The sequence below is a fragment of the Trachypithecus francoisi genome, unplaced genomic scaffold, assembly GCF_009764315.1.
Source record: "Trachypithecus francoisi isolate TF-2019V2 unplaced genomic scaffold, Tfra_2.0 Lachesis_group11, whole genome shotgun sequence".
NCBI classification, from domain to species: Eukaryota; Metazoa; Chordata; class Mammalia; order Primates; family Cercopithecidae; genus Trachypithecus; species Trachypithecus francoisi.
In genome coordinates this window covers 87677655-87821833 of record NW_022681456.1, presented here as the reverse complement: position 1 = coordinate 87821833, position 144179 = coordinate 87677655, and the positions used below count along the sequence as shown (strand labels likewise).

General features: G+C 37.7%; 1 protein-coding gene across 2 annotated transcripts; it reads right to left on the bottom strand.

The window, feature by feature from the left end:
- Positions 1-45186: 45186 nt before the first annotated feature.
- SLC38A4 (solute carrier family 38 member 4) lies at positions 45187-114965 on the bottom strand. Of its 2 annotated transcripts, none has more exons than XM_033222319.1 (16): positions 85680-85827; positions 74772-75002; positions 70034-70124; positions 69412-69527; positions 66557-66630; positions 65995-66087; positions 60602-60683; positions 60434-60516; positions 60265-60323; positions 59158-59433; positions 58947-59026; positions 57536-57636; positions 55676-55800; positions 49918-50062; positions 48946-49043; positions 45187-47364 (listed from the first exon to the last, which is right to left on the bottom strand). In XM_033222319.1, exons 2-16 carry the CDS (start codon positions 74888-74890, stop codon positions 47263-47265), a joined length of 1644 nt encoding a protein of 547 aa, XP_033078210.1. In that variant the 5' UTR covers positions 74891-75002; positions 85680-85827; the 3' UTR covers positions 45187-47262. The 2 variants fall into 2 exon arrangements, with proteins under 2 accessions (XP_033078210.1, XP_033078211.1); XM_033222320.1 differs by lacking the exon at positions 85680-85827 and adding an exon at positions 114514-114965 and having other exon boundaries at positions 46579-47364.
- Between the last annotated feature and the right edge of the window lie 29214 nt (positions 114966-144179).

Genomic DNA, 144179 nt, shown 5'->3' with positions numbered 1-144179 from the left:
ATTTTATTTTTATTTTTTATAATTTCAACTTTATTAATATTTTAGATCCAGGGGCATATGTGCAGATTTGTTACACAGGTATACTGTATGATGCTGAGATTTGGGATACGATTGATCACATCACCCAGGTAGTCAGCATAGTACCCAATAGTTTTCAACCCTTTCATGCCTCCTCCCCATCCCACTAGTAGTTCCCAGTATCTATTGTTGCTATCTTTATGTCCATGAATACCCAATTTTTAGCTCCCACTTGCCACCCATGTGGTGTTTGGTTTTCTGTTCCTCTGTTAATTAACCTAGGATAATGGCCTCCAGTGCATCTATGTGCTGTCAAGGACATGCTTTTGTTCTTTTTTATTGCTGTATAGTATTCCATGGTGTATATGTACCACATTTTCTTTATGCAACCCACTGTTGATGAGTACCTAGGTTGAGTCCATGTCTTTTAGATACCTTATTCTTGAGATGAGATAAGAAATTCTTTTAGGGTAACCTAAGACACTCCCTAGTTCTCTGACCATGTCTTGATCCAAAAATTGACAATGCTAAGCCTTGAATTCTCTTTCTTTAAGCTCTGAAGTGCAGTTAGGAGCATCCAACCCTTGGTAAAGGTTTCATATTTCTTGTGCTTCTCATACTGTGCTACAGAAGTAACCTCTAGCTGCCAAAATCATTTCCCCAACATGCACTATTTCTGTATGGCTATAGGTGATAGTTTTAGGAGTTATTTTGCTGCTGCATATTGTGAACGATAAGTATTTCATTCTTCAATGGCAACTGAATCTTCACTATCCTCCAACCCAACCAGATCAGATAACAAGGCCTAGTTAGTCAAGGTACTACGGTCTGAGTAGCACATAACAGAATCTATTCAAGCCAGTTTAAGCAGAAAGAGATTTAGCACAGAGGACAGATGCTTATAAAATTGTGAAGGCTGAGGAAGCAGACTATAAACTCAGCTTCCAGGAATGACTCCCACAATGATACTGAAGAAATTGCCCACCAAGTGAGCTTTTGTCTCTATAACAATCAGGAAGTTGGGGAAACAAGAAGCTGCCATCATGTTTACTTGTCCCCCCAAACTTCTGCCATGATGTGGACTAAGAATATGAACACCCTGCTCCTTGCCTCTCCACAGCCATAAAGCTAGGTATGGTCCTAAGTGACGGGCTTCTCCTATAGCTGATACATCAACACCTCCAAGGCACTGTTTTCCAGCAGAAGTAACAGAAGCATAGCTTTGACCTCACTCCATATCCTTGAATCTCCCAAATCTCATGCAGGTATGTCTGTGTGGTCCAAGCTATGGAACTAGCTGTACTATAAAAGAATTAGCAAAACATAGTCTTTCACTCTTCACCCTCTATTTCCTGACTACACAAAGTATATCTGTGGCGCAGTGGCATTGACATCATCTATAAGGGAAGTAGAGATCAGCAAGCTATTCTGCAGAATGTAACACAAAGGTTAAAATGCATGTAATATGCCTGGTGCAGTGCCAGTAAGATAGCTTACTCTCAATTCATGTTCAGTGTTATTGTTTTTGTTGTTATTGCCTGGCATTGCTCATTGGTGGGGAGAAAAAAAGAAAAAAAACAGACACCAAGTTAAGGGGAGCCTGGAGCTTCTTCAGGACAGAATAGCAACACACCTTTCCTTTTTTTTTTTTTTCTCATTTTACTACCAGTGCCTTGCTTATAAAAGACTCCCAAAATATTAGTGCTGGAAGGGGGTTAATTTTTGAGTAGCTTTTCATACTGTCCCCTTCTGGTTATTAACTCTCTTCATCAATTATATACTTCATCGGAAAAAAAAAAAATCTCTGGTCTCTCTCCCCTCTTTATTCTGCTTCTCCTCTTTGTCCCTTTTTCATATCTTAAGAATAGGATTTTTCAAAGATTTGAGCCCAGGCACAGTGGCTCACACCTGTAATCCCAACACCTTGGGAGGCCAAGACAGGTGAATCACATGAGGTCAGGAGCTCAAGACCAGCCTGGCCAACATGGTGAAACTATGTTGTATTCTTTACTAAAAATACAAATTAGCTGGGCATGGTGGCGGATACGTGTAATCCCAGCTACTTGGGAGGCTGAGGCAGGAGAATTGTTTGAACCCAGGAGGCGGAGGTTTCAGTGAGCTGAGATCGCACCACTGCACTCCAGCCTGAGCAACAGAGCAAGAGTCCATCTCAAAACAAAACAAAACAAAACAAAATAAAAACACCCACATTAGATAGTATTAGTTTTCTAGAGTAAAGCCCTTTGAATTCACTATAATGATCTAATATTTGTAAAGCACTTAAAATTCAGCCAAGCACATAGTAATCAAGGTTCAGATATTCACTTTTATTTATTTACTTTTTAAAAAATGAATGTACTTTAGGCATACTCTGGGGCCCATCTTGCTTTATAGTGATTTTCTTTTAGAACTTCAGGAATTAAACCACTTTGGATGGTATCCAAGATAGATCTATTTTATACTAAATCTTTCTTTTCAGTGAAAAACATGAAAGACTGACTGAGATATTTGATAACATGACAGTTACCAACACTGAGATACTAAACTTCATTAATGTTGCAGCTAATATCTTACAAGGGGAATAATTTGATGCTGAACATCAGGTCTAATATTATATAACTAAACCTCTGCACTATAAATAAATGTAACTCCATTGTTTTAGAAGCTAAATTTTTTATTTTTTGTAACACCTGATTTCACACTTACCTGTCCTTCTGCTTAACAAGATTGGATAGTGGTTTTCCCGAAAAAAAAAAACAAGGAATAATTGGAAGAAAAGTGCACACCTATTCATCACATATGTATTTTATTTGGGACAATTTTAATCATCTCCTAAGTGCGGGTTTTTAAAAAGACCTTGAAGACAGCAAGAGCGTAGAGGCACACTAATAGAGAACAGGCACTTGCAAGTCTGAGAGGATATGCCAGAGGCGGTGTTCAAGGAACATTCTGCAAAGCCCGTAGACTGGAACTCCTTGTTGGTTGTGCTTTCATTTAAGACTGGCAGGGGACAGGGGCAGGGGTTATGGGTGGAAAACCCTGAGTGTGACTCACCTGTGGTCTTCACAACTATTAGCTGCTTTCTTTTACTGAACTTCAAGCACAGTTGGGTTTAATAAGACTGTTTTATGGTCTTTTTGTCTGCTCATGCTTTCTAATGTTTTCTTCAGTTGTGACTAGCCCATGTGGACAATGTGTGCAGAGCTCTCAGGCTCTGAGAAGGTCGTTTTATTTCTTTAGTCCCTTCAAAGGAGAGTTTTACAACCTCTGCCTCTCAGCTTTTGAATGTTAGGAAGTGATCATTTTAAACAAAGGTTGAAATAGACCTCAAACTTGGCACCTTCTTTGTTATATTTAACTACTTCAGGAGTAAACAGGATGGAAAATAGATAAGAATGACAATTAGCAGAAACTTTATTTAAAAACCAACAAATCCTGATGTTTGCAAGCCACGCGTTACACAGAAGTACATACATTGTAAAATGAGCCTTGCAGGGATGGTGATGAAAAACTATATATGATTTGTGGCCACACAAGGATTCAGCTGTTTTCTTAGACCTAGCAGGGCTCCATCCAGTGCAGTCAGCATGACTGACAGATGGCTATCTAACAGGATGACCATTTAGCCCCATTTTCTGGGCCAGTCCTGATTTGTGCATATTTCCTCTGCATCCATGCAGTTAATAGCCCCATTCACTCTCAAACATGTCCAGATTTGGATGAGACATCTTATGGCCAACTTACTTATAAACAAGAGTCAGGAAAATGTCACACTAGGATATGGAACACCTGCTGTTACCCAATAGAGTTCGAGTAATTCTGAGTTCTGAGAAATAGTTGTGATTTCTGCTAATTGAATTGGGGACTTAATTGAATCTTAGTAACAATGGCGGAGGGAGTGGGGGAAGGAGAGTCTCTTTCACTAATCTGTACCATCCTGAGCTCTGTACCCTCCCTGCGGCTTTCCCCTAAACTATACAGGATCAGACCACTGGCACCATTTTACTCCTTTCCTATCTCCTAGCTCCCTCTGCTTTGTCTTCTAGATCCTGTTGCTGCTGCTGCTCCTCTTCCTCCTTGAAAATATTGTTCCAAATTGTTTTAAAATTATATTTTCTATTTTAGGAATCTTGGCTCAACCATTAGAATACATGTTACAGCTGCACCGTGAGGAGTTATTTGTCTTAATCCTATACTTTACTAATGACTTGTTCTCTACTTTTTGTATACCATGTCCCGCTTTTTCTTGGATTACGCTTTTATTTGAGTAATATTTTCAGAAGGATACGTGGGTGGCAAAACTTCTAAATTGCTTGCATGTTGGAAATGCTCTTCGTTTTGCCTTCAGACTTGAATGATAATTCAGCTTGTAGAGTTTCCAAATCCCTTTCCTTCAGAATATCTTAGCTGTTTCTTCAGGGTTTTCTAGCGTCTCCTCTTGCTGAGCAGCAGTTTGGTGCCAGATTTAGTCTAAGTCCTTTGTGACTTTCCTTCTACCCCTCCCCCTCTTTGAAGGGCTGTATCATCTTATTTTTATCCTTGGTATTCATAAAAATCACTAAAATGTGTTTCTTCATATTTGCGTGATGCACATGGTGGGCCCTTTTGATCTGAACACATACTTTTTCTTTAGCAAATGAAAAGTTCTTCCATCATTTCTTTGATTTTATTTTTCCTTCCACACTTATTTCACTAGGTAAATACTGGATCTCTGGATATTGCTTCATTTTTCTTAACTTTTCTCTCATAGCTTTCATTTTTCCTTTTTCCTTTTTTTTTTTTTTTTTTAGACCATGTTCTTGGAATAGTCCTTAAAGTAAGCTTCCCGGTGGCTAAGTATGGCTTTAGCTCTCTCCATTCTTCAATTCAGTCCTTGTACTGAGATTTCATCTTAGCAACCAGATTTTAAACTTCCAAGAATTGTTTCGTGTTCTCAGGCTTAAATTTCACACTATTTCTTTCTCATTTAATGGATGCACTTTTATTGAATTCTCAGAAAATATTTCTGTGATTGTTAGGAATTATTTAGTTTTTTCACTAACTGTGCTTTCCTTGAGGTTAATTCCTCTATTTATGCCACTTATTGACTTGCTTTCTTTTTTTTCTCAAATATCACAGCCAGGTTCTCTTGTTAGTGAGTGGGCCTGTGTCACTGGTGGGTTTCCTCTGAAGGCCAGAGAAACTCATTTTCTGAGTTAGGGGCTCCCGGTTTACAGTGAAGCCAGAAGCGACTTGGAGCTTTACCTTATCTCTCTCTTCAGCCCCAGGGCTCATGCTGGGCATTCCTAGAACTAAACTCTATTATTTGCAGAGGTATTCTCAGGCCTTAGACCCCTTAGACCGGGAGTAAATGCTCTACATAACTGCTTAGAAAGTGGATTTTCCACAAAAATTAGCCAGTTATGGTGGCACATACCTGTAGTCCCAGCTACTAGGGAGGTGGAGGGAGGAGAATCACTTGAACCTGGGAGGCAGAGGTAGCAGTGAGCCAAGATCACACCACTGCACTCCAGGTGGGTGACAGAGTGAGACTCCATCTCTCAAAAAAAAAAAAAAAAAAAAAGAAAAGAAAAGAAAAGAAAAGAAAAGAAAGAAGGAAGGAAGGAAGGAAGGAAGGAAGGAAGGAAGGAAGGAAGAAAGGAAGGAAGGAAGGAAGGAAGGAAGGAAGGAAGAAGGAAGGAAGGAAGGAAGGAAAGAGGATTTCCCCACTCTGTCAGGTTTTGCCAATACCCAAGACCATCTGTTTTATATCTTGGAGGAATTCCTTAATATTCTGGTCTCCTAATAGCACAACTTTCTGGTTTTCCAGTACTTCTAAGATTTGTTCTTTATCTTCTTCTATGACGTTTAGAGAAAGCAATAGGTTTTCTTTAAGACATACCAACTCAACAACTATGCTAATCCCAAATAAAATTTGCCCAAGGTTCAGATTACACCTCTTGTAATGTGCTTCCATTTGTCATATTCTAATTGTATCTCTAATTTTTCTAAGTTCAATTCATTTGTGTTAGGACTTGTAATTCCTCCTCTCTCTCATGCTCCTTCTCCCCACCATACCTCCTGCCAAATTAGTCTGAGCTTCTGCCTAGACTTCAGCATGTTAAGTAGGAAAGTCATAGTGTTCAGGGTAAATTAACTCTATGTCAGGATCCCAATTGCACTGCTGATTAGTTGCATAATTTTGACTGTTTTTGAAATTTAGTTTTCTTTCACATGAAAATGAAAGTAGTAGGAAGTACCTCTCAGTGTTATGAGGAGTATATGAAAGTGAAATTGCTTGCTGCATAGGAGTCACTCAAAAACTGTTAGTTTTCTTTCCCCTTCCCATGAGGACATGATCTGTGTCTTCTGCTTTCCTTCTGTCTTCCAGATACTTAGCACGGTTCTGAAAATAACTGATTATTCAAACAGTTCCTCTTTTCCAAAAAAATTTAATTTTTAATTCTATATAGAATTTTATTTTTTTAATTTTTATTATAATTTGACAAATTATAATTGCATATATTTGTGAGACACAAAATGTATTCCTCCTGTCTAAAATATTTTTATTTTTAATTGACAGATTGCACATATTTACGAGGTAAAATATGATGTTATGATACATGCATACAATATAGAATAATTAAATCAAACTAACATATCTATCACTACATGTACTTATTTGTGTGATAAGGACATTTGTAATTTACTCTCTTAAGAACATTGAAGTGTACAGTACAATATTATTAACTACAGTTACCAAGCTATGTGATAGATCTCAAAATATTGTGTTACAGATCTCAAAAACGTATTCCTTCTGTCTGACTGAAACTTTGTACTCTTTGATCAACATCTTCCCTCTCTCCATTTAACCACCATTCTACTTCCTGCTTCTATGAATACTACTAATTTAGATTCCACAAAAAAGTGAGATGATGTAGTAGTTGTCTTACTGTGTCAGGTTTATTTTATTTAGCATAATGTCCTCCAGATTCATCCATCTTGTTACAGATGACAGAATTTCCTTCTTTTCTAAGGCTGAATAGTATTTCATTTAGTATATATGCCACATTTTCTTTATCCATTCATCCACTGATAGACATTTAAGTTAATTTCACATCTTGGTTATTCAGTATAATGCTGTAATAAACATGGGAGTGCAGATATCTCTTTGCCATATTGATCTCCTTTCTTTCCCCAGTAATGGGATTCCTCAATCTTATGGTTGTTTTCTTTTTAGTTTTGTGAGGAGCCTCCATAGAGTTTTACATAATGGCCATACTAATTTACCTTCCCAACAATAGCATACAAGGCTCTCTTTTCTCCACATTCTCACCAATACTTGTCTTTCATTTTTTATGATAAAAGCCATCCTGAAAGATGTAAAGTGATAGTTCATTGTGATTCTTATCTCACACAAAATATAAAAATCAACTCAAAATGGCTTAAAGACTTAACCATAGATCTGAAATCATAACACACTAGAAGAAAACATATGTGAAAAGCTTTTGACATTGGCCTAGGCAATAATTTTTTGAATATAACTCCAAAAGAACAAGCAACTAAAGGAAGAGTAGACAAAAACACACAAATGGGATTGCACCAATCTAGACAGCTACTGCATAACAGAGGAAACGATTCGCAGAATGAATTGGCAACCTATCAATTGAAAAAAGTTGCAAACCATGCATCTAATAAGAGGTCAGTATCCAAAATACATAAGGAACTCAAACAATACAGTAGCAAGAAAACAAATAAACTGATTTAAAAATGGAGAAAGGGCCTAAATAGATATTTTTCCATTTCTTAAAGGAAGACATAAAAAAAACAAAAAGTATGTGCAAAAACTATTAACATTACTAATCATTAGTGAAGTACAATTTGAAACCACAAAAAGTACTTTTGACTGGTTGCCTCCAGTTGCCAAATAAAGGTAAGTGTATTATTCAGGGTTCTCTAGAGGGACACAACTAAAAGGATATATACACACATATATATGAAAGTTTATTAAATAGTATTATCTCACACAATGGCAAGGTCTCACAATAGGCTATGTGCAAGCTGAGGAGCAGTGAAGTCAGTGCAAGTCCCAAAGCTGAAGAACTTGGAGTGCAATGCTCGAGGGCAGGAAGCACCCAGCATGGGAGAAAGATGTAGGCTGGGAAGCTAAGCCAGTCTAGCCTTTTCACGTTTTTCTACCTGCTTTATATTCTGGCCATGCTAGCAGCTGATTACACGGTGCCCACCTAGATAAAGGGTGAGTCTGTCTTTCCCAGCCCACTGACTCAAATATTAATCTCCTTTGGCCACATACTTACAGACATATCCAGGATCAGTATTTTGCATCCTTCAATCCCGTCAAGTTGACACTCAGTATTAACCATCACAAAACCACCCCTTGTCAACTTGAACCCATACACATCTCCTGAGATCATAATCTTCAAATAGAGACAATAATAAGGTCATAATTACACCTAACATAATACAACTATCCATACAGCCAGAAATGTACCAGTCCCCAACCCAAATACTATTTACATAACATTAACAATACTTAAATGCTGATATGAAGTCAATAAATCTTATGTCACATGATAAAGAAAAAGGAAATAAAATGAAGACATTTTCTTAGTACAAGTGTATACATGCAAAAAATGTTTTTAACAAAAGAAGGTGGAAATACTTATGACAATTACAGTCCTTGTTTCTGCAGCTGGTCACATGGTCATAGCTGGTATTGATGACTGCCTTCTTCTACTACCTATTTTGTGTTCTCTTTGCCTTCAGCAAGCACCTCAGCAGGTCATTTTTGTTTTTGTTTTTTGTTTTTTTTTTCTTTCTGGTGGAGTGATCCAAACCTTCATTCCTGAAACGTCTGGGTTATTTGTAGCCTTGCCTGGAATAGGCTGTTGTAGTTTCTCATTGACCTTAATCACAAGGCATGGTAATACTAAGAGATGTCCTAATGGATCTCTGATATTCCATGTATACTCTTCCTTACCTTCGTTGTGGAGTAGTAGACTGATTTCATCTTGATAGTTCAGGTCAATCACCCCAACCAACACTGTATCTTCCTTCTTAGCCTGTTGACGTAAAGGTAGGGGGAGCCCAAAGTGTTCAGGTGGCAATCTTAACTGCCAGTTTAATGGAATTGTTGTTGTATCTCCTAGTGGCAGCATTCCTCTCTCTGGAACTAAGACCTCTAGGCCAGCAGAATAGAATGTCGTGAGAACAGGAAGCAAAAATTTTGCTAGTGGATCACTAGGGGTGATGGTGAGTGGTGCCACTTCCACTTTCACCCCTTAATTCCTGGACCTATGGATCTTGGCTATGGGAGAAACAGTACCATATACTGGACACTGATTCAGAGCATACACGACCTTCTGGATAACTTTGCCAAGCCTGTAAAGTATTGTCACCTAGTTAGCATTGTAATCATGACTTCAGAAGGCCATTCCACCATTCTCTCAATCCAGCTGCTTCAGTATGATAGGGAACATGGTAAGACCAGTGAATTCCATGAGTATGAGCCCACTGCCACACTTCTTTAGCCATAAAGTCAGTGCCTTGGTCAGAGTCAATGCTTGTGGAATATCGTGATGGTGGATAAGGCATTCCGTGAGTCCACAAATGGTAGACTTGGCAGAAGAATTGCATGCAGGATCGGCAAGCCCATATCCATATTAACTGTCTATTCCAGTGAGGAGAAACCTCTGCCCTTTCCATGATGGAAGAGGTCCAGTGTAATTAACCTACCACCACGTAGCTGGCTGATCACCCCGAGGAATGATGCCTTATTGAGAGCTCAGTCTTGGTCTCCGTTCCTGGCAAACTGGGCACTCAACAGTGGCCATAGCAAGGTCAGCCTTGATGAGTGCAAGTCCATGTTGCTGGGCCCCTGCATAACCTCCACTCCTGCCACCATGGCCACTTTGTTCATGGGCCCATTGAGCGATGACAGAGGTGTTGGGGAAAGAGGTTAAGTGGTGTCCACAGAACACATCATCCTATCCACTTGATTATTAAAATCCTCCTCTGCTGAGGTCACCCATTGGTGAGCACTCACATGGGATACAAATATCACAGTTTTTGACCACTCAGAGAGGTCCATCCACATACTTCTTCCCCAGATTTCTCTATCACCAATTTTCCAATCATGCTTCTTCCAAGTCCCTGAGCTTCCAGTGAAACCATTGGCTACAGCCCATGAATCAGTGTATAATCACACATCTTGCCATTTCTCCTTCAATGCAAAGTGCACAACCAGGTACACTGCTTGAAGTTCTGCTTACTGGGAAGATTTCCCTTCACTGTTGTCCTTCAGGGATGTCCTAGAAAGGGGCTGCAGTGCTGCAGCTGTCCACTTTTGGGTGGTGTCTGTATCTCATGCAGAACCATATGTGACCAGACCATAGTCTTCTTTTCCTCTATCAAATGACCATAGGGAACTCCCCATGAGGACATTGGTGCAGGCTAGGGGAGAGAAAGGTGGGTGGCAGGAGTGGAGACCATGGACATTTGAGCCACTTTCTCTTGTGCCTTCAGGACCTGCTCGAGCCTGATCATGTATTTACTGCTTGCTTTTAATGATGCAATGCTGCTGTGCATGACCCACTTTATGGTTACATAGGTCAGAAGGCACCCAGCTCATGATAGGCAGTTTAGGTCGTATGGTGACTTGATGACCCATGGCCAAACTTTCAGTTTCCACCTAAGCCCATTAAGAGGCCAAAAGCTGTCTCTCAAAAGAGGAGTAGTTATCTGCAGAAGATGGCAGGGCCTTGCTCCAAAATAGAGGCCTCCACTGTGATTCACTTATGGGGGCTTGCCAAAGGCTCCAAACAGCATCCCTATTTGCCAATAACACCTCAAGCACCATTGGATCTGCTGGGTCATATGGTCCAAGTGACAGAGTAGCTTGCACAGCAACCTGGATCTGTTGCAGAGCATTCTCTTTTTGTGGACCCCACTCAAAACTGGCAGCCTTTCAGGTCACACAAATGAGGAATATATTGCCATCAGAACCCAAATAGGGCCACTAGGAATTGTGCCAAGAGGCACAATGGTTGTAGAAGGGGCCAAATGCAGCAACTTATCCTTCACTTTAGAAGGAATACCTTGACAAACCCCACATCACTGGACCCCTTGAAATTTTACTGATGTAGGTCCCTGAATTTTAGTCGGATTTATTTTTTTTCCTCTGTCATGGAAATGTCTCACCAATCAGTCCAGTGTGTTTGCTACTTCTTGGTCATTGGATCCAATCAGCATAATGTCACCAGTGTAATGGAACAGTGTGATATCTTGTGGAAGCAAAATTGATCAAGGTCTCTTGGAATAAGATTATGACATAAAGCCAGAGATTTGATATAACCCTGAGACAGGACAGTAAAGGTATATTGCTGGCCTTGCCAGCTGAAGGCAAATTGCTTCTGATGAGCCTTATGGACAGGAATGGAGAAAAAGGCATTTGCCAAGTCAATGTCTGCATACCAGGTACCAGGAGATGGGTTAATTTGCTCAAGCAATGAAACCACATCTGGTATACAGCAGCTGTAATTGTAGTCACCACATAGTTAAGCTTATGATCATCTACAGGCGTTCTCCAAGATCCATCTGTCTTCTGCACAGGCCAGATGGGAGAACTGAATGGGGATGTGGTGGGAATCACCACCCCTGCGTCTTTCAAGTCCTTGATGGTGGGAATAATCTCCACAATCCCTTTAGGAATGCAATATTGTTTTTGATTTACTACTTTACTAGGTAGAGGCAGCTCTAATGGCTTCCATTTGGCCTTTTCCACAATCATCACCCTCAACCTACCAGTAGGGAGTCAATGTGGGGGTTCTGCCAGCTGCTAAGTATGTCTATGCCAATTATACATTCTGGTACTGGGGAAATGACCACAGATGATTCTGGGGACCCACTGTAAGTCAAACCTGAGCTAAAAGTTTATTAATTACTTGACCCCCTACAAGGCCCTGCTTAACTGGAGGACCACAGTGACATTTTGGGTCCCCTGGAATCAAAGTCAGCTCAGAGCCAGTGTCCAGTAGTCCCTGAAATGTCTGATCATTTTCTTTTCCCCATTGCACATGTACCCTGGTAAAACGCCAGAGGTCTCCTGGGGAAGGATAGGAGAAAGATTAACCGCATAAATTGTTGGTTGTGCAGTGGGGTCCTTCCTCGAGGGGACCCGACTTCCCCTTCGTTCAAGGGGTTCTGGGTCTGTAAACTGGCTCAAATCTGGAAATTCATTGAGGAGTTATGATTCTCTGTTTTTATAATTCAAATTAGTCTTTTGTCCATTTGACCTGGAGGTTTTCTGCTTATATAAATTAAGTAGGAATGCAAGGCCAGGAACTGCGGCTCACATCTGTAATCTCAGCACTTTGGGAGGCTGAGTCTGGCAGATCACCTGATGTCAGAAGTTTGAAGCCAGCCTAGCCAACATGGTGAAACCCCATCTCTGCTAAAAATACAGAAAAAAAGCGGTTGTGGTTTGGGCACCTGCAGTCCCAGCTACTCAGGAGGCTGGGGCGGGTGAATTGCTTGAACCTTGGAAGCAGAGGTTGCAGTGAGCACAGATCATACCAATGCAGTTCAGGCTGGATGACACACCGAGACTCAATTTCAAAAAACAAAAAAAGGTGAAATGCAGTAGGATTCCTATCAATTTCACTTCTATGAACACCATGATTAATTAACCAATGCCATAGTCTGATATGAGTCAGACTATTCTGATTGCTGCTTTGCCTGTGCTGTCCATTATAGTAGTTACACCCACCTTGCCTGTGATGGTTGACTGCCACCACTTGGCCCCTGCCACCTTGGGATTCAATTATTCCCATTGTATTTACATTTTGTAGTTGAGTGACTAGTTCCCACTGTTAGATCTGACAAACAGAAAAGAGCAATTACAGGGCTTCTCAAAACTGCAGGTGCTGCTCTCACAAATCTATTTCGCAAAGCATTGGTTAAGAGTATATCTTCTAGACCCTCCCAGCAGGGATGAGTAGATCTAAAGTGACTAATCCACTCCACCATCCCAATCTCCCTAAGCCTTTGGATTCCTTCCTCTACATTAAATCAAGGGAGATAAGGCATTTCCAGCTCACTAACAGTGGGCCATCTTTTAATCCATATTTCAGCTAACCAAGAAAATCAACTATTAGAATCTTTTTAAACTCCCCATACTGCAATGCTAAATGGAGAGTCCCTAGTTAGTGACCCAAAATCAATACATTCAGCATGATCCAACTCTATGTTTCTTCCACCATTATCCCACACCCTTAATATCAATTCCCGTGCCTGTTCTCCAGTTTTCTGCTTATATAAGTTAGAAAACTCAAACAATTTTTTATATATATATATTTTTTATTATACTTTAAGTTCTAGGGTACATGTGCATAATGTGCAGGTTTGTTACATATCTATACTTGTGCCATGTTGGTGTGCTGCACCCATCAACTCGTCAACACCCATCAATTCATCATTTATATCAGGTATAACTCCCAATGCAATCCCTCCCCCCTCTCCCCTCCCCATGATAGGCCCCGGTGTGTGATGTTCCCCTTCCCAAGTCCAAGTGATCTCATTGTTCAGTTCCCACCTATGAGTGAGAACATGCAGTGTTTGTTTTTCTATTCTTGTGATAGTTTGCTAAGAATGATGGTTTCCAGCTGCATCCATGTCCCTACAAAGGACGCAAACTCATCCTTTTTGATGGCTGCATAGTATTCCATGGTGTATATGTGCCACCTTTTTCTTAATCCAGTCTGTCACAGATGGACATCATGGACACATAAGTCTTTGCTATTGTGAATAGTGCCGCAATAAACATATGTGTGCATGTGTCTTTATAGCAGCATGATTTATCATCCTTTGGGTATATACCCAGTAGTGGGATGGCTGGGTCATATGGTACATCTAGTTCTAGATCCTTGAGGAATCGCCATACTGTTTTCCATAATGATTGAACTAGTTTACAATCCCACTAACAGTGTAAAAGTGTTCCTATTTCTCCACATCCTCTCCAGCACCTGTTGTTTCCTGACTTTTTAATGATTGCCATTCTAACTGGTGTGAGATGGTATCTCATTGTAGTTTTGATTTGCATTTCTCTGATGGCGAGTGATGATGAGCATTTTTTCATGTGTCTGTTGGCTGTATGAGTGTCTTCTTTTGAGAAATGTCTGTTCATATCCTTTGCCCACTTTTTGGTGGGGTTGTTTGTTTTTTTCTTGTATATTTGTTTGAGTTCTTTGTAGATTCTGGATATTAGCCCTTTGTCAGATGAGTAGATTGCAAAAATTTTCTCCCATTCTGTAGGTTGCCTGTTCACTCTGATGGTAGTTTCTTTTGCTGTGCAGAAGCTCTTTAGTTTAATTAGATCTCATTTGTCAATTTTGGCTTTTGCTGCCGTTGCTTTTGGTGTTTTAGACATGAAGTGCTTGCCCATGCCTATGTCCTGAATGGTACTACCTAGGTTTTCTTCTAGGGAGTACCTAGAAGAAAAGGTAAGTCACTTTGGATCTACTCATCCCTGCTGGGAGGGTCTAGAAGATATACTCTTAACCAATGCTTTTCTTTATGGTATTAGGTCTAACATTTAAGTCTCTAATCCATCTTGAATTAATCTTCGTATAAGAGGTAAGGAAAGGATCCAGTTTCAGCTTTCTACTTATGGCTAGCCAATTTTCCCAGCACCATTTATTAAATAGGGAATCCTTTCCCCATTTCTTGTTTCTCTCAGGTTTGTCAAAGATCAGATGGCTGTAGATGTTTGGTATTATTTCTGAGGACTCTGTTCTGTTCCACTGGTCTATATCTCTGTTTTGGTACCAGTACCATGCTGTTTTGGTTACTGTAGCCTTGTAGTATAGTTTGAAGTCAGGTAGCATGACGCCTCCAGCTTTGTCCTTTTGACTTAGGATTGTCTTGGCAATGCGGGCTCTTTTTTGGTTCCATATGAACTTTAAAGCAGTTTTTTCCAATTCTGTGAAGAAAGTCATTGGTAGCTTGATGGGGATGGCATTGAATCTATAAATTACCTTGGGCAGTATGGCCATTTTCACAATATTGATTCTTCCTATCCATGAGCATGGTATGTTCTTCCACTTGTTAGTGTCCTCTTTTATTTCACTGAGCAGTGGTTTGTAGTTCTCCTTGAAGAGGTCCTTGACATCCCTTGTAAGTTGGATTCCTAGGTATTTGATTCTCTTTGAAGCAATTGTGAATGAAAGTTCATTCATGATTTGGCTCTCTGTTTGTCTGTTACTGGTGTATAAGAATGCTTGTGATTTTTGCACATTAATTTTGTATCCTGAGACTTTGCTGAAGTTGCTTATCAGCTTAAGGAGATTTTGGGCTGAGATGATGGGGTTTTCTTTTTTTTTTTTTTTTTTTTTTTCTTTTCTTTTCTTTTATTTTTTATTTTTTATTTTTTATTATACTTTAAGTTCTAGGGTACATGTGCATAACGTTTATATCATGTATAACTCCCCAATGCAATCCCTCCCTCCTCCCCCCTCCCCCTGATAGGCCCCAGTGTGTGATGTTCCCCTTCCCGAGTCCAAGTGATCTCATTGTTCAGTTCCCACCTATGAGTGAGAACATGCGGTGTTTGGTTTTCTCTTCTTGTGATAGTTTGCTAAGAATTATGGTTTCCAGCTGCATCCATGTCCCTACAAAGGATGCAAACTCATCCTTTTTGATGGCTGCATAGTATTCCATGGTGTATATGTGCCATATTTTCTTAATCCAGTCTGTCACAGATGGACATTTGGGTTGATTCCAAGTCTTTGCTATTGTGAATAGTGCCGCAATAAACATACGTGTGCATGTGTCTTTGTAGTAGAGTAATTTATACTCCTTTGGGTATATACCCAGTAGTGGGATGGCTGGGTCATATGGTACATCTAGTTCTAGATCCTTGAGGAATCGCCATACTGTTTTCCATAATGGTTGAACTAGTTTACAATCCCACTAACAGTGTAAAAGTGTTCCTATTTCTCCACATCCTCTCCAACATCTATTGTTTCCTGACTTCTTAATGATTGCCATTCTAACTGGTGTGAGATGGTATCTCATTGTGGTTTGATTTGCATTTCTCTGATGGCGAGTGATGATGAGCATTTTTTCATGTGTCTGTTGGCTGTATGGATGTCTTCTTTTGAGAAATGTCTGTTCATATCCTTTGCCCACTTTTTGATGGGGTTGTTTGTTTTTTTCTTGTATATTTGTTTGAGTTCTTTGTAGATTCTGGATATTAGCCCTTTGTCAGATGAGTAGGTTGCAAAAATTTTCTCCCATTCTGTAGGTTGCCTGTTCACTCTGATGGTAGTTTCTTTTGCTGTGCAAAAGCTCTTTAGTTTAATTAGATCCCATTTGTCAATTTTGGCTTTTGCTGCCGTTGCTTTTGGTGTTTGAGACATGAAGTCCTTGCCCATGCCTATGTCCTGAATGGTACTACCTAGATTTTCTTCTAGGGTTTTTATGGTATTAGGTCTAACATTTAAGTCTCTAATCCATCTTGAATTAATTTTCGTATAAGGGGTAAGGAAAGGATCCAGTTTCAGCTTTCTACTTATGGCTAGCCAATTTTCCCAGCACCATTTATTAAATAGGGAATCCTTTCCCCATTTCTTGTTTTTGTCAGGTTTGTCAAAGATCAGATGGCTGTAGATGTGTGGTATTATTTCTGAGGACTCTGTTCTGTTCCATTGGTCTATTTCTCTGTTGTGGTACCAGTACCATGCTGTTTTGGTTACTGTAGCCTTGTAGTATAGTTTGAAGTCAGGTAGCGTGACGCCTCCAGCTTTGTCCTTTTGACCTAGGATTGTCTTGGCAATGCGGGCTCTTTTTTGGTTCCATATGAACTTTAAAGCAGTTTTTTCCAATTCTGTGAAGAAAGTCATTGGTAGCTTGATGGGGATGGCATTGAATCTATAAATAACCTTGGGCAGTATGGCCATTTTCACAATATTGATTCTTCCTAGATGATGGGGTTTTCTAAATATACAATCATGTCATCTGCAAACAGGGACAATTTGACTTCTTCTTTTCCTAACTGAATACCCTTGATTTCTTTCTCTTGCCTGATTGCCCTAGCCAGAACTTCCAACACTATGTTGAATAGGAGCAGTGAGAGAGGGCATCCCTGTCTTGTGCCAGTTTTCAAAGGGAATTTTTCCAGTGTTTGCCCATTCAGTATGATATTGGCTGTGGGTTTGTCATAAATAGCTCTTATTATTTTGAGGTACGTTCCATCAATACCGAATTTATTGAGCGTTTTTAGCATAAAGGGCTGTTGAATTTTGTCAAAAGCCTTTTCTGCATCTATTGAGATAATCATGTGGTTCTTGTCTTTGGTTCTGTTTAGATGCTGGATTATGTCTATTGATTTGCGAATGTTGAACCAGCCTTGCATCCCAGGGATGAAGCCCACTTGATCATGGTGGGTAAGCTTTTTGATGTGCTGCTGAATCCCGTTTGCCAGTATTTTATTGAGGATTTTTGCATCGATGTTCATCAGGGATATTGGTCTAAAATTCTCTTTTTTTGTTGTGTCTCTGCCAGACTTTGCCAGCAGGATGATGTTGGCCTCATAAAATGAGTTAGGGAGGATTCCCTCTTTTTCTATTGATTGGAATAGTTTCAGAAGGAATGGTACCAGCTCCTCCTTGTACCTCTGGTAGAATTCAGCTGTGAATCTATCTGGTCCTGGACTTTTTTTCGTGGGTAGGCTATTAATTATTGTCTCAATTTCAGAGCCTGCTATTGGTCTATTCAGGGATTCAACTTCTTCCTGGTTTAGTCTTGGGAGAGTGTAAGTGTCCAGGAAAATATCCATTTCTTCTAGATTTTCTAGTTGATTTGCGTAGAGGTGTTTATAGTATTCTCTGATGGTAGTTTGTATTTCTGTGGGGTTGGTGGTGATATCCCCTTTATCATTTTTTATTACATCTATTTGATTCCTGTCTCTTTTCTTCTTTATTAGTCTTGCTAGCAGTCTGTCAATTTTGTTGATCTTTTCAAAAAACCAACTCCTGGATTCATTGATTTTTTGGAAGGTTTTTGTGTCTCTATCTCCTTCAGTTCTGCTCTGATCTTAGTTATTTCTTGCCTTCTGCTAGCTCTTGAATGTGTTTGCTCTTGCCTCTCTAGTTCTTTTAGTTGTGATGTTAGAGTGTCCATTTTGGATCTTTCCTGCTTTCTCTTGTGGGCATTTAGTGCTATAAATTTCCCTCTACACACTGCTTTAAATGTGTCCCAGAGATTCTGGTATATTGTATCTTTGTTCTCATTGGTTTCAAAGAACATCTTTATTTCTGCCTTCATTTTGTTATGTACCCAGTAGTCATTCAGGAGCAGGTTGTTCAGTTTCCATGTAGTTGAGCAGTTTTGATTGAGTTTCTTAGTCCTGAGTTCTAGTTTGATTGCACTGTGGTCTGAGAGACAGTTTGTTATAATTTCTGTTCTTTTACATTTGCTGAGGAGTGCTTTACTTCCAATTATGTGGTCAATTTTGGAATAAAGTGCGATGTGGTGCTGAGAAGAATGTATATTCTGTTGATTTGGGGTGGAGAGTTCTATAGATGTTTATTAGGTCCGCTTGGTGCAGAGATGAGTTCAGTTCCTGGATATCCTTGTTAACTTTCTGTCTCGTTGATCTGTCTAATGTTGGCAGTGGGGTGTTGAAGTCTCCCATTATTATTGTATGTGAGTCTAAGTCTCTTTGTAAGTCTCTAAGGACTTGTTCTATAATTCTGGGTGCTCCTGTATTGGGTGCATATATATTTAGGATAGTTAGCTCTTCCTGTTGATCCCTTTACCATTATGTAATGGCCTTCTTTGTCTCTTTTGATCTTTGATGGTTTAAAGTCTGTTTTATCAGAGACTAGGATTGCAACCCCTGCTTTTTTTTATTCTCCATTTGCTTGGTAGATTGAGCCTATGTATGTCTCTGCATGTGAGATGGGTCTCCTGAATACAGCAGACTGATGGGTCTTGACTCTTTATCCAGTTTGCCAGTCTGTGTCTTTTAATTGGAGCATTTAGTCCATTAACATTTAAGGTTAATATTGTTATGTGTGAACTTGATCCTGCCCTTATGATATTAACTGGTTATTTTGCTTGTTAGTTGATGCAGTTTCTTCCTAGCCTCGATGGTCTTTACATTTTGCCATGTTTTTGCAATGGCTGGTACCGGATGTTCCTTTCCATGTTTAGGGCTTCCTTCAGGGTCTCTTGTAAGGCAGGCCTGGTGGTGACAAAATCTCTAAGCATTTGCTTATCTGTAAAGGATTTTATTTCTCCTTCACTGATGAAACTTAGTTTGGCTGGATATGAAATTCTGGGTTGAAAATTCTTTTCTTTAAGAACGTTGAATATTGGCCCCCACTCTCTTCTGGCTTATAGAGTTTCTGCCGAGAGATCTGCTGTTAGTCTGATGGGCTTCCCTTTGTGGGTAACCCGACCTTTCTCTCTGGCTGCCCTTAAGATTTTTTCCTTCGTTTCAACTTTGGTGAATCTGGCAATTATGTGTCTTGGAGTTGCTCTTCTGGAGGAGTATCTTTGTGGCATTCTCTGTATTTCCTGAATTTGAACGTTGGCCTGCCCTACTAGGTTGGGGAAGTTCTCCTGGATGATATCCTGAAGAGTGTTTTCCAACTTGGTTCCATTTTCCCCCTCACTTTCAGGCACCCCAATCAGACGTAGATTTGGTCTTTTTACATAATCCCATACTTCTTGCAGGCTTTGTTCATTTCATTTTCTTCTTTTTTCTTTTGGTTTCTCTTCTCGCTTCATTTCATTCATTTGATCCTCAATCGCTGATACTCTTTCTTCCAGTTGATCGAGTCGGTTACTGAAGCTTGTGCATTTGTCACGTATTTCTCGTGTCATGGTTTTCATCTCTGTCATTTCGTTTATGATCTTCTCTGCATTAATTAGTCTAGCTGTCAATTCTTCCAGTCTTTTTTCAAGATTTTTAGTTTCTTTGTGCTGGGTATGTAATTCCTCCTTTAGCTCTGAGAAGTTTGATGGACTGAAGCCTTCTTCTCTCATCTCGTCAAAGTCATTCTCTGACCAGCTTTGATCCGTTGCTGGTGATGGGCTGCGCTCCTTTGCAGGGGGAGATGCGCTCTTATTTCTTGAATTTCCAGCTTTTCTGCCCTGCTTTTCCCCATCTTTGTGGTTTTATCTGCCTCTAGTCTTTGATGATGGTGACGTACTGATGGGGTTTTGGTATAGATGTCCTTCCTGTTTGATAGTTTTCCTTCTAACAGTCAGGACCCTCAACTGTAGGTCTGTTGGAGATTGCTTGAGGTCCACTCCAGACCCTGTTTGCCTGGGTATCAGCAGCAGAGGTTGCAGAAGATAGAATATTGCTGAACAGCGAGTGTACCTGTCTGATTCTTACTTTGGAAGCTTCCTCTCAGGGGTGTACTCCACCCTGCAAGGTGTGGGCTGTCAGACTGCCCCTAGTCGGGGATGTCTCCCAGTTAGGCTACTCAGGGGTCAGGGACCCACTTGAGTAGGCAGTCTGTCCGTTCTCAGATCTCAACCTCCGTGTTGGGAGATCCACTGCTCTCTTCAAAGCTGTCAGACAGAGTCATTTGCGTCTGCAGAGTTTCCTGCTGCTTTTTTTGTTGTTGTTGTTTAGCTGTGCCCTGTCCCCAGAGGTGGAATCTACAGAGACAGGCAGGTTTCCTTGAGCTGCTGTGAGCTCCACCCAGTTCGAGCTTCCCAGTGGCTTTGTTTACCTACTTAAGCCTCAGCAATGGCGGGCGCCCCTCCCCCAGCCTCCCTGCTGCCTTGCGGTTAGATCGCAGACTGCTGTGTTAGCAATGAGGGAGGCTCCGTGGGCGTGGGACCCTCCCGGCCAGGTGTGGGATATATTCTCCTGGTGTGCCCGTTTGCTTAAAACTCAGTATTGGGGTGGGAGTTACCTGATTTTCCAGGTGTTGTGTGTCTCAGTTCCCCTGGCTAGGAAAAGGAATTCCCTTCCCCTTGCGCTTCCCAGGTGAGACGATGCCTCGCCCTGCTTCAGCTCTGGCTGGTCAGGCTGCAGCAGCTGACCAGCACCAATTGTCCAGCACTCCCTAGTGAGATGACCCCAGTACCTCAGTTGAAAATGCAGAAATCACCGGTCTTCTGTGTCACTTGCGCTGGGTGTTGGAGACTGGAGCTGTTCCTATTCGGCCATCTTCAAAACAATTATTTTTGAGTGTAGCACACTTCCTCATGGGTCAGACACTGAACCTCGCCTCTAGGGGCCCTCCAGGACTTCAGTCTAGTTACAGGCCTAGAAGCAAACAGAGGTGTTGGGAGTGGCTTCTGAGGAGAATCAACATTATCTTGCCTTTTAACTGCCACAGGGACGGTCATCACTGTTGCCTCAGGCAGCCCAGGGTTTATCTCCTCATACAAAGGTGTAAAGGCTGATGGCAACATGGGCTGGGGAGGGGATGTTGCTGCTACTGGGGATGAGGAAGCTGTTTCTTCTGGCAGAAAAAGGTTCATCAGAGTTTACAAGTTCAGTGTCCCCAACTTCATTAGGGTCCTCTCACCTTCCCATTCTAAGTTTCAGGGTCCCTTTCTTTTCCAATCAATGCCCTCACTTTAACAGTAGTCACCTGGCGAGGCTGTGCATGCGCCTTTCATTGCAGGTCAGCCATTCACATGATAAGAGCTTATGTCTGTTTTCCCACAATTTCAGCTCTTTCTCTACAGCAGATAAGACTCTCACTCAGGGCAATCTTAACAGATTTGAGACTCATATCTCAAGTATTTGCTTCTGAAGCCAGGAGTTAGAATCTCTGTCATCATTTTCTTTCATCACTTTGTCCAGTGAACTTAGGAGCAACCAATCAACTTTTCTTCTTCATTATGTTCCTTGGTTCTCCACATATAGTCAAAAGCATTATGTATAGAGTAACTAAACTCCTTGCCTTTCACAAGTGGTGATTCAGGTATGTCAAATGCATTTACTTTGCATAACTCTCGAAACAGTTCATGCCAAGGACTATCAGTGTTCTCCATACTATTAGAAGTAGAGTCCTTAGCATTTTTGGGTCTAATCATATTAAGCAGCCAACTCCAGAAACCCCAAAACCAATGAAAAAAACTCCATCCTTAATATTTTGTTTCTCTAGAACCACTCTTGGTACCAAAATCTGTATTATTCAGGGTTCTCTATAAGGACAGAATTAATAGTACATATAAACTCCTATATTTATAGGAGTTTTACTAAGTAGTATTAACTCACATGATCACAAGGTCCCACAATAGGTCATCTGCAAACTGAGGAGCAAAGAAGCCAGTCTGAGTCACAAAGCTGAAGAACCTGGAGTCCAGTATTCAAGGACAGGAAGCATCCAGCATGGGAGAAAGATGTATACTGGGAGGCTAAGCCAGTCTAGCCATTTCACGTTTTTCTGCCTGCTTTATATTCTGACCATGGTGGTAGCTGATTTGATGGCAGCCACCCAAGTTAAGGGTGGGTGTGCCTTTCCCAGCCCACTGACTCAAATGTTAATCACCTTTGGCAATAGCCTCAAAGACACACCCAGGATCAATACTTTGCATCCTTCAATCCAGCCAAGTTGACACTCAGTATTAACCGTCACAGTAAGCATATTTTTTCCAATATGTTTAGTATGTGCTAGGCACCATGCTAAGTACTTCACATGCATTGACTCAGTAATCTACAAAAAGTATTGTTACCTAGAACTTACAGTTGAGGAATTTGAGGCATAGATAATTTAGGAAAGTTTTCCAAAGTTGCAAAGGCAGTAAGTGGCAGAATCAGTATTCCAACTCCTGCAACTTCAGTTTACAGTCCTTATGTTTAACCTCTGCACAACACTGTCTCTTTTCTAGTTAATCAAATATGTTCATTTTTGACACTTTTTTTTACTGGTTATTACCTCTATGTAGATACATGTACAAATTCCCTCTATTCCTGTCTTTCCTCACCCACCTCCCAGACTTACACTTCTCAGCCAAGCTGCATCTTTCCCCACATAACTCAAGATTCACTTTTCATTTTGTTCAAAGATGGTGGATTAGAGGCTTTTAGCATTTTTCCGCCACCTGGAAACAGCAAAATAGTGCATAAAGATCAACTCTGTGAGCTTTCATTGAAGAAAAAAATAGTAATCCACTGGAATCATGAAAGATATCCTAGATCTCAGGGAGAAGAATATGGACAAACAACCTCCATGACAGTGTCTAGCTGATAAAAAGAGTGTGGTGAAGCACGACCATCCTCACCCCACACCGAGGCAGACCTCCAGGCATTCAGGGCATCTGTCTATCCAGTTAATGGCCTGAGGCACCCCTCTCATCCTCTGCAGAGAATTTGGTGTAGTGAGAGCCCCCTACACTTTGTGCCCAGGAAGATCTCCACACATCTGAAGTACCTATTCTTCTGTATTTTGAGTTTAGGCCACCTCGACTTCCCAGGCAGAAAAACCGGGGCCAAGGAGTCTTCCTAGCTTTATGTCTAGGCACATCTCTGGGTGCTTGGTGACCACCCACTGAATTCTCCTTCAGCACTAGTGCTTGTGACTACCATCAGGGGACTTATAGATGGTTCTGTCTGGTTCAGCCCCACCCATCTTGCCCCCACTCCTGGGCTGAGCAGGGTGCTTAGACCACTGTGCACTCCAGGATCAGCCCATTGCCTGAGGTAACAGAGAACTTCTTCCAATAAACAAGGATAAAGTATATACCCAACCCTACTGGCTGCAGCCAACTCTTACCTATAAGAATCATCTATGACTTCTAGGTCAAACTGTACAGCCCAATATAAAACCTGCCAACAGAAGTTGTTAGGGCTATAGAAACAAAGCCAAAAGACTGTATCCAGAATTCTCTCCAGTTACATCCCCTAGGGAAGTGAGGAAAGAGAAAGAAAAAAAAAATATTATATGAGACAAAAGAAAGAAACCAATTTCAAGCAGATCTGTCAAAACCACTTGATTATATGGAAATTAAACAACTTGCTCCTGAATGACTTTCGGATAAACAATGAAATTAAGGCAGAAATTTTAAAAAATTTTGAAATAAATGAAATGAAAACAGAGACACAACATACCAAAGTCTCCGAGATGTGGCAAAAATAGTATTAAGAGGAAAGCTGATATTGTTAAATGCCACATCAGAAAGTTAGAAAGATCTCAAATTAACAATCTGTCATCACACATAGAGGAGGGAAAGAAACAAGAACAAACTAACCCCAAAGCTAGAAGAAGAAAAGAAATAACTAAAATCAGAACAGAATTGAATGAAATTGAGACCCTCCAAATCTAGAGAATCAATAAACCAAAAGTTGGTGTTTTGAAAGAATAAATAAGATTAATAGACCACTAACCAGATTAACAAAGAAAAAAAGAGGCAAGATCCAAGTAACCACAATCAGAAATGACAAAGGTGAAACAGAATACATAAGATCCTCAGAGTTTTTTATGAACACCTCTACACACACAAACTAAAAAATGTAGAGGTAATGGATAAATTCCTGGAAACATACAACCTCCCAAGATTGAATCAGGAAGAAGTTGAAACTCTGAACAGACCAATAGCAAGTTCTTAAATCAAATCAGTCATAAAAACATACCAACCCCAAAAAGCCCCAGACCAGATGGATTCACAGCCAAATTCTACCAAATGTACAAAGAAGAACTGAATTAATTCTGCTGAAATTATTCCAAAATGTCAACAAGGAGGGACTCCTTCCTGACTCATTCTATGAAGCCAGAATCGCCCTGCTACCAAAACCTGACAAAGACACAACAAAAAAAGAGAGCCACAGGCCAATATCCCTTACTAACATAAATGCAAAAATCCTCAACAAAATGCTAGCAAACTGAATTTGGCAGCACATCAAAAAGGTAATTGACCATAATCAAGAACACTTCATTCCTAGGATGCAAGGTTGGTTCAGCATACATATATCAATAAATGTGATTCACCACACAAACAGAATTAAGAACAGAAACCATTTAATTATCTCAATTTATGTGCAAAAAGCTTTTGATAAAATCCAACATCCCTTTATGATAAAAACCTCAACAAACTAGGCATCAAAGATACAAACTTCAAAATGATAAGAGCTACCTATGACAAACCCAACTCAACATCATACTGAACAGGCAAAAACTGGAAGCATGCCTCTGAGAATAAGGATGGCCACTCTCTCCACTCCTACTCAACATAATATTGAAAGTCCGAGCCAGAGCAATTAGGCAAGAGAAAGAAATAAAAGACATCCAAATAGGAAAAGTCAAATTATCTCTCTTCACTGATATGATTCTATACCTGGAAATCCCTGAAGAGTTGGCCAAAAGGCTCTTAGAACTGATAAATAACTTCAGCTAAGTTTTAGGATACAAAAATAAATGTACAAAAATCAATAGCATTTCCATATACCAATACAATTCAAGCTGAGAGCCAATTAAAGAAATACAATCCCACTGACAATAAAATATAATACCTAGAAATACACACACACAAATAAAACACCTAGAAATACATCTAACCAAGGAGGTGAAAGATCTCTATGAGAACTAGATATGAAACCCTGCTGAATGAAATAATGAACAACACATACAAATAGAAAAACGTTTCATGCTCATGGATCAGAAGAATCAATATTGTTAAAATGATCATATAGCCCAGAGCAATCTACAGATTCAAAATGATTCCTATCAAACTACCAACATCATTTTTCACAGATTAGAAAAAATTGAAGTCATATGAAACTAAAGAATTGCCTGATTAATCAAAGCAATCTTAAGCAAAAAGAACAAAGCTTAAGTCATCACATTACCTGGCTGCAAACAATACTATAAGGCTACAATAACCATAATAGCATGGTACTGGTGCAAAAACAGAAACATAGACCAATAGACAGAATAGAGAACCCAGAAGTAAGCTACATGCCTATAACTATCTGATCTTTGACAAGTTGACAAAAACACGCAGTGAATAAGGGACTCCTTGTTTAATAAATGGTGCTGAGACAGGTGGCTAGGCATTTGCAGAAGAATAAAAGTGGACACCTACCTCTCACCATATATACAAATTAACTCAAGAAGGATTAAATATTTAAACATAAGACCTCACCTATTAGAACCCTAAAAGAAAACCTAGGAAATACCATTGTGGACATTAGCCTTATAAAAGAATTTGTGACTAAGTACCCATCGCAATTGCAACAAAACCAAAAATTGACAAGTAAGACCTAATTAAACTAAACAGCTTCTGCACACCAAAATAAACTGTCAACAGAGTAAACAGCCAACTTACAGAATGGGAAAAAATATTTACAAACCATGTATCTGACAAAAGTCTAATATCCAGAATCTGTAAGGAACTTTAACAATTCAACAAGCAAAACCCAAATAACCCCATTAAAAAAAAATAAGCAAAAGAAATGATTAGACACTTCTCAAAAGAAGACATGTATGTGCCCAAGAAACATATTAAAAAATATGTAACAATTGGCCGGGCCCGGTGGATCACGCCTGTAATCCCAGTGCTTTGGGAGGCCGAGGCGGACAGATAGTTTGAGACCAGCCTGGCCAACTCGGCAAAACCCAGTCTCTAATAAAAATAAAAAAATTAGCTGGCATGGTGGCAGGTGCCTGTAATCCCAGCTACTCAGGAGACTGAGGCAGGAGAATCACTTGAATCCGGGAGGCAAAGGTTGCAGTGAGCCAGGATCCTGCCATTGTACTCCAGCCTGGGCAACAGAGCGAGACTCTGTCTCAAAAAAAAAAAAAAAAAAAAAATCACTAATCATCAGAGAAATGTAAATAAAACCCACAATGATATGCCATCTTAATGGCCATTAGTCAGAATGGCCATTGTTAAAAATTCAAAAAATAACAGAGAAAAGGGAATGCTTATACACTGCTGGTGTGAATGTAAATTAGTTCAGCCACTGTGAAAAGTAGTTTGGAGATTTCTCAAAGAACTTAAAGCAGAACTACCCTTTGACCCAGTAATCCCATAACTGGGTATATACCCAAAGAAAAATAAATAATTCTACCAAAAAGACACACACATTCATATGTTTCTTGCAGTACTATTCACAATAGTAAAGACATGGAGTCAGCCTAGGTGCTCATCAACAGTGGATTGGATAAAGAAAATGAGCCTATGCACACAAACTAGAAAACCTAGAAGAGATGGATAAATTCCTGGACACATATACCCTCCCAAGACTGAACCAGGAAGAAATTCATTTCCTGAACAGACCAATAATGAACTCTGAAATTGAATCAGTAACAAATAGCTTACCAACCAAAATAAGTGCCCAGGACCAGATGGACTCACAGCCAAATTCCACCAAATGGACAAAAAAGAGCTTGTCTCATTCCTAATGAAACTATTCCCAAAAAATTGAGGAGGAGGCACTCCCCCGCAACTCATTCTATGAGGCCAGGATTATCCTGATACAAAAACCTGGCAGAGATAATTAAAAAAAAGAAAACTTTAGGCCAATATCCCAGATTAACTTTGATGCAAAAATCCTCAACAAAATACCTGAATCAAAATACCACAATCAACTAGGCTTCATCCCCAGGATGCAATGTTGGTTCAACGTATGCAAATCAATAAAAGTGATTCATCACATAAACAGAACTAAAGACAAAAAACACACGATTTTCTCAATAGATGCAGAAAACGCTTCTGATAAAATTCAACATTTCTTCATGTTAAAAACTAATAAACTAGGTATTGAAGGAACACACCTTAAAACAAATCCACAGCCAACATCATACTGAATGAACAAAGGATGAAAACATTCCCCTTGAAAACCAGCACAAGACAAGGTTGCCCTCTCTCACTACTCCTATTCAACATAGCGTTGGAAGTCCTTGCCAGAGCAATCAGGCAAGAGAAAAATAAAGGGCATCCAAATAGGAAGAGAGGAAGTCAAGCTATTCCTGTTTGCAGATGACATGATTCTATACTAGAAAACCCCATAGTCTCAGTCCAAAAGCTCCTTCAGCTGACAAACAACTTCAGCAAAGTTTCAGAATACAAAATCAATGTACAAAAATAACTGGCATTTCTATACACCAGTGATAGCCAAGGTGAGAGCCAAATCAGGAAGGCAATCCCATTCACAATTGCCACAACAAGAATATACCTAGGAATAGAGCTAACCAAGGAGGATCTGTACAATGAAAATTACAAAACACTGCTCGAAAAGTCAGAGATGACGTAAACAAATGGAAAAACATTCCATGCTTATGGATAGGAAGAATCAATATCATGAAAATGGCTAGAGTACCCAAAGCAATTTTCAGATTCAATGTTATTCCTATCAAACTACCAATGATATTCTTCACATAACTAGAAAAAAACTATTTTAAAATTCATATAGAACCAAAAAAGAGTCTGAATAGCCAAGGCAATCCTAAGCAAAAAGAACAAAGCTGAAGGCATCATGTTATCCAACTTCAAACTATACTATAGGGCTATAGTAACCAAAATGCATGGTACTGGTACAAAAACAGGTATTGGTACAAAAGCAGGTACAAAGACAGGCACAAAAACAGAATAGAGAACCCAGAAATAAGGCTGCACACCTATAACCATCTGATCTTCAACAACGCTGACAAAAACAAGCAATGAGAAAAAGATTCCCTATTCAATAAATAGTACTGGGATCACTGGCTAGCCACGTGCAGAAGATTGAAACCAGACCTTTCCCTTACATCACATAAGAAAAATAACTGAGAATGGATTAAAGACTTAAACGTAAAGCCCAAAACTATAAAAACCCTTGAAGATAACCTAGGCAACAGCATCCTGGACATAGAAATGGGCAATGATTTCATGACAAAGATGCCAAAAGATATAGCAACAAGAGCAAAAATAGACAAGCGGGCTCTAATTAAACTTAAGAACATCAGCACAGCAAAAGAAACTGTCAACAGAGTAAATTTGTAAGAACTATGCATCTGACAAAAGTCTATACAGCATCTATAAGGAGCTTAAACAAATGTACAAAAGAAAAACAACCACATTCAAAAGTGGGCAAAGAACATGAACAGACACTTCTCAGAAGAAGAAATACATGTGGCCAAGTATTTGAAAAAAAGCTCAATGTCATTGATCATTAGAGAAATGCACATCAAAAACGTCTCGCACCAGTCAGGATGGCTATTAAAAAGTCAAAAAATAGCAGATACTGGTGAGGTTGTGGAGAAAAGGGAACACTTATACACTGTTTTGGAGAGTGTAAATTAGTTCAATCGTTGTGGAAAGCAGTGTGTAATTCTTCAAAGAGCTAAAAGCAGAAACACCATTTGACCCAGCAATTCCATTACTGGATATATACCCAAAGGAATATAAATACCATAAAAACACATAGATGCAAATATTCACTACAGTGCTGTTCACAATAGGAAAGATGTGGAATCAACCTAAATGCTAATCAATGACAGATTGGATAATGAAAATATGGTACATATACAACATGGAACACTATGCAGTCATAAAAAAGAATGAGATCATGCCTTTTATGGGAACATGGATGGATCTAGAGCTTATTATCCTTAACAAACTAATGAAGGAATAGAAAACTAAATACCACATGTTCTTACTTAAAAGTGGGAGCTAAATGATAAGAATTCATGAATACAAAGAAGGAAACAACAGACACTAGGGTCTACTTGAGGGTGAAGGGTGGGAGGAGGGAGAGGAGCAGAAAAGATAACTATTAGGTACTAAACTTAGTAATTCAGTGATGAAATAATCTGTATAGCAGCCCCTCCTGCCTGTCACATGAGTTTCCCTATATAACAAACATGCGCGTGTACCCCTGAACCTAAAATACAAGTTTAAAAAAAGAGCAGTTTGGCACAAATTATACTGCAACTAAAATTGTATTTGGTAGAGTTTGTCCAACATTTAATGTGTGAATATAATTAACCCTATCTGGTAGGTCAATTCTTTCATCTGCCTATGAGAATACTCTTAAGATAACCCACAATAATAGGCCATTTTGTTTCCATTCTTCTAAAAATTCAAAATAAAAGTGAAATGACCTTTAAAAATGTGGTATATGTGCACTGTGAAATACTACAGAGCCATAAAAAGGAACAAAATCATGTCCTTTCCAGCAATATGGATGCAGCTGAAGGCTATTATCCTAAGCAAATTAACCCCAGAGCAGAAAACCAAATACGTCGTGTTCTCACAAGTGGTAGTTAAATGTTGGTTATTCATGGACATAAAGATGGGAACAATAGACACTGGGGACAACTAGAAGAGGGAGAAAGAACAAGGGGTATATGCTGACTACCTGGGTGATGGGATCATTTGTACTACAAACCATCTCACACAAAATTCCCATGTAACAAACCTGTACATGTATGCTCTGAATCTAAAATAAAAATTGAAACAAATTTTTAAAAGAATATATACAGGTAAGAATGAATGCCAAGTGTCAAAATGGCCTGAAACTGTCAAAAACAATCTGGCAAAATCCATGTTGTAGAGAGGGATTTGGGTGGAGAACAACATAGTGCTGATAGAGTAAAATTAAATAATAATCTCACTGGAATAAATTGGGAATTGGGGAGATAATGATATCAGTTTTGGAACTGCGCAAAACTTTATCTGGTGAAGGATTGAAAGCAGAGTCTCAATAAACAAAAAAGCAGCAGTCATAATATAATTTACAGAAAGAAAACACAAACAGCAAACAAATATAGCTTTAAAATGTTCAGCCTCTCTAGTGGTTCAAGAAATAAGAATCCAAATGATCTTAAGTTACTATTTGCTACTTATTAAAATAAGAACAATAAATATATAAAAACAAATATTGTGTATATGTAAGTAAACATATGTGTATATAGTATTTATATATGTATAATGTATATATAGTGTACATGTCTGTATGTTTGTGTGCGCGTATATATATATTATGTGCATATATATATGATGTACTGCTAACAAGCCAGAGGGAAAATGGTATATTCAAATCCTGTTACTCACAATAAAAACAGTTACAGTTCAAAAACCAAATGAAAAGAAGAAGGATGGATGGAAGGAAGGAAGGAAGGAAGGAAGGAAGGAAGGAAGGAAGGATTGGCTCACTTTCCCAGGAAGTAACCTCTGGTTTAGAGTGGGCCCCACAGCACTTCTATGCTTATCTACACCTTACATTGCTGACCTTATTACTCTTTAGTGCTAGTAAGTAATGATCTGTGTGTGCTTTGTATTCCCTGAGTCTCTTCAAAGTAAATCTCTGTGCTCCCCATTTATTCCACAATTCCTTCTCCAACTCAGTTGTGACCATGATTACCTTTGTTCACTCAAAACATTCAATTACATGCTTGCTGAATAATAGGGGAAAATCTTGTGGTTATTTCCACTCAGATTTGGGAGGTAAAAGCCAGGGTAACATGATAGAAGAAGAATTTGCTCCATGTAAGAGTTTTGTATGACAGAAATGGCATTTTCAAGTCAGAGAAAACAACTGATTACCTATGAGGAAAAAAAAGTATGTTCAATCTTGATACCATATTCAAAAATAAATTACAGATTAAGTCCTAAATATTTTTTAAAGTTTAAAACAACATGTTTATTTCCTTGGGTTTGGAAGAAAAATTAAAGTAGAAAAATGATAAATTAGACCACACCAAAATAAAAAGCTACTGTATGAAAAAAGACATTTTAAAAGATGCTAAAAATCCAGAGATAGGCTTTAAGAAAATATTTGTCATATATGACAGGCAGTTATTATCCAGGATATATAAAAGTATGAATAGGTAAGAAACATTCTAGTTGGTCAGAATGTAAAATTGTGCAGCCACTATGAAAAACAGTGTGAAGTTTTCTCAAAAAATTAAAAATGGAATTACCATATGACTCAGCAATCCCACTTCTGCATTACATCCAAAAGTATTGAAAATGGGATCTCAAAGACATATTTGCACACCCATGTCCATTGTAATATTATTCACAATAGCCAAGAGGTAGAAGTAACCTAAATGTGCACAGATGAGTTAATGGATAAAGAAAATGTGGTATAAACATACATATAAGAGAATATTATTCAGCCTTATAAAAGGACATCCTGTCATGTAGTACAACATGGGTAAACCTTGAGGACATTATGCAAAGTGAAAAAGGCCAATCACAAAAATGATAAACCTTGAGGACATTATGCAAAGTGAAAGAGGCCAGTCACAAAAAGACAAACACTGCATGATTCTATTTATATAAAGTATGAAAAGTAATCAAATTCATAGAAGCAAAAGGTAGAATGGTGGTTGCCAGGGACTGGGGATAGAAGGAAGAAAGGGGGAATTGTTCAATGGGTGTAGAGTTTCAGTTTTGCAAGATGAAAAAGTTCTGGAGATCTGTTGCACAATAAGGTGCTTACAGTTAACACTACTGTACACATAAAAATGGCAAGATGGTAATCTTTATACTATGTGGGGTTTTTCCCACAATTAATCATCAGAGCTTTAAATCTCAGTTTGAGAGAAGTTTTCTATGTAAATACTCCAGGAAGAAAGTAACATTTGGCTTATATTCAGCCATAGATATAAATGCGTGATATAAGACCTTATTCTAATAGCAGGTTTTCATACAGGAAGAAAGGCTGAGAGCTTGAAACTTTGGGGCTTCTGAAAGGGTAAGTAGGTGCAACAGCGATCCAAATGGGTAAGCAAATGCCGTTGCTGATGGAGTAAGTCAGCGCCATCTGTAATGGTGAGGAGGGCACATTTAGGCATTCACCAATATGTTTGACTGGTAGATCATGTTCCTACGAAATTTTCCAAGGAGTCAATGAATGTTTGGAAAATAATTTTTTTTTGAGTCAGGGTCTTTCTCTGTCACCCAAGCTGGAGTGCAGTGCACTATCATAGCTCACTGCAGCCCCCAATTCCTGGGGTCAAGCAATACTCCAGCCTCATTCAGCCTCCTGAGTAGCCAGGACTATTGACATGCACCACAATGCCTGGCTAATTTTTCTTTATTTTTAGTAGAGACGAGGTCTTGCTATGTTACCCAAGCTGATCTCAAACCCCTGAGCTCAAGTGATCTGCCCACCTAGGCCTTCCAAAGTGCTGGGATTACAGGTGTAAGCCACCATGCCTGGCCTTGACCTGCTTTGTTTCTTTTTTCAATATCCCTAGTCACCTAATTTGCTGAAAGCTAAATTTAAAAAACCTCCGCGTCGCAGGATAATACTTAATGCTGTGCTAAGTGTATGTTTCCCATTGCAAAGCAGTATCACCATACTCAGTATTAAGGAGGTTATAAAATATCAGAACTTCAATGAACTAAGAAAGTATGAAAATTATGGAATACTTATGTTATCTTTTGATGGAAGAACATGAAAATGAAAACAGGACACGCAATTCAATTTTTCTTAAACTATAACTTTATTTGGGCAAGAGAATTTTCCTTAAATAAAGCTATCATTTTAAAACACCTTAGGACAAACTATTTTTTCAAATAACATTTTATGTCAGCATAGTCTTGCTTCAGTAGTTGTCTATTCACCCATCTTCTCATTATTATGAATATTTGCTTTATTGATATACATATCTCAGTTACTCCTGTGACTAAACTGCTCTCTCTACTTGAAATCGGAAGACTTATTTTAGGTAATTTAAAGTTTATATTAACACCGTGTCTATGACAAATTGGTAATGCAGATTTACGTAAAAAAAAGAGGAAAAGAAGCATTCTAAGAAAAAATGGTCAAAGAATATAAACAAGCACTTTCAATGATTAAACAATGACTGTAAATATATTGCTAAATATGTAATTAGCTTTATGCAAATTAAAACCATGATATACTGTATCTAGCCATCATAAAGGCAAATATTAAATAATAATAATATTGAGGAATTATAAAATTGTGTGAAAAAAACAACTCATATACTGCTGGTAAAAGAATAAATTGATGCATTTTTTTTAAGAATAATTTGGCGGTTTCTATTAAGTTAAAGATGTGCATGCTATATGATCCAGCTGGAGAAACACTTGCATATGTATATGTGGAGATGTGTCATGATCTGCATAATTCCATGTAGTATTTTTGTAATAATGAAAAAATTATGAACAATGAATGATCATTACTTGAGGAATAGTTAAATAAAATGTGATATATTTATACTCTAGAATTACAGTAGTTAAAGCAATAAATTACACCTGTATACTATGACAGAATTAAATCTCCAAAAATTATTACCAAATAAGAAAAAGAAAGTTATAAAATAGATACAGTGTATAAATTTATGTTATAAAATGTCATAAAACAGAAACCAGTCTTTGGCAGCAATATAGCTGGCACTGGAGGTCATTATCCTCAGTGAAATAACCCAGAAACAAAGTCAAATACCATATGTTATCACTTATAAGTGGGAGATAAACAATAGGTACACATGGACATACAGAATGGGATGACAGACATTGAAGACTACAAACCTAAGAGGAGATGAGGACTGAACAAATTACCTGTTGTGTACACTGTTCCCTCTTCAGATGATGGGTACACTGAAAGTCCAGAGTTCATCATGATGCAATATATGCATGTCAGAAATCTGCACTTGGACCTCCTAAATATATATACAGGAAAAATTTTAAAGTAAAAATGACTTTAAAAAAAAATTTTTTTAAATAAAATAATTGTATTTTTAATCTATGATATGAACATATAATAAGAGGTCTGGAAGGATGCACAGCAAACTCTTAGTAGTGGCTTCCCCAGAAAGTGTGAAAGGGAAGCATCCTCTTAAATGCCCAGAGGTGATACAGGGTCACTTTGAATACATTCTATTAGTCAAAGCAAGTTAAGGTCAATCCAGCTCCAAGGTGACTTCCGCCTCTTTATGGGAAGAGCAGGAGGAGTGACATGCGCCTGCCGTGGGGTGGTGGAGTTGATGGCAACTATTTTTGTAAATTGTCTACTGTATTTTCCTTCCCCCATTTTAGGCAATTGGCATCCTCCAGCTCTTAGCTCCATTGCTTCCCTTTGTATCTCCCATCAAAGTTTACTTTAAAGAAAGATTTTGTAGGAATGTTTTACTTGAATTGTGGATTTGAAACAAGACATGTCACTCCTAACAGGACATTTACATTTGATAGCTCTCTCTGATCTTGGAAAGAAATGATCTATCTCTCTTTAAGGCAAGTTCAGGCATCAGCAAGTAGGGGAAGAGCTTCTTGGAGTCTTGCTGTGAAGTCTCATCTCATCGTTTTCTAAGTGCTTCACCTCCTCCACCTTCTTAAAAGTTGGCTGGAGATAAAAGGGTAATGTCACCCTGGAAGGACTGAGCTCTTAATTCACAGATGTTGCTCCAGAGCTTGAGTCCCAGCTTCTGCTGAATTGTTCATTGTTACCTGGACAGAACTGTCCTGTAACCACAATCCCATGGCTTTACGATCCACAATTAGGAGACTGACTATGTCAGATACCAAATAGAAGGAGAGACACAATAAGAATTCATTTAGTAATCTGACCAAATATATTTGTTGAGATCAATGTAGCTGAGAGCTATGCAAGGTACTGGGTGTACCAGTAGAAAACAAGATAGGCAGCATCTGCCCTCACAGAGCTTGTGGTCTGGTGGGCTATATAGACAAGGAGAAAATATGGGTAACACATGTTAGGAATAAATAAAAAGAAATTATGAGGTGTTATGGGAAGACCATGTGGAGTCTAATTAGTGGTATGCTTAGTCTAATTACTGGCTCTACCAAAAAAATTCAAAAAGGAAAAAAAGAAAAAAGTTCCTGATTTATAGTGCTTGTCCATTTCCATGGTGTAAAGATTCCCACCAATTTCAAGCAGCAACATGACATCACTGAAAGGAGTTACAAAAAAATGAACAGTGCTTTTTTCTATCCACAGAGGCTATTCCAAGACCTCCAATGGATGCCTGAAACCATGGCTAGTACTAAACCCCATGAATACTATGTTTTTTTCTCTACATACATACCTATGGTAAAGTTTAATTTATAAATTAGGCATAGTAAGTGGTTAATATCTTATAATGAAATAGAACAATTATAACATTATACTGTAATAAAGTTATATAAATATGGACTTTCTCTCTCTCAAAATATATTATTGGATATAATATTTTCAGACTGTGGTTGACTGTCGGTAACTGAAACTATGGAAAGTGGAACCATAGATCAGCAGGAGCTATTGTACGACCCAACAACAGGGCCCTATCGGATCTAAGCCAGTTAGGGTAGAAGAATGGGGATGTCAGGAAGGCTTTCTGGAGGAAGCACCATCTAAGATGAGAACTGAAGGATGAGGAAGAATGAGTCAGATGAAGACGGTCACAGAGGAATATTCTATATGTCAAGGCCAGAAAGGTGAGAAAGGACCTTGTAAACCTGGAGAATGACCAATCAATGTGGATCAAGGGCATGGTGCTGAGTTATATGTGTGTGTGAAGGTAGATGGTGAGGGGCGTGTGTACATGGGCTTTGTATGTAGTGTGGTGTGTATATATGCATGAAATTGTGCATATGTGTGTATAGTATGTTATGTGTGTATTGTACGTGTGCTTATGCACATGTGCATGTAGTACAATGAGAGTGTGTGTGCATGCGTGCTGGTTTCTTATTTAACTCCAGCTGCCAAAACAAAATACCATACACTGGGTGATTGAACAGCAGATATTTATTTCTCACAGTTCTAGAGGGTGGGAAGTCTGAGATCAAGGAGGGTGTGGATTTGGTGCTTGGTGAGAGCCTCTTCCTGGTGTGCAATTGACTACCTTCTCCCCATCTTCACATGGCAGAGAGAGAGCTACGGTCTCTTTCTCTTCTTATAAGTACACTATTCTCATTACAGGAGCCCTACTCTCATGACCTCCTCTAAACCTAATTATCTCCCAAAAGCCCTGCTTCCAAATACCATCACTGTTATGGTTTGGCTGTATCCCCACCCAAATCTCATCATGAACTGTAGCTTCCATAATTCCCTCACATTGCAGGAGGGACCCAGTGGGAGATAATTGAATCATGGGGGAGTGGTTTCCTCCATACTTTTCTCATGGTAGTGAATAAGTCTCATGAGATCTTATGGTTTTATGAGGAAAAACCCTTTTCATTTGGTTTTCATTCTTCTTTTGTGGGCCACCATGTGAGACATGCCTTTCACCTTCTGCCATGAATGTGAGACCTCCCCAGCCATGTGGAACTATGAATCGATTAAACCTCTTTCTTTTGTAAATTGCTCAATCTTAGGTATGTCTTTATCAGCAGTGTGAAAATAAACTAATACAATAAATTGGTACCAGTAGAGTGGAGCACTGCTGAAAAGATACTCAAAAATCTGGAAGCAACTTTGGAACTGGGTAACAGAGGTTGAAACTGTTTGGAGGGCTTAGAAGACAAGAAAATGTGGGAAAGTTTGAAATTTCCTAGAGATTTGTTGAATGGCTTTGACCAAAATACTGATAACGATATGAACAGTGAAATCCAGGCTGATGTAGTCTCAGATTGAGGTAAGGAATTTGGGAACTGGAGCATAGGTGACTCTTGTTATGTTTTAGCAAAGAGACTGGCAGCATTTTGCTCCTGCCCTAGAGATTTGTGGAACTTTGAACTTGAGAGAGATGATTTGGGATTTCTGGCAGAAACAGTTTCTAAGCAGCAAAGCATTAAAGAGGTGACTTTGGTGGTGTTAAAGGCATGCAGTTTTAAAAGGGAAACAAAGCATAAAAATTTGGGAAATTTGCAGCCTGGCAATGCAATCGAAAAGAAAATCCCATTTTCTGAGGCCAAATTCAAGCCAGCTGCAGAAATTTGCATAAGTAAAAAGGAACCAAATGTTAATCCCCAGGACAATGGGGAAAATGTCTCCAGGGCATGTCAGAGACCTTTGCAGCAGCCCCTCCCATCACAGGCCCAGAGGCCTAGGAGGTAAAAATGGTTTTGTGGGCCAGGTCCAGTGTCCCTCTGCTGTGTGCAGTCTAGGGTCTTGGTGCCTTGTGTCCCAGCTGCTCCAGGCAAGACTAAAAGAGGCCAAAGTACAACTCAGGCCGTGGTTTCAGAGGGTGCAAGCTCCAAGCTTTGGCAGCTTCCACTGGTGTTAAGTCTGCAGGTGTACAGAAGTCAAGAACTGAGGTTTGGGAAGCTCCACCTAGATTTCAGAGGATGTATGGAAATGCCTGGATGTCCAGATAGAAGTTTGCTGCAGGGGCAGGGCACTCATGGAGAACCTCTGCTAGGGCAGTCCGGAAGGGGAATGTGGGGTGGGTGCCCCAACACAGAGTCCCCACTGGGGCACTGCCTAGTGGAACTGTGACTAGAAGGCCACCATCCTCCAGAACCCAGAATGGTAAATGCACCAACAGCTTGCACTATTCACCTGGAAAAGTCACAGACACTTAACATCAGCCCATGAAAGCAGCTGGGAGGGAGCATGTACCCTACAAAGCCACAGGGGTGGAGCTGTCCAAGACCATGGGTACTCACATCTTGCATCAGCATGACCCAGATATGAGACATGGAGTCAAAGGAGATCATTATGGAACCTTAAGATTTGACTGCCTCCCTGGATTTTGGACTTGCATGGGTGTAGCCCTTTTGTTTTGGCCAATTTCTCTCATTTGGAATGGCTGTGTTTACCCAATACCTGTACCCCCATTGTATCTAGGAAATAACTAACTTGCTTTTGATTTTACATGCTCATAGGTGGAAGAGACCTGCACTGTCTTGGGACTGCACACTTTTGAGTTAATGCTGAAATTAGTTAGGACTTTGTGGGACTTCTGGGGAAGGCATGATTGGTTTTTAAATGTGAGGATATGAGATTTGGGAGGGATTGGGGCAGAATTGTATGGTTGGCTGTGTCCCTACCCAAATCTTATTTTAAATTTTAGCTCCCATAATTCCCTCATGTTGTGGAAGGGACCCAGTGGAGATAATTGAATCATGGTGGTGGTTTTCTCCATACTGTTCTCATGATAGTGAATAAGTCTCATGACATCTGATGGTTTTATAAGGGGAAATCAATTTCACTTGGTTTTCATTCTTCTCTTGTCTGCCACCATGTGAGAGGTGACTTTCACCTTCTGCCATGATTGTGAGATCTCCCTGGCCACGTGAAACTGTGAGTTCATTAAACCTCTTCCTTTTGTAAATTGCCCAGTCCCTAGTATGTCTTTATTAGTAGTGTGAAAAAAGACTAATACAATCACATAGGCGGGTCGTGCTTCCACATATGAATTTGGGGGAAACACAAACATTCAGTCCATAGCAGTGTATGTGTCACTGGTCAGAAAAACACAGGGCTGGGATGTGAAGAGTTGTATAAACCAGTAGGTAATATCTGGACCCTCTGCTTTAACACAAGATTCTGCCCAATCTGCGGGGCAATCTGTCTTTCAGGGAGTTATTGTTGTTGTTGTTGTTGTTGTTGTTGTTTTCTTGAGACAGAGTCTTGCTCTATCACCCAGGGTGGAGTGCAGTGGCACAATCTTGGCTCACTGCAACCTTGCCTCCCGGGTTCAAGCGATTCTCATGTCTCAGCCTCCTCAGTAGCTGGAATTAAAGGTGCACTACCACCCCTGGCTAATTTTTGCATTTTTAGTGGTTTCGCCATGTTGTCCAGTCTGGTCCCAAACTCCAGACCTCAGATGATCTGCCCACCTCAGCCTCCCAAATTGCTGGGATTACAGGAAGAGCCACTGCACCTGGCCTAGGTGATATTTTAAAATATCATAGGAACCCAGCTGTTTCACAACTCTCACTTGATAAATTTCCCACTAGCTGCAGCCTCCTTTTTTGACCCAGAGAGTCTCTTGGGATGATCCAGTTCAGTTCCTTGGTGTTTTCTGATAGTAGAGATTGGATGGAGGGAAGGGCTTTCCCAGGATCACCTGGTAGGAGGTGCTGACTAGCATTCAGACTTCCAGAGCCTCAATCCCTGTTTTTTCTTTTTCTTTTTCTTTTCTTTTTCTCTTTCTTTTTTCTTTTTGAGACAGTCTTTCTCTGTCACCTAGGCTGGAGTGCAATGGTGCGAACTTGGCTCGCTGCAACTTCTGCCTCCCAATTCAAGCAATTCTCCTGCCTCAGCCTCCTGAGTAGCTGGGACTACACGTGCATGGCACCAGATCTCACTAATTTTTTGTATTTTTAGTAGAGATGAGTTTCACTGTGTTAGCCATTCTCCTGACCTCATGATTTGTGCACCTTGACCTCCCAAAGTGCTGGGATTACAGGCATGAGCCACTGCGCCCGGCTGGTCCCTGATTTTTCTACTCTCCCATCAGAAGAGCTGGAGTCAGTAGTAAAATAATATAATTGAGTCAACCCTTGATTCTAAACAACTTTCCAAAATACTAACAAAGCATGGCTAAACAGTACTTCATTTTATCACATTTTAAAATAGAAAATGGTCCATGTGATGAGTACTTTTCATAGGCAAATAATTATTTGCTAAAATAATCCAATTTCATTTTTTCCATTTTCTGCACAGCAAAATGAGGAATTCTATTATCTTAGCAGCAGCTTTACCCTTTCATCAACCCATCAGCATAGTTTCTTGCTATGGGAACTTAGATTATTGGCTTGAGAATTTTCCTCATTTCTTTTTTTTTTTTTAATTTTTATTTTTATTTACTTATTTTCTTGAGACAGAGTCTCTCTCTGTCGCCCAGGCTGGAGTGCAGTGGTGCCATCTTGGCTCACTGCAAGCTCTGCCTCCTGGGTTCACGCCATTCTCCTGCCTCAGCCTCCTGAGTAGCTGGGACTACAGACACCCGCCACCACACCTAGCTAATTTTTTTGTATTTTTAGTAGAGATGGAGTTTCACCATGTTAGCCGAGATGGTCTCGATCTCCTGACCTCGTGATCCGCCTGCCTCGGCCTCCCAAACTGCTGGGATTACAGGCGTGAGCCACCGCACCCGGTTGACTTTTCCTCATTTCTAATACAAGCATTTAGTGCTATAAATTTTCCTCCTAGCACTGCATTGAATGCATCCTCTGTATTTTAGTATGTGACTTTAAAATTTTCATTCAGCTTTAGGTATTTTTAAATGTCATTTCATACTTCTTTTTTGACCCATGGGTAATATAGAAGTGTGTTGTTTAATTTTCATTTATTTAGAGATTTTGCTATTGCCTCTTATTGATTTTTAATTGATTCCCTTATGGTCAGAAAAAAAACTCTATATTATTTCAATTTTTTTAAATTTGTAAAGTTTGTTTTATGTCCCAGAATATGGCCTATTATGGGAATATGAAAAAACTGTGTTTTCCACTGTTGCTGGTAGACTGTTCTATGTTCTCGCTATACATATATATCAATTAGAACCTGTTGGTTGATTGTGTTGTTTATATCTTCTATATCTTTGCTAATTTTCTATCTAGTAGTTCTATTAGTTTCTGAAAGGTGGGTGCTGAAGTCCTCAACTACAATGCAGATATATCTACTTCTCCTTTCTGCTCTATCAGTTTTTGCTTCATGTGTTTTGAAGCCTATCACTTGGTGTGTGCACACTTAAGCTTATCTCTTCCTGATTAAATGATCCTTTATTCTTATGTTCATGATAAGATGGACACCTCTTGCCTGTAGTAATTTTATTTTCTCTAAAGTCTATTTTACCATATATTAATATAGATACTCCTTCTTTATATTATTATTAATTTTTGTATGTATATTTTTTCCATCCTTTTATTTTCAACCAGCTATGTCATTGAATTAGAAGTAAATTTCTTATAAATGGCATATAGTTGGGTCATGGTTTTTATTCACTCTCCAATCTCTGTTGATTGGTATATTTACACCACTAGCTTATAAGGTAATTATTGATATATTAGTATTTAGGCCTACCATTTTATTATTTGTTTTCTTTGGTTCTTGTTCCTGCTTTGCTTTTCTTGCGTTCTAGTGTGTTATTTAACATTTTTTATAAATTCATCTTAATTTATAGTGTTGTTGAATGTATGCCTGTGTATAGTTTTTATAGTGGTTGTTTCGTATATTACATTAGACATATGTGATTTATTGCAGTCTATTGGTATCAGCATTTAACCACCTTGAATGAAGTGTAGACACATTACTTCTATTTAGGTCCCTTACCTTCCCCATTAAAAAAAACTTTGTCTTGAATATCAGTATTTTTTTTCCAATCAAAAATGTATTTATAAAACTCATTAAGAACAGAATAGTCGGGGAAAGGATTCCCTATTTAATAAATGGTGCTGGGAAAATTGGCTAGCCACAAGTAGAAAGCTGAAACTGGATCCTTTCCTTACCCCTTATACGAAAATTAATTCAAGATGGATTAGAGACTTAATGTTAGACCTAATACCATAAAAACCCTAGAAGAAAATCTAGGTAGTACCATTCAGGACATAGGCATGGGCAAGGACTTCATGTCTAAAACACCAAAAGCAACGGCAGCAAAAGCCAAAATTGACAAATGGGATCTCATTAAACTAAAGAGCTTTTGCACAGCAAAGAACTACCATCAGAGTGAACAGGCAACCTACAGAATGGGAGAAAATTTTTGCAACCTACTCATCTGACAAAGGGCTAATATCCAGAATCTACAAAGAACTCAAACAATATACAAGAAAAAAACAAACACCCCATCAAAAAGTGGGCAAAGGATATGAACAGACATTTCTCAAAAGAAGACATCCATACAGCCAACAGACACATGAAAAAATGCTCGTCATCACTCGCCATCAGAGAAATGCAAATCAAAACCACAATGAGATACCATCTCACACCAGTTAGAATGGCAATCATTAAGAAGTCAGGAACAATAGATGTTGGAGAGGATGTGGAGAAATAGGAACACTTTTACACTGTTGGTGGGATTGTAAACTAGTTCAACCATTATGGAAAACAGTATGGCGATTCCTCAAGGATCTAGAACTAGATGTACCATATGACCCAGCCATCCCACTACTGGGTATATACCCAAAGGATTATAAATTACTCTACTACAAAGACACATGCACACGTATGTTTATTGCGGCACTATTCACAATAGCAAAGACTTGGAATCAACCCAAATGTCCATCTGTGACAGACTGGATTAAGAAAATGTGGCACATATACACCATGGAATACTATGCAGCCATCAAAAAGGATGAGTTTGCGTCCTTTGTAGGGACATGGATGCAGCTGGAAACCATCATTCTTAGCAAACTATCACAAGAAGAGAAAACCAAACACCGCATGTTCTCACTTATAGGTGGGAACTGACAATGAGATCACTTGGACTCGGGAAGGGGAACATCACACACTGGGGCCTATCATGGGGAGGGGGGAGGAGGGAGGGATTGCATTGGGGAGTTATACATGATATAAACGTTTGCACATGTACCCTAGAACTTAAAGTATAATAAAAAATAAAAAAAAGAAAAAAAAAAAAAAAAAAAAAAAAAAAAAAAAGAACAGAATAGTCTTATGTATGTGCCCATATTTCTTATCTTTCCTTCATTTCTTCTTCTTTCCTGATACTCCAACATTTGTCCTTTTATCATTTACTTTGTGTTTGAAGAAATTCCTTTAGTCAATCTTTAAGAGTAGGTGTGCAACAAATTAAAGTTTAGGATATAAGTTGGAGGATAGGTGGTGTATTAGTTTATTCTCATACTGCTATAAAGAAATACCAGAGACTGGATAATTTATAAAGAAAAGAGGTTTAATTGGTTCATGGTTCTGCAGGCTATACAGGAATTATGATGCTGGCATCTGCTTAGCTTCTGGGGAGGCCTCAGGAAACTTACAATCATGATGGAAGGTGAAGAGGGAGCTGGCACTTCACAAGGCCAGAGCAGGAGGAAGAGAGAGAAGGGGGAAGTGCCACATACTTTTAAACAATGAGATTTTGAGATCACTCATTCACTTTCACTATGACAGTACCAAAAGGGATGGTGTTAAACAAAAACCACCCCCATTATCCAATCACCTCCCACCAGGCCCTACCTCCAACATTAGAGATTACAATTCTACATGAGATTTGGTGGGGACACAGATCCCTACCATATCAAGAGGCTTCTGAGGCTTCTTTTTAAAATTTCTTTTATTTTTTTCTTGGTATAGTGTTTGCCTTGTGGCTAGCTTTAATGTATGCTGATGTAGTTTGCTTTTATAAAGATGTTTAATTTAAAATAAGTTTTTATAAGTACTATTTTTTTTTTTTTTGCATCTGGTTAGATGATCCAGTCCTACCTATATAGGCCCAGGACATGAAAACATTTAATTATGACTATACCACTCTGATTAATCTTATCTCATTAAGACATAAATTGCAAACCTTTGAGCTATACTGACCTGTCCCCAGGAATGTAATTAAGACACCTTTAGGAAAATAAGCAACCATACTATAGACTGGGAAAATACATTAGCAATCTGACAAAGGACATAGATCCATATTTAAAGAGCTTCTACAAATACACAATAAAAAGACAAAACCTAAATTTTAAAAATGGGCAAAAGATTTGAATACACACTTCGCAAAAGAAGATATATGAGTGACCATTAAACATATGAAAAGCTTTCAACGTTAGTTGTCAGAGAAGCAGAAATGAAAATCACAATGAGTCACCATTTCAGACCCACTAGAAAGGCTAAAGTACAAAAGACAACACCAAATGTCATCAGGGCTGTGGAGTCAGTGGAAGTTGTATGTATTGCGGGTGGAAATGAAAATGGTAGAAACACTGTGGAAAACTATATGGAGGTTTCTTATAAAGTTAAGCATATACTTACCCTATGACTCATGAATCCCCCTAATTGTTCATTCATAATCAATTCTTAGGACTCGCATGTTTTCCCTGCCTCCATATTTTCTCTGCTCTTTATTTTACTATTCACATGTTTCTTCTACTCTCTCATTTTCCATCTTCAATGGATTCTTTTGAACTAACCATAAAAGACTCATTTCTTCCAAATTCATTCTAAGTGGTATACCTGTTATACCAAAATTATAATCATAATAATTTAGGATTAAATATCTATTTTGCCAAAATAAGATGGCAATTATTTTCATGATGATGGCTATAGATGTTAGTTTTGTGTCAAAGTTAACAATGAAAGTGGAACATACACCAATAAAAGAAAGACAGTATTTGGATTTTAAATTTTGTTTCATGTACAAATAACATAGCATTCTTTAACAATAGATAAAAAATCACACCATAGTCATTTGAAAAGTTAATTTATTATATACCAATATACACTTTCTGTAATAAAAAAGAAGCCTCCCAATACATTGAGCCATCTTATAAATGAAATAAGAAAATAAAATTTTCATCTGTTTACAAATGGGGTTAATCAGCACAAGTTATCATATGTATGTCTGCCCTGCAGTATATATGAATTTGAATCTTGGTTATGAAGAAAAAATGGTGCATTATTATTTGGCACTATAGGATGCTCTTGAACATTCAGAAGATACCTTTTTCCATTTTCTATTTTTGTATACTCTTTAGATGAGTGAAAATGTAAATATTTCTTAATGATGCTATTTGGCAGATTTTTTTCAAATAATAGTAGCTCAAAAGTTATGATACTTTCTAGTAATGCTCAATTTCCATAGCAGAGTGCACCATTTTATGGTATTATACCTCTAGAAAATAATGCATAAAACCAATATATTTTCTTAGGCACAGTCCAGAAAATTTATTGAAATATGATTTAGTATTATCATACATGTATGATACTTGTATTTCATAATTGGCTTTACTAAAATATAAAATACACAAGTGTTTTTACTATGACTTGAAAATAAAAGTAGTGAGCTCCAGAAATTTTAGGCTGTGAGTAGGAATTTTTAAATCCATTTTATGTAAGTTTGTTATAGAAGTGAGCAAGAATAATTGTGTGCATTTCTTTGTAGTGTTAGCACTTACACTTTATGGAGAACCACTCAACATTGTATTAAACGGCCAATGAATGTCAACAAACACCTGTGTGAGTTAAACTGAACTAAATCCTATTTTAGACATGCTAAATTAAAAGAACAACTTTAGTATTGATAATATTTGCAAAAAGGAACTTATTTTCTTGTAGATCATCCTATTATTGTAAATATTGAAGAAGAGCATTGCCGAGCTATATATAACTTAGGTTTCAAATTTAAATTATCCCCAGACATTTGTAGACAGATACATATGAATGGATTTTTGAGCCCACCAACTTAATTCCCTGCCCCCACCCCCAAAAATATAAATGCTTTGTGAAGAAAGAAAACTACACATGTAAAAAATAAAAATCAAATGTACCATACATTAACATTCTGATGACTACAGAATAAGATTATATACATAAACATATAGCAAATCACAGTTTCCTGCACTGAATGTTTATCAAATAAAAATGTATCAAACAATACTGGGTAGTGTATCTCCACATGATTGTGGTCTTCTAAAAATTCTGAATGATGATGGAAGACGAGAGGGAGAGCATTGTTCAGTGACAAAATTATGACAAGAGGATTTAGGAATAACACGAAAAAGCAGATGCTTTCTAGAACAGGCAGTTTAGCTATAACCATTATTTTTGTTGTTGCTCTATGATTGAAATAAAACCCCTCTCTATATTTAGTGTTTTAACATTTAAATATAGATGTTTTAACGTTTACAAAAAAAAATCTATTGGATATAGAAGTCACTAACTCAATGTCACAAACAGGGTGGGCAAAATAACATTTTGCTGTTGACAGTAAGATGCTCTAGACTGGTGTCTGACCACTCATATACCTTACAGAAACAGTTCCTAAGACATGCCTTTTGCCTCTGTTAGTAAACAGACCAGAGAGTTTGGTACAAGACTGAGAGAAGGCGTTAAATGTTGATAGCTTTGCCACCAGGACATTTTTGTTTGATATTCTGAGAATACAAATGTTTGGTACTCTTTTAGGGGGTGCAGGGTGAGGAGACAGCAGGGGAAAGAGTACTATCTGATGACTGTTACATGCAGTTACCCTTATTCTGCCCATAAAGCAGCAAAAATACACCTTCATCATCTCACACTGCTCTAGTAAGACCTGGGTAGAAATGTGCACCACAGGTTTTATTTTAAACACTCACACAACCTTCCTTGACAAAAACAGTGATTTTCCTCTTCTGCAGGTGCCTAGTGATATTACTGGTAAACGTCTTTGGAATCTTCCTGTTATTTCTTATGAATAACATTCCCATCAAGATAATTCAAATGTCTTTTGGAGTATAACTTGCAACCATTTCCAATAGAAAAAGAAAGTATTTTTCCTTGTGTTAGTGATGCTTGGAATTTGGAGGATCATAAATCCAGTCCATTATAATGAGTGCCATGCTTCCAATCATGAAGATGATTCCAACCACAAGGAAAATCAAAGCCTGTAATTCAGAGAGACTTTGTTAGGAACACAGAAACCGTACTTAGTACAATTTGTTTTTTAGTTATTTACATACTATGGCAATCTGATCTATATATTGAGCCATATTATTCTTAATAGCTCAGATGCCCAGGCCTAACCGATCAGTCAATTTCGAATCCTAGTTGGAGAAGGAAGACGAATACAGTGGAGAGATACAACCTATAGGTTCAACAATGGAGTAATAGTTAATTGATTTAGTACATCAAGAAGATGGAATACCCTGTGATTATTAAAAATCAAGGGACAGAAAAATATTCAATAATCTGGAGAATGCTTACAATCTTTTAGGTGAAAAAGAGCAGGTTATAAAAGAATAGCCTATATGATATGATTCTAATTTTATAAAGCAAACAAAACCAAAAGCTTAATAGATGTGGCAACAAAAAGTGTATATATGTGTGTGTGTGTGCATACATATAATATACACACATATATATAAGGACATATGTACATACCTACATATAAAATACTTCAGCATTTTAACACTAGAAGAGGCCTTACATTTTATCACATACTTAAACCTCCTAATTCTACATATAAGAAAGCAGCAACTAAAAATTTTTCACTAGAAAGGGTCTAGGAGATAATTGTACTCGTTTCACAATTGGTCAAAATGAAAGTAGGTCACAAACAGGACAAGTAATTTGCCAAGTTCACACTGCTGTAAAAATCCAAGCAAGATGGGCTACATAGAGTTAAAATTTGGGGGCAAGCTGCTGGTAATTTGCCAAATTCACACTGCTGTAAAAATCCAAGCAAGATGGGCTACATAGAGTTAAAACTTGGGGGCAAGCTGCTGGATGGACCTTTTGATACCAAACTATCCTGAAGTCCCTGAAACATCCCAAAGGTAAATGACTTCAAGGTAAAAATTCAGAGTAATTCAGTAAGAAATATTCTTTTTAAGTCTTAACATGACTTTATTCAGGAGTGAAAGATAGTGTTTCCTTATTGGAAAAACAATTATTTCTAGCATTTGTTTCTATAGTAGTCTTATGGAAAAGAAATGTATACTCTCAGATTTAATAAGACTGTATTTTGTATCTAAAGAGGTTAGCAGAACGATGAATGGTTCTGTGCTGGATCTTAGTCCACACGAGGGACAACAGGCACTACGGAGGGGAAAACAAAAGCAACATCTTTCTTTTGGCTTTGCAAAACTAACAACCATGACCAAAATATTTCAATTATTCCATAACACTGCTAGAAAGTCTAATTCCTTCTTGCATGATTTTCTGTGGATAGTGCAACAGCAGCTTGGTATTGGACACTGCTATGTGCCTGAAGCTCATGTGCCTGTGGGAAAGGCTACTACTATTTGACATGTATGACAGACTCAACACAGGATATTTGATATTTGAAGTAGAATCATTTGAGTTTCAGAAATATATCTCCTTTCTCTGCTACCAGAGAGTTCTAGCACATTTTGATTTTTGGTTCTTGTATATTGATTCATTTTTCTGAACTATGTTATTTTCCGGTTTATTCTAATTACTTGGAAGAACAACTAATAATGGGGGAAATTGCAAGGTTTACTTACCCCGACCTTTTGGGGTGACCTAAAAGGTTCTTTCTTGACAAGTTTAAGATAAAAAACTGCTGGAAGAATAAAAATCAGCATAGTGGCAGAAGAAGCCCCTGAGAAGAAAAACACAGGGCAAGGTCAATGTCTTACCCAGCAGGTCTTAGCAAAGGAGATGCCAGTATACACTTTCAACAAACCAAATATAAAGCTATCCTATACTTAGCACTAAAAACACACATTTAAGTCACATAAGCTCATCTTGGTTATTTATTCACAGAAGATATGTTTATAGAGATAATTAAAATGTACCTAACATCAAAACTGCATAAGTACATGCAACATATAATAAGCAACAAGAGGTTGAATTTAACACAAATTTACAGGGGATTAGTAATATAAATACATACTAAGGCAGCTGAACTCATGACACACCCTATCCACCTCTTACTATTCAAGTTGCCTACACAGGGTGCTTTTAAAGTTTTAGATTGTGTTTAAAATTTAAGTAACCCCTCAATGAGTAGAATGAAAATTAATGGACCATGCAGTTATGGGAAATACTAATAATACACTTTACATAATCAATCTTCTATTCCTCTGAAGATACCTTTTAATGTTCAGCTGATACTCATAGGATCAGAGAGCTTCTGGTAGGTAAAATCTATCTTCCCCTTTTCCTGATGACAGAGCTAATACCTAAGTCCAAATCCTGGGTCCACACCAAGGCATATGACTTGACTTCTATAAGGGTCAGTTTCCTCATCTGTCAGAAAAAACAGCTTGACTAAATGACCTATAAGGTGGCTCCCAGTGTCACTTAGGAGGAAGAGAATGTGACCAGCTCAATCATCAGAGCCTCGCAGGGATAAAGGGAATCTGTGAGCCTGAGAAAGACGGGGATCTGGATGACCCAGCACTGGTTCCCTGTCCACCATTTAATGGGGCGTGAGTTTGGGTTGATCAAATTGAAGCCTTTCTGAAACTCACCAATGAATCCGAAGATGTATTTTATAGTTGGCACAAGGATGACCAGAACATTATTAAGTGCGATAAGCACGGCTGCAATTAGGAAATGTCGTATCCAGCTGAAGGGTCTTCCGGGAAATAACAGTGTGGTCACTGATGTACGAATCTTAAACAAGAAAGTTCAAAGGCAAGATCATTTATTTGTTTTTGACTTTATTATTTCAAATATTCTCATCACTCTAATGCATTTTCTTTCTTTTGCTTTTTCCCAGAAAAGATCTTGATGCTTTTTTTCAATTTTTTATTATTATAACGCACACATAACATAGAACTTACCATCTTAACCATTTTTAAGTGTACAGTTCAGTGGTATTAAGTATGGTCATTTCAGTCAACAACAGACCACATATAAGACAGTGATACCCTAAGGTTGTAATACGGTATTTTTACTGTACCTTTTCTATGTTTGAGTACACAAATACTTGCCATTGTGTTACAGGTACTTACACTAGTCAGTACAGTAATATGCTGTACAGGTTTGTAGCCTAGGAGTACTAGGCTACGCCATATAGCCTTACTGTATAGTAACCTCCACCATTTAGGCTGCAACTACAATCTATGATGCTTGCACAATGACAAAATTGCCTAAAGATGCGTTTGTCAGAATATGTCCACATTTTTAAGCAACACATGACTGTACTTTCATCTTGTTGTGCAGTCTTGATGCTAACTTTTGATATTTGAGATGGAGTGTCATTTTTTCCTTAGCGTATTTTGTAAGACAATATTTTATGTGTTCACTTTCTTAGTTTTCAGAATTTATTGTCAAAAATAATCTCAGTCATAAAGAGATAACAGGTAAGACACATAATTAAGAAACACAGTAAAACCCTTGTTGATCATGAAACATGTCTCATCAGACTGGAGGAAACATTAAGGGCAAGCACTGAATTGATTTACACAAGATTGTGAAAGGAATTTTTACGAATCCAGGTTTTCCTTAATTTTGCATTTTATTTAACATTTTTAAATAAAATTTTAGGGTGGCATCTTAAAATTGTGACGTTTTTGTGTTTGCTCCTTCCTCTTTCTCTCCTTTGTACCTCTCCCTATCAATAGATTGTAAATCTATGAAAGGCAAGGAATAGGACCTAATAATCTAACCATTCCTCAGACTTTTTTGCTGAGTGTTGTGCACACAGCAGGCACTCAATAAAAGCTTAAATTAAATTGAATAGTAGGAATCTTTTCCTTCCCTTCAGGATCCTTGACAGATTTCAGCCCTACTTCAGCAGTTGAAATAAGTAGGCGAAGGGTCAAGAGAGGCTCACTTTGCAGCAGCTGCTCAAGTTACTCTGTTGTAACTGGATAAAGATCCTGTGGGCAGAGGGAGGGAGTGACATTTGTGTTTGTACAGCTTAACAAAGTTGAAAACACTCTTATCTTTGGAATCTTTTAGAGGACACTTTTTTGACTTAGTGGAATTACTCTATCAGCTTTCCAGTAAGTGAACGCTTCGGTTAAGCCAGGAGTTCACATTTTTGGAAATGCTGTGATTGATTTTCACTTTAAAATTTTAGTTCTGAAGTCACTTAAGGTGCAGCGATGGGAACTCATTTAAAAGAGAGAAAACGTCAAATATATTTTGAAAGATGTATGAATGACAAAAAATTCGAACTAAATAGCTTGCAATTTCTCATGTGACATTCCTTTCATACCACTCCACCAAAAATTAAAGCCATCTGTTTAGGCTGAAAAGGCAATTTCATTTCTAAAATGACAAACCAGATAGTCTCTGGAAATAGTTTAAGAATAACTTCGTAAAGAATTTTAAAAATTGGATTAGTGAGCATTATGAAACTCATTCTGAAAAGTAAACTGAGGAAAGCAAATGGTGTGATATTGTTTTCCTCAGCAGCCTATAATTCTACATCATGATCTGCAATTAGTGCTTATTCAATATTGTCAAAACTGGTCTAATTGGTAGGCTTAAAATCAGCTTTTTATGGTATACACATAGTGCTTGAGGACTCAATTTGTTTCACAGTGTTAAACAGATAGAATCAACAAGTATGGAATATAGGTTCATTTTCAGAAAGTAGTCACAGTTTGTTTTGTAGTCATTTGTTAAAATGGTGCATTCAAGACAATAAGCTGAGTTAGAGTGAGTTAGAGGCAGTCTTATATGTCCAGGGCCTCTGAATGGGAAGGCAGTCTCCTGGCTCCCAGAAAGACTAACATTTGGCCTGATGATATGAGAGTACAGAAAGTTTATGGGAATAATAGGTAGAATGGTTGGAGTAAACGCAAACGCTTCCTCCTCTTTGTGAATAAGGAATAAGAAAATTTCAAACAGAACTGAAGGTGGCTTCCAATGCATTCCTGAAGAGGGCAACAGAGTAAAGAGGGAGGGAGGTACTAGGCTTGTGGTGGTGGTGGTGGAAAAGATCAGGAAGGAAACCTGCTGGTCATTCCATGTTAAAGTGCTTCCCTGAGGAGTGAGCCTAGGACCAAAAGTCCCCAGCAGTTGTTTACCTTTGCCAGGGCATGCCACTGCTGATTCCCACCGAGCCTCATCTGCTCTTACACTTAGCTATGTGCCCTTTTCTTTACTAACACAAGTTGCTAGGAACCTGGAAATGTGGGTCAGATGTTGTGGGTGAGGGGAGGTCCCCAGCACCATCTAGGGCCTCTGACCCAGAATGATTTCATTAAGGTCTACGCAGCTCTAGAGACAACATCTCTTATTTCCAGAGAAAGAGTCCTGAACAGGATCCTGTTAGGCGGTGCCGTATTCTGATGCAGGGGCCCAATGTGAAGGTCAAAAATGTGGAACCACAGGAGGAAGTGAGAGTCTTAGCTCTAACTCTTAAAAAAAAAAAAGCCTCTCCCATTGTTTAGACGGAGCTCACACTTTGATTTTGCAGGTTTGCTTAAGGCAAGAATGTTGGAAATACCTACAAATTACTACTCCACTGCAGTTCATAGCAATATATGCTGCACTTCTATGTCGATATCTACATACACTTCAAAACAGGAGATCTGAAGGCAACATAAGTGAAAAGAATGATTTTAACTATAAGATGACAAGTAGCTAGGGATCTTTTTTCAAAGGCATAGCAGGTGAAATTTGAGTCTGTGTGTTCATGAAATATCCATTAACATTATTTGGTTTCCTGTTCTTTATGGAAATATGGGAATTTTACTGCATAAAGGGAAGCATAAGCTGAAAATGACATCATCAGTCCTCTGGAAGGAGGTGCCATTCCATAATAGATACCCCGCCCACGACTAAGAGAGAAAGAAATGTTGTGCTGCTACTGAAAACACTATCTTAATTCATTTCATATATTCACTTGTTCAACAAATCCTACAAGCAGTTACTATGCACCTTTTACTAAGAAGGAAAAAACTAACCTGATTGGAGAAAAGAAAGATAATAAATGAAGTAGAGAAAAACAAACCCCAGTCATATCTTCTCAGATTCTTAAGAAAGAGAGCCCAGCTATCATGTTGAAAGAAGGAGAACACAAAATAATGCCTAAAGCTGATAGATTTTAATCCAGATTAGGTTTTGTTTTATTATTAATATGTGGTGATATCAAGGCAAGTAAATAAACTTCTTATTGCTCAAGAGTTCCTTAAATGAAATAAACTGTCAGGAGAAACATGCTGTGAGTCAGCATTTGACACATTGAAAATCTGAGCCCTAAGTTATATGAAATAAACAAGCAAAAGCACCAATAACAACTTTTATCATTTTAGTAAAGAAAAAAATTGAATTTAGCCTCAGAGGACTTGATTGAGATCCACTCAAGGAAGCTGGGCTACTCTCTGTCACCATCTCTATGTATCCATCATCTATAGGGAGGTTTGGTTCATTTAGCCCAGATCCTCAATCCAGCTGAATTCGTTTCACATGTCACCAAGGGAAAGCGTGTCTATGCTTTTGCTAGAAAAGGCAGTTTATACATTTCAAGACAAGGCAAGATTCATTTGAAGACTGTTTTTCTTCCCAAGCACGACTGAGCTCACCCTCTGTGCCAGTCACTGTGCACATCTGCAAGTCCCAGGGACTTACGACTCTGTGGGGCAGTGGAGCACTTACATAGATTATTTAAATGTAACGTTACAAGGATGAGGACAGGATAATGTGCAAAATGTTTTATAAATGCTAATGTTGAGTGGAAATACATAATGAAGGATGGTAGTTAGTCATTTTTCTGAACTCTGGTTCTTATGGTCAATTTTAGTTCTAATGGCATCTAATGTTTACACACTATTGCTGTTCCTGATGGTCAGATTTATACCAGTGCTTTATTTCTCACACAGGGCAAGAATTTCTAAGGGGAGATTTGGATTTTCCATGCTGAGGTGAAATGTTCATCAGTAAATGACTTCTACTTCCCATGACAATAATTGCAGCCATCAGTGTTGGGCTATGAGCTGCACTGGTTGAACTGTTACCAGCTGTCTGTGTGACAATGGACAATTCTGGCAATCCCTTAAGACCATGGTTTGAAAATGCTATATGAATATGAATAAAGCAATACAGAAGCACGTTACAGATTTCTTATGCTTTGATTCTACAATGATGTGAGTGCTTATACTGTGCCAATATTTAGTGAGTGATTTTTTTACACATAAAAAGAAGGCCTCCAGATATTTTCTCAGTGAAGTTGTTTGCCTGGCAATTTTATCTTATCATATACCTTCTGTTTATAGTTATCTTCTGTCTTGTACCCAAGACAGAGCTGATTTTAGGCTAAAGCTATGTGTATGCCATCTGAAATATTTTCAGATATATTAGGGGCAAGACATGATTTAAGAGTAAAATATTAGCCACCATAGTAATACGGATCTGATTTCATGCACTCATGAAAAAGGAATGTGCCAAAATATATTTCAGCACACAAGCTGCATTTAAAGTGACCACAGTGTCATTATAGAAATAGTCTTCATATGCCAGCCCTGTATGGAACATTATGTCCAGGACAGTGCTGGTTACTGTGTCACTTATTTTTTTCCCCCTCAAATGAATGAGTAAATTCAGTGTTTATGAAAGAGGAGTTGGCAGGAGGGTGAAGACCTGTGTTTATCCTTAGGTGGTGGTTTTAGCTCACACAACCCAAATTTTCACTACCAGCTCTGCTCTGGGATCTCAGAACAAACTGACGCCAATGACAAATGCCAGGGAGGGGTGACCTGGTGTGAGTCTGACAGAGGCCATGTGTGAAAGAGATATGTGATAGATAGCATAACTGTTTTTTGAAAAAATTTTTTCTGGTATATAATTTACTTAACACGAATCCCCTTTTCATTAGCCTTCAAGGCGTCAGGTTAAATAAGGCAACTTTTGGATATTATTGCAGCATGACAAACTGAAAAAAAATGAAATGCCTTCAAAACCGTGATGAAATTCAATACGATTTGAAAGTTAACATGGTTTTGGCTTTCAAGGTTCCGAAGTTATATGAACTCCTACTCAGTTTTACTAATCCACAAGATGGAAGCTCAAGCTCCACTTTTCAAATTTGAGTTTAAAAATAAGTTTTATGATTTTTTTCCTACACTATAAAAATATCACCTGAAACTACTTGCTCTATCTGCACATTAAATGGCCAATTTTAAGTGGCTCAAAATGCTATAGGAAAATAACAATATCCTCAGGCATTGCAACTGCAAACTCACCCTATAGTTAAATCAAAATGAAGGTAGAACACACGTGCTAATTTGTGGGGTCAAGTAGGTTTCTTTCATCAAAGTCTTATGTACTTACTGGGAACAGGACAATGGGCACAGTTAGTGTTACTGCCACAAGGACTGCCAGGCGAACCATGAGGAGAGGGATGTCGAATGTGTACACTTTGCTGTAGGCATGAAGTAATTCATCTTCAGCTTCTCCTACAACAGGCAGAAGAGAATGAGCCCGCTTGGTGTTGTCAAATCAGCACGGGTCACTTATGGCAACATTTTATAGAGAGAACACAAAACAGAGGAAAAGACCTAGGTCTGGGAATCCAGGCACCTCTGGTCTTGCCTCTGAGCTCATTAGCTATGCAACCTTCATTCAAATAAACAAAGAGGTCCTGAAGCTTATAAAGTTGCAGAAGCTATAATACAAAATAAAGAGCCTCTCAAGCTCATTTACATTGTGATAAATCTATCTCTGCTGTACAGAGGCAATTACAAATCAGACAGTGACCAAGGTGTTCTTGTTGAAGGGGATGAGAGGCCCAAGCCCCATATCTTGTCTTTCCCAGCCTACCACCTCCCTTGCCCCTACCTGTGCAGCCACTCCTGATGCAGTTTACAAACCCCGTGTGTAAACTCTAGGATGAATGATTGCTACCATTTTTTTCAAGCTCAACAACTATGACACCATCACCACACTAAAACAGATATTTTTGGGCTTTTTCAAGTTTTTGCTTGTCTTATGAAACTCATAAAAATAAGTATAAGTAACATGCAGGGATAAATTAGTATAATCTTTACAGGGTCTCCCAATGGATACTACTCTAAGATGAAGATGCTGCCCTACTGGAAAACACATTCATTCAGGATTCCAAACACAAATAACAAGGAAATATTTATGGAATCAAATGTAGTTGGATTTCCACCTCAAGATCAGACAAAAAGGAGTGAAAATACCTTCAGTAGTATTGACCTTGACATTCATTATTTCACAACCAGCAAAAAGTTAATGCCCAATCTAAAGCACATGTTTGGTTAATAGTCAAATATTAGTCAAACAGAAAGAAAACCTAAGCAAATGGTGGCCTACTCCTGAATCTTTCCTCCACAATTTGTCATACCTTCAATTCAATTTACCAAGTCAGTAAGAAAAAAAAAATTAAGTTAAAAACCTTAAAACGAGGCTTATACAAAAATATATTTATATTGATACACTGATTCATGTAAACATATGCTACCAGGTCAATATGTGATTCCAAGAAATCTGTTTATGTGGCTACACTTCATGGAAGGAGTACAATCCTATTCCCTTTGTGAACTGTTAAGATGCCAGAGAGGAAATGTTGCAGGCATAATCTAATGTGGCCACAGTCACTTATTTTTTGGTAGTGCATTCTCAGATTGAAGGAAATTCTGTCATGTCCTCTTTCTTAGGAAATCATTTGGTATAACAAAATAGAACGGGATGTGTCAAAAATTTTACCTAAAGTCCCAGGCTCCCAGATTTGATTTGAATGGTAAATAGGAGGCAAGTTGAAATTTGAGGACCTGGCAGTTTCCCTGCCATTTGCTTGGCAGTTAATAATTCCATCAAAGGAGCTTTATCACATGCAAGCGGATTCATTCTCATCACTTCTAGCCTGAGTTGGACTATGGAGTCTAGCCAAAGAAATATCATATATCCCTAAAGGAAAATAATTTCATTTGAGGGATATTTTTTATAAAATATGTGTTAATTCACAAATTGTTGTAACTTGTTAGCCAGGCTGAATCAGGCCCCATTTCCTCAGGTCAAGTGACAAAGCTAAAATAGTATATTAATTGAATATGTGTCATCTGTAGATCATGCTTATAGAAGGCAATTTTAAAAATCATACCTACCCCGGTCAAGGATCAGCCTAACAAGGATTTGCACATAGAGAATGACTTTCACAGAGTGACCTACCATAGAAGGTTAGGTAACCAAAGAGGGCAGCAAGCAGGTACATGACAAGCATCCCCGTGATGGAAATATTTGACACTGTTTGCATTTTTCTCTGGGACCGACTGGAAAAATAAAGAACACCAAGCTTTGTTTTTTAGACTTACAAAAAAAAATCACTTTTCAAAATTAAAATAGTAAATTAAAAAGTGTATCTGTATTGTTCATCGTGAAGACATATTTCTAGTACATAAACTTATAGCTGATTTAAATTTGTCTTAGAGAGTTAATGAGGATTCATTTCCATTTTTCTTAAACACTACTCCTTCAGTCTTAAAATCAATCATTTCCCTAGAAGAGGAACAGTCTATTTCATGTCGGTCAGTAAGCCTGCCCACTGAATAAGAATATAATTAACATAAAGGTCAAACAGGCTTCTAACATAGAAAGTTTTTGCATTTCATAATGAGATGACTATAGATGAGGAAAAGAACCTACGAGAGTCAGCAAAGTACTACTGCCAAGAGTCCAGACTACTGGGAATCCTGACATTGTTAACCTGAAAAGCTTCTGGAAATCATTCTAGAGGGAACCTGACTGCCAAAGATCAATTGTCAGGCTTCTGGAGTAACTGCTACACGTGACTTTCAAAGTAAATCAAAGACATCAAAATACTTGAAAGTGTTCTGAAATTTTTTATGAGGTAAATCGGAATTTATGGGGAAAGTTTTGCTATTTAGTGAGAATGAAGACTGAGGTTACTGATGTCTAGATTAAAGAAGTTGAGAATTATTATATAATACCCTTCCTTAAGGGAAAGAGGAAAACAGCTATAATGAGTTCATATCCTTTGTTCCAAAGCAAATACCAACAACTTCAAAGGGAAAAGAATGCACACGAATCACAGACCATCAGCTGGAAGAAACAAGATTTTCTAGCCAGTGACTCTATTGTACAAATAAGACAACAAAGGACAGATATTGGCACATCTCTTGTAATGAATGTGTTCTAGACAAGGCTTAGGTGCTGACTGTAAATGACATCAGTGGCTTATCGAGGCTGCCCCTAACCATAAGTTTTGGTTGTCATGAGTGTTTTCATTTCTAGTCCAGCTGACATCACTTCTTCCCAACAAAATTTAAATTTAAATTCCCAACACCTGCCAAAATTATTACAACCACCGGCTCCTTGTCCACCTGCCATAAACTCCTCCCCTGAACCATTATGGTGGAGAGAAAGGAGAGAAAGAAGCAGAAAAGGTAGTGCTGTAGTGGGCTGATTACCACCTTTCTGATTAAAGCGTGTTACTGAGGGTGGATGGAGTACATATTTTCTCTGAAGAGGAAGCTATAAACTGTGTTTCCTCTTAAAGACCCTTGAACACATGAGCAGATTTTCAAAGCCAATTAGAATGCGAAAATGATGGCTGCCTTACTCTTTAAGTTCACTGTAGATGGGAAGGACCTCAGGGTGGCATACAAAAGCAAATACTAGGATAGGAATTGCATAGGCCGTCTGAAAAACAAAGACAACACCACGTGTTTAGCATTCCAACATAGATGGTGATCTCAGGCCATCTCAGTTTATTGAATAAAAACTTAGAAACACATAACCGTACTCATCAGAAGTCTGGACCTCTCACTTACCCGGGAGTTGAATACAAAGTATTTAGGTTGACACTTGTCATCACTATGAGCTTCATACTCTACTCCACTGTCATGAAGAGAGCCCTTGGCCTGATTCTCATCCAGCCCTGCAGGATTGCGGTGGGTGTAATCCATCATGAAGTTCACATCAGAACTCTCAGACTTGTTGGGTAACATTACTACATGCATTGGAAGTGTGTTGTTGAATGACAGATTTCCAACACTGTGATCCAAAACAGGTAGAGGGCAGGGTATTTGGAATTTCTTGTAAATCACCTAGACTCAGTCATTAAAAAAGAAAAATATCAGCTTTTTGAGAAAAAGCAATGAAATAAGAATCCATATGTGTGGCTTATGGGGTGGGGTGTGAGGGAGCTCAGTTAGGCATTCCTTTTAGACTAATGGACAAAGTAAACTCCCTCTAACCTCTGTTCTAAGGGAAGAGTTGGAGCTGTGATTGGCAGCTCTGCCTCTTAGAGTTAACAGGACAATATTTTGCATGAATCCTTCCCACCCTCCTTCGTGCCCTTCCATGAGAAAGATGATCACTTCCTTATTTCTTCAAACTAAAGTGACATGGGCCTTCAAAACCGTTTTTCCTTCTCCTTTACTTCTTTGGGGAAATGCTTTATAAATTTTGGCATTCATAATAGTGCAAGAAATTCCCTCTTTTGTCAGGGGCCTGGAGAGGATTTCTTCTTTAATTCCACTGTCCTTGTTCTGTCTTAATGGGTAGAATGTGTAAGAGAGAATGGCTGATTCATGTGAATATGGCTATAGCATTCTTCTTTCTCTTCTGGGACTCTTCTCTACTGTTCTAAATACCAGATTATTGTCATGTTCCTGCTTGAAGTGTTCCTTTTTACCCAATATGTAACCAGTGTGCCTAGACCAAACCATTAGTAGTAGCTTTGATGTTCTACCTCAACTATCTTTAAATTTTAGCTGCTCTTTTTTTGTTCTAAATTAGTCTACAAGAAAATCACTTGTGATACAAGAACTATTTCATATTAGTGAAGTGCTGGAACAAAATGAGGACGCTAATTTAGGCACAGAAAGAATCTCATGCTAACCAACTTACAAAGGTCATGTCATCACATCACTTACCACACTAACAAAAAACACCATGCAGGTAAGAGAAAATCCACTGGTATAGCCAAGATAACCTAGAAGTTAGAAGAAGCATTTTGGAAGCTGAATATGGCATCTACAATTAGCTTACCTATTTAAATGTGAAATAAAAATAAAAATATTCCCAGTTAGAAAATATCTTTACCTAAATTTTTAAGGAGTGAAAGTGGAAGAATAATTCCAACAGATACAAATATGATGAGGTAGTTGCCATTGAGGTACCATTCTCTAGAAGAGAGAGACAAGGATTTAGAATCAGAAAAGACCAAGTAGAATGAGTCACTTGATGTCACAGAGGGAACATAAGACATACCCAGTATTTTCTTCAAGTCCCATGAATGCTCTGATTACTTCAGGTAGTTCATATTTAATGATAAAGAGGTAGCTTGACATTGCTAAAATGGAAAATGTGACAGCTTAGATGGTGTGGATAGCACTGAAGTCACATGCAAGCAAGTTATGACATTTGGGATAAGTAAGATGAACATCTAATACCCCAAATGGAAAAAATACTCACTGTGTATTTGGCACTGCTTCCAAGTTCTCTTCCAAGATAGACATTTGACCCTCTAGCTTTTGCAGGTGGACCTTTGTTAACAGTATCAGGGCTAATTCTGTGTTAAAGCCAGCTCCAAAGTTTACAGTGAAGCTGCAGTTTTAAGGTTCTGCCCTCATTAGTTATAAATCATCATAGCCCACACTCAGTGTGCCTGTGTTAGTGTCTATAACTTGGGCAGTAGTCTGGCAACAAAAGGCATGGCCAGCTGAGAGATGGCAGAATCAAAGGGCGGATCTGCAGAGTCAATACATCCCCTCTGTTTTTCTGCAGATGGGCACGTATCTAGTCCTCTGGGATCTGTCTGAGGAGCACACAGTCTCAGACCACTTATTGTCGGAACCAAAGTCTTCCCGGATTGATAAAAGAATACAAGAGATGACAGCTTCTCTCCATCTTTGTCAAAGAAGTTCCCCACCCCCACTTCATCTTACTCTCCTTTTGGCCAACTAAGGAATTATATAAAGTGGCAAAATTTCATGAGCATCTAGGTAAGTGATATATGAGTCATTATCTACTCTTGTGAAAGATTTTTTGATGAAATCTACAAGCCCTCTCCATGAAAAAATGAATATGTATTCATATGCATAACATTACAATTTTGCTGCATCATGCCTTTTTCAAGCCCATCCATTTGGTGAAGGATAACGCTAATTTGTTGACACATGGCCAAAAGATTCAGTTAAAAACAGAACTCACAAATTTGAGGTGAAAACTTTAAGTGTGTCCTACATCCATTCAGTGAATTTTCCTTTCAGTGAATTTTTGCTAACAGGCACTTTAAAACACATACTTAAATTTTAAATTAAACTACTGAGTTTAAAAATATTTTCTTCATTTCAAATGAAAGTAACAGTGGTGATAATAATTCCCCACATTGTTTAGTCCTGCACATTACTTCATTTGATCATCTGAAAACCCCTGTGAGATGACAAGATATATGTTGTTATTCTCATTCCACCGATGGAGATATAAAAAGTCCAAGATGTTAAGTTGACATGTCCACAAAAACACAGCTTGAAAAGGACGGACTACATCTAAAACAGAAGGGCTAGTGCTTCTTCTATACTGTCAAAGTGAAACGATTTTTACAATAGCAGATGTATCTTCTGTACACATTATCTGGTTAATCTTTGCAAAGACCTTGGCTAAAGCTAAATCTTACAGAGTGTGAACACAGGAGATATTTCTGATTAGCTGACTTGGCATGGTACCATTCAATGTTAGAGCTATTAATTGCTGATTTTCAGTGATGTCAGTGATGCTAATGTGTTTGATCTTCAAAAATTCAGAATAATCCAGACATTAATCTGTTAATGTGAAAACATCTGCAGTAAATGTTAATTTTTTAGGGGATTGAGAAAATTAAATGTTCTAAATGTAGAGTTGTTAAATACAGAAATACGAGAGATTTCTCTTATGCCAAATATCAACTAATCAAATAAAGTAACCAAAGTGAGGGCATTTTTTTCTGGGGTGATGTTATGATATTTCATCTTACTCCCTTAAAGTCACACCTCTTACTTGTGTGCGGCTTGACCCAGAGACTGCTTTAGAGTTTATTCCATTATTTAGAAGCATAGTAGTGGCTATACTTTGAACCACAGTTGATGCTGCTGCCACTTAGCTTGTTGAGTTCAGGGTTAATTATGCTTATACCTGGTTATTGTTAAATTAGACCAACTAAAAGGCAATCCTATGCAAAGGTTGATACTTTAAACCTTAATAAGTCTGACAGCTTGAAACAAATGTAAAGTGGTCTATTTGTTGGGATTTGGGGGGCTAATATGCATATGGCTCCAAACCAGTAAAATGAGACCATTCTGATATTACTGTCAAATTCTACCCAAGATTGTAGTCTTAACATATAAAAAAATTTCTTTAAGCACAAATCATTAAGATATGGCTCAATTTTATTTATCTGCTTACCAAATATCCATTATCAGGGCTAGTATAGCTAGATTACTAAAGAAATTTCTGCATTCCAGAAATCCTCGATAACTCCAGTGAATTTATTTATTAAAATGGGTTGCCTGTTTGCAAGATCTCTGTGCAAGTTTATTTATTGTAGTATTTTTATAACAGTGAAAAATTAGAAACAATCGAACTGTACCTCAATAAGGATACTGTAAACCAATTATGGCATATTTGTATAATGAAAACCTCAAAAATCATTAAAAAGAATAACATGCAAATACATTCAAGGCATATTATTAAATTTAAAAAGAAAGCTGAAAATCGGTATCATAAGATGATCCAACACTAACAATACTCAATGTATTTGTTGAATTAGGCATAAGGGAAAACCTATGAGTAGTTATTTCTGAGGGTGACTGACACAAATTTTTCTTGGTAATTTATATATTTGCATAGTGTTTTAGTTTTTCACAATCATCATATATTTGTTTTATAATTTTTTAAAATGCTTATTTAAAAACTTATTCAGGCAACTCCAGAGACATGGATATGGAAGCAGAGAACCAGGGAGGAGAGAAGCATATACAGAACACTTATTATGTGCCATATGTTACCTTATTTCATCCTCACAATGGCCTTTGTAAGGTAATTTTATACATGAAAAAATTAGGCAAAGGAGTAAAGTGATCTTCCCAAGGTCACAGATAGTGACAGAAATAGACTCAAATTCAGGTCCATCAGACTCCAAAAGCTTATTCTCTACTCAAGTGTTTTAAATATCCTTTAGAAAACAGTTACATATCAGATACATACAAACAGGACCACGAGAGCCCAGAGGAACTAGTATTTAACAGTCTAGAGAAGCAATAGGCCAGGTGAGCAAAGTGAGAGAGAAAATGCGTGTGTGTGTGTGTGTGTGTGTGTGTGTGTGTGTTAGGGTTGAAGGACTTCGAGAGACATTCAAGGGGAGAAAATAGCCTGTGAAAAGAAGGCATGGATGATTTTTTAAAATATTAAAATTGTACTGTTAGGGGACTAAATATAATTTGTTATGGTTTGACACAGGACATGTAGGGTATAGATGATGGATAAATTGATAGAGATAGATAGATAGATAGATAGATAGATAGATAGATAGATAATAGATGATTGATAGATGATAGATAGATAGATAGATAATAGATGATTGATAGATGATAGATAGATAGATAGATAGATAGATAGATAGATAGACAGATAGATAGATAGATATGGGCATTGCTAGGAAAGGTTTAGAAAGATAAGCAGAAGAACTAGACGAAAATCCTGTGTCAGTCCAATGAATTTAAGTTTTACCTTGAAAATAATGAGGGCATGCTGAAGAATTTTATGCACGACAAAAGTAGAAACAGACTTAAATTGGAGAAAGTTTATCTGGAGAACAAATTAGAGTTTATCTGGGAGCAGGGAAAACTCAAGCCAGGAAGACCAGTTAGAAGACTACTGCAATAGTCTGAGCTAAAAATGGTGATCATCTGTGGTCATGTGGATGGACAGAGAGGAGAGATTCAAGAGATAAGTAAGAGATCAAATGAACAGAATTTGGCATTTGATTGGACATGCAGAGTTGGGGAAAAGGAAAGGTTTACGCTAACATCCAGATGTCTGTCCTCAGAAACTGGATGACTGCTGGTGGTATTCACTGAGAAAAGAAAGATCAGAGAAATAGAACAGCAGGTTTAGGGACTGGGTAGGAGGAGAGGGAGTAAGTGTCACTATGTGGGGAGAAGGTTGGGACCATGTGCCAGGAAGCAGCCAGCGGGACATCTGAAATATGGGTCTGGATACCTTCTGAGGGCCAAAGACATGACAGTATGAAGCTGGTGGGCAAACACACCAATGAGAGAACACTGTAGATACCATCTCACACCAGTTAGAATGGCAATCATTAAGAAGTCAGGAAACAACAGGTGTTGGAGAGGATGCGGAGAAATAGGAACACTTTTACACTGTTAGTGGGATTGTAAACTAGTTCAACCATTATGGAAAACAGTATGGCGATTCCTCAAGGATCTAGAACTAGATGTACCATATGACCCAGCCATCCCACTACTGGGTATATACCCAAAGGATTATAAATTACTCTACTACAAAGACACATGCACACGTATGTTTATCGCGGCACTATTCACAATAGCAAAGACTTGGAATCAACCCAAATGTCCATCTGTGACAGACTGGATTAAGAAAATGTGGCATATATACACCATGGAATACTATGCAGCCATCAAAAAGGATGAGTTTGCGTCCTTTGTAGGGACATGGATGCAGCTGGAAACCATCATTCTTAGCAAACTATCACAAGAAGAGAAAACCAAACACCGCATGTTCTCACTCATAGGTGGGAACTGAACAATGAGATCACTTGGACTCGGGAAGGGGAACATCACACACTGGGGTCTATCATGGGGAGGGGGAGGAGGGAGGGATTGCATTGGGGAGTTATACATGATATAAATGATGAATTGATGGGTGTTGACGAGTTGATGGGTGCAGCACACCAACATGGCACAAGTATATATATGTAACAAACCTGCACGTTATGCACATGTACCCTAGAACTTAAAGTATAATAAAAAATAAAATAAAATAAAAAAATATATATATATATATTTCTAGGTCCTACACTGGCAATGATAATTCAGTGGGAATTATAATAATCCATAGACTCAACAAACCCGGGTTTCTAGTGCATCTGATGCCTCGCCAGACTTTTGCCTTGGTAAACTTCTAGAGACCATCTAGTGGGTTGGCTCAGTGCAGGCTGCGTTTCAAGGACCACAGCGTTTGGCTGTGTTCCCCCAGACACCTACTTTTCAGTTTTGTAAAATGAACTCAATCACGTATAGAAAACATCAACCGTTTTGGTAATGACAGAAATAAGCACAAATTCTTCAATTTTTAAGAGCAATAATTCATGTTGTAACAACATTAAAAATCAAGAAAGCTTTTATTTTGTATTTTAATTCTAGAATTCAATTGGCAGGGTTTTATATGTTATTTCATTCTTAGATACTGCTGTTTTTAATTAAAGAGGGACACAAATCTATTTAAGAAACTATAGTTTTAAAATTTAAGAACTATAAGTAGCAATTTTTCTGTATCTGAAGTGCCTGTTCATTGCTGTAAGTTTTCTTATTTATTGAACATGCTATAGAAAGTTTGCATGATCCATTGAAAAGTATATCCCCTACCTCCAATGTTCTGCATTGTAATGGAAACAAAAGCTCCAATTTTTCCCGGCCATCCAAATGCCTTTTCTCCTAATTTTTCATAAATCAAAGACCCTACGATCAAAGATAAAATAGTTTTGTTAAAAAGAATGTTTTAACGAGTAAAATATTTTGTCATATAATTCCACACTGGAGTCTCAAACATGTAAATAAACATCATATAGAAATTATAAGCCCAAAAGTTGCAACCTCAAAAACCAATAAGCAATATATCAAAATGTTCTCCAAACAAGAATCAATGGCTTTATTTATTTTAACTGCATGTAGCAAATCAAAACAGTTATTTCTATCGTATGTCAGAAATTTCTTTTTTTCTATTTGTCTTGAACCTGATTCAGTTGACTTTCCCTCCTGCCTCTCACTTGCCCAAACAACTAAAAGCACTGAGAGATCATGTCACTGGGCTCAGAAGAAAATGAAATGTGAAACTGACTACAATCATCCTAAGGTTATGAAGCAACAGACTGAAATACTCTTTTATGAGAATTAAAATAGAATGTGTTGAACTCAAGTAGTAGCATACCTCCTTCCTTTGCTGTTTTTAATAAAAGGTGAACTGAATACAATGATAATATTGCCACAGCAAGCAGCATGATTCTGTAAAGGGAAGAGAGAGTGGGTAATAAAGTTTCTATAATAAATAAAATGTAATTTTGTTAGATGTTACAATAAAGGATCACATTCATCTTTTCAATCATAGACTTTCCAAAAGTATGTGGATTTGGGGGAGGCTGAGAAATTCTTTTCAGAACTCTACACATACCCTTTAAAGTCATAGAAATAGAATGTGCTATATTTTACATGCCCAAATCTACTACCTGAAGTCCCTAACTTTTAAAAAAAATGTTACCCCGTTGTAGAATCTGGTTCATAACTTAGACGCTAAGTGTGTAGCAAAATTAGCAAATGCTACATCTACTTACTCAGCACATGGGAATATGTACATCATATTTGCATGATATTCACATCAGCACTTAGAATTGAAGGGCTATTCAATAGTCTGACTAAACCTTAATCTGAAATCTAGGAATCCAAAAGCCAAAGCATGTAGTCTGAGCTGCATTACTGCTGATCCTGTGCATTAGATTACAAAGTACTTTGTAAGCTAGAGGGGCAGGCAGTTGCATATATAATAGAGAAAGCAGAGAAAGCTAAGGATGGGGCAGGAAAATTCCTTTTTTTTTTCTTCTTTTTTTCTTTCAGAGTCACTTCTGGTGTCAGGACCCCCACATGCATGTATGGTTTCTTTATGTTTATACTGACTGGTATTTTTCCAAATCTAAGATTTGAAGCGCAAAAATAAGAATGTTGATAGAAGCATCTACATAATAAATGGAGAAGCAATGCTAACTTTTACCTCGAATTCAGAAAAAAACTTTATCTTTGTTTATTTTTTAAAAATACACTTTCCCCACAATTGATCTAATCCTTTGGTAGTTCCCAATGAAATCAATAGTACGAATATACATTTGGACCATGAATTATAAATTTTATAACCCCTGTAGCTATATTATGCTCTTATTTTCCATAAAGTATGTCTGCCAGAACTAACCAATGACTTATTCCTATAATTTTCCATATGCCTTATGAACTTAACTCTTTTTAAGGAATAATGTAATTCAGAGTATATAATTTTGTTCCCTGGAAAAATAATGCTCATTCCCTGCATTCTAAACATGTACTTTCTCTGGCAGAAAATACTAAGAGTAAAACCAATAAAATACTGTGTCACTTGCTATAAATTAAGAGAGAAAGCTTAACCCAGTCTGTGCTACTTAGACACACAAAACACACCCCATCAAGTTTAGTGATTTAATTGTTCTGACCAAATTAATCTGCTAAAAAATAAGGTCCTCATTTTAAAAAGTGGAATATTCTTCTCTCATGAAGATGATCTATGACTGTAGGATTGGGTGAAGTTTTTCCTATTTCTATTCATCAGTGATCTATAACTTCCTAATTCATTGTAATGGTATTATATAATTAATAAGGAAAGGCAGCGTTTTTGTCTTAGAAGTAATGTACACTACAAAAGCATACAAATATATGACTATATATATAGCTATTAAAATTCAGATCATTAAAATCCTAGTTTATTTCAAAACATGGCTTACATAAAAGTAAAGTTGATATAAAAACCCATTCAGCTAAAGAATATAATACATAAAACAGTTCAATCAAAGCACTAACACAATATAAATATTTATAGTCCTCAATCCTTAGCCCTCAAATAGCTGTATGATTACTAATCATACATGATATTCAGAACATAAACAGCACATATTTATGATATAAATATTGCATTCTTAGACAGTTATTTAACTCCCTAGCATTGCATTTGGGATTAGGATCTGTGTCCACAGTGGTGCCTAACATCAGACTTTATTCTTGTGAATAATTCCACTGCTGCCAACTATATCTTGGAAAATACCAGGCTGTACATGATGCACATAAACGACTGTTGTTGTCTGTCATAGTGCAGTATCCACCCAACAGGTCAACTACCAGATGCCGCTATCCTTAGGCAGCATTTGGACAAGTTGGGTGAAAGTGCGTAGGTTTAGGAATAAGGTTTGGTCACTCAACAAATATTTCCTGTACCAGGCACTGCTCTAGATTTGGAGGTAGAGACATTGGTGAGTAAAAACAGACATGGGCTCGACTTTCTAGAGCTTAGAAAGAGAGACAGATATTAACCAAATGATTCAGACAAATGGCACTAAAACATTAAAACTGTGGTGAGTTTATGATAAAGTGATTTGCCCCAGTCATGGAGATCAGGGCAGGCAGTATTCAGGTGAGGCTGAGCTGACATATGAGGAGTTAACTAGATGAAGAAGATAGAGAAGAGGGTTCCAAGACCATGTGCAAAGGTGCAGGGGTGAGAGGGAATGTGGCATCTTCACGGGATGGAGAGAAGGCTATTGTGCCCAGTGTATCTGTCGCACAGGGACACAGGGAATGGGACAGAAGGTAGGCCAGGGCAAGCAGGGCCTTAGACTTAGTTGTTTCTTTCCTGAGAATGAGATAAAATTAGATTTGCTTCTGGGAAAGATCTTTTTGGCTGCTAGACACCAAATTATTTCAAGTATCCACTGATCAACAAAATTCTTCTGGGGAGGCTGCTCCAGCACTTTGGTTGGTTGAGCACATACACTTTCTGCCATTGGGTTAGGGATGGTTGGGTGACCAAGTACCATGAGTAGCCTCCTCTGACTTTTTCCTCAGGTTGCGGTTCTATCTAAAAGCCAGAGGAATTCACTAATACTTTCTCAGATCCTTCATGTTCACAAAGATCAAACTTGAGATTGTTCATTGAAAGAGCCACCAGGTATGCATGGACTTCATCACCAAATGTAGACATACACATTCACTTACATAAAAAGTATGATCCCTGTGTTGGCCATGGCATAGGACAAGCCCAGGATCCCACTGCCCATGATGGCATTACTTAGGTTGAATGAAGACATTCCAAAGGAAGTGGTTCCAGGATGCTTGAAGAAGAAGGGATGTATTATAAGCAAACATTTGCCAAAGGGCAAACCTTTAGGGGTTATCCTTATTCTCACATTATATTTTCTGCAGATTACAGTCCAAAATTGAAGACTAAGATAAAATTACAGTGAGTAAAGCCATTATTCAACATCAATAAAAGCATGTATTTTTCAATGGAATGCAGTGCTTGGTTTTACAAAAGCAGAGGCCTTGGTAAAAATACAAATTACAAGGGGAGTCACATAAAGAAGGGAAAACATGTATGATTGCAGATTACCTTTGGGTTAGAATGATTTCCCCCAAAACACATAAATTTCATAAATGATTTATGCAGCCATATGGCGAACAGGAAAAAACAAGCCCTTATTCCAGTAAGGGCCTGAATAAACAGAGAATGTGCTGATCAAGGCTTGGAAAATTTCAGTCACATTGTTTTCCCACAGAGACCTAGGTAGATCAGACACACTCAGTCCCGTTTATTGCCTGAAAACATAGATTCACTTACATGTTCATCACCGTAATCTGCCAGCTTCTTTTTCCCCAAAAATCCATTTGTCAGGAATTTCTGACTTTCAGCATCTTCGTTAGCAAATTGACTGAACACACACACACACACACAAATAAGAAAGTGAAAACATCTAAATATATGCTCTGAATCATATGTATGTTTCAGGTGGTCTAAGTAATCAGAGGAGGGGAAATTAGATGCCCGAATTTATTTTTCTTTTCCTCCTTCACACTAGTGGTCATTCCAGACCAACAAATGAGCTCCATTTACAACTATACTTTGGGATGGAAGAAGGATGTTATGAAGGAAGGAAATATTACTAAAAAAATGTTTATACCACATTTCTTCTTTCTCACATTAGCTATGCAAGACACTACAACTAATTGTGCTCCCATTTACAGCCCTTCCAAAGCAAGAGTATAGGGTTATGTCAGAGTTTTCTGAACTACTACCACACTATAATCAGATGATTTTATTAATTCAACAAATATTTATTAAATGCCTAGGCACCGTGACCCTTGTCTCGTCTGATGCTCAAAATATCCCTACAGGCAACTGTGGCTCCGAAAGGTGAAGCAGCAAGCCTATACCCACCCATACCCAGGGGGAGACCCCGTTCTCCCCCGGCATCACACGGTCCCAGGCAGGGCCCTATAGCTGGTATTTTCCTTTTATTCTTTTTTGGTACAATCATTTATACATGTATCTCTTACTGGAAAGTAATTCAGTGGTAGCTCTGTGTTGTGTTGGTTGTTTCTGTGTGTGCGTATGTATTTTAATTACTCTCAAAATGTGCAAGGATTATTAACAGATAATGAATGAAACCAAGGAAATTATTAAAGCAATTCAATGAATTGGCAGAAGAGTTGGGAGGGAAAGAAAACTTTAATATGTCACTATCCACAGAGCATTGTGATTGTGGTTTCCTTGGACATAGGCTAGAAGCTGTACAACTTGGTCACAGAGCTGTGCTGGTCAGCTCCTGCAGTTACACGCCAGGGCTTTTGAAGCTACGGACCTAGGACCAGCCACATTTCCAAGAGGCTCAATTAATAAGGCCTGCTGCTGCCATTGCATTTTTATATTGAAAAATGTCACAGACTTTTTAGTTGTTTTTATATAAAATGCTACACTATGTATGATTTTAAAAGTGCTTTCAAATTGATGGGTTGAAGATTTTGGGACATTTCCTACATGAAAAGAAAGATAAAATAATTAAAGATTGTTTGATTTATATAATCCTAGAGGCCAGGCACAGTGGCTTGTGCCTGTAATCCCAGCACTTTGGGAAGCCGAGGCGGGTGGATCACCTGAGGTCAGGAGTTTGAGACCAGCCTGGCCAACATGGTGAAACTTTCTACTAGAAATACAAAAAGTTAGCCAGGTGTGGTTGTAGGTGCCTGCAATCCCAGCTGCTCAGGAGGCTGAAGCAGGAGAATCGCTTGAACCTGGGAAGTGGAGGTTGCAGTGAGCCAAGATCGCACCATTGCACTCCAGCATGGGCCACAAGAGTGAGACTCTGTCTCAATAAATAAATAAATAAATAATAAATAAATAAATAAATAAACCTTAGAAATAAGATAGAAAAGAATTATTCTACGAGATCTGTACAAGCTATTTTTTATAACAGAAGCTAATCCTGAAAATAACCTGGAGACAAAAGAGGATGGCGGGGTTACTTTTTGAGAACAGAAAACAGTATGAGATGTAGATAGAAACAGCAGACAAAATCACAAAGTTTTATGTGCTTTTCTAGAACTCAAGGCATAAATAGCTTTGAGTACACGATTAAGAATATTTCCTGGCCTTCTCCCCATATTTCTCATAGAAAGCACAATGCCCTCAATTGTTGCCTCCTTCCATTTCCATACACCCCCCAACCACTCTTTTGTGGTTTACATTAATGGTCTGTAATTAATGTACCTGCTATGTGAAGACTGGTACCTAATGTTCACAGTTGGAGACTGAGATGACAGGATAAAATGAAGCCTAAAATGGGCCTGAGGACTATAAAAACAAAAGTACCACCTAGAATTTAAACTCTGGAATGTCCAACACTCTATTCTTTATTTTAATCAATAAACTAAAATCTGTATTCCATGAGTAGTTTTTAAAATTGAGAATTTGAAGGTAAACAGATTTTCTTTCTTTGACGCATTTACATGTTCTTATTTCAGCATGAGATGAGTTGTAGTCACTAAACATGCCAAGATTGTATAAAATAGATGAGAAATGTCCCCAGTATGTTAGATGTTTTGATACCAAATCCAGCATGTATTGAAAACGCAAGTATAATGATCACAAATAAATACATTATGTTGAATTTCTCAAAAATTTCCATTTAAGGGTTCAATCCAAACCACACATAGATAAAGCCCATCTCTTTAAACTGATTTTTATTTTATTTTATTTTATTTATTTATTTATTATTTTTTTTTGAGGCGGAGTCTTGCTCTGTTGCCCAGGCTGGAGTGCAGTGGCCGGATCTCAGCTCACTGCAAGCTCCGCCTCCCGGGTTCCCGCCATTCTCCTGCCTCAGCCTCCCAGGTAGCTGGGACTACAGGCGCCCACCACCTCGCCCTGCTAGTTTTTTTGTATTTTTAGTAGAGACGGGGTTTCACTGTGTTCGCCAGGATGGTCTCCATCTCCTGACCTTGTGATCCGCCCGTCTCGGCCTCCCAAAGTGCTGGGATTACAGGCTTGAGCCACCGCGCCCGGCCTAAACTGATTTTTAAAACTGCAAAATGATGACCTATGTTTAAGCTAGGAGATAAAAGGTAAGTCACTGTGAGTGGTTCGGAACACATTGCATGAAGCTTAACGAAAGCATTCATGCTCTTTCCGTTCTGGCTTTTGAGGATCAAGTGGAATGACACTACGACAGTTCTTAGAAGGGTGTCCCCTTCAGCTCTGTCAGCCTCGGCAAAGCTCATATTTGTGTACATCCCTCTCAGAAACAAGCATCCTCAGGTTTGAATCAATTTATTGAGGGTAATGCAGTGAAGGAGAAGTAATAAAAAAGTATTGAATGTCATCTATATTCTGGGCACCCATCTCATCCTTGAAAAGTAGCTGTTGGTTTGCCATTTTACATTTTCCACTGAAGCTCAAGAGGACAAACAGCTTCTCTACAGTCAGGCAACTACTTGCAGACTCCAAAGCCCTATCGTCTACCACCCTCGTGTTTCCTCAAGGGTCACCTGATTTAGAAAATGCCATAATTTACATCTCAGTGGCCTCTCTAGTCCAACATCCCTAAAATTCATTGCACTGAGCTACTTGAAGGAAGAACAGTGCTTTCTCCTGATGGATTTTCCTGGGTGTTGTGAATAAAATGAGAAGTCTTTGTTTGAGCATAATATTCTCTATTTCAGACCTAGATTTGGTCAAAAATTCCCTTCTGAGCATCTTAAATCATGTACAACTTAATATAACATTTTGTGGGAAATCAATTGACTTATCAAATAACTATTGTGCACTTACTATGCACCAGACAATGTGGCAGGTGGTGGGACCACAGAGGCCATTAACCTGTAGTAGTGATGTAATTAACATCTGCACAAGGAGAGGGTACACGAAGGAGGGGCAGTCACTTCTACGTCGGGGAGTAGAGTAATTTGGAAAAGGCTGCATAGGAGACCTAACATTGAGCTGATTCTTGAAGGATGAGAGACGTCAATAGGGAGAAAGGGGGAGTAGTTGACTGATTCCAGGCAGTTGGAGCAGAATGAGTGAAGGCAACAAGTAAAAACAGGACAGGAGCAGCAGGTCAAGAACACATCACAAAGGACCTTACGTGCCCAGCAGTGTGTAATCTATTTTCTCTTATTGCTATTGGAGAGGTGCAGAAGGGCTTTATCTAAGGATGAAAATTGATTCAATTTGCAATTGTAAGAGATTACTCTTGCAGGAGTGTAGAGGGCTGGACAGAGGAAACCAAAATGTAAGACAAATCAGGACTCTCCCTATCTCGCATTTAATGCAGGCCTAAGGTAAGACCACAGCAGAATGGGTACAGAAAAGTGAGTGTATTTGAAGCATTAATAAGGTCAAACCAACTGGATATGACTGGCCATTGGCTATGTGGGTCAAAGTTTACACCTAGGAGCTTTTGAGTGAGTTGCTAGATGATAGCAGTGATTTTCACTAGGATGGGGATTACTAGAGGAGGAGCTGGTTTTGAAGGGAAAGATAGGAGTTCAATATTAGACATTACAGATTTAACTTTATAAATGAGGCAATTCAGACACAGTAGTGGTCCAGTAGAGATGTGTAGTAGACAGCCTGATATAGTGATCTGAAATATTCAGTAGAGAAATTTAACAGGCTGGGGATATGGCATATATTCAGTTGGTGAGGCCATAATAGTTGTGAGTGAGCTTGCCCAGAGGATACTTGTAGAGAGAAAAGAATCCCTACAGAAACCAGGAGGTGTAACAACATTCAAAGAGGAATCTGAGAAAGGTAAGAGGAGCAAGAGGCTAATATAATTAAAATTATTACACATTATTAATAGAGACAAGGACATTGTAACCTCAATTCTAAATCAGTCACAAAATAGATTGACATTATCAGTGTATTTCAGGACCAGGGAATTGATGTGTGCTAGCATCAATATCATTGTTATCTCAAATTTACCTGTAATAAATCCAGTTCTTCCCATCAAGACCCTTGTTTTCCATGTCCACATTCTGTCTTATTTTTCCATGGAACCTAGTAATTTTTAACACCATACCTGCTCATTGCTGCCTTTTCTGAATTTCCTATCCCGATGTAGCTATCTGGAACACTCTCTCCACTGCTGCTCTCATCATCTGGTTCGATGTTGACATTTCTCAGTTCCATGGGATCCATTTGAGCTGTCAGCGCTTTCTTGTCCACACACAAGCCCCTTCAGTGTAAATAATATACTGTACGTTCAGCTTAAGGTTCTTCCACTTTGTGTTGATGTTCAGAACACTCTGTTCTGCAAACAGAACACAACATACATCATTATAATTTTATTTAAATGAAATAAGTGAATATGAATCATCTACATATTGTATGCTCTCTGTAAAAGGGAAGAAGGAAGGTAACTCCTGAAAATTTTACATAAGCACATCCTGAAAGTTTCCTTTACCCAATACAAGAAAGAAAAAAATGGAAGAGAAGAAAGGAAATCACTAATAATTGCTAAATTAGCAGATATTTGTAGGTCTTACTAGTCACTATAGAAAAAGAAATCTTAAGACACGGCAGCAGTCTTCAAGGAAATTTAGGTATTTGTGAGTGGGATGCATGTTTTAAAAGAAAGGAAGACAAAAGTAAATTCTTGACAAAGGAAGGTCTGCCAAGGCAGAATCTACCAGTGTCTCTACTAGCAATAACTAGAAAGAAAATTACTGCTTTAATTTAATTAGACAGGAAAGAATTAACACCAGCAAATGCTTGATAATATGCAACATAGGTGGGGATCAAGTTTAGGAAGTCACTTTCTAGGCACTTGGATCCTGAAACCAAAGTTAAGAACAGTAAGAAAAGAAAGTTCAGATTTACCTCTGGGTCAGCATCAGTCATCATCTATGTCAAATTAAAATGTATTTTAACAACAAAGAGATCTAGATTTTAGGCTCTGCTCTGCCTTTAACTCATTGGATCTCAGCATAAGTCATTTAACATTTGGGGACCTCATTTTCCTCAACTGTAAAGTGAAAAGGGGTGGACTGGCATTGTGTTTTTGAAAAATGCTCTGAATCTGTTACATGTTGTTGATATAATTTCTTCCGAAATTCTTACCATTAGATTCATTCAATTATCATTGAACCATTATATTAGGAGAAACACTATCACTCTTGAAAGGTGTGGTCCTGAAATGTGCAATACCCATTTGATAAGGAAATCTTGAGCAGAGAAACTAACATAAAAATTGCTCCAGAAGTCACAAAATCTGCAATTCCTCTGACAAACAGAAACTACCACCTGGGAATACCTCCACAACCCAGTGCCATGGCAGTACTTTTTTGGAAGGTAACTCATACCTTGGAAAAGCTCACATCCTCAAATTACAAAACATATAAAACACACATGGAAACTCACTAGTAAGAGTGCCGGTAGGCACAAGAAATGATAACATTCACATATAAGGAACTACAAATAACAAAGCAATTTAAAAGGGACTTTTACATTATTATAATGAAAAGTAAAAGAAAACATTCAAAATAAGAGAATAACTTTCACAGAATAAAAACATTATAAAGGAATATAAAAGGAGAACAGGCTAGTTGGAAAAAGAGTCAAAAAAGGAATTCTAAAAAAAAAAAAAAGAATCATTGAAATAAAAAAAAACTCAGCTGAAGGAAGAGTCATAAAATTGAAAGATGTGTGGAAATCACTCAAATTATAGCACGAAGAGATTAAAAAATGGAAAATAAAAACAAGAAGTTAAGAGGAATGGGGGAAATAAGAATTACAAGTTCAAACACATACTAATAGTCATTCCAATATAGAGAATTGTGAGACTAGGGTGAGACAAAACAGAAAGAGATAATGGCAGAGAATTGTCCAGAAATAAAGAAAGCAGTTCTCAGAATTTAAAAAAATAGCACACAGCGTTTGAAGCAGGAGGAACAAAAATGAGTCTATTATTAATATAAGGCAGCCTAAGTGTATGTACATAAAAGATCTAAAGAAACAGGTTAAAAGATAAGAGAGAAGTAAGACTTGCATATGGTTAAAAAAAAAAAAAAGAAACTCACTAAATGAGTACAAAGGTTTTTCTCACTCTTCACACAGCACCAGTCTCGCTTCCCAGCAGCAAACACTATTGATGGTTTCTGCTTTTAGCTTGTCATTTAAAATTAGCCATTCTAGATCTAAATAATTCACTAAAGCTTTTTAGACTTGGTTTACTGATTTTAGACTGGTTACCCATAAAAAATAAGGATATTAGCATACTTTTTCTTTTCTTCTTTCCCCTATACTCATAATTATTTTAGTTAATAACACGCTTTTACAATTTGAGAATCATAATATTTTCATCTTGTTCTGTGAAACAAATGTGTCATAACTTGCCTGTAGGTTGTTTCTAAACATGTAAAACCAATAAGCAGCAATTACAGTATTATCATTGTATAAATAGTATGCCTTAAAGACAAAGTGGGATATTTGACTACATAACAAATGAAATATCATTCTATATTACCAAAACTTTGAAAGCAAATTTTCTATGCCCTTTCTCATTCTGAATGGCTTCCTCCTCCAACCTCTGAGTCTTTCTCAGCCGCTAGTTTCTTGAACGCCATTCTATCTTCTTTCTTCAGTTTATTTTGCATTATGCTAAAATAATGCCTTGAATAACTTTTTTCACACAATGAGCCTATGTCTGTAAATAGAAATTCTGAGTTGCTTCATGTTGGAAAATGTCTTTATTTTGCCTTCAAACTTTATCAATTGTTTGAATTCTAGATTCAGAAGCATTTTCCTTTAGAATATTGAAGAAATTTCTCTATTCTAGCTTCTATAGCTGAGTCTTGTTCTTATTTCTTTATAGATAACTTGTCAATGTTTTTCTGAGGATTTTAGAATTTTTATCCTTATCCTTTTATCACGAAGTGACTAGATGTGAGTTGCTTTTAAAATTCATCATACTCAGCATGCAGAGGGCCCATTCAATCAAAAGGCTTGTGTCTGTCTTCTGTAGAAGACACATTTTCTTCTAAAAATAAAAAAAGTTCTACTATTTAAAAAGAAAACTATTTCTTCCCCTTTGTTTGCTCCTAAAACTTTTATTAATCAGGTATTGGACCTCTTGATCCATATTGCTAAGCTTTTCTGTTTATGTTCGATCTATTCATCTTACTGCTCGATGTTTGGGAATACTTCCTCAATGCCACATCCAAAATAACAAATTTCACCTTCCGCTATATCCGTTTCATTTTTCAACTTGTCAGCTGACTATTTTTCTCAATCACGCTCTTAATTTCTAATAATTTGCTCTTATCCTCTTTCTCTTTTTTCATATCACTTTCTTTGTTTTATGGATACAATATTTTCTCAGATTTTTCTAAGGATATTGATGTGAAGTTTTCAGAAGTTCCTTTTGTTCCCTAAATTATATGTTTCTTCTGAAGTTATTCTGTTTGTTCCCTTTGGTCCTTCTCTTCCATGCTGCTCGTTTTCCTTAGTTTCGAGTGTCCTAGGTTATCTGTTCATATTTGTGAATGACAGAGCGCATTGATTAGCTTGGACAGCTGGTACTCAGAGCTTCTCTGAAATTGTGTGGGCCCATGTCACTGATGGGCTGCTTCCTTGTAGGTTCTGTGCAAGTGGCTCTTCTGCTGCTTGTCTGTGGGAGGAGCATCCCACTCCCAGACACAGCTGCCACTCCAGGAGTGGTTACTCTGGGAGTGAAGCATTTTATTTTATGTATTTATTTTTTTATTGAGATGGAGTCTTGCTCTGTCGCCCAGGCTGGAGTGCAGTGGCCGGATCTCAGCTCACTGCAAGCTCCGCCTCCCGGGTTTACGCCATTCTCCTGCCTCAGCCTCCCGAGTAGCTGGGACTACAGGCGCCCGCCACCTCGCCGGGCTAGTTTTTTGTATTTTTAGTAGAGACGGGGTTTCACCATATTAGCCAGGATGGTCTCGATCTCCTGACCTCGTGATCCGCCCGTCTCGGCCTCCCAAAGTGCTGGGATTACAGGCTTGAGCCACCGCGCCCGGCCATGAGTGAAGCATTTTAATGTATCTTCTTTTGGGTAGAGGTTCCATTCCTGCTTGTTATACCTCTTTGTCTGCAGTAGAGGCCCTAATACTTATACTAGCATCCTTCCTTGAGCTTTCTTTACAGAGTAGATCACAGCTTTATCCTATAGTCAAAAACGGTATCCCAAACAGACCATCATGTCTAAACTGAGGTTCCTTGGTGGATACCTGATCACTGGTTGCCCATGATCTATGCCTCCTCTTTGCCTATATCAACTTAACTTGAAGCTACTGCAGGGCACCCTATGGGAAAAGCACACTTATCTTGGTTCCTTTTCTCTTAGATTTTCCAACCCTCTCTTCTTTCTGCCTTCCAGGAATTCTCAAAAATTTCTCTTTGCTAATGACACCACTATTACTTTTCACAGTTTTTGTGGTTTGTCCTTTTAAAAATACGATTTTGTGTGAAGTTTCATTGCTTGACTTCCTTAAAGCTAGATCCTAAGTCCCATTCTTCCAATCCACTCCCAAGACTTCATATAATGTGATGGTTAATTTTACATGTCATTGTGGCTGTGTTAAAGGATGGAAGATAGCAAGTAAAACTTTATTTTGGGGTGTGTCTGTGAGGGTGTTTCTGGCAACGATTACCATTTGAATCAATAGACTGAGTAAAAAAGATCCACTCTCCCCACTGAAGGTGAGCATCCTCCAACCACTCCAGGTTCCAGATAGAACAAAAAGGCAGAGGAAGGGCAAATTCACTTTCTCTGCTTGAGCTAGGACATCCATCTTCTCCTGCCTTCTCTTGCCCTTGAACACTGGAGCTCCTGCTTCCCAGACCTTGCAATTCTGATACTTATACCACCCACATCCTGTTTCTCAACCTTCCGCCTCAGATTAAATTATACCACCAGCTTTTCTGGTTCTCCAGCTTGCAGATGCTATATTTTGAGACCTCTTAGCTCCATAATCATGAAAGCCAATTCCCACGATAAATGTCATCTTATATCTATATACCTCTATACCTGTCTGTCTATCTATTTATCTCCACTTGGTTCTGTTTCTCTGGAGAACTCCGACAAATACATATAACAAAGACTCCTCAAGTTACATCAGCCTAGGCTTCTCCTGGGCACTCGAGTTCCATGTGTTCGGGGGCCTAAATGTCATCTATATATCTCAAAAGCAGTTTAAATTCAATGTGTCCAAAGTCTACTTGTGATAGGCCCTCTTCTTCCAATGTTTCTGCTCCAAAGAATGTTGTCACCATTTATCCAGTTATTCAAGTCAAAAGCATAAGAGCCTTCTATTATAAATTTTTCTTTATTACCTTCCACATCCAGTTCTTTACAAAAGCCTGGTTGACTTTTGCAATGAACTGAAGTATTTCTCAAGTTAGTCTTTTTCTTTTCATTTCTTTCACCTTCACTCTTGTCCACGCTACCATCATGTATACTGTAAAAATCTCCTAATTGATCTTGAATTCTCTTTTGCCTTCCTTAACTGGCCCTACCATTCATTCTTTATCCAATAGCCAGAGGGATATTTGAAACATAACAGCAACAACACAGATGATATCCTTTATTTGCTTAAAACCCTGTAATGTCTTCACTTTACTCTAAGGATAAAGTCCAAAATTCTCAACACTCCCAGTAACATTCTGCCTGGTCCACTCACATCTCTGGTCTCATCTCCTTCCACACTCTCCTCACCTTAGTGTTCTAGCTACACTAGTCTTTCCGTTCCAGAAATTTAGCGTGTTCTCTACATCTCAGGTCATTTGCACATGTGGGTCACAGTGACTGCCATGCTTCCCTCCCTCCCCCATCCTTAATTTATCCAGCCCCTGTAAGGGGCCATAGCAGTGTCTTTCATAGTATCCAACTTAGTCTAGGGGATCAGGGAAGGGTTCTCTGAGGAAGGGGCAGTGGGGCTGAGATCTTTGCTGCTGTATGTATACATGACTGCAGTCCAGAAGCTTCAGTTACAGTCTGTTCTACTTTGTGTATTAATAAGAACCTCATTCATTTCATTTGCATTAAGCCATGCTAATCCAAGAATTTTTTTTAAAAAGATACATCAAACACTCATATGGCCCTTACCACATGCCAGTCACTGTTTTAAGGCCTTACGTCTATCAATTCTTCAGAGCGGTCCTCTGAGGCAAGTACAATTTTTTTTCTTATTCCCATTGTACAGATGAGGTAATGGAGGCATCAAGTTGAGTGGCCTCCATGCTATGCCACCTTTGTATTGCTGTCTCTACTACAGAGAACTAAAGCCTAATCCGGGAACAGGAACTATGGCTTTGGCAGTAAGCAAAACTGGGTATAAATCCTGGCTACATTAACTAACTTCTGTCTTTTCCATCTTCTAAGAAATGAAGGTAATATTATTTACCACAAAGCAGAGTTGTGAGAATGTAAATGAGATAATGAGTGTCAAAGTTTGGCATATAGTAGGCCTTCAATAAATTTAAATCTGTTTTCTCTCTTCCAGTAATCAGAATTGAACTGATGTCTTTATCTACCTGCAAACATACATAGTATTTCATATGCATAGACACTTACAAGAGGACTTTACAGTCTCAAAACTCTCACAAACATTATGAGTGAGGTAGGTGCCCCTTCACAAATGCACAAATTAAGACCTAATTTTATGCTGTTTTAGCATATATAAAATATTTATTGGGGTGGGCATGGTAGCTTACGCCTGTAATCTCAGCGCTTTGGGAGGCTGAGGAGGGTCTATCTCCTGAGGTCAGGAGTTTCAGACCAGCCTGGCCAACATGGCGAAACTCCATCTCTACTAAAAATACACAAATTAGCTGGGCGTGGTGGTGCATGCCTGTAGTCCCAGCTAATCAGGAGGCTGAGGTAGGAGAATGGCTTGAACTGGGGTTGGAGGTTGCAGTGAGCCGAGATTGCACCACTGCATTCCAGCCTGGGCGACAAAGGAAGACTCCGTCTCAAAAAAAAAAAAGTATTCTATTTTTGCCTTGGCGAAGGGAGCTCTCACAAAAGTTGGGACACGTTTTCATAGCTTATATCTTGACTTTGAAGATGATATTACTGATCTATTTTAAGGGAAAATGGTTAAATGCACAATTCAAAAAGAATTAGCACATTATGAGAAACTAAATATTCTGAATCATCTGTCTACAGCACAAAGTATACACCTTGAAGCCTTTAGACTATATCATAATTGCTAAAATTTAATCAGAAACTGTGGAAGACACAGAGGATGAATAAAACAGACTCCTTGCACCTGAGGAACTCAGCCTACTAAAACAGATTTTGAGCAAACTCTTAGAGCATAATATACTTAATATTTTTACCTTTTTCTTGGAATAAATATGTACAGAATTAATCAAAGAATTGTTGCATGAGTAGGATAGAAAAGAATATTGCTGGCAAATACTGTAATTGAAACGTAAAATTTTCATAGGCATAAATTCTTCTGCTGTTTGCCATCTCAGAACATGGTACCTTCATTCACCCAACCACTCACTGGGCAGACCTGGCTGTCCCATTCTCTATCCTTCACCCGCTACTCATGTCCAACGTATCACCAAGTCCTATCAGTCCTTCTTTCAACATTTATTTAGAATTCATCCACTTCTATCTCCATGACCACTGTGTTATTCCGAATGACTGCCCTACTGAAGGCCCTATTGTGATTTTGTCATCACTTTTAGACAAAAGTCAGATTTCCTAATACTCTGGAAGCTCTATATATTTTGACCCAGACATAGCTCTTTCATCTCATACTGAATCCCACCACCCCTCACTCACTGAATATGCTGGGCTTCTTTCGTCTTCCCGCTGCCACTGCAGGACCTCTTAAGGCACTCTTCCCTCTGCTTGGACTGCCATTCCCCACATTCTTAGCCAGGTCCCTCCTAATGTTAACTGAAACAACCTGAAAATCTTTAAAGGCCAATTGGTCAGAGTGTCCTTCTCTGACCCCACATTACACTAGATCTGCCACTATATGTTCTCCTCCCCCGCATAGTATTTGTCACACTTTCTACTTACTCTTTTAGTTGCCTATTTGATAATTAACTGTCTTAGGCAGGAAACTTCATGAGAATAGGAATGGTGCTGGGGTTGTGGGTTCTACATATTCCTGGCATCTAGCACAGTGCCTAGTGTTACATTCCACTAAGATAAGTGCAATTTTATATGATCTGTGTTATATTAATAGATAGAGGGATGCTTTTTGATTACAGTTTTATAGGATAATGCTTCAAAATGAAATGAAAATGCTCTCCTTTGATTGCCAGGAGAAAGAATAGCTTTGTTGCACAGAGAATGTTCAAAACGCTTCTAAAAGAAAAGTCAAATTGAGTTCAACAGAATTTTCTATAGTCTAGCCCTTCTCCTCATTAAAGTTAAGTTTCTCTGTGATACAAAGAGATCTTACAGAAACAGACTGGATTTTCTAGCACAGCAGTGCTCAACTGCATTGTTAATTCAATTCACTCTTCATGAAAATACAAAGTCAAAACTTGAAACCAAGTATTTAGAACATTATCATATTAGAATAATTTCATTTTTATCATATTTATTAAAAGATATCTAAGTGTTCTGAGTAGTTAATTCTTTATATCCAAATTCTAATTATTAAACATTGTAATATCTTGTTCTTTGGATGGGTGCCTAAGAAGTTCAGGGTGTAAGAGTGTCAAAACAGTAAATTTCTTAAATTTTACCTATACGGTTCAACTTCAAAGAAAGATATCAAATCTGGAAAGCGAAACAGTCCTTGAGTCGAGAAGCAAAAGTTCTGACCTTCCCTAGTTACTGTAAACATTTATTTTACCTGATAAGTGAAAGTGGAAAAGGGAGCTAATATTGCCAGAGCAGATTTCCCAGCATCGCTATCTGTCTCATCTTTCATGCCTACCCAGTACTGACAAATTCACTTTGAAATTTAGGTTTAGGTAGCGGATAGCCTCACCTATCATTTACCCTTTGGTTGAGCAAGGGTCATGCAACTTCTAAAAGCCAAATCATCTTGTATCCAAGGAACCTATTTAAATCTACATCCACACTGTACCACAGATAAATGAATGTAGCTTTCACACTACAATCTAATACTACCTTTATATTAAATTCTCTTAATTTCCCCAACAATGCCATTCTTGTCATATTTTTTCAGTGAGAGCGCTTGTTGGTCTATAGCATGAGTTCTCACAGAAATTAGCTTCCATAAAAGTATTCAGTCTGAGGTAGCTCTTAAAGAAGAAACCGACAATAACAGCAGAACTGTACTTACTTATTTCCTATTGCTAGTGCTAATATTTTAGCATTTCCTTTTTTTTTTTCCTCTACTCAGATATAGCTTACAGGTAATATCTAGGAAAAACTAGAAAAGTTAAGATAAATAACCAAATACTGAGGTATTTTCCCATTGCTGAAAAGATTACATGCTTGCTAATATAAGAATTAAAGCATCCATTTGATGAGGTATAAAGGACTGGTCATAAGATTTGAATATGCGATTTTGTTTACAGACTTTCTAGCTCTGATCTTAGAAGAAAACATAGTCATCTTAAACATAAATTACCACATAAATTTTAGTTCATATTTTCCCAAACAGTAGTTTCCAGAACGCACAGGGATATGTAGCATACATGATATTAACATAGTGAACTCTTTATGCTCCACATTTTAATGCATGATACCTAATCTGTCATGAACTCTGGATGCAGTAAGTTCCATTCGTTATAATAGATAACCGGACCACTCCCAGAGGTACTTTTTCTCTGGAATAATTATTTTCACTTTCTTTAAACTATATTCACGTAACTAAAAAATAGCTTCAATAACCTTAAAGCACACTGTATAACATGTTTAAAGAAAACTCAAAAGTTGAGTCATTAAAGCTACATTTTTCAGATCTTAAATGTTGCTTACATACTTCTTAGGAGTATAAATGTAAATACTTTCAAGAAAATCCCAGAACACTATCTAAATATAAATCGGAACTGGAGGATCTTGAATTATAAACCAAATGGCAATCTTTTATTAAAAACACACCTAAATTTCTTTACTTTGTCAAAACTAAAACTTTTAGCCCAGGGTTCATGAATGTGATATATATCATCAATTCAAATATTCTGCCACTGAGTTGCAAAACACTCTTAGTTTTACTATACCCTGGGTATTTAACTAAAACCATCCGCATATGCTCTCTAAGATACTCAAGGTACAGGGATACTTAAATCCACTGGGAATTCTCCTCTGTCTGATTAATAAATTTGAGGAGAACACCTCTACTTTTAGATAGTTGACTCTACTCCTTCAAAATCTAAAGTTAGGCTTATATTCCATTCAATTCCCTAGTTTCTTTTAGTAACTTTGTTCTAAAAATACTCCTTAACTAAAATGGTCAAATTTAGAAGAAAAGGTAAGACACAACAGTTTTTCTTTTTCATTTGATAATGGTACAGCCCAAACTCTTAGCCATTCACATGTGCTGCACTAAAGTGATGTTCCTTCTTTGATTAGTCAAAAGTTTTGTGAGTTTTTTGTTTGTTTTCAAGATAAACAAAAATATTTAATAGAGTAATATTGTCAATGTACTTCTAAACTTTCATATTTTTTCCTAAGACAAATTGTGTCAATTCTTCATTACAGTCCATGATCAACATGGAGATATAAATAACTAAACACATTTTACTGGTTGTATTTGCAATGTTTCCCTTTCTTATTATTCACTGTCCTAATTTTATGCTTAAACCTAAAATTATCTGCAAAAGAAAACTGCAATCAGGACCTGGGTAAATAATTTCAGTGTTTGACATTGTACTGAATTGATCATTTCTAAAATGAGAAAAATAAGTTAGTATTTTCAAACATTTTAATTTGTAATGAATAAACAATCAACACAATAAAAATAAGAAAGTAAGCATTATTTTAACACTGCAAATATTCACGTAAAAACAGCTGTACCTTAATTATTTATCCAGTCCTGTGCAAGCTTTCCTGACTTGTTTGGAATGGCAGACTCGTGTAACAGCTTTGACTTATATGAACCTTTAGAGATCTAGACATTGATTTAAAGACCAGTGGGAGTGAACGAGACAAGCCAATCAACTCCACCACCTCACCCCAACACCTCCTCCTGTCCAACTTGCGTCACCTCTTGAAAAAAAAAAAGAGAAGCTAAGTCAGTTTACCGTTGTACATTTGGATTAAACATCAGTTACACCAATTTCTATTTGCTTTTAGAATTTTGGCTTTTGTACAATAAAATAATCACTGCAAGTTTTAGCGTGGTTGGTGTCATTCTCTATTAAGATTCTACTAGGTTGGTTGACTGATGAATACGGAAATATTCCTTTTTCAAAAGACTTATGAGTTGAAGTCAAAGTAAAACAATACAATAACAATAGTTATGAGGTCAGATTGTTTAATGAAACATTATGATAAAATCTCCAGAAAATATTGATTACATAGTGAAAGAGTTATTTTCTTTTGAGTTGTTGACCTTTTCAGAAAAATTTTACAGAATAACAACCACTTCCAAACAGTACCCAAGATGCCATGAAGTTGGAAATCACAGGCCAATATCAGCCACCACTCTTACACCAAAGGCAGTGCGCTGAGTAGGCAAAAGGCTGTTAGGCATTTTAAAAGAATTTTTAAGTAGGTATTTTCTCCATTAAAAAGAAATCTACTTGGCTCTCCACATGTCAGAGGTAGAGTTAAAAACTCTACCATATTGTGTATGTTGGCAAATCATTTATTTATTCTGCTATTAAGATGTATCAACTAGACACTACTCTGAAAGTGAGGCAAGAGAAACAAATCACAAACCAATCAAGAATTGAGAGTTCTTTGCCTTTTAAATATTTATGACATGAATGAACAATCTAATAACCAATCAGAAGCAATGCTAGATTACAACAGATGTGTCAATTCCTATTTCTATAAAAGAAAACTAAGTATTGCTCCTCGAGTAAAACATTCTTAAGTCGATACAAGACATTAAACATTAAACAAAATGTGTAGTTAACTATTTTTTTTCCTTTCCAAATGTGCCTGTTTGGTCTATTAACTGCTTAGTATGGTAAACTTACTTTTACTTGTCTCTTACCTCATTGTCTATTTTTTAGAGTTACCCTATAGTTTTGTCTTTTATCAGATGAGAAGTATTATGGTCTAGGGGAACAGTGATAATAACAAATGTACCAATTTTAATGGTAGGGAAATCTCAAAAAAATTCTTTTAAAATTTCTATTTCCATCATTTAACAGTGATGTTTCCAATTTAAGACTTCTTTCTGTTTGCAAAGTTATCAGATAAATATAAGATTAACCATGCAAAAAATTGCAATAATTGTTAGAAAATCAAATCTATTCTGTTAAAATTTCATTTGATAGTGGGTCAATCAAACAAGAATGAATGCACTCCAATATGTTAATTTGATATTAAATTATAATATCATATAAAATAGGGTGGAGATAAATGTATAGATCCTTAACGTTTTTTTCTTGCTAAAATTGTAAGCTTTGGCTTTGTCGTAATTCTGATCTTCAAGTATAGTAAATAATTATAGTAAATTAGCATTGGATAAAAATTAAAAGCACACATTAGAGACTTCTATTGAAGAGTTTAATCATGTTTCTTTTAAACCTACTCTACATAGCAAAATTCTTATTACAAAACTTTTCTAACACTGACTTAAAAATCAAATATACACACATGAAAACTAATTTGGCAAAAGTTAATAAAGTAAAATAATGAAGTATCTGGTTAATTGTTTGACTATTTTTTTCCCTAGATCATTTGACATTTTCAGATGTGGCCAAATTAATGAAGAAATATATGATCTGCTCTCAACAAAACTCACAATAACTTTTCTTTCATAAGCACAACACAGACTTAAGCATTATAATTTAATGTTTTGAATATTTATTAAAATCATACCACAATGTAATCTCATGCACATTTGGTAATAGACTTGTGCTGTTTGAATTTGAATGCATGGCACATGCAACAGATTCAGTTAGGCTCAGGCTTGGTTCATGTATCATGGTAGAAAGAGCTAATCATCAGAATATGGGCATACCTTAAAAATGAATAAAATGAAAAATACATAAGTAGTAAATAATGAAACAAGTCTGGGAATGAGTGACAAACACTTTAACCTGATCTTCACATAAGAAATTCAAATATGTGCCACCATGAATAGCTATATGAGATTTGGTCTGTGTGTCTATAGGGGTAGGGGCTAGGGGTAAGATACATTCACAGAAAGGAAGACTTGGTTTCCCAGACTAAAACCTAATTAGTGTTAGCAGAACTGCACAGTGTGCTCCAGAACTCCAGGAAATAAAGAGTCCCTAGGGGTTGAGGACATTGAAGATTTCAGAGAGCCCTCAGACCTTGAGCCGGCTCTTAAAAGTCCATGTGAGATCCTAGTAGGTGGCGAGGAAAAGGAAAGACATCCTAGATGAAAAATATCCTTGTAATTCTGATCTTCAAGTATACTAAACAGTTACAGTAAATTAGCATGTTGGATTAAAATTAAAAGCTAAAAATTAAAATGCCAGAAGTATATTCTGGCAACAGTGAGAATCATTCTGGCTGCAGTAGAGACCTTCTGGAGCAAAATAGGAGAACAGAATGGAATAGTACAGACTGCAAAAGGTGTTAAGTCTAGGGAACTCAGACTTTTAGTGATGAAGATCTTTTGAAAGCTTCTGAAGAAAGTAAGAAAATCAGCACAGTAAAAATGTAGGAGAGATGATGGGGTGAAGGTGGGGGTGGAGGTGGAAGTAGGTACAGAGAGGCCAGTAGGAAGGTTGGCTGAAAGTTTGGGTTTGGTGATGTTTGCCTATCTGAGAATAATGGCAGAAGGAAAGGTGGACAAATGGACAAAATTTAAATTGGAGCCAATGGTAATTTGAATCTTTTTCTTGTATTCCTGTTTCTTTTTATCACGTTCACTAGCTCACAATGCTATGAATTTTAAGTGATCATTTTATGAAAAACAAGAATGAGCAATAAAAATCTTCATTTTCCTTACATAGAGAAAGAGAGTATGGTGATAATTCATTCATTTCAACACCGCTTTCATCAATCTATGACTATCATCTTCAAATAGTACAAAGAAGGTCTTAGAATGTACATCCCAATGTAACGTTATCTGTTGAAAATACAAGACTGTTGGCTCAAAATACAGTGATTCAGATTATACCTGCACATTGAATAAGAAATTTTCTTATACTTATTTAAAAATCATTGATTATATGGTTTAAAATTTCTAACTCTAACGGTGTCCTTAAAGAGAAAGTTACAGCGGGATCAAGTTAAAATTAGTCAACAAATAAATTTTAAAAAATCTCTTAGACCATCAGGGTATTTTGCAATGACATTGGGAGAGATAACCTGTTGTTCTCATCATGACTATACACAAATTTCTAATTTAGTCATAGGACAAAATAATATTTGAAAATAGAATTTGGTTGTAGCCAAATTAGAAGAAGACGTTTAGAAACAGTAATGACTAAGAACCAAATTACCTATTTTTTAATACTTTTGTAATGCCTTTGTTTCTGTATTCATTGCTTTTCTTTGCTCTCACTTCAGTTTCCCTTTAGGTCATCTCTCTTTTTTTCTTGCTTCCATTTCTTGTTAACTTTTCTACACGACATTGTATTTATGATACCTTATTCTCCAAGAAGTTACCTTTCATCATAGATTCATAAACTCAAAATCTAATTGATTTTTTTATCCCATCGTAGGTAAATGTCTATCTGACCTCCCAGGTCTTTCCCAAAAAGTGGAAAATATTAGCAGGACTGCAGAAAGAAGCAATATTTTGATTACTTCTTTTTAATATAGATTTGCCATCTGCCTTTTGGTTTTCAGACTTACAGCGTTAAAGAGAATTTGTGATCTTTTTTGATGCCATTGTTTTGGCACTTCAAATTCTTCATTTTATTTCTCTTTTAATATAGATATTTGCAAAAAAAAAAAAAAAGAAAAATAGAGATAATCCATAGAAAAATGTTGCAGAAATCTTCCTAAATTATTCAAATAGCAGAATTCTCTGCCATGATGAAGGGGAGTCAAGCACTTCTATACCTGGGCTGCCATATTATTTTTATCACTTGTAGAGTAATGAAAACATAGGTGTACTATAGGTATCTCTTTACATGGTTCTGTAATTATTAACCTCAACTTACAAAACAAAAAATTAGAAATAAAAGAAGAGATAATTTAGTGTTATCCCCCAAAAGCTACATATCAAATTAATTGCAAACACAGAAGTAAAGATTAATAATTTTCTAATTCACCTTGGCAAATCCTCTCAGATTTCCATGGAAGCTTGAGCCACTTCTATTTTTTAAGACACCAAATATACATATATATCTTTAAATTGTTTTAATCCAAAATGGGATCACTAAAATGTAGTGCATTTTAAATATTTCTATTCGACAAAAATAACATCTCAACACACATACAATACAAATGACTATAGGATTAGGCTCATTTGATGATACCTTCAAAAAATCTAGAGTTAACGCCCTTCCAAATATGAAGCCCCAAAGGGCTTTCAGCCCAGGCCCCTGGGAGAGGCTCTGATTTTCCATTCTAAGAAACCCCACCAAGTGAAATGCAATGACCCATGAGTTTTGAGGAAATTGCTTAGTTGATCACATGCCACTCTCTTCCACCCAACCTAAACCACCTTTACAGTTATATAATGGAGTATTTAGGAAATGTTTGAATAGTCAACTACTAGGTTGCAAAATTAGCAAACAAGGTCGGTTCAGGTTGACAAATTTATTGACTTTGTCACAGACCTAAATAGAAAATTGCTTTTAGTCTCGGTTGACAAAGCAAGAAAATTAAATTTAAAAAAATCTGGTTAGACAACAGCCCATGATGTCTATATTTTGCCTCTGCCTTTCACCTTTGAAAAAGATCCTTCTAGTCCATTTCATTTATTGATCCCACACTGAAATGATACAGAGAAAAGTATCACAAGCTCATTTCAGACTTCCACCTAAGCAGAAATATAATGTAACAAGGTCTATAAGACTTATGGGTGATTACAACTTAAATAATGTACTGAAATTCTAAATGTTAAATTAGAACTTTTAGAGCCTTGCTTTAAAGAATAATTTCTAGCCTTTAAAATGCCTGCTTGAGAAAACAGAACTGCTAAGAGATGTTTAATTATAATAACAATACTTCCTGAAAACTGACTCACCTTGTTAACGTAAGTTCTTCATACAGAATACATATTATGGCAGTGCTGGGCTGGGTTGACTCTCTTTCTAGTTCATAGTAATTGATAGTTTAAAAAAATTACATTCTTCTTAGATCATAGCATATTAATTTCCATGGCTCTCTTTCACATTCCTGCCTGTCCCTACCAGAACAATTTTGATGCATTTTGATTTTGTAATTTCATTAGTGATTGGACTTTGTAAACCTGTTATCGTCTTGCTTAAATTTGGACTTTCGGTAGTTTAAGCTGTGACCCAGTATGCTGTGTGGCTAGACTTTAAAAGCAAGGGGGCCCTTCTAAATGGTGATAATGCGAACGTATGCTTCAAAGAATCAGTATCCCTACTAACCAAAGATATGTTCAGGCTGGCCTTTTTACTATTCTATCCATAATGTTGAAATAAGAAATGCATATTCACTAGAAAATGTCTTTCAAAGGAATATGAGCAGAGAGATACAAATAATAGTGTCATTGACATTTCCTAATTCACTTTTTAATGAACTCGGGAGGATTTCCAAGTCAGAACTCCTCGGCAGAGAAGAGGGCATGCTTCTGCCTGCAAAGCTTATTTCTACTGCTGGACTCCAAGCAACTCCAGGGTAGGGCCATGGTGTAGTCAGAGCCCTTCACAGGGACACTTGTTGCCTAATGCACTCATTCTTTGCCGCAGGAGTTTGCAGTGCCCAGCATGGGAACATTAACTGAGCTTTTTGTACTTTATGGCTGCTTGAGTTAGGAATTATAATTCCTGGAAGGCTGGGTATAAAATTGGTAGCACTAGGCCTTCTTTAAATATAGGAAAAAGTAAATTCAGAATAGAATGCAATTTCTACTCAGAAAAGTAAATGTTTTGACTTCCTTCGGTGGGACAGCAGCAGAGGGCAGACTTTGGGCAGATGGTATATTTAGGTTTGGGATGGAATCAAGTATGTTTAGATGGCCGATTTGCAGTAACTATAAGTAATCTCCTTTCTTGTTTACCTTGATTAATATTAGACTATCCTTCATGCATAATAGGTACTATATAAACACTGAATGAATGAAAATATTTATTAAAGGTACTGATTCAATTTGTGCATTCAAAATCTTTCTTTAAAACTTATTTATGTATGAGGTTGCAGCAAGAGACATTCTAATATTCAGTTGAAGGGTCCTGCTATGTATTAAAATGCAGTATTTTCTTCTTACCCTCAGAACCAATTGTGAAACAGTAAATATTCATGCTATATGCAAGGACCCATTAGTTGCTTTAGAGAGAGCTGCCTTACTTCAATATTAAGCAGAATTACAAATGTTGTGTTCAAATAAATTAGGACATAGGGAAATTATAGTTAAAATAAGTTTTAAAAGGTGAGATAGAAATATCTAATAATAATAAGGTCCCTATGTTGTTTTGAAGATTATGTTGTTCTCACTTATAAGTGGGAGTTGAACAATGAGAACACATGGACATGGGGGGGAACATCACACACCGGGGCCCGTCGGGGGGTAGGAGACTAGGGGAGGGATAATTACATTAGGAGAAATACCTAATGTAGGTGACAGGTTGATGGGTGTGGCAAACCACCATGGCATGTGTATACCTATGTAACAAAACTGCACATTCTCCACATGTACTCCAGAACTTAAAGTATAATATAAATAAATAAATACAATAAAAATTATGTACACAACATATAAAATATATGCAAAGAGAAATCATGTATATCAAAATGTTAATCGTGGTTATTTCCAGAATGTGGAAATGTAGATAGTGTTTATTTTATTTCATCTATATTAGCTGGCTAACCTTTAAAAAATACGGATTACTTTTATTATCAAAAAAGAATAAACAGAATTAGAAACAAAAGTAACAAAACAAAGAGTTCCTATTTTAGGTTTTTCAACAATTGTTAATCAAATCCTGGGCATTAGCCACTAGCTAAATCTCTATTTTGGGATACTTAACTAGCAAACAATCAACTCCCTTAAAAAGTCTTTGATTCTGAATGGGCATTTATGAGCTATTTAGAATCTAGATAAAATTATACATCTCCACTTTGTTCTGAAAGAATGGAAAAAATCGATTGTTTTTTCCCCATCTGCAAGAGATATTGTAAATAGATCTCAAAATATTGTTGAGAAAAATGGGCATATAATATTTTTTACAATGTTGTGAGATAATCAATTTCTATTATGGCAGAATAAAGAATCATCTCATTCATTCAATGAATATTACTGAACACCTACATGTGCCAGATTTTATGCTGGGGGTAAGGCAAAGAGACAATTAAAAAATAAAAGACCCAATCTCTCCTCTCAAGACCTGGTCTTTCAAGTGAATTCATTTCTTATGTAGGTCATAATGATGTAACAGGATGCACAAAATGTCCATGGCATCTGAGGGGTAGGAGAAGTGTGGTACCCAACTCAGCTTGCAAGGGGCAGAGAAGCTTCTGGAGGAAGTGACAGCTGGGCTAAAGCCGAAAGAACAAATAGAAGGTTGGCTGGAGAGATGCGATGGGGAGCAGACTGCAGGCAGAGCAGGTAGCACAAGCAAAGGCAAGGAAGGAAGAAGTGGTTCCTGGCAGCTGGGTGTTTCTGAAAGAATGGAAAACACCACTGGAAAGGTCAGTGCAGGGATCACAGAGGGCTGTGGATACCATGTCTTTTCTTTGTTATGTTTAATTCATATGAGTTCTTAAAAGAAGTCCAGCTCAGCAGTTCCACATAGAGCTCGAGATTTCAGATATTTGAAGAAAATGTATTTTGTTAGAAATTGTGATAATAAAGGTTACTGCAGATAGTAAAAACCACCTGGGTAGCATGAGGCAATCCTTCCTACACTGCATCCCTAGAGAGAGGGTTTATGTGGACCTCGGCTTCGGCTTTGTGTTTGGACCATCAGGATTGTTGTATTAGGCTAAGAACAGAAAAGCTTAGGTTCATGAAGTATTTTGTTTCAAATGAGGTAAACTATGTCAAAAATAGTTCATTGCAAGTTTTACAGGAGTTGAATCTTTAACTATAGAAATCCTGACTCTTCCTTCCTAGATATTTGAAGTTGATTTTTTAAGTTAGACTCTAAAATTCAACATATTTCAATTTGTCTTAATTATTTTAAAATCTACCTAGGTGAAGATCAATACTTGTTAATTATATATAGCAATTTTCCAGTAATATTAATATCTTAATTTGTAAGCATTTATATTCCTTAATTATTTCTTAATAGGGTCTTATCTAGTGTTATAAGTAACAATTGAAAGATTGATACGTGCTTATTTGGATGGGTGGTCTGATTTTTACATGTGAATAAGACAATCTTACTGACTTAGTTTTGCTTGCATCTTTTCTTTCTCTTTAAATTAAAGGCTGATGGCATTTCATCTGATGTTTACTTAAGACTTTCAGCATTAGCTTTTTCTGAGGAATCCTGAGAGAAGCTTCACTGTTTTTGTCTTGAAACTGTCTGTTTATCCCTTTTTATCTACATGAGAAGTCTTCTGACACCCTATTGAAAGTCTTCTCTTGTTCTGAACAATGTTCTGTTATGCTAACACTCAGTGCTGGACTTTGATTCAGAAGATCTGGGTTCTGATTCTGACTCCATTAATTACTAGCTGTACTATCAACAACTTGGTAAACCCTATGAGCTTTTTCTCATTTATAAAATAGTACATAGTTCCTAGGGTGACAACAGAACTATTGGTGGCAGCAGATAAAACGTACACATTTTTTTATGTTAGTAAATCAAAACAAGGAATTTTACAAACCTAAAGTAAACTATAAACATGACTGGAGTTCAAATTAGCCAAATTTCTTTCTCCCTGTGGAACTCTTTTTTGCCATTGTTTGGATTAAAAACCTTAGCAATGTTAGTAAGTAGTAACTACACTTAAAAAGAGGTCAGAGAAATATCAAAGTGGTCATCCAAAAGAAATGTTGGACATAAAATTCTGACATGTTGATATGAAATCTCAATTCTGAATGTTTCAATTTCACTAATTCTCCTTGCAAAATTCACCAAATGTGAATTGGAATGAGCTATCTTTAGTATTTTTTTAATTCCCTTTCCCATTTTTAATCAATTAGTCAATTAACCAATTATTCCATCAGTGAGTAATCTTTGAATATCTAGTATGCACCCAGAATGGTTGACATCAGTGTCTCCATGTCTTTTGGCTTTCCTTCTGCCTCCTCACGTCGGTCCCGTTTTATTCTGACTGACCATAAGCCTTAAGATAACCCTGGCACTTTACAGCTGAGCTGATATTCACAAGAGTTCTGTTGACATGTACATATGCATATTAATTTATTAATTATATCTTATATAAACAAAGAAAGACATCTGCATACCTATATCTGTGTCTGTATTTATATTTATTACAAAGCACAATCCTTTATTTTCTGTTCAGATGAGCTCAGCTTTCATCCTGTGTTCAGATGCTATGTTCCTCTTAGTTCGTTATTGTTTTCTCACTGTAATTCCAAACTCTTCTTCTCAAATCTGATCTGCCCAGTGAAATGGAGAACACATTGACTCTGGAGTTCAAACTCAAGGACTCGGATCCAATCACCACTCTGCCGCCTAGGAGCTGAGAGACTTTAGATAAGTCAAGTTAACCCCTTCCTCCTTTCTGTTGCTTGTGCCTCTTGCAAGCCTCACTGTTGAGCTTAAGGGCTGCACTGTAAAACGTTTGTTTACATGTCTGCCCTTCTTGACTCTGAAGTCTTCAAACACAGACATTGTGTCTTATTCAGCACAGCACAGAGTTAAATAGTACAGATTCTGGAGCCCCACTGCCTAGACTTAAGTCTGACTTCTGTCTTTTATCCTGTCTGACTTTGGGCAAGTTATTTGCCATTTCTGTGCCTCAGTTTCCTCATCTACAAGAAGGAAATAATAATAGTGCCTACCTCACACTGTTGTTGTAAGGATTAAGTAAGTTAATATTTGTAGAGCATTGAGAAGAGCATCTGGCACACAGTGAACATTTGTGAGTATTTGTTTTATATGCATATTTAAAGAATTGTCTCCAACTTCAATACCTAATATGATATCTACTTAATAAATCTTTTTTGAATAAGTAAAGTCATGCAAATATTCTGGAACTCAGTTTTCTCTTTCATACTGGGTCTAATGGAAACTTAGACAAGGTTACTGTGAGGGTTAAATGAGTTATTGGATATATAGCATTATAAACATACAAGGTATTTCTATTATTCTTTGTTTATAAAAGTGAAACGGCATTAGGAAAATTGATTATAGAATTAAATTAGCTTCAACACTTTTTCCTTTGAAAATGTATTGTTACTGTGTATTAGACTATTATTTCACTTGTTATACTATTGATTAGCACTGTGGAAAAGGTGAAAAATGTGAGGTTTTGACTCTGACCCCTGGAATCTCAGAAAACAACCTCGTAACAAGGCACAGTTTGCAATATGTGTTTGTTTAATATTAACCAACCTGTGAAGCTGAACAGCCCCATGGTACATATTTACCCCTGAACCTGTCATCAGAGCCAGTGTTTAAACATGCAAGTGTACTAGCAGATTTTGGGGGCTGGCTGGCTTTGCTTTGGGTTAATCTTTTTTGTGAGACTGATAAAATATGAAGACCAAAGATGTACCATGACACACTTTCCAAATGCCAAAGTAAGTGACCTACATTTCACTTACACTGTACCATTTGATGTTGCTGAGCATTTTAGTACCAATTGCCAAAACAGCTAGCCACACAGTTTTGGTCTAATCACATTCAGTAGAACCACATATAAGACAGTTTTAATCATTATGAATCAGTGTATGGATTAGCTGGCAGCACGAATGGATGACTGGCTCTCTTTGAGGCAGTTTCTTGATCAAACAAGACCACATACTTGTCTTGGGACAAGATACATGGGAATCTCCCATCTTTACATCTCTTAAATTCAAAGCAGTCTTGCAAGCATGCATACATGCTACTTCTCATCACATACCATGGCTTTGTGGCACATGAGTTTTCACCTAAAATGCTTAAGAAACAATTTTCTTCCAAAGGTTTGCATTATCTAATGTAATCACAGTTATTCTATGTTATGGCTGCTAAAATTATTTGAGAATAATTGAATAGAAGATCTATATGAGATAGTATACTGTATTAACCAGATTTTATACTGTATTAACCAGATTTTTGGTCAAAAAGACTTTTCAAGGATTAAAAATAGCTAAAAGATATATACAAACGCGCACACACACACACACACACACACACATATATATAGAGAGAGAGAGAGAGAGAGAGAATATGAATCATATTGACATGGCCTTCCTTTTATTTCTTGAGTAGATTGGCAAATTAAGACCACTTTCTGCTTGTTATTCAACTCCTCCCTCCCTTCCTCTCTTCCATCCCTCCCTTTCTTCCTTTTTTATTTTTGCACAGAGCAGTAGCTTAGTAAAGAAAGCATGTGTCTTCTTTATTTACTTTTCTTCAGTGAGATAATTTACAACCTTAGAACATGGCCTGGGATAGAGTAAGAGCTAAATACATACTAGTTGCTGTTGTTGTTGGCTGTATGTCTTTAAATCAGTGGGCTCCATAAAATAGCCTAGGCACACAATATGTTTATGGGAATCTATTCATAAAATAATCTATAAGCAGTAGATTATTCTGAATTCAACATAATGATCAATATTAAATAACTAAACTCCAGTTCAAAAATTTAATTCTGTATTTCTTGGCTGAAAATCAGATGACAAATTTAATTCATAGGCCTCCTGGCAAACATTTCAGGAATGGTTCCCAACTTTTGTTATTAATAATATTAATAGGTCCCCAGGAGAGATGGCTTCCTTTAGTGGGTTCCTTAAAATATCCAGCCACTTGGGTATTAGCATCCCTTGTCTTGTGTTAACTTGTTAAGAAGTTAACATTTCACACATAGGAGGCCCTGAAAAAATTTATATTTAAAGAGAAAGGCTGACATGGTCTTAATTCCTGCAGCACTGCTGCAACATCTGTTAACTGTGGTCTGACATTTAATAAAATACATGGATTTGCCATAGCAACGTCTGCAACACAAAGCGTATATGTGTTTCTAAGATAAGGAGAACTTTTTCTTTTAAAGAAACATACAAAAATCTGTTAGTGATAGGTACCAATGAGATATTCTGCAAAATGGAAATATGTATAGCAGCAATACTTTAATATGAGACCATAGAATACTTCTAAACCCTTTACTTAGAAAATTTCTGAGTTACTTATTATTATTTTACAAAAGGAATCTTAAAGGGTAATATTTGGATGCATAATATTGACTCTGGTGAAAAAAACACAAAACCATACATGTAAGAATTTGGGATCATGACTGTCACTTTAGACAAAGCATAATACATGAATATAATGTGTTTATTTTATTTTGCCTGACACTTTCTATATGTCTGAAGTATAATTTGTGAAAAGTGAACCTCAAAAAACTTTAAAAAACAGACAAACAAAAAACATTCTATACCTATTTCTAAACTATGTGTGTAAAATGTTACTTCAATTTTTATAGATATAAAAATATGGGCAGCTTATTAGGCCTTTTTTCAGCCTCAGTCAGCATATTTGGTGGCCTAAACCCTGTAGTGAATTTGAAGCCTACCACGCTTAACTATTTCCCTACTTTCCCTATTTAGAAGGTGTGCACTCATTTATTTTTTTCTCAGTTAATTCTAGTGGAGAATAAAGGAGTAATAAAAATGTATTCACATGGACTGTGGAACAGTTTTCTAATTTTTTTTGCGAAACACAATAGTTATAATGGTAGAAACTTAGAAACATATGCATATATATTAGTCTTACTGAGAGAATTACAAAGGGGCACCAAATAGGCTTTTCATTTCAATTCTGATCCAAAAATTTAGAAAGTAACTACATAGAAAGTAACAGTCCAGAGGTACTGGGAGATCTTGGCATAGAATAACCTCTTACCCAGTTGAGGGAATCAATTTCCTGAAGAGTCCATGACCAGAAAATTTCAGGTTGAGTAGCTTAATAGCTTAAAGGGAAAATACGGTTTACACAGTTGGGGCCAGGCTTGTGTATATCTGTAAAACATTTCACACAAATAAAAGTAAAAAAAAAAAATCACCCATGATATTTTTACACAGTTTTAAGTGGCAATAATAAATACAATTGAATTTTGAGTTCTCACCTTTTGCTCACTAAAAAAGTTTCTAGAGTGGTTCTGTACAAGAGTTCCAACAACTGCAAACTCATACTACTTTGTTGTAGATAAGCACATACCAGGGGACATCCAATGCCTTTTTGATTTGATGGATTAGAGGAATTATCTCCTGCTTGCTAACCCCAGTGTTGATCCAGGAAGAGGACTCACTTAGGTGCTTGACAGGGAGAAACTTCTGATAACTTTAATTGACCTAATTGACCTACTAGGTCTAGATGAGTAGATATTTCTCAAACTTGTTCCTCTGCCTCTCAAAGCAGAGGTTTTTAACCCTGGTGCATGAAAACGATATCACAAGGCACAAATTGCCAACCCTTCTTGCACTTATTGTTGCTGCCTCCCCTCAAACCAAAACCCAGTTCTAAGGCCTTACATGAAGCCCCAGGAGCCTCTTATGTCTTCTAAGTCTTTAGACAAAAGGATCTCCTCTCACTGCACTTCCATTTATATTCCCTTCCTATCAGTGACCCCCTGGTCCTTACTCTTTTTCTCTTATTCTCAATCAGACTGACTGGGATTTGCATACATGATGTTAAATTCATGCAACTTCATAAAAGATATATTGAAGCAAATTCATACTATGATTTTTGCATAGCTGATTGCAGTTAAAATTAATTCCTATTGGTAAAATTACTTAGATATACTAATGAAGTAATAGAAAATTATTATTAGCAAAGTTATAAGTTCTTTAAAAATATTTTCTAGTATAGGTGAATAGTGTAAGCATAAAGTGTTAAATTCTCTTATTTTTTCAAGAGTTGAATATAATAAAGAGAAATAATACTAAAGTGAGAAGATGGTAGGTGTTTGTAAAAGTTTTCTTTTGACTTTCGCCTTGGGAAAATAAGACCTGTATGTTCATCTGTCATTGTAGTAGGGAGATCATGTAAGTGTGACCTTCATAATCCATGCTAGCATTTGTTTCTTATGAAATAATCTAGTGGCTTGTGGCTTGCTGTCTCTCGTCTTCTGGGAGTATTCTGTAAACTATTGGTAAGTTACTGGAGCATGTCAATGAGTTCTGCCACACTAGAGTCTTAAGAGAAGCAGCTTAGACAAAACCTATGAACCACCTCTATATGAGTCATATTTTCATTCATTCCAAACCAGTTCCCTATTTTATTTAAATGTTATTTATATGCTGATTATTTTAGCTAAATCAGATTTGCAGAATGAGAAAAGCAAGTAAATTGTTCCTTAAACATGATTTTTTCATGATCCTTGGCAAAAGTATTATAATCTAGACCCCAAAATGAAATGTCTGATTACTTAGTTTTGGTAATATAGTACAACTCATTTTTACTTCTTTATTATGAGAAAAAATTTAAATTTAAACATAAGTAGATGGAATAATATAAGGAACCCTCAGCTGGCATTATCCAATATCAACTATGGACAATCATTGCATCTAAACCACTGTGCCCCCTCTCCCATTATTTGAAGGTAAATCCCAGATACATAATTGCATAACAAATATTTCTATGTATATCAGTAATCGAAAAATACTTTTAAAATGTAGCCATGTGAGACAATTTTAAAAATCAAAACAACACCTAGTGTTTACTGGTTATATCTTGCAGTCTTAGAGAGAGCTGAGCAAGTGCCTCTGGGTGAGTAGATGAGCACACATTTTGAAATCTGACTGAAAGGACATTCCAGAAAGGCTAAGTTCTTTCAGGAAGAAATGTTAGGTAAATCATGGGTATTAAAGTGAAATTGATCAAAATTAGGCAACATATAGACTGGAGGATCCTCAGGGCAACAGAAGAAGAAATGACAAGTTGCAATTTAAAAAAAGGGGAATCAATTTTATGAGGGTTAGACTGAAGAAGGCAGAATTTTGGAGTTTGAGAATGACATTTTAAAAGTCATGTAAATCAACACAATTCAGAATATGGGTAATTCTGTAGGACAAATAACTAGATTTCATCATCAAATAAATTGCAAGATGTGGAAAAAAAGACATGAGAGGTTATTGACTCTAAGGACTGAAAGAGACTTAAAAGACTTAACAACCAATGAGAGTAAGAACCCTGTTTGGATTCTGATTCAAACTAACTAAGTGGAGGGAGAGAGAGAGAGAGAGAGAGAGAAAGAGAGAGAGAGAGAGAGAGAGAGAGAGAGAAAGAGAGAGAGAGAGAGAGAATATGAGAAATAAATGAACTCTGCATGAATAATTGATAATATTAAGAAAATGTTGGTTTGATGAATATGCTAATTACCCAGATTTGATCATTACACATTATATATATGTATCAATATGTCACTCTGTACCAATTATTAAATACAAATTAAAAATTAAAATAAGAAAATAAATGTTGGTTATATTTAAGATGTGATGATATTTTAGTTATTCTTAAAGACTTCTTATCTTCTTGAGATGCATAGTGATCATTCCTGGATCAGATTATATGATGACTTAGATCGGCTTGGAAATAATTTAGTAGTGATTGTGGTGGGGTAGCAGAGCAGAAAAGATACGAATATAGATAAACTACAACAGACAAGTATTGATTATTGTTGAAACCAAGTGAAGCTGGAGATTCATTACACTATTCTCTGTACTTGGGAATGTTGAAAACTTTCCCAATTGAAAAGATTCGTGTAAATTTCCTAGTTTGGAAATACCACACATAGTTTTCTTGGTAGTTCCCCCAGAAGTTGAAGAAAGAAGACACTATAAATTCCTTCAGTCAACCAGAAGTATTAATTAACTAGCGCTTTTGAGTTATGCCATTATAGATGAAGTTTATAGTGATGACTCTGAGGCACTCTGAAACATTGAAAAGTTAAATTATGTGCAATAAAATTTTGATTTTAAAGCGGGCCTCACTGTGTTATTTTAACAGCTTTATTGAGGTATGACTGATACAACAAATCATACACACTTAATGTATACAATGATAAGTTTGGACATGTCTATACACCTGTGAAACTGTCACCATGATCAATGTAATAGATATATCCATCACCTCCAAAAGTTTCTTTGTGTCCTTTTGTTTACTTTCATTTGTGGTAAGAACACTTAACATGAAATCTACCCTACTAACAACACTTTAATGCCTAACAATAGGCATTATGCAATACAGCCAATCTCTAGAACTAACCCATCTTGCATAACTGAAACTTTATGCCAATTTAACTGCAACTCCGCATTCCCTACTTCTTCCAGCCCCTGGTAACCACCAATCTGTTTTCTGCTTCTGAGTTTGACTGCTCTAGCTGCTTCATGTAAGTGGAGTCGTGCAGGATTCGTCCTTCTGTGACTGGCTTATATCACTTAGCACATTGTTCTCCAGGTTCATCACAAATAGCAGGATTTCCTTCTTTATCAAGGCTGAGTAATATTTCATTTTATGGATGTGCCACATTTTCTTTATCTATTCATCTGTCAGTGGACATTTGGGTTGTTTCAATAACTCGGCTATTGTGAATAGCGTAGCAATGAACATGGGAGTGCAGGTATTGCTCTGAGATTTTGATTTCAATTATTTTGGATATATACCCAGAAAGTGGGATTGTTGGATCATATAGTAGTTCTATTTTTAATTTTTTTAGGAAACTCCATACTGTTTTCCATATTGCCTGTACTAATTTGTATCCACACCAACAGTGTACAAGAGTTCCCTTTTCTCCACATGCTTGCTAACATTTGCTATCTTTTGTGTTTTTGATGATAGCCATCCTAATGTGTGTGTGGTGATATTTCATTGTGATTTTAATTTGCATTTCCTTATGACTACTGATATTGAGTATCTTTTCATATATGTGTTGGCCATTTGTATGTCTTTTTGAATAAATGTCTATTCAAGTCCTTTGATCCTTTTTTTAAATCATGTTATTTGTTATGCAGGTGTTCCTTGTATATTTTGGATATTCAGTTCATCAGACACATGGTTTGCAAATACTTTCTCCCATTCCATAGGTTACCTTTTCATCCTATTGATTATTTCCTTTGCTGTGCAGAAGCCTTTTAGTTTGATGTAGTACTGTGTGTCTATTTTTGCTTTGTTGCCTGTGCTTTTGGTGTCATATCCAATAAATCACTACTAAGACCAATGTTAAAAAGTTTTTCCCTATGTTTTCTTCTAGGAGTTTTATGGTTTCCAGTCTTACATTCAAGTTTTTAATCCATTTTTAGTTTTTTGTTGTTTGTTTAAGATGTAAAATAAAGATAAAGAGGACTTCTTTTCCCTATTGTGTGCTCTTGGGACCCTTGTTGAAGATCAGTTGACCATATATGTGTGGGCTTAATTCCAGGCTCTCTACGCCATTCTATTGATCTATCACTCTCTTTATGCCAATACCATATTGCTTTTGTTGTTTTGTTTGTTTTTTGGTACCATATTGTTTCAGTTACTATAGCTTTGTAATGTATTTTGAAGTCAGGAAGTATGATGGCTCCAGCTTTATTCTTTCATAAAATCACTTTGGCTATTTTGAGTCTTTCATGGTTCCATATAAATTTTACGATTATTTTTCCTATTTCTGTAAAAAAAAGCCATTGGGATTTTGATGAGGACAGCATTGAATTTGTCGCTCACTGTGGATAGTATGGGCATTTTAATAATGTTAAATCTTCCATTCCATTAACCCAAGATGTGTTTCCATTTATTTGCTGCTTTAATTTCTTTCATTGACCTTTTATAGTTTTCAGTATACAGGACTTTTACATCTTTAATTACATTCATTCCTAAGTATTTTATTCTTTTTGATGTTACTATAAATGTGATTGTTTTGTTAATTTCCTTTCAGAATAGTTCATTGTCAACATATAGAAATCTAACTGATTTTGTATGTTGATTTTGTATCCTGCAACTTTACTGAATTTGCTTACTAGATTCAAGAGTTTATTGTGGAGTCTTTAGGATTCTTCTACATGTAAGATCATGAAATGTATGCATACAAAATGTGCATGTATGTACCACACCCCTTAATTAGTTTTTTTGACATCTTTGGGAGGGTGCTATTTTGACACACATGTACACATAGGGTTCCAATCACTTAACAAAGGGTAATTATTTAAGATACAGTCACAGGAATAGAATAAAGCTAGAATCTCCTACCAAAAATAAAATCTGTGCCAAATATACATATTTTTATGAGACCTAAGATGGGAAGACTCCTTCTATTTGTGTCTGTCTCAGCGGGTGGGCAACTGGAGATTCTCTCTTCCTAGTTGATAGGCGTAAAGCCTACCCCTTCTTATGACAGCAATTAGGGTTGAGAGACAACTTATTCAAAGATCAAAGCTAATAAGGTCCTGGCGTGATGACTGAACCAAAACTCACAACCCACTGTCTAACTTCTGAGCCCAGCTCCTAAGACAGTCCATTATCATTGGGTACCTACTTTATGTTGAACGTGATTCATAAGATAGGATCCTTGTCTCCAAGACATATGGAACTGAACTGGAGAGCTGGGGCAAATAGAGTAGGTTTTGTGTAGGAAGAACGGTGCGACTTCAGAGACAGAAGACTGGATTCCAGGCAGGGAACATGGGATCGGAAGTTTGACCTTGGTAACACCAAACAAGAGTCTACTTCAGCTAAAATAGAATGTTTGTGTAGAGTTTGGCTGAGGTTGATCTTAACTACCAGGTTAAGAAGTTTGAACTTTAAGGAATTTTGTTATAAAGAATAATGGAAAGCATTATATTTGGTTTAATTATTCAATGTGGATACCATGATAATATTATGAAATAGCTTCAAAGTAAGTATGCAATATATACAGTTTAACATATAGTTTAAAAGTAATTATACAATGCACATAAGGCATTTCTATTTTACTTTTCTTTCAAAAACTGTATTACTTCTCTTCAAAGAAAAAGCTTTAAAAAAAAATTAGAAAACAGCGCTCCCATTCCGCTGTAAAAAACAATGCCTGCAATGTTGAGAATTATAGTAAACATATTTACATTTCTTATCACACCTTACTAATGACTGTCATCATTAGTCAAATAAGTAAACAGTTTAAGAGTGGTATACAAAATTCAGTGGGTCTTTTGTTTGGTCTCATGACTTACAGAGAAGTGTTCATTCCCTCAAGATTATAGGATTAAATTATCTGCCCTGCCCACACACAGAGGAGATATGACCCAGAAGAACAGCCTGCAAAGTGATGTGAGGTATCTAATGTTTACTTAAAATAAAACACATTATGAAGACAACACAAATGATTCTATTCCATTTCAAAAGACTCAGAAAAGCAGATCTGCCTATAAAAAGAGTTATAAATTATTTTAGCTATGATGTTTCTTCATGTTGAGACTTTGGAACCACCATTGCCAGCTACACTCCATCCTTTCCCAAGATTTAGGACAAGGAATATGTTTCTGGTAACAGAAATTATTAAAATGGAGTCTCAGGGCAGTGCATTCAGTTAAACTCAAATCTAGTCAGGGCTCCAGACTGAATGTTTCATTCTGTGAACTGCCAATACGTCTCTGAAATTCCAGAATGTGAAATTCTGAAACCTCAAAGGGACGTTTACAAATGCTTTCAGATAGTAGTGGATATTTTGTTCTCTCCTCTCTTTGGAGGTGGGAGGAGTTCTCCAATGGGTTCTGGCTGAAGGGAGGGATTTAGCCTAAGTCTTTCAGGTACTATTCAGAAGTGATGCATTTCCCTTGGCTAGTTACAGCCTCCAGTTTCCAAGTTTCTCATACTTGTGAGCATGCAGACAAATAATAACATTTTATTTTATTTTATTATTATTATTTTTTGAGACGGAGTCTGGCTCTGTCGCCCAGGCTGGAGTGCAGTGGCGCCATCTCGGCTCACTGCAAGCTCCGCCTCCCGGGTTTACGCCATCCTCCTGCCTCGGCCTCCTGAGTAGCTGGGACTACAGGCGCCCGCCATCTCGCCCGGCTAATTTTTTGTATTTTTTAGAACATTTCATTTTAAAACCTGACTTGAAGGGACCTCTGGGAGGCCTCCTCCCAGCAGCAGATGAGGTGGAGGTCAGAGTAGTATGACACTGACAGTCTCTGAACCTGAACATCTGCCTTTGATAGTTGCCCTTGGGCTAAAGGTGCTGTTTTGGGCTCTGGGTGACCCCTGTCAAACCCAAGAGCTACTCACTGTCATTTCCAGCCATGCCTCTTTCCCTCAGTTGGCAGTATGTGTCTGAGCATAGATTGGCAGGGAACTTCCAATTGCAGAGGCATTGTTTTGATTCATTTCAAGAACTCTGAAATGTCTTAACTAAGGTAAAGTCACAGATTACTGTACGGCTGTAGAAATTTTAAAAGGTACTAGATTTTATACCTTATTGTCTAAATACATACTTTTTTTCTGTCCTGTTCCTTTTCTCCTTTCCAATCCTCCAGTGTTTTAAATGAAGATGGAGTATATACATCCTTTTGCCCTAACACACACAAATGTCATTTTGAAAATAAAAATATTCACATTTGTCCCCATACTTTTCTCCTCTCCAAGTGCCCTCAAGTACCTTCTTAATCCCACCGAAGTTCCAAGTTTCACTGATTTAAAAAGCAAAGGAAAAAGTGCAGCACTAGATAGAGTCAAACAACTGGAATACTACTCAGCATGAAAAACGACCAAACTATCTATCTACTAAATAACTTGCATGGATCTCAAGAACATCAAGCTGAGTGAAAAAAGAAAAAACTCAGTCTCAAATCACAGGCAGTATGATTCCATTTACATAACAGTTTCAGAACAATGAAAATATAGAGATGGAAAACAAGTGGTTGCCAGGGGTAGCGAGGAGGAGGTGGAGATAATGATAAAGAGGTGGAACAAGGGAGATCTCATGGAAGATACTGGTGGAAGTTCTGCGTCTTGACTGGCCTATAGTGGATCAGATTGCACAAATCCACATATGTGGCAAAATGGCATAGAAACTATACACACATTATTCCAGTGTCAGCTTCCTGGGTTTAATATTGTACTAAAGTGTGTCAGATGTAACCACTGGAAGAAACCAGGTGAAAGATTTAGGTGGTCTCTCTGTGCAACTGGATGCAAATCTATAATTACTTTAATATACAAAGTTTAAATATATATATAATACATATATTTATATATATTCTTTACAGATGCCTCTGTACAGAAAGAATAATGAAATATAGCATAGTGGCACATGCCAAAAATATGTCAGATACTTTTCTTAAAGCATACTGTTACTAAAGAATTAGTAAAGTATTGCTTCAAAAGATAAGAAGGAATAAAACAGTAATGACTGTATTCTCAGGACTGCAATAAAATAACTCTGTTTCCCAGTGTTCTCAACCTTTGGATTGCTTTTCAGGCATTCACAAAGCAAAGTTGGAAACACAAACGCTTTTAGTTAGATCACTTTAACAATAGAGGTCAGTTTGGTCATACGGTTTTAAAGAATATTCTGCATCCATGAAACACATTCCTCCCATTTGGAAAAAATTTCAGAAACAAGACTATAGCCTAAATAGCACCATCTAGCATGCATGAAACGCTTCTTAAAAGCAAGGACTGCCACAGCCTCTCTTCTTAATGAATCCCTCCCACCTGCTTCGTTTTTCAGTGCTTTGCAGTATGTCTTTTTCTCTTTCCCCTTCCACCTTCATCTCACCCGCTCTCCTGGTCCCTCTAACCAAGTTGCTACGCAAAAGCAGCAAGCAAACCTGTGTGAGTGAGGTGTCCTGAGGCGGCAGCCTCCCGCAGTCCTCCGTGCAGGCCACCACCCGGCTCATGCTCCAGGCGCTGCGCACACCCCATGGCCGCCCAGGACGTGCGGTCACTGAAGAGCTCCCAGCCACACCTCTAGATGCTGCTGCGCGGCCTGCAGGAGTACCAACACTGCAGACAGAACAGCGACTCATCCCTCTGTAAGCCAAAGTTGCCTGTTGATAAATTGCATCTTTTTTCTTTTTCTTCTTTAACATTTTTATAGTACCACGAGTGTACCCAGTGTTATTAAATTACGCCAAAACAAAAAGCAAAGTCCCTGCCCTTAGGAGTATGCAGTGTAAAATGAACAAATGACGCAAGGCAAAATGACAGGACGAACACAGGGTGGGTAGAAAGAGTTATAAGTGAAAGGGAAAGTAGAATCAATAAGACTTTCACTGGACCAAAAAATGGAAAGGCTGTTAGGGCCCCAAATCCTCATCGCAGATTATAGAAATGAAGAATTGCAATAATATCTATAGTAGCAATCCTATTTTATTGAGCCTTTATGTGCCATGCAGTATCATCATCACAATAATTCTATACCATAGCTGCTATTTTTTAAAGTGCCAGATATGATTCTAAATGTCTTACAAATATTCACTCATGTGATCCTCCTAAAATCCCTGTGAGGTAGGAACTATTATTTTCCCCATTTCAGAGATGAGTGAAGTAGTAAGGTGGACTGACTTGCTCAAGGTAACTCAGGTAAAAAGGGGGAGAGCCAAAATTGGAAGCCAGGAAGTTGGATGATAGAATCAAGATCTGAGCTCAGGAAGTCCAATTTTATAATGGCATTAGGATTCATATCCACAATGCCTTGCCTACCAAGCTTATACTCTTAATCATGTGCAACCATGCAAATTAAATAAACAATTTAAAATTATTTATATTGACTATAAACAATGCACAAAATCATTTTGCAAAGGCTTTTAATAGGTCCATGAAAAAAGTGTTTATTTGAAGAGTATTTTCTGTCAAAAAACAGACAAAGAAACAGGTTTTCCTTCCTTCCTTCCTTCATTCAAAAACATGTACCAGTGCTTGTTTATACCAGGCAATGTGTGAGGTACCAAGGTGACCGTAGTGAACAAAAGAGACAAGCTTAAGGGGAAACCAGGGAACTGAGATGGTAGTCATTTTAATGATGAATCCACATTAGATTTATTGGGAGCAATAGGCGGAAATAGCCAACAAGAAATAATCATATACAGGAAACAACATTCTCTAGGCTGGACTGTCTGGCATGAGTATTATTTAGTCCATTTTTCTGTCTCCTCTCCTTTTTCCTTTATTTTAGTTATGATAGAGGAAATTGTGCTATCAAAAAACATTTCATATGGACATTTGTTAACATTTCAAATAATGCTTTGGGTGGTAGAAGTAATTGAATTCCCTTCCTAATAACATTATAACCAAAAGTATTTTACAAGCATGGATATGGTAAAGAGGTATGCAGACCTCTGAGCTTGGAATAAAAATCTGGAATAATAGATCCTTACAAAACAAAAGTTGTCAAAGTCTATTATGAAAATCCAGGATCTTGACTGGCATAAACATCTACTAAAAAGATAAAAGGATAGCATTTGTTACTGTCATTCAATTCCCTACCTCACCTTTTTTTAATACATTTTTACTTCCTGACTCAGATATAATATACAAAAATGAAAAATATAGCCATTAAAAACTAAAATCAGAAGAGAAATCCCCTCCACCTCTCCCCTCATAAAAGCATAGAAGAACATTTATTTGGATTTTGTTGTATGTTTGTGTAAATTTTGTCTATGCTAAAATAGAATACGCCCTTAAGAACCAGAAAAAATGGCCGGGCGCGGTGGCTCAAGCCTGTAATCCCAGCACTTTGGGAGGCCGAGACGGGCGGATCACGAGGTCAGGAGATCGAGACCATCCTGGCTAACATGGTGAAACCCCGTCTCTACTAAAAAATACAAAAAACTAGCCGGGCGAGGTGGCGGGCGCCTGTAGTCCCAGCTACTCAGGAGGTTGAGGCAGGAGAATGGCGTAAACCCGGGAGGCGGAGCTTGCAGTGAGCTGAGATCCGGCCACTGCACTCCAGCCTGGGCGACAGAGCGAGACTCCGTCTCAAAAAAAAAAAAAAAAAAAAAGAACCAGAAAAATAATTTGATTTCCCCTCAAATGGAAAGATAAGACTTTGTTGTTTTATCTTTCCATTTGAGCACTGGTTCTAAATCCTAACATTAAAAGCAATCAAAAAAGCTATATGCTTTCTATTATGGGACCACAATAAAATAATAAAATGTATTGCTAATTCCTGCATTCAATTACTTTGTTCTGTTAGCATAAGTAACTTTCAAAATTCAAGGGAGAGTCAGAGCTAAGGAACACTTGCAGAGAGAATGTGCAAGGACCTCCATGACCACACCTCCCTCCCCAGTCTCCTCCCAAGCATTCTCTACTGACTAAGAGTACTGAACTCTCAAATTCCTGAACTGGCTCCCTCCTTATCCTTTCTCAGTCTGATCTCTCCACTGAGAGTCCTTTCCTCACATCCTCCAATTCTTTGCCTGGCTAACTTTTATTTCTACTTCAAAACCTCACTCAGGTACCACCTGGTCTTGAAATGTTCTCTGACCCCTTTCCTAAGCCAGGTTCCCTGGCAGAGTATTCAAATCTGATTTTTTGTTGTTGTTGTTGTTGTTTGTTTGTTTGTTTGAGACAGAGTCTCGCTCTGTTGCACAAGCTGGAATGCAGTGGCATGATCTCAGCTCACTGCAACCTCTGCCTCCTGGGTTCAAGCAATTCTTCTGCCTCAGCCTCTCGAGTAGCTGAGACTACAGGCACATGTCACCACACCCGGCTAATTTTTGTAAATTTAGTAGAGGTGGGGTTTTACCATACTGGTCAGGCTGGTCGGGAACTACTGACCTCAGGTGATCCATCTGCCTCAGCCTCCCAAAGTGCTGGGATTACAGGCATGAACCACGGTGCCAAGCCTTTTTCCTGGTTTTTAATCATGCTGTATTGCAAATGTTTCTTTGTCTATTCTTTCCTCCAGTAGACTCATTCATTGTTCCACAAATATTTCTTGAGCACCTGGTATTGGCCCAGCACTGTGCTAGGTGCTAGGAAGATAGGAATAAAAGAAACTCCCTAATGTAGTTTCTTGAAGATAGTAACACTTGATAATTATTTATGGAATGAATGAGTGAAATTAGGTCATTACATACATAGGGGAAGAACTGAGACATGGAAGTGATTCTGTTTTTCTATTTCTCCCATCTCTCACACCATATTGTGTTATGTAACACATTTCTAACACCCTTGTTTCCTTAACTTTTTGTTCTCCTCCCTCTGGCTGTCTTTATTTTACTACTGTCTTTATTGCAACAAGCAGGAGCTTTTGCATAGGATGAATTTGATTCTAATACTCGTATTGTTACTTACTAGCCATATGACTCTTGGCTCATTCCTTAACCTCTTCAATTTCCTGTCTGTGAAACAGAGATAACAAATACCTATAGAATAGAGTATTGTGTGAAGATTAAATGAGATTCACATTAAAGAGCTTAGTATGAAGCTCTTAAAGCACCTTTCCTTTCATTTGTCCCTCCCCTACTTCTACCCCTTATCCTTCCCACAGGACATCATCAGGGCAGTAGTGGCTTGCAAGATGATTTCAAGTGATACACGGAAGCACATTTTTAAAAACTGTGTAATTATTTTGATACATTATTGTTTTGATATATACAAAATATGTAATAAGCCTTTGATTTTTATAGAAATCTTTGCTTTGGATATGTAAAAAATAAAGAAAGGAAGGTTAAGGTTCTAAAAATAGCATAAGGCAAAAAGAAAAAAAAACTGATACATAGATGCCTGAAAACACTGCAGAAATGAGCAAAGACAATGCCATATAAGAAGAAAAACATTAATCACAAAGTCCACAAGCTGTTATGTGTATTGTGATTGTCCTCACCACATGTTTGTGCTGATAAACTGACATGCAACACAGGTACACTACTCCTTTCTCAAATGTCACTTATGTAGAAAAAATCCAGTCCTGAGACTGCAAAGATTCAGAGACTTCAGCTGCATGATCATGTCTTTAGCTTGCTTGGAATAGGATTAGTCTGTAATAGAATAAGAAGTCAGCCCCAGGTCCCTAGAAGTCACCCGTCCATCTCCCCTCCGTGATAAAGAACAAAGTGAAAGACAATTGTTCATTTATGTTTATGAATAATTAATGCCCAAGTAGAACTTCCAAAATATTTTGTGTTCTTCACACTGTGTATCTCCATTTTCTGACTTATAAATTGGCTATAATAATAGAATCTATCTCATAAGATTGTTATGAAAGTCAAATGTTAGCATAAAGGAAGCACTTAGAAACATATGATGCAAAAGTTCCTACATATGTGTGAGCCGGAATTACCATTAATCTAGTTGAGACCAGCCTCCAGTTTGCTTCCTGCCCTAGCAGCCTCCAAAGAAAGTTATTTATCTCTTTACGCCACCAATCTTCCAGTCTTTTGTTGCTTTGTGATAAAATCAGCCTGATAAAAAGCTTCCTGTCTTTGGACACTGGTATTCAGAAATATGGAAAGATCAGATATTCTTTTCAGTGTCTCTATTTTTACAGACTTCTACCCAAAACTTCGATTTTCTATATATTTATTTGTTAGAATTTGAGAGATTCTCTCTCTCTGTCTCTCTCACACACGCACGCGTACACACACACACACACACACACACACACTCTTCTTGTGTTGCACAGGAGAGAGTTCACCAATTTCAGCGACTTTTTAGGAGACTTGTTTGCAGTGGGAACAACAACAACATACAACAAGGGTTGATTTCCCCTACCTCCTGCTTGGCCCTGGAAATTGAGATCTACGTGTAGGATGCTCTCTGTACAACGTAACACAGTTTAGCCCTAATGATTATGTCACAGCTGCCCAGAAGCGAAAAAGGATGGCTATAGGATAGCTAGAAATTGGGAACAGGCCATGCACTGTTGAAGCCCTGGACTCTTCCCGCTTCCTTTAAGGTGAGAAGCTGCCTGCCCACCCGCCCCCGCCCCCACAACAAAGTGGATAACCAAACAGTGGGTCCTTTAGCTTTGGAGGATGGGGCTCTGGGCTAAGGAGTCTGCGGGAAGTGCCTGCCCAGATGGGCTTATTGCTCTAGGGCCACTCCTACTCCCTTCACACTGCATTTAAGATCTCGGCCCTAGCCGGGAGATTCACAAGTGCCCAAATTCACAAGTTTCACAAGCGACCGCATCACTGCCTCCTGCACTCCTCTGCAAATGCCCTGGCACACCCGCGACCACGTATCCCTGAGTTTCCTAGCTTAGTTCGCCCCTTTTCCTCCAAGTCAGCAGCCCGGTGAGCATTCCAGGGTCAGTCCTGGTGCTCACAGTAAGGGCAATCTCCCACCTCTCCCTGCTAGATCACAAAGAGGAGCTGGGAGATTCGCCGTTTTCCCCCACAACCGGCACCCTGCGCTGGCCCAGAGCGCAGCGCCCACCTGTGCCACCGCTAGATGAAGAGTCCCTCACCGCGCGCTGCCTGGGCGCACGGCTGGTGTGCCGCGCTCACCACCTCTACTGGACTCAAGGGTGCTCCCGGCTCACGCTTCTCGGGGCTTCCTGCGTCCGGGTTCCCTCTCCCCCTACTCGCTTTCTTCCTTCATTCGCTCTTCTCTCAATTTTTCCTCCCGTCCTTACGCCATCAACTCTAACCTTTAATCAATTCCCGGGCTCCTCCTCCCTGGGCTTCTCTTAGCTCGGTTCCAGTGACCCCACTATCCGTCCCTGCTCGCATTTCTGCACCGCCCTGCCCTTCACTCCAGCACGCAGCAGGCCCGGCAATTCGACCGTGCGGGAAGCCCCCGTCGGAACCTCTGGCGCAGTTTTCAGACTAGCCCGCAGCCCAGAGACCAGGTGCCCGCATCCAGCTGTGCTCTCGTCTTCTCCCTTGAAAGAGACTCCGTGGGGGCTCCCCAGGCCAGAGTTCCCCGCCCGGGGAATCATGCTGGTCTCTGGGGTGGCCCAGCTGTCAGAGAGGACAGGTCTATTTTAAGCCTTCCACCCAGTGTCCCCGTCCTGAGGACGCGGGCGCGGGCCCAGGGACTTGGATAACACCTTGCCAGCACGATCCCGGGCGGTGGCGGAGCCAGCTCCCCCGGCGGGAGTCCGGCCTTTCAGCCAGGCCGGCGGCGCGGCCACGGAACACAGTCCCAATACAACCAACTCGAAATCCAAGAGCCCAGGGAACCCCAGGGCGGTGGGCGGAGGTGCCCCATGCCCCAGTCCCCAGGGAATAGGCTACCTTGGCACAACCGCTTTTCCTTGAAAAGAAGTCACACATGAGCCCGCCCAATCAGTCTCTTCCCTCCGTGTGCCCTAGTTTACGTTATTTCTAGTCAACCGAGTCATTAGCCTGCAATAACCCACCCAAAGCGTGAATCTTTGGAAAATAATAAGAATTAGGAACTATGAGCAGGTCATGAAGAGGCCGACATAAGCCCCGGACGATTGAGAGACCGGGCTACGCACGTCTGCGTGTTCCCCGTGCATACACACAAGCACCCATCCCATAGACTGAGATCCAGCTGAAAATTTGGACATTGACACGTCTCTAAGTCTAACAGGAAATACAAAAAAAAAAAAAAAAAAATTCACTCACCCGCCTCTTTTGCTACCCTTTCCAGACCGGGATTCAGAGGAAGTGTCAGAAAGGAATGGATGGAGAGACCCTTCTTTCTTTTCTTTTCGCCTTTCTAAAGAGTGGCAATTTCCATCACGTGATAGGGGCAGCATCCCCAGTGTCGCGTTTCCTGCGGAGCCTCCCTTCCAGGCCAATCGTCAGGCGGCAACCTGAGAAGTAGTCCAAAGCATCCTCCCAGGTGGGGCCGAGATGTCCAGCTGTCCTTCAGGGGTGAAGCCTGCGCAGACCCTGCTCCCTCTTTCCTGGGTCCAGGATAACCGAGAAGATCCTGGTGTGGGTTTATTTTTCGACGGTTAGATTTCTTCCATGCGTCAAGGTTGCATTTATTGGATCTGTCCTGTAAGCTGAAGTACATGTGGATCTTTATTTTAAAGCCTGTAAAACAGTGTCCAGGGTAGGTAACTCACTAAATTTCCTCCTGGTATGGAGGTGACAAACGTGAACTTTACATAAAGAAAAAGAAACATTTGGGGAAAGAGTACAAATGAAAAACCTGTAATTCACAGTAAACATCACTTTATGCATGAAAGAAATGGGATAACTTGCTGGTACTTAAGAGTGGGTCTTTGGTGATAATTGTTTCTTCTGGAATTCCAGTTTAGGCATAATCTTCAGTATACATGAAGAAGGAATTAAGCTATAATAATAAATAGCACTCAAACTTCAATTCTATTTATTAAAGTTACAACCTACCATTTACGGAAAATTGTTTACGTTAAAACTATTTTCTAGTATTCAACCTTCTTTGTTTCAAAGAAGTCCCATGTAACAAATACGTTCACAATCCCCCATTTATTTAGTAGTGAGTTGTTATTCTTTAGGGAAGGAAAATTATCGTATGGAGACCTTGACCCCACAGTGTAACTAACTCACCAGGCAACACAATTTACCTTCTGAATTCTCATACATCCAATTCGACTTTATTTAGAAGGGCAAGTTTCACTGCCTGTCCATACCATGAACACCTAGAATCTTCTCGTTTTATAGCTCCCAGTAACTGTAACACCAGCAACAGCTTAGTGCTTTAAAAAAATAATGTAACAGCAGAAACTCACCTGGATAATGCATAATAATCAGAAACACTAAGAACACTGCATTAATGCACACACACATACACATCAAACTGTACTAGGACCATCTGACAATACAGATTCAATAGAAGGATGATGTAACACATTTTCACTGGAGCTACAATTTTAGAACCTAAAAAAATTATATAAAAACGTTTGTTTTATAAAAACTGAGTTTCTTCTGAGCCCCCAAGCAAATATGGTAAACCTCTCTATCATAGCAAGAAGTTTACATTTTGTGGAATTAGACTATATCAGGATAGTTTTGAATTCCCTATAAGCGTGTTGAAACTAGATTCTCTTCACATTATCACACTTCTCCATTGATTCTCATTTTATAAACATCTTTTATAAAGCTACTAAAACATCAAAATTGCTAGGATTTGGGGAGAATTAGTGAGATCAAGGTAGATACACATTTCTCTTTTCCTAACCTGCAATTTAGTAAAAGCAAGACTCAGGTTTATAAGACAAAAAGCCATTCCAGGGAAGGAAGACGCAAATGAAGACAAGATCATTTGAGTCTTCTCAAGATAAGTAATTCCAAGACACAAACTGGTTTACTGTGCAACTGCTCAACTTTTAAATGGACAGCTTCTTTAATCAGTTCTTGACATCTATATCTTAGCTAGCATAGAAGAGATCAAAAGCAGTGGTTCATGGTCTAATGTGATAGAGAACTATGAGTTATGCATTTATATATGCTAGTAATATTAATCAGGTGTGGGCTGAGGTTAAATGAGTCTTGTTTTCATCTATAAAACAATAAAATTATGGATATTATACATCAATAGAGTCTGAGAAGATCTAAAGCAATGCCTGGGTAGGATGAGACAACTGACAACTCTTTATTTTCTGTGTTACAATAAAAAATTTGAACCATTAATGGCCACATTGAATCTGCTCACCAATCCTCAAGAGTTTCTTTTAAACTTGTGTTTGAAAGGATGGGAAGCAATTCTAACCAATGACATGAGTATTCCTGAAGGCCACATTGTGAAACACATTTTGGTGTCTCCTCAGATCATTCACTGACTGTAGAGTACATAGCTTGATTTAGAATCTCAGAGTCGCCACCTACTAGCTATAGAACTTTGGACAAGTCTCTTAAGCTCTTAGTGGCTCAGTTTCTCATCTGAAAAATACAGAATGTTTCCTGATACATTGCTTTCCTGACTTAAATTATGTTCAGAGGGTACTACAAACACACTTAGTGATGGAGAAAAACAGAAGCTTATAGAACAGTTAGAAGTTACTCATCATGGCCGGGCACGGTGGCTCAAGCCTGTAATCCCAGCACTTTGGGAGGCCAAGACGGGCGGATCACGAGGTCAGGAGATCGAGACCATCCTGGCTAACACGGTGAAACCCCGTCTCTACTAAAAAGACAAAAAAAACTAGCCGGGTGAGGTGGCGGGCGCCTGTAGTCCCAGCTACTTGGGAGGCTGAGGCAGGAGAATGGCGTGAACCCGGGAGGCGGAGCTTGCAGTGAGCTGAGATCTGGCCACTGCACTCCAGTCCCGGCGACAAAGCAAGACTCCGTCTCAAAAAAAAAAAAAAAAAAAAAAAAAAAAAAAGAAGTTACTCATCATTTTGAAAAGCTGAATTGATTGGAGCTCTCTAAAATTATTTTAACACTCTGGGTTTAGGAGTGGTCATTGGTTTTGTTGTGGTTGCTTTTGTTTTAAGAAAAATCTATATTTAAAAATTTATGAAATATATTTTTCAGAACTGAAGCTAATACTTGTCGAGTTCTATGCTGCAACAAATTTAAAAAACACTGTTACAATTATCATGATTCCTCAAAGGTTTTATTTTTTAAATAGACGTACATATTATCTGAAGCACATGTGATAATTTAATACATTCATATAATTTGTAAAGATCAAATCAGTGTAATTGGTCTATGTATTACCTTAAATATTTATCTTTTCTTTATACTAGAAGCATTCAAATTATTCTCTTCTAGCTATTTTGAAATACACAATCAATTATTATTGTTAACTGTAGTCATCCTACTAATCTACTACATGCTAGGGCTTATTCCCTCTATTTAACTGTACTTTTATACCCACCAATCTTCTATTTTTATGAGATCCACTTTTTTAGCTCCCATATGTCACCGAGAAAATGCAATATTTGTCTTTCTGTGTACGGCTTACTTTAGTTAGTATAATGACCTCCAGTTTTATCCATGTTACTGCAAATGACAGGATTTCATTCTTTTTGCAGCTGAATAATATTCCCTTGTGTATATATTCCACATTTTCTTTATCCATTCTTCCGTCAATGGATGCCTAGATTGATTCCATATTTTGGCAATTTTGAGTATTGTCGCAAAAAACATGGAAGTTCAGATATGCCTTCAATATATTGATTTCCTTTCTTTTGGATATATACCCAGAAGTGGAGCTGTTGGATTATATAGTAGTTCTATTTTTAGTTTTTTGAGGAACCTCCATACAGTTTTCCATAATGGCTATACTAGTTTATATTTCCAAACAGTGCATGAGAGTTCCCTTTTTCCACTTTCTTGCCAGCATCTGTTACTTCCTATCTTTTTGATAAAAGCCATTTTAACTAGGGTGAGAGGACATCATTTTTTAAAAAAAGATTAAATGTAATTATATATATATGTTTTCCTAAGTTATTTTTTAAGTTCAGGGGTACATGTGCAGGATGTGCAAGTTTGTTACATTGGTAAACGTGTGTCATGGGGGTTTCTTGTACAAATTACTTCATCACCCAGGTATTAAGCCTAGTACCCATTAGTTATTTTTCCTGATTCTCTCCCTCATCCCACTCTTCATCCTCTGATAGGCCCCAGTGTGTGTGGTTCCCCTCTATATGACCATATGTTCTCACAATTTAGCTCCCACTTAAAAGTGAGAACATGCAGTATTTGGTTTTCTGTTCCTGCATTGGTTTGCTAAGGCTAATGGCCACCAGCTCCATCCATGTCACTGCAAAGGACATGATCTCATTCTTTTTTATGGCTGCATAGTGCTTATTGTCATTTTGATTTGTATTTCTCTGATGATTAGTGATATTGAGCATTTTTTCAAATGCCTGTTGGCCATTCATATGTCTTCTTTTGAAAATTTTCTATTTAGACCCTTCGCTCATTTTTAAATTTTAGGGTTTTGTTGTTGTTGTTGTTGTTGTTGTTGTTGTTTACTATTGAGTTATTTGAGCTTCTTGTATATTCTGGTTATTAATTCCTTGTTAGAAGGATAGTTTGCAAATATTTTCTCCCATTCTGTGAGTTTTCCCTTCCCTTTGTTGATTCGTTGTTGTTGTTTGCCATGCAGAAGCTTTTTAGCTTGATATAATCTCATTTGTCTATTTTGGCTTTTGTTGCCTGTGCTTTTTAGGTCTTGCACAAAAACTCTTTGTCCAGATGGATGTCTTGGAGAATTTCCCCCATTGTTTTCTTCTAGTAGTTTCATAATTTCAGGCCTTAGATTTAAGTTTTTAATCCATTTTGATTTGATTTTTGTATATGGTGAGAGATTGGGATCTAGTTTCATTCTTCTGCATTTATATATATCCAGTTTTCCCAGCACCACTTTTTGAAGACTGTCCCTTCCCCAGTGTATGCTCTTGGTTCTTTTGTTGAGAACATGTTGGCTGTAAATGTGTAGATTTATTTCTGGGTTATCTATTATGTTCCATTGGCCTGTATGTCTATTTTTATGCCAGTACTATGCAGATTTGGTTACTATAGCTTTGTAGTATATTTTGAAATCAGGTAGTGTGATGCCTCTAGCTTTGTTCTTTTCACCCAGGATTGCTTTGGCTATTTGGGGTGTCTTGTTCTTTGAGGTTTTTAATTAGTCAAAAGCTGGATGACACTCTTAAGTTGCGATAGAGCATGCAGTATTTCTCTATGATCATGATTTGCAATATTAGTAGACTTTAACATAAACATACACCTTAGGAAGGACATAGAACATAATTATTATTTAAACACCATATGATAGTGCTGTGAAGTTCATTGGTTTATGGATTATCTCTGTGAAGTCTTGTTGCAGTGATTTTAGTAGTCTTTTGTATAATTAATGTTTTATTTGACAGTAGAGTTTTAACATGAATTATTTTTCAAGAATAATTATCATAACTAGTAAAGTTGCTTTAGGTTTCAAAGTATCTTCACATGTATTATGCTACTTTATACCAAAACAACCCTGTCATGTAGGTATTTTTATTTTCCTCTTTCAATGGGAGAGGAAATTCGGTTCAGAGAGGTTAAGTGCCTTTTCCAAAGACATGGAGCCAATAAATGACAAAGCTAAAGTATGAACTAGGTTTTCTGACTCCAAATTCACAACCCTCCTTCCACAGCTCACTTCCCTTTTCTTCTGAGCATTTTCTTTACTAATACTCGTTATTGCTCTTCTGTCTACAGTGGTGCCAACACCAAATGGCATGTTTAGCCATAAAATTATGATTTTAAAAATAAATTTATATAAAGTAATTCTTTTGCTTTGTCATAACTGCAGGAACCTCTAAAAGTCTTCTAATGATAGTAAAATGTTTTTATTTTATATGAATTTGGATTTGATTTATGTTGAAACCTTAGTTCAAGAGAGATGGCTAACTGATCCTTATACTTGAATGGTCTTCATAGCCTACAATTGCTCCAATTCTGCGTATTTGCTTCTTTTATTCCTTGGTTGCCAAAATTAAGCTCCAGTTTCCTATTTTTGCCTTCTGAAGAGATAGAGAATATTAATCTATTTTCTAATTTTCACAAGGCCAAATCTAAAATGAAACAAAACTTGCAAAATTCTACAGAAGCATTCAACTTTTCATCTTCAAATGCAGGAGATGGGTGTCATGAAAGGGGTCAGAATCAGGTGCTCATTTTCATCCACTCCAGTATTTGGTTGTTGAGTGCTGCAGTGCTGTTTCTATTCTGTTTCATCATGTAATCAGTTGTTTGCATGGTTCCTCTTGAGGCTGCAAGTCCTGTAGATGCTTTGTCAGAACATTTTTGCTGAATAAATCAGTGAATGGATGGATGGATAAATCAATTCAAGCTTCTCTACTTTTCAGAAGTTTTGCTCAGTAAATAATGTTATTAAAGATGTGAATATAATAGTATCAAACAAAACATTTTTGATTGAAATACTACTATGAAAAAGACTTTGGAATGTAGAGGTTCTAAAATTACAACGTAATTTGATGAGGGGCCTTATCTTACTTTGGTCTGGAAGGGAGAAACCTTCCTAACCTATGTGGTACACTGGAGGATTTGAATCTGATTGGAGTCATCTTCTGTGCCTCTTCATGCAACAGTCACTGACCAGGAAACATTCTGCCTCCTACTCCACTTGGGGGACCAGTGTCCTTCCAGCCCTTTCTCTGATGAGACTCTCAGGAAGATGGAAGGTCTGGACCTGGCCTTTGTCTCTCATTGCCATCCTTCCTGATCAGCCCACAAATGCAGGACTCTACATAATGCCAAGTTCTGAAGACTGAAACACATCTCAGGGGTATTCCAGAATAGAAAAGTAAACTTGAAATTCTGGCTAATTTGGCTGCACAAAGGAAGGCCCTAGCACAAACACCTTTTTAAGGAGGTTGTGCCTCTCAGACACTGACCTCTCTTGAGATGTCTCTCCTTCTGGGCTCAGCCTGCCCATAGGTAGCCCCCTATTCAAGTCTGGTGACCCCATCTCCTCCCTTGGAAAACCAGGGGCTGTCCACATTTACTCATCCTCTGATACAACAGTTATTGATTGGTTACCTGCTAAAAACTAGATGCTAGGAATAGAATAGTGAGCAAAACCAGGCGCAATTCCCATCTTTGTGGAGTTTATAATTTGATAGAAGCAAATATTTTAATCAAAAAGTGACAGGAATAAATACAGGATGACAAAACTTCAGGGATGAAAAGATACACTGGGTCTGGGGAGAGATTTCACTGAGGAAATGATTCAAAGATGAGTATGAGAAAATGTTTGTTTCTTAAAGACGATTGCAACTTAGCATATTTATAAGCTGTAGGAAGCCTGCAGTTGAAGCGAGTTATGAGCTGGTGCTCCTGAGATGGTGGGACGATGGAGGTTCATCTCAGTGGAGCAGTTGCCTTAGCAGCAAAAGGGACACCTGAGCTGCTCAGCTGTTCTCTACTCATTTTCTTCAGAGTCAGACAAGCTCTGGTCCCCAAAATGGGATAAATGTGGAACTAAGATTCCAGTTCTGTCCCCCTACCATAGGCTGGTCTGTGTGACTAGGTTTCCTGTGAATCCATATACCTCTCACTCACTACTTTTCCAGAGATAGCCAGGGTTACTTTTATTATCCTGGCCCTACTTAATAGCGGAAAATCTCATCCACCCCCAATATGGTGCTTTTGTCTTTGCCCTGCCCTAGGTCAGCCACATGGCTCTAAACATCAGAGTGCACTACTTGTCAGTGGTTGCTCCCTTTGCTGTCTGGCAGAAATGATCCAGCTCGGTGGAATCCTTTTGATATCGGATCCTCCACTGATGAGCAAGATGGGGCTTGAAGGAATTTGTTAATTCAACTTGCCACAAAGGGTTCAGAAAAAAAAAGTCTGGCCCTTATAATAAACCAGACTGTGAACTGGAAAAAGCTTCTGAGTGAGTCAGAAAGGAATGAGCCTCAGATGCAAGGCCAGAGTACCTCCACTTTAAGGAGGATTTGGTACATGATGTGAAGAGAGGTTCCTTTAACCCTTAGACACAAAAACAAACAAAAAAGTGGGAAAGTCAATATGAAACTGAGATTTACATGCAGTCCTACATTTGTTCTTCAGTTTGTGTTGACATATTGCAGCATGTAGTATGTTAGGAAAGACGTGTTGCAAGATCCTGCAATATTTAATGTGTAAAGGACAAAGTCACACCTTAATTCTAAGTTCTGATTTTATGTTTTTTAATGCAATCAGTTTTCATTCTACCAGCGTAATTTGTGTCATAAAGGGTAAATCCCACTGGATAAACTCAACCATCCCCTTTTAAAGGTATGAGCTACTATATGAGTTTCTCTAGATGATCATGGCATTTGATATCCAAATATAAATTCCCAACATCCTCATCAAATGGAGTCTTCTGCTCATCAATCCATTATTCTATTACCCTTGCTTTCAGTTTAAAATTATCCCACCATGGAGAGTCCCTACCCTTTACCTGAGCACAGCCCTCTTTAAGTTGGTGATAAACAGAAGAGTAAGTTGGATGGACGGTGACTTTGGCACACTGTCCAACCTTCTCCTTTAAGTGTCTTTCCTTTTCCTCTTGTCCCTTGATGCCTGTCCACTGCCCTATTTCCTATTTCTTGCAGGGCAAAAAAAGTTAATTCTACCAAGTGTGAAAGCAAATTCTCTGGTCTTCCTCTGGGTGTAGTGTCTCAATCTCTAGATAATCCATCAAAATTTAGTGTCCTCTCATTTTATCAGGAGCTCATTCTTACTTAGATATCAGCAGACTGAATATCTAGGGGAAGCAAGCCTTTAGGCACTACCAAAACCAAAACCTACAGGGCGTTACCTCTTCTGTGTGCCTCCAGAGCAAGCCCTGCAAAGACCGATATTATGGGCAGCCTAGGAGGTATCCTGATATGAAACAGGCTCACCCTTTCCAGAGCTGACCTAGAAAAAATATGACCATTTGACATCTGTCTAATATGTCTTCAGCTTTCTCTTGTCCCCATGACAGATGGCATCCCAGGGTTCTTATGTTCTCATTCTTTTTTTATTCTCTATTAAAACCTGTTCAGAGAAAAAGTCCTGATAAACCCACTGGATTAAGATGTGAGAATAAAGCCACTATCTTCTGCTTATTAAGCCACAATTTTTTTGAACACTTACATGCTGGATAATGTAAGATACAGAGACAAATTAGAAGCTCTCTATTTTTAAGACTGTAGTCTGATGGAGGGGCGTGTTATATAAAAAGAAGTATTCTACATGAAAGTAATTGTGAGGATGGCAGGGAACAGCGCTAAGAAATATGTACATATTCTTATTTCTGTACAAAGGAATGTAGAACTAAGTAGCCTCATGGTTCCAACTGAGACATTGTTGGAACATACCTAAATACCCTTCCAAAAGCAACATGGTTGTGTTTAATGTCAATTATTACTATCCTCTGGTATTTGAAGGATTCCTCTTTCCCAGGAATGTTTGCATGTTAACAGAATAATAAAATAACCTTCCGGCCAAAGGGATGAATCTCAGGTACCAGGAAGTAATATGAATATCCTTTTAGTTTCTAATTGCTGACAGAGCAACCACAGGCTTGCATCACATTTATCTGCAGCATGGGGTAAAATAGAAACTCCCATACTCCATTCTGGAGAAGATGGTTCAGTAATAATGCTGGGCTGTGGCCCTTGCATCTATATTTTCTTGGCATACCACAGGTCATTGTAATGGGTAGCCAGATTTGTAAACCACTGTTGTATCTCTTGAAATGCATAAAATTAAACCAGGTCAGAAGGATGCCTACTTGGGAGGCAAGCTCTCACCACTTCCTAGGACCCTATCTTAATGTCAGGGAATGACTTGGGCCCAGAGATCCTTGTGTCCTTTATGCTTCAGTGTCAATACCTGCTGCATGGCTCCTGCTTGCTCCTAAGACCAGGTCCATGAATTTCAGCAGCTGGCACCAACTGGCCTGAAGCCTGCACCAGGTCAATATTTTGTAAAGTAGGCTCCCGGGATGGCACCTTGAATGAGAATGTAAAACATTACCTAGTCTCACTGTAGACTTACTGAATTATAATTTCTGGGATGAGCCCAGGGATTTACATTTCTAACAGATTCCCCAAGTGGTTCCTGCTCCCACTAAACTGGGACTATCTAAACCAAGCTCACCCACTGAGGAGACAGATTTGAGGGGTGCATTGAGAGGGTGGCAGGTCTACCAGGTCACAGAACCCAGAGATCTGGTAACAACCAGTCATAGTGTGGAGGAGGAGAGCTGAGCAAGGGGAGTGAATCAAGGTCTTTACCTCTAGGCAGAATTAGGAAATTCTAGGCAGTGGTGTGGAGGGAGCGGAGAAGAGACCCGAGATAGGAAACTCCGGGGCACTTTGGTCATGGACTTCTCTTATCATGGCTCTGGAAATTGGGGACAGGATACCAGTCCCTCCAAGGAAACTGTAGTCCAAGGCAGGTTCCAGAGGAAAGAACTTAGATTAGATGAAACAATACAAAAACCTATTGTCAATTCTGGCTACCCAAGTGACTCAAGGAAGAATCCCTGAATATAAGATTCCTCTGGCCTAAGGTGAAACAGGTTTGGTAGGTGGAGAATAATATGGCAGCTATGAGTAAAGGGAGGCTAAAGGCTAGGTAGGACAGCACTTGACCACACTACATTGCCCTGGGAAAAAGGAGGATGGCCACAGCATCCTCCCTGCTGGAGGAAGAAATTCATACACCTGAACTCGCATGTAATCATTCTATAATAAGATGGTCTCATAGTACCCCAGTCTTAATGAGGAAACAATTACAAAGAAAACAGAATGTTGATTAGCTGCAAAAAAGCATTCAATTCTATTTTAATTTATGAAAACCAGCTGCTTTATGTAGCCAGCAAAATTAATTTGCATAACTTTTGCTTATTTTAGTAACAAAAGAAAGTGGAATAAAAGAATGTAAAGGATAGTACATAACCAAGAAATGTACACAAACTTTAGTTAAAACAATTCCATGCTGGAGATGCTTTATAAAAACTGGTATTTTATCAGCAATTTGTTATGTGAATTATAATAAATAGCAATTTTTAAAAATGTGAAATCGTGCAGAAGGATAAACTCATCCATTGTCTCTTTCTATACACAAGGGACTATACCGAATGTAGTAAAACATTAACTGTTCATTCATCAATATTTAGTGCCTATCCATTCTAAGATACAAAGTTCCATTCCTATATAAGCTTAAATGTAATAGAGGATAATATAATATGCGTGATGTGATATGGTATGATATTGTATAACATAACCTAACATAATATAATTTTGTTATTGATATGCAATATATGCAATCTCCTATGAAAGCAACACTAGGACCTGGTTCCTCTGTTTCAAAACACCAGTAATTATTTATAAGTGTATCAAGTGAGAGAATCTGTCACATGCCCATAGACCAGCTTGTCAGCAGCAGTTGTCCCCTGATTCTCTTCCTATGTTTTGGCACCTACTTCACTCCAGGATGGAGTCACTTGGAAAAGTTCAGAGAGGGACACCCTCGCCCATTCCCAAAGTGTGGTTGCCAAGAATTCCCAAGCTTCTGTCCCAAGCACTCCCCCACTTGGATGGGGTAGGGAGAAAGGAATCCTTAGTTCCTTAGGACCCAGGGCAGGAACCAGAGGCCATGCTAGCCCCTACATCCTCCTCTTCTTCCTTTTTGCTCTGCCCTTTCCTCATCCTGCCATAAAAGCCTCTCCTACATGTTAATGGCAAGAAATTAGTTGAGCGCAGAAGAAAGAAAGGAGCTGGGGCCTGGCAGTTCCTGCGTTGGCAGTATCCAAGCCCAAAGCCTCCGTCGTGAGTTTCTCAACTGCTGGACTCATGCCCAGGCTATGATTTAGCACTGGGGAGAGTAATCTTTTTCTGTATACTTCTTTAGGACAGCTATCAAGGAGTATTGACTCTCACTCCTATGGTTTTGGAGGCAAATATTGCTTTTGGGCAAACATTGTTTTAACTCCATGCGGAACAGGAAGAGAGGCAGGTAATTTGTAAGTATTTAGAATGCCAATATTTAATGAAGGAATATGACACCAGAAGATATTAACTGAATTTTTCTCTTCTGGTAAATTACCTGTTTGCATTACTTTGTGAAACACATGCAAAAGTTGGCTATTAAGTTTTCTTTAAAAGACTCTGGGAATGTGGCTTCCCATTACTATATATTACCACCTCACCAATAAGTACAGTAGCTAGTGACTTCACTCTGACAAAACAATTAGTGCACTTGTGGGGTCTGTGATCTGTTTAGCATTTGTTTAGCATCAGGAGATGCTGGAGGGAAAGACATTAGCAGACCTCAGGCTTCCACGTTAGGAAGGTGAGCCCCCAGGCCTGGCCTCTCAGAGAGAAATTTGTTCTCCCCTTCCTCTTTCTGGGCCAGAAGGCTAAAGGATCTATTTAGATTTCAGAGCAGTGGAGGTGATACTGGGAGGGGTAGGGCAGAGGAGGGAAGATGGGAGGAGCTTGCTCTGCTCACTTGGCCTCACACTGGGTGGCTTTGGGGTCACAGTGGCTTCAGGTCATCTGAGACCACAGTTCTTGGTTCTCTGCCATGATTAGAGACAAATCTTCATGGTCTAGGAACATTTACTTTTCTCCACCCCCAGGAGCCCACCCTTATACCCTGAAGATTAGGCACAGCTGTGCCCTGAAGTTAACAAAAAAGACCGAGATCCATGGCCACTAAAAACAGGGGATGTATGTAAAAATTTCTTACATTTAAAAACAGGGAGCTTTTCAGGGGCTTCTGATAAAGAAAGAGCATAAGAATCACACAATTCTCAGTATTTCCCCTCTCCCCCACCCTTCCACCCATCTCATGTAGGCACTAAAAAGAAATTTGAAAATTTGCTCCACGGATAACATATGTGCCTGGGCCTTGTGGTGAAAGATGCCTCAAAGACGCAGAGCTGGAATTTCCAAGCTGCAATCACAAATCCCTACATAACTTCATGGAGACATTAATAACATACAGTGTATGCTGGGGAAAGAGGAGGAATCTGAAGAACTCCATTCCCTGTTTGCAAAGTGAAAAGTTGAATTTTTCTATTTATTCAATGAACATTTCTGAATATCTGAATTCTCTATGCCAGATGACATGATACACACATGAGAAGGGAGCTGATAGTCTTTGAGGATGACAGGCTCTAGTGGGTTTTCAAGGTGGTTAGTACAGTGACAGAGGTCAGCTAAGTAAAAAGTGTGTGTTCAGAGGCAGGACACTCCACTCCACCTGGGGAAAAAGAGAGTGAGGAGAGACTTCCTAAGGAGGTAATGCCTAACCCGAGGCTTAAAGAATTATGAAAGAAGGGACCAAGACAGCATGATCTTGCTGATAGATGATGGTTGATTAAGAATGTTACATGTGGCTGGCCGGGTGCAGTGGCTCATGCCTATAATCCCAACACTTTGGGAGGCCGAGGTTGGAGGATCACTTGAGGTCAGGAGTTCGAGACCAGCCTGGCCAACATGGTGAAATTCCATCTCTACCAAAAATGTAACAAATTAGCTGGGTGTGGTGGCATGTGCTTGTAATCCCAGCTACTTGGGAGGCTGAGGGAGGAGAATCGCTTGACTCCAGGAGGTGGAGGTTGCAGTGAGCTGAGATCATGCCACTGCACTCCAGCCTGGGCAACAGAGCGAGACTCTATCTCACAAAAAAAAAGTACATGTTGTTCACCTTGTTCTGATACTGCCCATGAGATCTGAACTCTACTGTTCCATTTTACAGGTAATTAAAGGCTCACACAGAAATTTCCACTGGGAAAACTCCTTACTTCCTCTTTCAGAACATGGCTACTATGCCTTTGATATTATTCCTTTAATATTATTTATCCCATTAATAATTCTAATTATTTTAAATGATTTATACATCTTATCCTACTTCATTTGTAGTTAGATCGAATACATCCTTGTTTAAAAAGGGTCTTTTGATACAGTATCTCACTGGAGTCTTATCCAAGCTCTGCAGTGCAGTGGCTCTTGGACAACCTGCCTGGGCTTGTAGCCTGGTTCCATCACTTAGGACCTGAGTAAGCTGTGTTACTTCTCTGTGCTTCCCTCAGTAAAATTAGGATAATAATGGTGTATCTCATCACCATTACATTGTCAAAGTATGGAACAAGATGATACTTAACATGGAACAAAATGGCAACTGGCATGTAAATAGTCAGTAAATATTAGTTATTAATATTATTGTTATTATTTTTATTAACTATGATTGCTTTTTGCCTTTTGCAATTAATATCCTCTCTATATAAAATATGTCCTTTGGAGGAGGGTGGGGAAGTCAATGAGGGTTGAAAGCCTGGGCAACAGAGCCAGACTCCATCTCATTAAAAAAAAAAAAAAAAAAGGAAAGAAAATATTGGGTGCAATGTTCACTATTTAGGTGATGGGTTCATTAGAAACCCAAACCTTACCACTAGGTAATTATCCACATAACAAACCTGCACATATACCCTGTGAGTCTAAAATAAAATATGTTCTATTTCCTACCATCTGCCTCTAGATTTTCTATTTATCTATAGAATACAAATCATATGTACTTTCCCCTTTGAAGCCTTTCTTGATCCATATTTCATTTCGAGTCACACCTAAAGTTTGTTATGTACATCTTTGATATAACCTATTGCTCTATGTTAGGTAATTGCTTACGTGTCTATCTTACTAATAACTATGAGCTCATTAAGATCAGGGGCCATGTCTTGTTTATCATTTCAGTTTCAGCAAATAGCTTGTAGATATCCAAAGAATTTCAATTATTTAATGGATGAGTTAACAATAATGGAGGAATGATATTGACTTTTAAAATAAAATCTATGTATCAGAGTAGGAAAATATCTTTAAAAAATTTAGTCCAGTCTCATCATCCTATCCTTTACAGATGAGAAAATTGAGGTAGATCCGAAAAGGCAAGACTTACCTAAGGTTGTACTGCTAGTAAGTGGCCAGAATATGTAAGTCATAGTATTTGGTGTTTGGCAGGTAATTGGAAATAGTAGTCAAATAAGAAATAAAATTTTTATACTATATTTTTTCATCATTAGGCATTGTATCAGTGAGGATGCTTTCGGCTACAAACAAAGAAAACTCAACTCAAATTGGTTTAAATAATAAAGGCTCCTTTTGGCTCTTATAATGGGAAAATACAGAAGCAGGGTGCACTTCTTGGATGGTGTTATTCTGCACAGTTCTGTAATGTCATGAGTGACCTGGTTTCTTTCTCCATGTTGCCTCCTGTAGTTTCAGCTTACTACAAGGTTTACTTCTTTTTAAGGTCCTACAGTGGCAGCCAACAACTATAGTCTTTGACATTCACAGCCAGAAATAAAGATAGAAAGTTGTAAAGGATTTTAAAAAATAAATGGAAATTCTGAAGACAAAAGGTAAAAGAACTGAAATAAAAATGTCAATGGAGGAACTCAATAATTGATTCTAACTAGCAGAAGAAGGAATTAGAAAACTTGAAGATAGATTAAAAGAGATTATGTAATATGAAGAAGAGAGGAAAGAGAATGAAGAAAAATAAACAGAGCCTTAGAGAAATGTGCAATACTGCTAAGCACGCCAGTATGTGTATAATAAAAGTACCAGAAGGAGAGGAAACAAGGGGGTACTAAAAAATACTTGAATAAAGGTTGGAAACTTCTCAAAATTTGATTTTTTAAAAACATTTGTACATCCAACTCAAAAAACTTCAAGTAGAATAAGCACAAAGAGATACACACTCAGACATTATACTCAAAATCTTGAAAGCGCAAGACAAACTTTTGAAAGCTGCAAGAGAAAAGCATTATGCACAAGGGAAAAACAATGAGATAAACAGCCTACTTCCCATCAAACACAATAGATGCTCTGAAGTCAATGGGATGACATTAATAGTGTTCAAAATGCAAAGCTGCCTATCAATAATTTTATATTTAGCAAAATTATCTTTCAAAAATGCAGTTAAAATAAAAGCATTTCTAGATAATTAAAAACTGAGATAAATTGTTATTAGCAAATTCAATTTACAAGAAGTAATAAAACAAATTTGTTAGGTTCAAAGTAAGTGACCCCCAGATAGCATTTTGAATCTTCACAAAAACAAAAACAAAACAAAGAGTACTGGCAAGTATAATTATGTAAATATAAAGACAGTACAAATGCGGATTTATTCTTTGTTCTTATTTTAACTGATTTCAAAAACAGTTGTTTGAAATAATATATATTATATTAAAACATATAGAAATGTAGTATATTTGACAAAAACAAAAGGGGGTTGGGAGGAAGGCTGTATTAAGCTAAGGAAATGACTCCAGATGGTAACTCAAATCCATAGGAACAAATGAAAAGAACCAGAAATGGGAAATAAGGAGGTTAATATAACATACTCTATAGACATATTATTGGTCTCCTCTATTCTCTAGGCTTATTAAAAAGACAAAACTATATAAAGTAATAATTATAACCACATATTTTGGGGTTTGTAACATATATGGATATAATACACATAACAATAATAACACATACAGAGGGAAAAGGGAATAGAGCTACATAGGAGGAATGTTTCTATAGCTTACTAAAATTAAGCTAGTATAAGTCTGAAGTAGATTCTAATAAGTAGCATGTATATGACGAGCCCTAGAGTCTTACAGGTCATTAAGGGAATTAAAATATTACACTAGAAAACATTTGCTCAGTACAAAAGAAAGCAGTAGAGGAGGAATAGAGGAACAAAAAGATGAGATATATAGAAAGAAGTAAAGGGACAGACAAAAATCCAACTATTAAAACTACTATAATGCAAAGTTTGTAAGGATTAAACAATCCAATAAAAAGGCAGAAACTGCCAGACTGAATTAGATAAACACAAGATTCAATTATATGCTGTCTACAATAGACACACTTTAGATTCAAATATACACATTGATTAGAAGTAACAGACTGGAAAAAGTTATATCATACAAACAGGAATCATAAGAAATCTGGAGTGGCTGTATTAATATCAGAGACAAGACTACAAAATGCTACAAGAGACAACAGATATTCTATAATAATAAAAGGGTCAATCCATCAAAAAGCTATAACAATTATTAATACATATTCACTGAACAATAGAGTCCCAAAATGCATGAAGCAAACTGGCAGAATTGAGGAGAGAAGTAGACTATGCAACAGTAATAGTTGGAAACTTCAATACCTCTAACAGACACCTATAGAACATTCTGCCCAACAAAAGCAAAATACATATTCTTCTCAAGTACACATGAAATGTTCTCCAAAATAAACTATACATTAGGCTATTAAATGTCTTTATAAGTTCTTCAATAACGGTTCCACAAAGATAACTTTATCCTAATTCCTGGAAACCACGAATGTGTCCTGTTAACATGGCAAGGGGAAAATTAAGTTCAGATGGGATTATGTCTCCTAATCAGCTGACCTTAAGGTAAAGAGATTATGCTGGATGATCCAGATAGGCCCAGGTAAAAATAAGTGTCCTTAAATGGAGTAGAAGGAAATGAAATACAAGCATATTGTATTTTATTGTGCCTCACTTTTTTGTGATTTGCAGATATTGTGTTTTCTTCAAAGTGAAGGTTTGTGGCAACTCTGTATCAAGACTATCCATGCCATTTTTTTCGACAGCATATGCTCGTTTTATATCTCTGTGTCAGCATTTTGTAGCAATAAAATATTTTTAAAGTATTTACATTGCTTAGACATAACACTATTGCACACTTAATGGACCATGGTATAGTGAAAACATAACTTTTATATGTACTGGGAAACAAAAAAAAAAACTGTGACTCATTTTTTTGCAATATTCACTTTGTTTTGGTGGTCTAGAATGAAATCGACAATATTTCCAAAATATATCTATATTAAGACCAGAGAATTCCCATTGTGAGAAAGTTGAAGGGGAGCCACAGGCCAAGAAGTGTGCAGGGCCTGAGGAGCTGGAAAAAGGCAAGAAAACAGATTCTTCCCTAGATCTTTGGAAGGAAACACAGCTCTGCAAAACTTTAAATTTAGCCCATTGTAACCATTTCAGAGTTCTGACATTCAAAGTTGAAAGATAATATATATGTGATGTTCAAAGCAAGTAGGTTTGTGGTAACTTGTTGACAGCAGCAATAGGAAACTAACAGAAGGAGGAAATACTTCCCAACTATTTCTAGGAGGCCAGTATTACCCTGATACCAAAACCAGAAAAAGACATTATACAAAAGAAAACTACAGGTCAACATCTCCTATTAATGCAGATGCAAAATCCTCAAACAAAATACTAGTAAACCAAATCTAGCAACACATAAAAAGTATACACCATGACCAAGTGAGATTTATCCTAGGCATGCAATGTAGGATGAACATCCAAGAATCAATTAATATAATACATATTATGAATAGAAAGAAGGACAAAACCTGTGTGATTACCTCATAGATGCAGAGAAAACATTTGGTAAAATCCAACACCTCTTTATGGTAAAAATACTCAATAAACTAGGAATATAAGGGAACATCGTTAATGTTAAAGAGCATTGGTGAGAAACTCACAGCTAATGTCACAGTTAATGATAAAAGACAGAATGTTTTACACCCTAAATCAGTAACAAAGGTATCTACTCTTGCCACTTTTATTCAATATTGTACTAAAGGTTCCATCCTGGGCAATCAGGCAAGAAAATGAAGTAAAAAACATCTAGATTGAAAAGAAAGTAAAACTATCTCTATTTGCAGATGATGTCATCTTGCATAAAGAAAATCCAAAATAATAATGGAAAAACACCTCACGTTACTGGAATAGAAGACCCAACATTAAGATGACAGCAATACTCTGTAAATTGATATACAGATTCCATGCAATTCCTATCAAAATTCCTATTGTCTTCTTTGCAGAAGCAGACAAGCTGACTCTAAAATTCATATGAAATTCGAGAGGTCACCATAGTCAAAATAATCTTGAAGAACAAACTTACAGAGCTTACACCTTCAATTAGTAAAGACAATGTGGTATTTATAAATGAAGATATATGCTATCAATGGAACAGATTGATGGCATAGATTCCATTGATGGCATACCTCTACTTTTATAGAAGGAAAATAATCCAACTTTTCTATTTTTTTAATCTTCTTACCTCCAAACCTTTGGCAACCACCATTCTGCTCCATGCTTCTATGGATTCAACTTTTTGGATTCCATATATTGGTGAGATCATGCAATATTTGTCTTTCTGTGCCTGGCTTATGCCAGTTAGCATAATGTCCTCCAGGTTCATCCATGTTGTTGCAGATGGCAGGATTTTCTTCTTTTTCAAACCTGAATACTATTCCATTGTGTATATATTCCATGTTTTCTTTATCCACTCACCTGTTGACGAACACTTAATTTGATTGCATATCTTGGCTATTGTGAATACTGCTGCAATGAACATGGGAGTGCAGATATCTTTACAACATACTGACTTCATTTCCTTTGGCTACATACCCAGATGTGGGATTGCTGGATCAAATAGTAGTTCCATTTCATAATTTTTTGAAGAACCTTCATACGGTTTACCATAACGGCTATAGGAATTTACATTCCCATCAACAGTGTACAAAGATTTCTTTTTCTTCACATCCTCACCTTAACACTTGTTATCTATTGCCTTTTTGATAATAGCCATTCTAACAGGTATGAGGCACTATCTCATTGTGGTTTTAATTTGTACTTCACTTATGATTAGAGATATTGAGCGTTTTTTCATATACCTCTTGTCCTTTTGTATGTCTTCTCTTGAGAAATGTTTATTTAGGTCCTTTGACCACTTTTGAATCAGATTATTTGTTTTCTTGCTATTGAGCTGTTTAAGTTCTTATATACTTTTGATGTTATATTTCTTATCAGATATATGCTTTGCAAATAGTTTTCTATTTTGTAATAGATTATCTCTTTATTCTGTTGTTTGTTATCATTGCTGTGCAGAAGCTTTACTTTGATGCAGTCTAATTTTTCTATTTTTGCTTTTGTTGCTTATGCTTTTAGGGTCATATCCAAAAATAATTGCCCTGACCAATGTCAAGAAGCTTTTTTCCTATGTTGCATCTAGTAGTTTTACAGTTTCAGGCCTTACATTTAAGTCTTTGATCTATTTTGAGTTAATTTTTATACGGTATGAGAAAAGAGTCTAATTCCATTCTTCTGCATGTGGATATCCGGTTTTCCCAACACTATTAAAACAGACTTATTTTCCTGTTGTGCATTCTTGGCAACTTTGTCAAAGATTTGTGAACTCTGAAAATCTGAGACAGGTCTCAGTTAATTTAGAACATTTATTTTGCCGAGGTCGAGAATGCACACCCATGACACAGCCTCAGGATGTCCTGACAACATGTGCCCAAGGTGGTCAGAGTGCAGTTTGGTTTTATACATATTAGGGAGACAGGAGACATCAATAAACATATGCAAGATGAAAATTGGTTCAGTCTGGAAAGACGGGACAACTCAAGGAGGGAGGGGGCTTCCAGGTCATAAGTAGATACAAGACAAAGGGTTGCATTCTTTTGAGTTTCTGACTAGCCTTTCCAAAGGAGGAAATCACATGTGCATTTATCTCAGTGAGCAGAGGGGTGACATTGAATAGAATGGGAGACAGGTTTGCCCTAAGCAGTTCCCAGCTTGAATTTTCTTTCTAATTTAGTGATTTGGGGTGCCCAAGATATTTTCCTTTCACATTTACCCCCTTTTCTTTTTAAAAATCTTTCAGAGAAAGCATTTTAGATGAAAATTAGTCTGCAGTCTCAGGTTTCATCTGATCTGTCATGGCTAGGAAGTATATATGTACCGAGTTATTAGGAAAGTTCATTTTTAGATGGTTGTGAACTTTCATGTCCTATGAAGAGGAAATAAGGGGAGGAAGGAAGAAAAACAACAAACTAAAGAACAATCATGGAAAATCAATATAGGCCACATTACTCTGAAGTCCATACATCAGTAGGTGGGTATGAAAGTGGCTTATGGCCAGGTGCGGTGGCTCATGCCTGTAATCGCAACACTTTGGGAGGCCAAGGCAGGTGGATCACAAGGTCAGGAGTTCTAGACCAGCCTGGCCAATATGGTAAAACACTGTCTCTGCTAAAAATACAAAAAAAAAAAAACTAGCTGGGCATGGTGGTGTGCACCTGTAGTCCCAGCGTCTTGGGAGGCTGAAGCAGGAGAATTGCTTGAACCCAGGAGATGGAGGTTAGAGTGAACTGAGATTGCACTACTGCACTCCAGCCTGGGCAATAGAAGGAGACTCTGTCTCAAAAAAAGAAAAAAGAAAGTAGCTTACATGTGTAAATAGGTTACTGTTATTTTCTTCTGAAGTTTAAATAGTCTAGCTTCAGTTCACAGGGCTTTACAAAAACACAGTTTAGTTTTCAGTGACTCCAAATTAGGAAAAATGCGGGGAAAACAAGCAAAAACATTGAAAACATTATTTTGAAGACTTGCAACCAAGAAAAATTAGAATTTGATCCAAAGTGTAGAAAATAATAAAAATTGAAAAACACTGAGTGAGACTAGAATCTAATAACAGGTGTACTATAGTTTTTGAAACATAACTTTTCTCTCTCTAGTTGCCCATTTTTACTAAAGACAAATCATGGTGGGACTGGTATGCTTTTTTATATTTGGCCTAATTATTTTTATACAGTGCAGCAAGAATAATTTTTTTTTTTTACATAGGCTTTTAAATTGGCTTTGTGGGAATTTTGTTCCATAGAAGGAATCTCAGATAAGACTTTTTTTTTCTTTTTTTTTTTTTTGAGACAGAGTCTTGCTCTGTTGCCCAAGCTGGATTGAGTGGCACAATCTCGGCTCACTGCAAACTCCGCCTCCCAGGTTCATGCCATTATCCCGCCTCAGCCTCCCAAGTAGCTGGGACTATAGAGACTTTTTTAAAAGCTGAGCCCAGCCATGGATTTGTACAATTAAATACCTATAAGTTGGGTGAATTCCTCTCCTTTTGAGGTTCCAAGACAAACTTGGGGATCCTGGGCATGTCAGAAAGTGATATTCTTTACTTATCACATGTCACAACCCTGAACAGGCACTGTGTAGACAGGGTATGAAGCCAGCTTTTCCAAGTGGCTTTTATTGGCTTCATAAGTCAAATTTAATTCCTTAAAGGAAAGCACACCATTCCAGTCAAAGCCTTGGTGAAATAACCAGTTTCTCCAATTGTGCCCTGTTACAAATGAAAACAGATTATTACTGCACTTATGTAAATAACTGTATTGTTATAAGTAAAGAATACTCACAAATACTTTCCAAATTCTGTGGAAATCAGGTAGAGAGAAACAAATATGCTCCAAATTTTGTTCACAGGAGTATAATTTACTCAATTGTTGACAGCTGTAAATAGCTTAGAAAGAAGTTTTCTTGACTCTGAAAAACAAAACAAAGGATCAGCAACATTTTAAGCAAAAAGTTTAAAAAAAATTACTTCAGACTTCTATTAGTTTAGTCCATGCAGTTATTTCCTGTTCTGCTTGATATTCATGAACATTTCAGGTCTCCATGAGTCCTAAAAGTTTTTCCTCTATTCTGATGTCACAATCTACAAAGTTATCAGAGACCTGCAATGAGTTTTATAGATGATTATAAAACCACCTTCTAAAGAGGACCAAAACAAGACAACTGTCCATGTATGACAAAAAGTTTTAGGGCAGCCATAGTCAAAGACACAATTGACAAGGAAGTTTGTTACCTCCATGATGCACAATAATTTAACATAACCATTACAATTATTACTGATGATGTACATTAAGTCCTATCAGAATTATAGGAGTTTCCCATGATTTTGGGACACATACCAATAACATATTTTTACAAATACAGCACAAAGAAAACCAAACACCATTTTATATTTGACAATGCTTCCTGTAAAATGTTTATACCAAATAAGCCAAATATGTCATTTTTGGACTTGAGCCTATTAATAATATCTTAAAGGATTAATTTGGTCAGAAAAAGACATAATTTATAATTTGATTTTGGAAAATTTGTGAAACATCAATGGTTTAAAACACTTGATGCTAAAAAATAGGATCACAAGCCATGGTAAAATTAGCCATTCATTTAACCAAAGTGATAACTCAGAGATTTCAAAAAATGGTGAAAGCCTTTATTCTTTGAGAGAGGAGACTTAATTTCCCAAACAATAAGCCCTATAAAAACAACATGAAGTCAATTAAATTTGTTTTCCAATTTTTATAAACAATCTATAAAATTTTCATCTTGGTCATAGGATATAACTTCCATAAGCCTTTATAACCTTTATAACCTTTATTAAGGAGTCCGCTAATGCTTCAAGAAAACCTTATTAATGTGACATAAATTGGTCTTACATCAGTTGGTCTTACATCAGTATGCCTTTTACATTAATGATTAAGTTGGTCTTATATCAGTATGCCTTTGACATTAATGATTAATTTATAGAGAAACTGAACTTATTTTATCTCTTAAAATCAGCCATCACAGTCTCACACACCTACCTCTTCTGCGACAGTCCCTGGGCCTTAAGGAATTGAATAGCTTTAACTTCTGGCCCTATGTTTCAGGAAGGCAGTTTATTTTGATTGACATCTTCTACCAGGCCTGAAGATGAGGCTTCAATTGCTTCAGTGTTTAAGATTTAGCAGGACTTGGTGTTCATTTTAGACCCAGGAGTCAAAGCCCTGTAACTCAATGTCAGAAGGACTTTAAAAGCACATACAGGAAGACACAAGGATGTATAATCCTAATTTTAAAAAATTTAATCTCAGTTTTTCCCAAGCAAACCAAACTTAATAATAATGGCATAGGAATTATTTTGATGAAATGTAAAATCTGTTAGGTTGTTGTGGGATCAGGAGGACCAGACAGAGACCTTCGGGTGTATACAATAAAAATATCCTTTTTTATTGAGTGCACTTAGGCCCAGTGAACTGAATGTTCAAAGACTGGGCCCAGAACAAAGACAGCACTTCACTTTTATACACACTTCAAAAAGGGGGTGGTGGACTATCTTGAAGCAGTCTTACAGTGGTGCAAAAGCAGGGATACAGAGGCAGGACAAAGATGGTTAATCAAACTGTAACAGGTTCATAACTCAGGATTACACGACTATTGCCAAGCAACCCAGATGTCTGTTATCTATGTTTTGCTCTAAAGAGCCTTTTACTGGTTTATCTCAAAATCTTCACTATGGTGCCCAGACAACTGTAGTTTAGGCTTGCTTAGGCTTCTCATGACCTTCACAGTACTTCTTAGATAAAACAGAATACTTGAAGTTACTAGTTACAGAGAACAAGAATTTATAAACTCATACCATAAAACAGGAAAATTAGTTTTTCTTCTCTCTATGTTGAGGGAGTGCTGGGAGTCTCCAGAACACTTTCTTTTGTGTCCCAGCTTCTCAGATAGTATTATCAAGACTTTTCCTGGGTCTGGGCTGTGCCCATTGCTGCCTCTGGGACAAGTCAGCCTAATACAGGAAAGCCTATTTCTTTCTCATTTTAATTTTATTTTCTTTTTTTCTTTAATTTCCCGCCTCAAGGTCAGTTACCAAAAGGCAAAAGAAAAGACCTTTTGAAGTGCACAGAATATTATTTTGGAAGAAAACATTTCCTTTAGGCCTTTAAGAAAACATTTGCTAGCCACAAAAAAAGAACCCAAAAAGGATTTAAAAAAACTTACGTAAACTGAAAATGACTTGAAGGAGAATGTTACCATTTCACACATTTTGAAAGAGGAGAGAAAACCAAAACCAGCAAGATGGAATAAAAGTTTAACTTGGGGTTAAAAGAAATTAAAATCTTTTATGATTTATTAAGAGTAAACCAACTCCTTATGAAAAATTTATTGTTCTAACCAATTCTTTAGTGTATAAGTATTTTTTGATCAAACCCAATCTCTAGAAAGACCATTATAATTTCTCTTTTATCATAGATAACTTGATCATATAAAAGTTTTTGTGTTTTTTTAAAAGAAATCCTATTATTGTGACATACGGAGACCATTCATGACGTGCTTGGACTTTCAGTTGGTCCTGAACTTAAACAACCATTCATTTTACTCCAGGACTAAATTTACCATACAGGATTCTTTCTCATATGAAATTATTTACCTTTACACTTTCTTACCAAAACAAAAACAAAAACAAAAAAACCTCTATTTTCATAACTTTCTTCACATCTTTTTTATTTCCTGGTTCCTGTTACCTTGTTTAAACATGACCTTTAAATGAACTTTAAATAAGCTTTGAATTAGAGAAAAATGTTCACTTTTTTTAAAGGACACACTTTTTTTTTTTTTTGGAAAGAATGTTTTCCTACAAATATATTTTTATTGGAAAATACCTAAATAATAAATTATTTTTTATTTTATTTAACATATTTTTAGTTTCTAAATTATGAATTTCTCTACAAGTATTTTTCCTATTACATTTACCTAATTATTTTATTTTGATCATTTGTCTAGATTATTTATAAAAACTGCGATTGTCATTATTTAAAGTTATGGAACTGCCATTGCAAAATTATAACTGAGACAGTTAAAAAGATTTGATGTAACTGACTCTGTCTTCCTTCTAACCTCCAAGTTGTTCTTGTTCATTCCTGGGAGTAGACCCAACTAACTGTGGGGGGAACATACTTCATATTTTTTCTTCAAAACAAAGATGATAACAGTCCTTTCCCAAAACAAACCTGACTGTCTGTAGACTAGACTGCATAAAGCCACAAGATTAGAAGTTATAGTAATCTTACTAAATTCAAGATGGAGCTGTTTTTATCAAATCAATATCAATGTCTTATATATTAAAGATTACACAAGCAAAGATCATTCTGTCTTCAATGGGTTTATAGTTTTGTAACCCCTGTACCAAACTTTGACACCTTATATTTGTGAACCCCTAAAATCTAAGACAGGTCGTAGTTAATCAAGAAAGTTTATTTTGCCAAAGTTGAGGACCCATGCCTGTGACACAGCCTCAGGAGGTTCTGCCAACGTGTGGCCAAGGTGATAAGAGCACAGCTTGGTTTTATACATTTCAGGGAGACATGAGACATCAATCAACAAATGTGAAATGAACATTGGTTTGTTCCAGAAAGGCAGGACAACTTGAAGCAAAAGCTGGACAACTCAAAACAGGGAGGGGTTTCAGGGCACAGATAGATGAGAGACAAATTGTTGCATTCTTTTGAGTTTCTGGTCAGCCTTTCCAAAGGAGGCATTCAGATATGCACATATGCATACACATCTTGGATGTTAGGTTTTAATTAAGTTGACTTTTAACCACTGATCTTCTTTCAAAATATCTTTTTAAAATCTCATTACCATATTTCAGCTAGGACAAGTTTCTGCTATTTCAGAAGTACAGCCGTTGCTATTTCAGTTTGGCCTACCTAGCAAAAACATGGCCTTATTATGTAAATAAAGCCCCTTAGTAGTCAAAATAAAAAATCATTTTTTTTTTTTGCTTTTGCTGGCCTTTATTCACACCACCTTTGTGTGTGTGTGTGTGTGTGTGTGTGTGTGTGTAGGAATTTAGCAACTTCAGAGGCCTTGTTTCTCATAATTTGGAACTTCCTTCCTTTGGATTTGATCAAGTCAGATAGTTTGGATTTAATCAAGTAGGATAGAGTTGATCAAACCCACTGGGAAAAAGACCAAAACAACAACAAAAACAGAAACAACAACCAAAAACAAAGTTAAGTAAAACAAATGATTGCACAACTTATATGATTACTGAGGTTTCTAATGGTTAGAAGAAATTAAGACCAGCTGGTTGTTAATCTTAACTTTAGAAAAGACAAACCCCAATTCAGTTGCTTACCTTGGGATGGGTCTCAGGTTGAAAATGGCTCTCTACCATCCTAGAAGTAGGGAAAAAACCCTTATCTTCCCTGTTGAAAGCAAGCTCAAACTCCATAAAGGAGTTATCTGACTTCCATTGTCACAGTAAACTTGCCTTCCTTGTATTGGAAGCAAGTAAAACTCCAAAAACAAAAAGGAGCTATATAGCAAAATAAACTTTAGATCTCAACCGAATTTTGGGAGATCAGGGATTCTCTGGAGAGGGTACTTCCAGGCCTCCACAAATTGTCCTATTGGTTTGAACCACAAAGATAGCTCAAGCTGGTACCAAGCACCAATAGAGGATTTGTCAAAGGTCAGGGCACCTACACTCAGAATCCCACTGGGTTACCAAAATGTGAACTCCAAATATCTGAGACAGGTCTCAGTTTGTTTAGAAAGTTTATTTTGCCAAGGTTGAGGACGTGCATCCCTGACACAGTCTCGGGAGGTCCTGATGACATGTGCCCAAGGTGCTCACAGCACAGTTCAGTTTTATACATTTTAGGGAGTGTATTATAGTTCTCTAGAGGGATAGAACTAATTGTGTGTGTGTGTGTGTGTGTGTGTATACACATTATTAAGTTTATTAAGTATTAACTCACACAATCAGAAGGTCCAACAATAGGCTGTCTGCAGGCTGAGGAGCAAGAAAAGCCAGTCTGAGTTCCAAAACTGAAGAACTTGGAGTCCGATGTTCCAGGGCAGGAAGCATCCAGCATGGGAGAAAAACGTAGGGTGGGAGGCTAGACCAGACTGTCTTTTCATGCTTTTATGCTTGCTTATATCCTAGCCTCCCTAACAGCTGATTAGATTGTGCCCACTCAGATTAAGGGTAGGTCTGCCTTTTCCAGCCCACTGACTGAAATGTTCATCTCCTTTGGCAACACCCTCACAGATACACCCAGGACCAGTACTTTGCATCCTTCAATCCAATCAAGTTGGCACTCAGTATTAACCACCACAAGTCCACCCCTTGTCAACTTGAACCCATATACATCTCCTGAGATCATACATAATCTTCAAATAAAGACATTAATAAGCTCATAATTATGCCTAACATGATGCAACTATCCTTCACACAACCAGAAACACAAATCCTCAACCCAAATACTATTACTTAACATCAACAATACTTAAATGCTGATGTGAAGTCAGTAAATCTTATGGCACATGATAAAAGAGAAAGGAAATAAAATGAAGATATTTTCTTAGTACAAATGTACACATGCACAAACCTATTTTTAACAAAAGAAGGAAGAAACACTCATGAGAATTACAGTCCTTGTTTCTGCAACTGGTCACGTGGTCATAGCCAGTATTGATAAGTACCTTCTTCTACTACCTATTCTGTATTCCCTTTGCCTTCAGCAAGCACCTCAGCAGGTCATGGTTTTTTTTCCTGGTGGAGTAACCCAAACCTTTATTCTTGAAGGGTCTGGGTCATTTGTAGTCCTGCCTGAATTGGACTGTTGTAGTTTCTCATTGACCTTAATCACAGGGCATGGAAATACTAAGCAACGCCCTAATAGATCTCCTGTATTCCATGCATACTCTTCCTTACCTCCTTTGTAGAGTAGTAAACTGATTTCATCTTGATAGTCTGGGTCAGTCACCCCAGCCAACACTCTAACTCCTGTCTTAGCCTGTTGTCTTAAAGGTAGGAGGAGCCCAAAGTGTCCAGGTGGCAATTTTAACTTCCAGTTTAATGGAATCATTGTTGTGTCTCCTGGTGGCAGCATCCCTCCCTCTGGAACTAAGATGTCTAGGCCAGCAGAATTTAATGTCATGAGAACAGGAAGCAAAAATTTTGCTAGTGAATCACTAAGGGAGATGGTGAGTGGTGCCACTTCCAATTCCACCCCTTGATTCCTGGACCCATAAATCCTGGCTATGGGAAAAATAGTACCATATATTGGACACTGATTCAGAGCATACATGGCCTTCTGGAGAACTTTGTGCCAGCCCTGCAAAGTACTGTCACATAGTTGGCATTGTAATTGTGACTTCAAAAGGCCATTCCACTATTCAGTCAGTCCAGCTGCTTCAGGATGATAGGGAACATGGTAAGACCAGTGAATTCCATGAGCATGAGCCCACCGCTGAACTTGTTTAGTTATAAAGTGAGTGGCTTGGTAAGAAGCAATGCTGTGCAGAATACTATGATGGTGGATAAGGCATTCCGTGAGTCCACAGATGGTAGTCTTGGCAGAAGCATTGCTTGCAGGATAAGCAAACCCATATCCAGAGTAAGTGTCTATTCCAGTGAAGACAAACCTCTGCACTTTCAGTGGTGGAAGAGGCCCAATATGATCAACCTGCTACCAAGTAGCTGGCCAATCACCCCAAGGAATTGTGCCATATTGAGGGCTCAGTGTTGGTCTCTGTTGCTGGCAAATTGGGCACTCAACAGTGGCCGTAGCCAGATCAGCCTTGGTGAGTGGAAGTCTGTTGCTGAGCCCATGTAGAAGCTCCATCCCTGTCACCATGGCCATTTTATTCATGGGCCCATTAAGCTATTACAGGGGTGGTTGGGGAAAGAGGCTGATCACATATTTATCACTTGTGTTTGATGACAGAATGCTGCTGTGCATATGTCACTTTATGGCTAGATGGGTCAGAAAGCACCCAGTTCATGATAGGCAGTTCATGATAGGCAGTGTCCACAGAACAGGTCATCCTATCCAGTTGATTGTTAAAATCCTCCTCTGCTGAGGTCACCCATTGGTGGGCACTCACATGGGATACAAATATGATCACAGTTTTTGACCTCTTAGAGAGGTCCATCCACATACCTCTTCCCCAAATTTGTCTATCACTAATTTTTCAACCATGCTTCTTCCAAGTCCCTGACCATCCAGCCAAACCATTGGCTACAACCGATGAATCAGTATATACTTGCACATCTGGCCATTTCTCCTTTCATGCAAAGTGCACAGCCAGGTGCACTGCTCAAAGTTCTGCCCATTGAGAAG

Excerpts from the sequence above, each read along its gene's own strand:
- SLC38A4 (XM_033222320.1), bottom strand. The coding sequence starts at position 74,890 with ATGGATCCCATGGAACTGAGAAATGTCAACATCGAACCAGATGATGAG. Across the intron at positions 49,044-49,917 it reads ATACATCTTCGGATTCATTG|GGGCTTCTTCTGCCACTATG; the intron begins GTGAGTTTCAGA and ends TTTTCTTCTCAG. Across the intron at positions 47,365-48,945 it reads GGTCACCCCAAAAGGTCGGG|GCTTTGATTTTCCTTGTGGT; the intron begins GTAAGTAAACCT and ends TCTGAATTACAG.